This window comes from Populus alba, chromosome 1, assembly GCF_005239225.2.
Source record: "Populus alba chromosome 1, ASM523922v2, whole genome shotgun sequence".
In the NCBI taxonomy this organism is placed as follows: domain Eukaryota; kingdom Viridiplantae; phylum Streptophyta; class Magnoliopsida; order Malpighiales; family Salicaceae; genus Populus; species Populus alba.
The window spans coordinates 24908485-25046043 of NC_133284.1; the positions used below are offsets into that span (position 1 = coordinate 24908485).

General features: G+C 32.4%; 11 protein-coding genes and 1 pseudogene across 28 annotated transcripts; 7 read left to right on the top strand and 5 right to left on the bottom strand.

Moving 5' to 3' along the window:
- Window positions 1-1912: 1912 nt before the first annotated feature.
- On the top strand, window positions 1913-6413 carry LOC118046935 (E3 ubiquitin-protein ligase RHF2A-like; annotated as a pseudogene).
- A 3909-nt stretch (window positions 6414-10322) lies between these two features.
- On the bottom strand, window positions 10323-22105 carry LOC118046936 (replication factor C subunit 1). Of its 5 annotated transcripts, none has more exons than XM_035056034.2 (24): window positions 21934-22105; window positions 21766-21818; window positions 21566-21676; window positions 20640-21107; window positions 20481-20548; window positions 20209-20284; window positions 20067-20128; window positions 19839-19984; window positions 19506-19660; window positions 19201-19389; window positions 18959-19080; window positions 18671-18878; window positions 17641-17694; window positions 16521-16690; window positions 15797-15887; window positions 14502-14683; window positions 14368-14407; window positions 13375-13499; window positions 12995-13067; window positions 12155-12247; window positions 11827-12073; window positions 11126-11182; window positions 10714-10919; window positions 10323-10606 (listed from the first exon to the last, which is right to left on the bottom strand). In XM_035056034.2, the coding sequence occupies exons 2-23, from the start codon at window positions 21766-21768 to the stop codon at window positions 10750-10752; spliced, it is 2910 nt and encodes a 969-aa protein (XP_034911925.1). In that variant the 5' UTR covers window positions 21769-21818; window positions 21934-22105; the 3' UTR covers window positions 10323-10606; window positions 10714-10749. The 5 variants fall into 5 exon arrangements, with proteins under 5 accessions (XP_034911925.1, XP_034911924.1, XP_034911922.1 ...); XM_035056033.2 differs by having other exon boundaries at window positions 10323-10614; XM_035056031.2 differs by having other exon boundaries at window positions 10710-10919.
- Window positions 22106-30846: 8741 nt separating this feature from the next.
- On the bottom strand, window positions 30847-35581 carry LOC118046937 (protein STRICTOSIDINE SYNTHASE-LIKE 3). The gene is made up of 4 exons (XM_035056035.2): window positions 35164-35581; window positions 34209-34484; window positions 32606-32773; window positions 30847-31439 (listed from the first exon to the last, which is right to left on the bottom strand). Exons 1-4 carry the CDS (start codon window positions 35490-35492, stop codon window positions 31037-31039), a joined length of 1176 nt encoding a protein of 391 aa, XP_034911926.1. The 5' UTR covers window positions 35493-35581; the 3' UTR covers window positions 30847-31036.
- A 2092-nt stretch (window positions 35582-37673) lies between these two features.
- On the top strand, window positions 37674-38455 carry LOC118046938 (dirigent protein 23). The gene has a single exon (XM_035056036.2). The coding sequence runs from the start codon at window positions 37784-37786 to the stop codon at window positions 38318-38320; it is 537 nt and encodes a 178-aa protein (XP_034911927.1). The 5' UTR covers window positions 37674-37783; the 3' UTR covers window positions 38321-38455.
- A 4489-nt stretch (window positions 38456-42944) lies between these two features.
- On the top strand, window positions 42945-49120 carry LOC118046939 (axial regulator YABBY 5). 7 transcript variants are annotated; one of them, XM_035056037.2, is made up of 6 exons: window positions 42945-43234; window positions 46085-46204; window positions 46543-46669; window positions 47281-47329; window positions 47480-47555; window positions 48692-49120. In XM_035056037.2, the coding sequence occupies exons 1-6, from the start codon at window positions 43145-43147 to the stop codon at window positions 48824-48826; spliced, it is 597 nt and encodes a 198-aa protein (XP_034911928.1). In that variant the 5' UTR covers window positions 42945-43144; the 3' UTR covers window positions 48827-49120. The 7 variants fall into 7 exon arrangements, with proteins under 7 accessions (XP_034911928.1, XP_034911929.1, XP_034911930.1 ...); XM_035056038.2 differs by having other exon boundaries at window positions 42950-43234; window positions 46549-46669; XM_035056039.2 differs by lacking the exon at window positions 42945-43234 and adding an exon at window positions 43367-43632.
- Window positions 49121-65450: 16330 nt separating this feature from the next.
- LOC118046940 (ubiquitin carboxyl-terminal hydrolase 8) lies at window positions 65451-77495 on the bottom strand. 2 transcript variants are annotated; one of them, XM_035056042.2, is made up of 13 exons: window positions 77130-77495; window positions 76364-76618; window positions 74850-74991; window positions 73443-73502; window positions 73269-73364; window positions 70113-70466; window positions 69875-70015; window positions 69585-69755; window positions 68682-68939; window positions 68439-68587; window positions 67642-68193; window positions 66683-66956; window positions 65451-65951 (listed from the first exon to the last, which is right to left on the bottom strand). In XM_035056042.2, exons 1-13 carry the CDS (start codon window positions 77216-77218, stop codon window positions 65838-65840), a joined length of 2655 nt encoding a protein of 884 aa, XP_034911933.1. In that variant the 5' UTR covers window positions 77219-77495; the 3' UTR covers window positions 65451-65837. The 2 variants fall into 2 exon arrangements, with proteins under 2 accessions (XP_034911933.1, XP_073261535.1); XM_073405434.1 differs by lacking the exons at window positions 76364-76618; window positions 77130-77495 and having other exon boundaries at window positions 73269-74669; window positions 74850-74988.
- Window positions 77496-81699: 4204 nt separating this feature from the next.
- Window positions 81700-82713, top strand: LOC118046996 (uncharacterized). Its single transcript, XM_035056133.1, has one exon. The coding sequence runs from the start codon at window positions 81700-81702 to the stop codon at window positions 82711-82713; it is 1014 nt and encodes a 337-aa protein (XP_034912024.1).
- A 1031-nt stretch (window positions 82714-83744) lies between these two features.
- LOC118046941 (probable receptor-like protein kinase At1g49730) lies at window positions 83745-86660 on the top strand. Of its 2 annotated transcripts, none has more exons than XM_035056044.2 (8): window positions 83745-83899; window positions 84032-84171; window positions 84662-84917; window positions 85488-85540; window positions 85618-85685; window positions 85920-86009; window positions 86144-86213; window positions 86300-86660. In XM_035056044.2, exons 2-8 carry the CDS (start codon window positions 84108-84110, stop codon window positions 86599-86601), a joined length of 903 nt encoding a protein of 300 aa, XP_034911935.1. In that variant the 5' UTR covers window positions 83745-83899; window positions 84032-84107; the 3' UTR covers window positions 86602-86660. The 2 variants fall into 2 exon arrangements, with proteins under 2 accessions (XP_034911935.1, XP_034911936.1); XM_035056045.2 differs by lacking the exon at window positions 83745-83899 and adding an exon at window positions 84330-84387 and having other exon boundaries at window positions 83909-84171.
- On the bottom strand, window positions 86487-87935 carry LOC118046943 (dnaJ protein homolog). The gene is given in 3 exon segments (XM_035056047.2): window positions 86487-87549; window positions 87642-87748; window positions 87750-87935. Coding segments are annotated over 3 exon segments (594 nt in total). The 3' UTR covers window positions 86487-87248.
- Window positions 87936-94454: 6519 nt separating this feature from the next.
- Window positions 94455-101629, top strand: LOC118046944 (protein IQ-DOMAIN 5). 5 transcript variants are annotated; one of them, XM_035056050.2, is made up of 7 exons: window positions 94455-94683; window positions 94864-94973; window positions 95058-95306; window positions 97686-97913; window positions 99406-99519; window positions 100181-100673; window positions 101175-101629. In XM_035056050.2, the coding sequence occupies exons 2-7, from the start codon at window positions 94890-94892 to the stop codon at window positions 101321-101323; spliced, it is 1317 nt and encodes a 438-aa protein (XP_034911941.1). In that variant the 5' UTR covers window positions 94455-94683; window positions 94864-94889; the 3' UTR covers window positions 101324-101629. The 5 variants fall into 5 exon arrangements, with proteins under 5 accessions (XP_034911941.1, XP_073268289.1, XP_034911940.1 ...); XM_073412188.1 differs by having other exon boundaries at window positions 94455-94634; window positions 94861-94973; XM_035056049.2 differs by having other exon boundaries at window positions 94456-94634.
- Window positions 101630-114503: 12874 nt separating this feature from the next.
- LOC118046945 (glycosyltransferase BC10-like) lies at window positions 114504-117288 on the top strand. Its single transcript, XM_035056052.2, has 2 exons — window positions 114504-115757; window positions 116760-117288. Exon 1 carries the CDS (start codon window positions 114548-114550, stop codon window positions 115748-115750), a length of 1203 nt encoding a protein of 400 aa, XP_034911943.1. The 5' UTR covers window positions 114504-114547; the 3' UTR covers window positions 115751-115757; window positions 116760-117288.
- Window positions 117289-119856: 2568 nt separating this feature from the next.
- LOC118046946 (outer envelope protein 39, chloroplastic) lies at window positions 119857-125594 on the bottom strand. 2 transcript variants are annotated; one of them, XM_035056053.2, is made up of 11 exons: window positions 125391-125594; window positions 125209-125275; window positions 125061-125096; window positions 124590-124734; window positions 124193-124351; window positions 124006-124076; window positions 123842-123920; window positions 123542-123657; window positions 122960-123107; window positions 121056-121125; window positions 119857-120307 (listed from the first exon to the last, which is right to left on the bottom strand). In XM_035056053.2, the coding sequence occupies exons 1-11, from the start codon at window positions 125422-125424 to the stop codon at window positions 120153-120155; spliced, it is 1080 nt and encodes a 359-aa protein (XP_034911944.1). In that variant the 5' UTR covers window positions 125425-125594; the 3' UTR covers window positions 119857-120152. The 2 variants fall into 2 exon arrangements, with proteins under 2 accessions (XP_034911944.1, XP_034911945.1); XM_035056054.2 differs by having other exon boundaries at window positions 119857-120326.
- Window positions 125595-137559: the final 11965 nt, after the last annotated feature.

Sequence of the window (137559 nt, forward strand, 5' to 3'; positions counted from 1 at the left end):
TAGTGAATAACTGAGCATGTTTAATAAACTTAACAAATTCCTATGATAAAAACATCCTTTACATTTAACTAGTTCAATTATTCACGCTTCACTGCAGGTTGAACAATTTGTTGTTGTTGCAGTTGCCACGACTATTATCACATTACAACCGCTATTATTGTTGTTGTTGTCGTCGTCGTCGTTATTATTATTATTAGCTCTATTAGCATTATTACTATATATTATTATCACTATTATTTATTATTACCACCACTTACACCACTATTATTATTATTATCGCAGTTATTGCTATTATTGTCACTACTACTATCTTAATAAATTATTATCATCACCACTATTATCACTATTATTACCACAATTATTATTATTATTATTGATTATTATTATTATTATTATTATTATTGCATCACAACCCTGCCAATATTATCAAATTTGTTACTATTATTAGCACTAGCATTACCATTGCCCATCATTATTAATAATATTATTACTATTACTACTACAATCATCATCATCATCATCAGTGCAAATATTATTGTCATAAAAAACTACTTACTTCACTACAATTATTATTATTAGCATTAGCATTATTACTATTATTATTTTAATTATAATTATAATTACCCACTAGCATCATCATTATTGTTGTTGTTTTTTTTTTTTTTTATCTATTATTATCATAATTATCACCATCATTACAACCATTACTATCATAATAAACTATTATTCCATAATTATTAACATTATCATTACTATTAGTAGTATTATTAACAATATTGTTAGTATCATTATCATTAATATTAATATTATTACTATTAATATTACTATCATTATTAAACTGAAAAATCATAAATTTGATGATGAAATTAAAAGCATAAAACTTTGAAAAAAGAGCAAATAAAAACAAATAAAAAAATAAGAAAGACCAAAACTGAACAATAATTATTACTATTGAAAAAAAATATTATAAATTTGATTTGAAGGATAAAATTAAAAACTATAAAAACTTTGACAAAAGAACCAAAGGAAAAAAAAAAAGAATGGAGATGAAATCGCAAGAAACAAGTAAGATCTATAAGTCATCTAGAAAAAAACCAAAAGAGTGGGGATCAAATTCTAAAAATGAAAAATTTAAGGAGGATAAAATTAAAAAAACTTTCTATTTTGAAGTGATTTTTCTAAATAAAATATGATCGAATCTAAAAAGAAAAGAAGTTCAAGTTTTGTTTTTTTTTTTCAATGGACAACGCAAAAACCAAGATATATGATAGATAAATGAAGAGAAAAAAGAAAATTGAACCGGTGCCAAATCAAAATATTATCATCATATATGCGCCACCTTAAAATAAAAAAGAATATCAAGATATATCCAATTACATAACAAAACATTTTTTTTCCATTATTGCAGTGATCCACATACGCCACCTAAAGGTGGTGTATTGGTTGATGCATGCTTTTTTTTTTTTTTTGTCAAAAAAGATAATATAACTTGAGGATCAAATAACTATTACTAAAAACCATCATAAAATAACAAATTAGCCCCTCCAAGGATGCGTTGAGAATTTTCCTTTCAACATTGATAGAGTCAATTGTACTGCTTTAAAAAAAGTGAAAAATCAAACCTGTAGCCACAGTTAAGTTAAAAATGGCTTTTAAGGATAGTAAATAAATCCGCTATATAAAAAGTTTCATGAAAGGAGAAAGATGCCCCTTAAAAGACAAAATGAACCTCTAAAAATACTAATTTATCCCTATATATCAATTATAATGGTTTTTTTACGGATAACAATATAATTTTACTATTATAATCTGCAGTAAAACACGTTTAATATCTGTGTTTTTCCACGCGGATTAGTTTATTTTTGTAATAAATAATAATAATAATAATAATACTCCTATCACTATCACTATCCACTCTCGTCCTGTATCTTCGCATTATCAAATAATTATCTATAGCAAAATGTAATATAGATTATTTATTTATTTATTTCCTCTAAATAATTCGCTCTTGGAGCTCGATCTGCGTCAGAGAAGTAAATTATTATTTCGAAAAAGCCGTCAAGATTTCATGGAGGTATGATTTCTCTCAAATTTTTTCGTGTTTGAATTTGCATTGCATAGTGTTGAATCAAATAAATTTTTATTTTGTGCAATTCTACGAATATACAGTGCTTTTTTTTGGTCAATTTTTAGAATTTTTTCTGGTTTGTAGGGAATTGAAGAGAGGAAGAAGAAGAGTGAAGCACATTTAACAGTATCTGCTGCAGCTTTCGTCGAAGGAGGGATACAGGAAGCGTGTGATGATGCTTGCAGTATTTGCCTGGAAAACTTCTGCGACAGTGATCCCTCAAGTGTATGTAGTAATTAATTAATCAATGCTTTTATTTATTTATTAATTCATTTGATTATTTAGAGGTAAATAATTGACTCAATAAAATAAAATCAATTTAACTTAAATGAAACCACACAAATAATTCCCTTTTTTTTTTTTTTTCACAAAATCCACACAATGTTTTTTTTTTTTTTTTCAGGTGACCAGTTGCAAGCATGAGTTCCACCTCCAGTGTATTCTTGAATGGTATTTTCATTTATTCATTTACTTAAATTACTGCATTTATAGGTATCAGGGTAGTTGCAGGGTTGGATGGATGGTGCTGACAGGGGAGTTTACCTAGTTATTGGCCAAGTAGACTGACTTTGATTGATCATGGAGCGTAGCAATGAAGATAGCTGTGCATTGGATAATCTTGGATAGCCTTATCATGTACAAATTGCTCTTCTAGGTTCAATTTGTTGGGAGATATGGTGGGAGGATGGATGGGAAAAATTCCCATATTTGGCATGGTATATGAAGAAGACTTAGTGAAGGAAATGAAGGATCCCTGTATCCTTCTTATCTTGTAATATGCAATCCCTCCAATTTGTGCAAATGGGAATTATCCTCCTTTCTCTCCCCTGTAACATGCAGTCTTTGAAGCTCGTTGGCAGGGGGGTGAGGGGACTTGTGTTGTTATAGGAACCTAATGAGAAATGCAAAGTATCATATCACTAGGACAGGACGACCCTACCTTCTCCAGCCTCTCCTTTCCTCTTATCTACATGTGCATAAGTAAACCTTTATTTAAATCATAAGTAAACCTTTATTTAAATCAGACACATAACACATGAAGCTTGCCAGAAAAAAGAAAATGTGAAGCTGAGGTAGAAATCCTATTTTCAGTCTAAATAGATGAATTTAGGTTGACATGAGTGCTAATTTGGCTTTAATGTTCCAGGTGTCAAAGGAGTTCCCAGTGCCCTATGTGTTGGCAACCCATCAGTTTGAAGGATCCCATGAGGTTCAATTGTTTTTGCTGCCCTCATATTTTCCTGTTATTTTTCCTTGCTATAGTTTGAAAAATGAATTTCTTATTTTTTCTTACTTTGGCATCAGGGAATTACTTGAGGCTGTAGAACAGAGAGGAGTTTTAGGTTAAAATCCATCAAAGAAAGCCACCATATTTCATCATCCAGCCCTTGGGGACTTTGAATTACAGCATGTCTGTAACCTACCTCTGCTAGTGGCAAGCCTTTCTTTTTGACAAACCAGACATAAGCTTAATTGTGATCAAATTCAATGGTGTGTCAAATGCAGTTGCCAGTGGGTGCAAATGATGCTGAACTTGAAGAGCGTCTAATACAGCACTTAACTGCTGCTGCGGCAATGGGCGGCGTCGTATGCTAGAAGGGAAGGGCAGCGAACAGGTCATCAGCTTCAAGTCGTCCACAGTTCTTAGTACTCTCAAGTCAAACCTAATGGATCCCCTGCTGGTTCAATTTCTTCCTCCCCAACTCAGAGAGAAGGTGAACCTGTTTCTGCAATCGCAATAGCAACACCATCTTCCCAACCACTTGAATCTACTCTACAACCAATCACACCACTGTCTTCTGAAGCCCTGGCTGATCCATGTTCTGCTTCAGCTTCTGGATCCAGTTTTACCAATCAACATGCAAATTCCATGGACAATAGGTGCAGGAACATTTCAATTTTCATTTTTTTTAACTGTTGGTCACTGTCGTAGTTATAAATGAACATTCTTCATCAATTTCTGTGAGTCTAACTGGAATTTTGTTATATGAAGGTCTCCTAATCAGTCTTCTCCAAATAGTCAAGACAGAGCAGGGCCGTCAGACCTTCAGTCATTTTCAGAGTCTATCAAATCTAAATTCAATGCAGTGTCAATGAGGTATCAATTTGTTGGAAACATTTGACAGTTTGATAATATTGACATGTTTGATGAATTTCTGCTTCTCTATGCTCATGAATTGATTTTCATTTGTTTTCATTTTCAGATATAAAGAGTCGATTTCAAAGAGTACTAGGGGATGGAAAGAGAGATTTTTCACTCGCAATACTACCATGGCAGATCTAGGTTCTGAAGTTAGAAGAGAGGTCAATGCTGGAATTGCAACAGTATCTCGAATGATGGAGCATCTAGAAACCAGAGACGATAGTAGAACTGGCACCTCTTCTGTATCAAACAGTGTAGACGGTTCAGTTGCAGAATCTAACAGTCAGCAACCAGAGGTTGGTGTTGTCAATGCAAGTGATCCCAATACTAAAGTGCAAGCTTCACATGCTGCAAGTTCTGGCTCAGTTTAAGTACAATTTCACAATCTTATCATTGACATTTAATAGAAAGGTATATTTTGGCATGGATTTTCTTTTCTACAGCAATAGGTGATGCATGTTTGTGAAATTTAACTAGCTGAACACATTAAACTGTTTATTATTTCAAACCAGTTGCAAACGATCCTTATTTATAATAGCATTTCGTTTGCGCTGCAGCTCTCTACTAACTCTATCTCTTATACAACGAATGCAATTTTTTGTTTGTTTTCTTCCATGAGAGAATCTTACTGCTGATTCATTCCCTCTTCTGTACTTTTTTTCTTTCAATTATCCAAGCATTTTGTTACATTCTTCTTTCCTGGTATTTTACCAGTTGAATGACCCTAGCTCCCTTACAATCGCACACTTCTTGAATGTTAGTTGCAAATAATAGTTCATGCACCCATTTCATTATCATTTTCTGCTAGAAGCTCAAGCACCAGTTAGCAAGTGCAACATGTCCTGTACAGTCACCATTTGTAACAACTATTGTTATCGCTGTATTGTTGAGTTGAATATGCTCTTACTTTTATCTAACACACATTGGAGGAAAGGAAACTCCAGGTATAGCTTAAGCAATTCAATTCACTTGTCTATATAAAAAAGTATTCATTTGGTGAAGATCAATCAAGTATGCAGTTTTTTTCTTTTCTTTTAACCTTTCTGTAAACTAAAAACAGAAATTGCTAGTTTACTCAGACTACAGATCCCTTCCTGTGAGGAGCTCCACAGAGCAAATAACACCTGGGTGATTCAGCATCCGTGTCTGAAATATAGCGTAAGCACAGACAGGTGATCTCTTTTATGTTTACAGGGCCAAATCCTAACAGTAACTGCAGCCAGCACTCTTTGGTGGTGGACCCATTGTGTAATAGTCGGTGCCCTTTTTAATGGACTGTCTAGTTCAACTTATGATAGTTGTGTAAAGATTTGATGGTTCGACTGAGCATTTTCAGGGTATGAACAGTGAATCAGGCATGAAAAGGTGGTAATTCGACTTGTACGATGTATCCCATCAATTGAAAAGGATGATAAATGTTGATTACTATCTAATTTGGATATAGTTTCTTTTCTTTGGATTCAAGAATTGCTCAAAAAATCCTGGTCAAGGACTAGGAGTACACTTTTGAGAAGCTGTCCAATGTGGTTGGTTTGAAGCAAATATAGCTCTTTCCCTAGTTGAAATCTGAGCTCTCTAGCTTTTAGACTTTTTGCTGATCTATATCTCTTAATCCTGGTTCAGTAAATGTGTGGACTTGTAGGCAAACATAGCACTGAGAGGTGAATGAGCTCCCTGGGTATTTTGTTTGGAAGTATCTCTTCTTAATAAATGCAGGAATTTAAGAAAATGGTGCAAAGTTTTGTTAATTGAGCCAATTGCAATTAGTATGAAATACCATGACTCGGATGTTGTGGCATATACATGAACATTACACTTGCATATCATTCTAAATTTCCTGCCAAAGCCTGGTTTCTGTGGCATAGTATTTTTTATTCCAGAAGTGTTGTCTTTTCCTCTTCTTTCACAGTGATGTCATTTCCTAGTGAGAATTGTGATTTCAATTGAATGTACTTTTTTTGTTTTCCTTTTCCCCTTTGTCATTTGTCAAAGGAGCTGGCCCCTTTCTGTCAGATTATGACTGCATTAGGGATGCCTTTTGCTGACATAATGTCTGCTTTGCAGATATAGAATGCTGTGGATGAGATGCTTTGCCCCTCTTCAAGCTAGCTTGTTATAGAAAGGGAAACAAATGTCGAGCGACAGTGCGAGTCAGAATAAATATGAACAAGACCAAACGCTTGTTCCTATCCGGACACGGACTCCAGTAGATGCTCGTAAATCAGTTTACAAGGACGACCTTACATATAATTATAATCCACAAGGTACTTTACAACACGGTAGGTGCTAGTATGTGTGAGATATAGATGATTAAAGCTTTGAATAAATTCCTTTTGTTATCAGCTCTTGTGATTTTGCGTTCATCTGTCTTCTGTCTGGTCATCTGTGATTGTGATTGCAAGGGCCTGTTAGTTTGTTTTTGTGATTCGAGCTGTTACAGCACTCATAAATTGTTGTTCAAATGATTTGAACCTTTACATAATTTTTTTTTAATTCTCAGTTATAATTAACTCATTGATCTGAAGGGCCATTACTTTTGATTGAGGCAGGAGGCTGGGCTACACATCAAAACCTCATTTTCATTTCTTACTCTCTCTATCTTTAGAATCCCAATTCTGACTAGAATATGGTCAGATAGGGGGGGGGAGGGTGGCGAAGAAGAGAAGGGCATGGGACTGGATTTCTCAATTCTTTCTCTGCAGTGGTTTCTCTTTTATTTTATTTTTAAACAGAATTTTAAAAGAGAGTTCCTACAAAAAATAGAAAACTTAATCATGTGTTTTTAATCACAGAAAAGAATAAACTAGTTTTTAAATAGATTTTGTATATAACCAAAGTTTTTATTTAAAAAATCAATCCAAACAAATTCTATAAAAATAAATAAATCTATGTTTTGATTCTAGAATTTGGATTGAATGTTTGTACAATTCTATATTAAAAAACTGCATTTATTTATTAATTGTCCCATCTATCTAAACGTCTCTTGATTTTTATTTTCTTATACAACAAAAATAAATATATTTTTTAATTTGAAAAAATAAGTACAGATTTTTTTATTGCAATCTAGAATTCCCAAGTTTAATGGTATTAAAAGAGTAACTACTGGTATTTTATTAGTTATTTTTATGTTTTAAAGAAAAAAATAGAAATATATAGAAGAGAAATCTTATCTGTGGAAATTTTCTTATACTTTTAGTGGGTTGTAGTTTTATTTTTCTTCTTCTCTTTGTGCCTATTTCTTTTTTTAAAGTGAACTTAGAACGTAATTAATAGAATGTTATTAGTTTTGCCCTTAGAACAACATAAGATTTTACATCTCAATCAAGCTAAATTGTTTCTCATTGATGTTTTTTGTTTAGATTTTACAAAAGAATAAATAGATTTTTTTAATTCAAAAAATCAATACAAATTCTTTATAGTATTTTTTTAAAATGTGATATTTTCCAAGATCTCTTTCTTTCTGTGTATTAATTTCCAATTTTTTTTTTTAAAGATGTTAGCCTAGATGAGCATTCAGGTAATTTGGGCAAAAGATTGCCATTTAGAATAATTACTCGAATCAGTCCTTTACATTTTTATCCAATGAAACAATTCATGTAATATGGATTTTTACTCGAAATTCCTTTAAAAATTTAAATGACCCGTCGTCCGATCGTGGACATGCAGCGCGCGCCGTCATGGCGTGCCCCGGCACATCACACTCCGAGGCATCGGCCTTGGCCCTCCCCATTCGTCCCGTCTTGAAACACAGACCAAGAAGTCTGACATGTGTGTGAGTCAACGACGAGTAAAACCCGTAAGCGCAAAGGAAAAGCTGACTGGCGGATCCCCTCGAGGGTTGCACCGCCGATCGACCTTTGATCTCTGAGAGGGTTCGAGTGAGAGCATGCATGTCGGGACCCGAAAGATGGTGAATATGCCTGAGCGGGGCGAAGCCAGAGGAAATTCTGGTGGAGGCCGCAGCGATAAAACTAACGTGCAAATCGTTCGTCTACTTGGATATAGGGGCGAAAGACTAATCGAACCGTCTAGTAGCTTAGAATTGTTTTACTAGGTTAAGAAAAAATATAAAATCATTAGTTTTAAGAACTTAAAATAAATAGACACCATTTTCAGTGTTCTATAAACAAAATTTCAATTTTGAAGAGGATGGTGACTATGCAAACACGTACGGTTCTCATTGCTAGAAATGAGAGCACAAGCTCCATCACCTCAAGGGAGCTAGTATGTGTCCTCTGGACGACAATATCTTGAGCTAAATTTAATTTATTTGTTTCATTAGGTTAAAACTTAATCTTTATAAAGTTTTTTTAAAAAATAGTCTAAGTTTTTAAGAAAAAGTCGTACTTAATAAAATAATTATTATCTGATAATTAAAATCTAAAAAATAAATAAAAAAAGATTTTTTATTTGAATTTTTGACCATATCCTAATAAATAATCGCAAATTTGTTAGGATACTTATTAAAAAAGTTTTTTTTTTTTTGTATTTTTTAAGTATGATAAAATGTAATTTATATATCTTTTTGTGAAATATGCATGAAAGTTTTAGAATTTGATCTTATGCATACAAAATAAGACATTTTGTATTTTTAAAAGAAAGAAAAGTTTTTAGGATTTTTGAATTTTTTGAAAATCTAAAATAAAAACAAGTAGGATTAGTATTTTAGAGTATAGATATGCAACTCTTATATTAAGTGATATACATTATGAAGAACCCAATCTCAAATGTCTTTTGGAAATTTTTTGTGAATTATTTGAGGGTTTGTTGTCACTAAAACACAAAATAAAAATAAAAATCAATTATTAGAAAATCATTAAAGTGCTCTTTTAACTAAGAGTTAGAAGCTTAGAAGCTTAAAATAGCTGTATCTAACAAACAAACAAGTTTTATAGATAAAATATATATAATGTTTTTGAATAAAAATTAATCATGTGAAATATTATTTTATTAAAAGAATAGACTTAGACCAACCATGGGTTAAGAGCTTCCTAACCTACAAATCTAAACCTATAAATACAATAAAAATAATAATAATAAAATTTAAATTTGCTCCAGAACATTATAAACTTTGTGAAGAAACCCAAAAACGCAACGTCAATGGTCCTCTGCCCATTTAACAATCACGTAGACATGCAAAATTTTATTCTCTATGTCGAGTTTATTTCTTTTTTTTTCTTTTTCTAAAAAATAATTCACAGCATATAAATAACAATGCTCTTTTCACAATCACATACATTAGCGATTCTTACTCAAAGAAAAAAATTACCACCTTAATGTTTTTTTACTAAAACCATATCCCAACGAATTAGAGACATTTTTCTTCAATGGAGTGGAGAGTGTATTTGATATTGTGTTTAACTTTCATAGTTACAAGTTTTAAAAAATAATAAAAAATTGAATTTTTTTCAAAATCAAGATCTTAAAAGGAAATTTTTAGTGGAAATTTGATATATATATATATATATATATATTAATTCAAATATTTTTAAAACTATGATGTAGAATAAAATACAGTTTCAATTATATTTCAATGCAACACCAAACAATGATTTGGTTAACGTGATGTTTTAATTCTCGTGAATGCAATGAATAAATAAAATAAAAAAAACCAAGCCAATCCTTGTGTATAGGAAAAATGTTGGTATTTAATGTTTGGAAATTATTTTTTATACCCTTCTTAACCCTTTTGCCAAAGCTGATAAAAAATAGAATTGAATTGTCTAATACGATTGGCGCATAATAAAATCCCTCACAAATGCACAAATCCACGTCTATCTTATTGTCTATAGGCAACTCTTTTTTTTTTATTTCTAAATAATGTTTATCTGTAATTACAAATAATATTTAAGAATTAAGAATTTGAGATTAAATTGAAGAGGGTTTTGATGTCTATAGGATCTACCAATGGTCGAACCTTCATATTGTAATGTGAAAACCTAAAATAAAAATGTTCAACCATCAGAAAATCTAATCTTGATGAATTTTTATGACTTGTAACTAATAAAATAATTTAGTGCACATAAAAATATTTTCTCAACACTTCCGTACAATAATAAAAAATGAGTTACTTTTTAAGAATATATTTCCATAAAAAGAGTTATCCTTAAAACATATTTTTCACACAACAAACTGACCTTGGATATTCAACAGCAAAATGGACCCACATCTCTTCACGGCATCCGGGAGAGCAACAGCAGCACTTTATATAAAGCGTTCAGAGTTTCCATTTCGTCATGGTTTAGTTATAGGAAGCTAGATCCATTTGTTGAGATGATAAAATTCCAAGCAAACCATCCCATTTCAAACATTATCCAAAAACTGATCTACAAAATCTGTGGTTCTGAAAAAGAAGGCGTTACCACAGTAACATTTGCTACCAACAGTCAACAAGCAACCTCCAAAAGGAGTTTTAAAGCTCACAGAAGGAAAGCGTACCTACATTTGTCATAAACAAGCATACTTTACAGTAATAATTTCATCTCTTTCTCTTAGCTCCAGGTTTCTCTGATGAACCGGAACCACCTCTCCCTCTGCCTGCTGGTTTTTTTTCGGTAGATGCAGACCCACCTTTTCCTCTTCCTGTAGGGGTCTTCTTAGACTTTGAACTTTCCTTTCCGCACTTCAGTTCAACCTCTACTTGGATTCCTGTTCGGCATAGTTTATATGAGCTCATCAATCCGATTTCTAGGCTATACACAATTTAATAAAGCATTCCTTTCACAGTTAACTGGATTTTGGATTTAATCAATTGTCGATTCAAAAAAAAAACCAACTTGAGTATTAAGATAACAGAATCAAATTTCAGATTAGCTTTCCAACATGATAAAAGAATGCATGAGAAAATATCACACCTTTTGAATTTAAACTCTGAAGCTCAGATTGCAGCTTCTCGCCATTACCAGTTCCTTCTGCCACAAGAAAGGAAACACTAAGTCCAAGAAACCAAATATTTAAACGTTCTATCCAGATGTTGCAATTGAAGAACAATTATTCCACAAGTATATCTTTTTGGATATAGACTCACCATGCCTTTAAAAAAAAAAAAGTGCAGTGCATTGGTATTGATCAATAATCTCCTATCTTTATGTACTCCATGCTTTGCACAGTCAAAATTGTTGAGAGGTAATAGAATACGTAATTGAAACACAGATATAATATATCAGACTGTAAGTTAAACGAGGCAACCTAGTCAATGGCTTTTCCCACTGTGCTTAGCATCCCTAATTCTACCAGGCTTAATTGTCATCCCTAATCCCTGAGAATATCTCTGTTGCTAAAATGTTTGAAAATCTCATGTTATAAGGAAAACAGATCCTAGTCCTTGCTCACAAAGCAGATCTCTAGTTACTGAAAAATACACAAGCCACACAAGCAGGTCTATAGTGAGTGTTGTGCACGCACCGCCATGTTTTTTTTTGGGGGAGATGCACATCTATAGTGAGTGTTGTGCACGTGCACTGCCATGTTTTTTTTTGGGGGGGAGATGCGGAGGAAAGTTGAAGGATAACTATCATTGGATGGTCTATGATATTTTCAAAAAAATAACATTTACCCATATCCTCTGTGTCAGATGAGTTTTCTTCTTCACTTTCAGCCAACGCGTCACCATTTTCCTCTCTTAGACCATCATCAGAAGGTTCTAGAATCGCTGCAACACGCTTCTTAGGGGCCTTCTTCTTTCCAGGAAGTGTTACTAAATCTGCAGCTCGTACCATCCTTGATTTTCTTTCTTCTTTATATGCTCTAGTCAGAGCTGCTTTGACAGTTGATGGTATGCCATCCAATGGATTCCCATGCCCCTGATACACAAAGCGACAATAAGATAATCTGAGAGTATGAAAATAGAGGAAACATCAATGATGTATACAAAATAGGGCCACCTGAAATTTTGATAACTCCACAATGGTATCCATATCCTCCTGACTTATTGAGTATACATTCATGAACTCCACAACCTTCTCAACAGCTTCATCCTGGTTAACAGTTCATGCAAAAAAAAGAAAATGTCAACATACATAAAACATCTCTCTTCAAATTATCTTCAGAAATCAAAGGTGAAAGGAATTCTCAATGAAATTTGACACCTGGGACAATAAGGCACTCGCTCAAGTGAATTGATGAAGTGAGAATCAACTTCTAAAATCACACAACCAGACAATTCAACTATATATAAAAGAGGTGATTATTATCAGGTCATGATGCTGCACACTCTTCAGCTTTCCTGTATGGGCCTTTCGCAACTATTTGGTGTAAACAGCACAAAACAACAGCGCGCTACCACACACACACTTTAAAGAGGAACTAAAAAGAAAAGGTAAAAGACCTTGTCCAAGGCCCAGCACAATTACACAGTAATCCAATCAACATTAATTTAACCAGCATTCTTCCAAAGCCTCTGTCCCTTAGCTTCAGTGCCAAAGTCAATACCCCCATTGCTTTGACTTTGAACAAGGCTAGTAAATTATGACCTGGGAGGAACTTAAAAAGAAGGCTTTTGGTTTTTGCACCCTGCTATAGTACTTGCAGCTATTCAAATACCATATTATGAATTATCTCTTCCCTTTTCTTTACTAGAAAATCAGAACTATGCATGTACCCCTACCAGTTTGTTTTAAGAAATTGGACAAGTGAATCTGATCTTAGACCCAGGCAAGCACACTGCTTGCATTTGGCTATGCTGACCAGCTCCACACATAAAAAAAATAGTAATAAAGTCAAACCTTAGGCAGCACCCGAAGAGGATCTGTCAATTGTTTCAGAAGAACTGTAAGGTAGTCAAGTCGAAGTGTCTCCCTGCAGGAATGGAAATGAAAGAATGATCACACAGCTTCCAAAGGAGAATGAATAGAGATAAATCAACCAATTGAAATTCTAGATTTCGAATTGGCAGTGCAAGAAGTGGGCATAGCAACACGGCAACAGAAAGTAGCCTTCTCCATCACTTAAATTATTTTAAAAGTGATTAAATATTCACTGAAGTTCAATCAAGCCAGTGCATTCATATATGTGCACATGCATAGGCTATAAATTGATATATAAGAATCAACAATGTATTACTTCGAAACAAATGAATGATAAAAGCAGGTATAGAAACAGTTACCTCGCCATATTAGATTCACGAGAAGCAAGGAGATGAACATGCAGATCCTCCAATAGCCTCAAATTTTTGCCCGCTGTTGAATTCTTTCCCAGCCACCCACCAAATCTATTAAAATTCCGTTCACCCTGAAAATGAGAATCCATAAAATAAACAATTGAGGTACTAAGAATATAAACATTCTATATACAACTAAGTTATCAACTCCAACAAACTAGCGTGAGAAGGGTAGGCTCTCCAGAACCTTCACCAGACAAAAAAATCCATGTAGCATATCCTCAAAATAAGAGAATGAGGCAATAACACCAAAAAAAAAAAGCTGTAGTTGTACACGGTGAAACAGAAAAGAGATAGAAACAATTCTACAAAAGTTTAGTCCAACCTAAATCAAGCGACAAGCTCACCAAACTAAGCTCATTAGTGCAGGCATACAATAATTGGTTGTCGAAAAATGATGCAATGATTATTATAAACAATTTCTTTTTTATCAGACTTCTAGGCAAGATGGAGTTAAAAATTGACTCATTCAAATAAAAAATAAATAAACATGAAGACTAAATGGATTCTGTGCTTGACGAAAATCCCATAAAGACAAAAGTGAAAGCAAATGAAGCAAAAGAAAAAAGAAAAGAAAATAAATGATCCTCTGATCTGACAATAGATGTGACTTGGCTAATAATGAGAGTGGAGGCCTGTAGCCAACTGCTTTTGGAAAGCAAGAATAAAAGTTGTACTGATACCAAATCAGGCTATCTGTTTGATTTTCTCAACATAATCTCTGCTTGAAAGTTTGAATATTTAACAGACATGAGGAGTAATGGAGGGGAATTTTACGCTTTTTAGACGGTTTGTAGCATAGCACAGCTTAATCTATTCATCTAAATTTATTGCAAAATAAGCATACATCAAAACCAACTACTAACTAAAAATCTTTCCATTTGATGTTACTTCACCAGAGATGGCGAAGCATGTCAAGCTTCAAGAGACATTCATTACCTGTTCAAGTGTCTCCCTTGATCCATGCAACAATGCAGCACTGGTTACAAACCAAAATAGAGAATCACAATTAGAGAGCAAGAAAAGCACATGAAGAACTCTTGATGTTTCCAGAGCAATATGGTGATACATACGGAATGATACAGGATGACAGAGAACCAGTTTGAGAGAGCTGCCACTGTCGATATCTTCGAATCTGCACATTTATTATATCTCCATCGGCAATAGACTCAGCAGCACGTGCAATCAAGCTCATACGTTTCATCCCATTGTCATCTTTACCAAGTGAACTTGGCCTATAATTAATGTAGTTTTCCTGCCAAATTATAGAATCAGCTTCCTGAGGATAATTTATGATACATGGACTGTTTTTTTGCAGTGGTGAAAACCTCTTGAGCTTTTACACAGAAGACAAGTTTCTCCATTGAACCTGTTTTGCTTTTTTTCAATATGATTGAATTGAGGTTTGGGCTATGTTACATAACAATGCCCTCCATTTGAGAAAATTGAAATGTCATCATGTAAATCCATCCATCTTGTTTTATGCTGTCCAGCGGATGTAGATGTCGAACCACCTCTTTGCCCTTTATGAGGAGAAATGGATGATTTTGAGTAAAGTGAGAATTTTTAATTATGCCACTTGTATTTTTAGAGAGAGCATATTGAGGGTTGGTGTCCAATAAGTGACATTCCACAAAAAAGAGAGCCTAACAGCAATTTTCCATTTTTCACAAGCTCACTACCACCAACTGCCTGTTTCCTGCTATCTATTTTCTCCCCTTCAGCTTTAAGTATAACATACTTCACATACTTAAGAACAGGACAAACCAGTGACCTGGGGACTGAACATGAAACAAATGCCTAAAACATAAACAGTGTGGAACAGGAACAATAGCAGGGAACAACACTTAACATAATGACTTGGATCACTTGAGTAATCTCCGGTATTGTCACATAATTTTTCATATTCAACTTAGGTTTCAAAGCATAACATGAAAAATATTTATGAAGCTGCATAGAAAAAATATTAAAATTTTGCAGCGGTATCTTAGGAAATAATTAAGAAATTTCAACAAGCTAGCCAGAAAATTTCTAACTACTATCAGCAGAGAAATATCATGGTGTTTTTCTCCAAAATACCAATGGCTAAATTTTGAAAAGAAACTACTTAGCCAATTGAAGAATACTTTCAGCTAAAAACACTGGCTCAGCAGGATTCTGCTGAATGCTGGGAAGGTTAAGATCCATGCCACCCTAACAACATTATCATAGGACTTTCATCACAAGTAAAAATTGGGGTAAAGAAAGCACTCCTTATTTTGAAGTTGGCATGCTCTGTGGTTTAAAGCAAACCCAGAGATGTTCAGTAACCACCTTCAGAATCTAAAATTCTCATGGAATTTTAAAAAAATAAAATGAGAAAAAAAACCTGGATAAGAAGAGGGACCAAGTCAGGATCACTCATACTGAGGTCAATCCGCTCATCCATTCTCAGCTTTCCTCCACTAAAGCCAAACAGCCTAACACCAAAGATGACAATGAGAAGCATACTGGAAGAATAAAATCCGTAATCATACAAAGACAGAAACAAAATGAAATAAAAGATCAGCATTCATTGAGCACATTTTTTCATTCTTATTCTAAGAGCAAGAAGGAGAAAAAGAAAGCTTGGCTGCAGGTGCTATCATCCATCCAGTTGAGTCAGAAGGAGAAAGAAACAAGAAGAAAAAAATTAAAAAGGGAAAGGCTGGAGTGGAGAACAGATCATGGAATGTAAATAACTCATCTATAAAAGTCGAATCACAGATTTTCAAATATAGGTTTAACTTTCTTTTATTGATAAATGGTTCATTATCTTTTGCATTAGCAAGCAAAAACCTGTTCCATGCCTACAGGACTGATCTGAAAATATTAGATCATGTTTTACACAAGAAACAACCTGGCACGCCTTTTCATAGAAGCTGGGAACCTCAAATATTATGAATTCCAATATGCTTGTTTCCACAATTAAAAAAAAAATCACAAAGGACACAGCATGATTTCTTTTTCCTAGAATCCAGTTTAGAGTTGTTCCAAGTTAAGACATCATGACTTTAAATAGACAGCATCTAAAACAGCATTGAAGAGGTAAGAATTGGATCATCAAGTCATACTTATCCACAGCGGTGAATGGTGAAATATCTTCATCTTTTGCACTTCCTTGAAGGCGCTGTCTTACATCATCATAATTAATGACTGACATTGAGAGGCTCATATAATGTAATTGGTTTAATGCCATGCGCATATCTCCATTCACCCTTTCTGCAAGCTCCTCAAGTGCAATCTGCAAGGTTATTAGCCACCATTTAGTGCCCGAAAAAATGCAAATGTAAGAAGCAGGTGACTAACCAAGTATGGGACCTTTACCAAAGGTGTGGCTTGCAGGGGTATGCATTCCAGTACAGAAGAAAAATCTTGCAATAATCTCTTAAAATTCTTTTTTGGCTATTGTGGAGGGAGCACAATAGGGTAGCTTTTAAGGAGGTGGTGTTACCTCCATATTTTAGAATTTAATTAAACCTTCACTTTTTGTACAGGAAGAAATCATTTTTGTTGATGTGCTTTCTGTTACAGATTTGTAGATGCCCTGGGATTCTTGCAACCGGTTGGTGCCTTTCATTAGGAAAAGTATAGAACCAGCTTTAGAATTTCAAAGACTGACCATTTTCATTAAGACTCCTATTCCCAGTAGGTGCAACGTCCAAAATAAATAATTTGGAAGCTTCAAATTCAGTGAGAAGAGCACAATACAGATGAACTACCAAAGGATGTTCACACCAAACCAATTTAAGGGAGCAAAAATGGTGGGGACACCGAATCAGAAACATTGATTACGCACACGTATGATCATAGACGATGAAGGATAGCCTAAACAATTGAGAAATTAGGCTTTAGCTTATTTTTTTTGGGTTTAATTTATATGAACTTTTAGTTGAGGTTTATTAGTTTGGCTTTATTTATTGAGTTTGATTTAATTATTGTTGGAAATTTTATTTAGTGGGCCATAAGCCCAATTGCTTGTTCTAGTTAGGGTTTTAGTATTTATATCCTACTTTTCTAAATGTTAGACAATTTTTGATGATTAATGAAAATATTGCAGACTTTGCATTTCTCCGATCCCCTTTCTTCTCTTCTTTAGCTTTCTTCTTTCTTTAAAGCTTCTTTCTTTTCTTGCTTTAATTCTTATTATTTATTGTCCTGCATCAAAAAATTTTGAACAAGACAATCATTTACCTCATTAACTTGAAGGCCTTCTGCATTTGCAACTTGAATTAACCTCTTTGCCATCTACAAAACACCAAAATCACAGTTAATAACAAATTTTTCCATTGCAATTGTCACAAAGATTAAAGTATAACCCTATAATCAACACATAGTTGAGAGTACAAAAAATTTATATCGTGCTAAGCACATTAAGGGCAACAACTTCCTGTGTCACAGTCACACAGAAGAGCGCACACCATGCACAAATGCATACACTAATTCTTGTAGCACAAAGTGGAAATGCATGATTTAGCACAATTATTCTCCTCTCTCACTAAATTACAACATATTCCATTATGTTCCGAAGGAATATTGTTACATGCTTTTTAAAAACATTTGAACAAATGCACAGGTGCTAATATACATGCACAATGCACAAACATGAAGAAAAAATGTGACTCCAGGAAATCAGAGGCACGGTGTAGTTGAAACTAGAGATCACTTGAAAACCAGATTATGCTAAGCATATTTATGAATAAATTTGAATTTTCACTTACAGAAAATGAGTTGTTTGCCAAGCAACATTCTCCATAGCATAACCATATAGGTAGCAAATGATACCATCAACTATAATATCTAGCATTGAGCAAAACTAGGGGGGCATTGTCTTGAGGAATGATTAAACCCTTGGAGTGCAGTGTGCAGTTTCAAGTTGTGGTACAGCCCGCTTTTATGTAAATTCCATAGGTTTAGAACATGCACATCTCCACACAAATCCTCCTACAACAATGCTCAGACACAAAGAGCTGAGTACAATTTTTTTGACAAATGGTTCTTGACTGTCATGAAAACCTTATTTAAGTATTGACCTGCTAAAAGAGAAAGTAATAGCATCTAGCACAACTCCTTTATCATAAGAAACTGATGACACTAGCATATAAACTTGAACACAAAAGTAAACCAAGTCTGTCCTTGATGTATTTACATTGAAATTGAAAGAAATGAACCAAAAAAATTATATATTGAAACCAAGAGACACAGAAAGAACAAAAAAAAGGACCTGTTGTTTTGTAGGCTTCCGGAAACTGAGAAGCAAGCAATAGTTCACAAGACTTTTTAGCTTCTGACTATAACGGTCATTACAGATGCAGATGATAGGAATTTTGGAAATCTTTATACTAGCAATAAGATCAGCAACTCCACCTCTATCTCCAGCAGACATTCCATCTACCTCATCCATGATCAAAACTGTTTTCAGATGCTTTGACCTGCAATCGGTGATCAATCAATGGGTAAAAGTTTAACTGCATTTTTCACAATGTTAAGTAAACAATAATAATTAATCAACCTATCCATCTCAAAACCCAGAGCTTCATTGCTGATAAGTTCCTTTATGCAATTTGCATTGCTTCCACTGATTCCTTTAAAAATCTTGGCATCTGCCTTCCCACGATTGTCACTGGCATTTACCTGAATGGTAAATACTGAGCAAGTAAGTGGGAAATAGAAAATAAAAAAACCATAAGCAATAAGCACTGATTAATACAGACACTTCCATAGTTCAATAAATTTGTATAGAAAGTATGCCACCTCAATTGCCTGGAAACCGAGCATTTTAGAGACCAGCTTTGCTGATGTTGTTTTCCCTATTCCAGGTGGTCCACTCAATAGAACAGCTTTTTTTGCGGTAGAATCGTTTTGTTTTTTGCCCTTTCCCTTGTTTCCAGTATCATGGAACTGCTCATTCCAGTTCTTCAACCAATTATGGAGCTGAGTAACCTGAAGAGGATCACATTTTGAAATTTTAATTCTTTTCCTTCTAAAGAATAAATAAAGATAATATCAATTTTGAACGGCAGAAAAAGTCACTGGAAGACAACAACTAATGCACGAACCAGTGACTGATTTCCTATCATCTCATTTGGAACCTTTGGCCTATATTTTTCTGTCCATATTAGGGATGAGCGTTGTATAGCTTGATCTTTCTGCTTTGCTTGCTGGGAACCTGCACCCAAATCTTTGTGGGCTGCATTTGACATCAAAGAGCTACCTGCAGAATAAACAGCTTTTTTACATTTTAAAAAAATTAAAATTTCAAAACAAATGATGCAACAATAAAACAAACTCACAGTGTTGTACATTATTTTCTCACTAAAGAATGAAGCCATGATACTTGTATTAAAAAATATAAAATAATTATTACAAACAAAAAGATACTGGGAGCATACTCTTCAAGTCTGCTTTCTGAGGACTTTTCTTTGGCAGAGATGCGACTTTCTCCACAGACACCTTTGAGTCTTCTCGTGCCGGGGCTTTTGAATTCTTTGAGGAGCAGATCTTATCAAACAGCCCATCCTCGGTAAGAAAAGGTGTGCTGCATGAAGAAATAGTAATAATAAAATAAAAGCAATAACAAACTTGAATATAAATACATGTGTGGATCTGAGGTAGCCTACCCAAGTTCTTTGGCTTTTGAAGATTTCCGTCCCTCAATATCCTCATCACATAAAAGATAACTCTGCAAACATACATTGAATTAATCAAATACCAACACTGCCACATGAATCCAAGAAACAACAGGATAGAAATGTAGATGACCGTTTTCTTGCTGACAGATCCAGTAACACGACCTCCATGCCTTTTAATCAAGTCTTCTGCCTCTTCTCTTTCCAAACTGTAAGCATGGTCCAAATTCAAAACATGGTTAGTTTTATCACATGGAAATGACACTGCAACAGGCATTGTCAAAGCAGCAAAAAAGTGTAACATATAAGACAACCTCCAAATTATCTTAACATGCACAAACAGAAAATATATCAATATTCTTCTAAATAACCAAGTACAATACATTTATGCACAAGCAGAAATACCTGTCAAGCGTTCCACTAATCACAAAAGTTAAACCAGCTAAACAATTAGGAGCACCTTCAGGGACTTCCTGATGCCAACAATTTAGATTTGATGTTAACATAAAATATTTACTAATTGGTATAACTAATTGAATCAGACAAATCCCGTTTGCCATTTACCTTTTCTCCTTTGTGTGGAGGATCTTTCCTCTCACCAAAGTTCATAAATCCTCCCCGTCCACCACCTCTGCCCCTTCCACCAGATGGTGCCCCAGACACACCCCTACCACCACGACCTCTGCCACCAGATTTCAGAGGAGATTCAGTATCCTTCACATCATCTTCATCACTTTCGTTAACATGTACAGGTTTCTGAGCAATCCCCCTGCCTGAACTGCTCTTCAATTTCTTACTAGGAGAAGCATCATTCTTCTTCTTGGGCAAGGAAAAGTCATCATCTTCTTCTTCATCATCAACTTTGTGAACCTTTTTAGAAGGTGGGGGTTTCACAGATCGGACACCATCATTTTGAGCTTTTCTCTTAGCAGGAAGATCCTCTACTTCTTTATCCTCTTTTTGCTTCTGTTTATTTGCCGCAAAATACTTGCTAGTTTTCCTCCTCCCTGAACCTTCTTGACCTCCACACACCTAATTATACCCCAAAAAAATAAATAAACCACATATCAACAACTCCCCTTTCTTATTAGAGAAGCGAAGAAATAATAGAACTTAAAAAAAAAAAATACTATTTCAAATATCCAATATTCTAGTTCAAAATACTTTCTCCAGAAAACATAACCTAGCACAACCATTCAGCTTAATCACTCTCTATTAGACAGTAATCACAGCAACAAAACACCCTAATAACCGAGTCCGAAATACTGTTTTCCTCAACTTCCCAAAGTTAAATTCTGCATTTTTTTTTTCTTTGCAAAACAAATGAGGCCCATTAGCCATCGGCATGCCAAATATTTTTATTTCCAATCTTCAATCTTTATACCCTAAAACCATGACATGAAACATGCATCCCATAAAAAATTAACGTACAGTCAATCAACCAAGCAAGCATTTATCAAAACATAACATCCAGGGGGTAAATTGCCTACAGGTGTTTCGGTCTTCGGCTCAGTTGGAGGAGGTTTCTTCTCAGCATTGGTAGCAGCATTGTCATTGCCTTTATCGTGTGCCTTCATAAACCATTTTCGAATATCTCGTTGCTACAAAAAAAGAAAAAATTAAAAAAAAAAAAAGAAACTTTATTAAACCTAATAATCATAAATAATAACAAAAGAAAACCCTAACTCACCATTTTAAAACTGAAATCTGTACAAAAATCACGACGTGATTAATTGACGCAATCTGGAGAGAAAGATTAAAATTGGTGAATAAACTTGTGAATTAAATAATTCGATAAAAACTTGGGTTTAGGGTTTATCGGTGGAAGTTGGAAAGAAAGAAAGAAAGAAGATGAAACCTTTTTAGGGCTCTGTTTTTGGTGTCAGACCGAAACGTTTCGGCTCTCTGGGGTTTCCAGCGAAAGAAACGAACGTGCGAGCGGAGGGAGAGTGGAGGTTTTAGTTTTGTTTCTGGTGTAGTTTTGTGCGCACTGGAAGCTAAACGATGGACGAGGTTTGCTATGCAAGCTAATTGACCCGTGTCACGTATTTTATTTTATTTTTATAAAAAGAAATTTTACATGCATGTTTTTTTTATCATGTATTTGTAAAAACAAATTATAAGTGTAAATTTAAAAATTTATATATATATATATATAATTAAATAAATTAAGAATTATATATGTAAAAAAATATTTAAGATATTAATATAATAAAAATGAAAAACTAATAAACTTGTATAGATTAAAATATTTTGTATTCCAATACGGACCTTTCATTTAGTTGTGTTGAATGATTTTATTTATCAAAATTAATTTTTTATTCAATTAAATGATAATAAAACTAGATATGCATGAAATTTATTAAATAAAATAAAAAGAAAAAAATTATTATGTAAGGTTACACATATTACAAATATTATCTAAAAAATTATTTTTTTATTTATATAAAACATAAAAAAAATTATAGATAAATTTAAATAATTTCCTCAAAAATTAAACACACACAAACTAATTAAAAAATAATATTTCATTTAAAAAATGTTATATAAACAAAATAAAAGAAAAAATGAATATTAATTTAAATACAAATAAAAAATATTTTTTTCAAAATATATATATATAATATAAAAAAGGTCATGCACTGTTGTCCCTGATTCATTTTTTAAGGTCCAGGTGTTGGGGCCTTATTTTTATTGTAGTTTTTGTCTCAATTGTTTGTTTTAAAAAAATAAACGGCGTATTGTCCGATTTTGCCTAGATTTTAATCATGGGTGGCTAGGAAACAAGGATTTATGATTTTTTTATTCAAAAAGCTATTTTTTTTTACCCAAAACACCCTAAAAACTTATTAACTTATCCATAGTCACAAAAACATCCTAAAACCCAAAAACAAAATATTAATTTTTTTAATTAATACTTTTTTATATTTTTTTCAAAATATATATAAAAAAAAGATCAAGCATTGCTGGACTGATTCATTTTTTAAGGTCCAGGTGCTGGGGTCTTATTTTTATTGTCGCCTCAATTGTTTGTTTTAAAAAAAATAGACGACATGTCATCTGATTTTACCTAAATTTTAGTCATTATGGTGGCTAGGAAACTAGGATTTATGATTTTTTTTATTCAAAAAGCTATTTTTTTTTTACCCAAAACACCTTAGAAACATATTAATTTATCCATAGTCACAAACAACATCCCAAAACCCAAAAACAAAAATATTCTCAGGCTCATATTTGTTTTTTGGGCACTTTTAATGTAAAAAACAAAAGCACTTAATATGAAATTCACTCATCAAATGGAATTATTTGAAATAAAAATTGACCGTTTTGGTGATTAAAATTAATGTCAATGATATTTTTTTTTCTTTGCCGCTGGAATTCAATAATCTCCCTTCCTCCCGCTTAATCCAAGAACCAAAAAATTAGAAAAATGAACTTTTTATATCAAAATTGATTTGAAAAAAAAAATATTAAGAGACTAAACATGTATAATTTTTAAAGTGTGAGGACTAAATTAAACTTATTGTATGAACTTTAAAAACATCATCCATTTATGGTGTCTTTTCTAGTTTGGTTCCTTGTCTCTTAATTTTGTTTATAGTCAACAAAGTTAATTAAATTGCCCTTGAATTTAGCTAAAAAATGATGCAGTTGTATAAAAAATAGTTTGAGGATAAATTTAAAGAAAAAAAAAAGCAAATTCTTGAACAGCATGTTCATAGTAAAATATGAAAGGGTAAAGTATTTTGTATAGTAAAATAGTCATGCCTTTTAGATTTTTAGCAATGGTATGGTATAATGGTGTAGTGGCTTTGTATCTATTATTGCTAATAAGGAATGTTTGAAAAATATGATAATAGTTATCTTTCAAAGTATTTTTTACTCATAAATATATTAAAATAATATTTTATTTATTTATTAAAATTTAATTTTTATATCAGTATATCAAAATAATTCAAAAGTGTATAAAAAATTAATTTTAAATAAAAATAATTAAATTTTAACCAACCTTTATTTGAACCACAATCTCAAATGAGAGCTTAGTTTGTTGTTTTTTAGGTGGATCTAACTATTTGAAATCAAATTAAAACATTAGCACAAAACATCATCAACCAAATCTTATGAAAAAGTTATCTATTTTTATTAACAATATTGTTTTTTAATATATAAATCCAAGATAACCAAACCAATTATTCACAAGAATTTCAATAATTTAAACCATATAGTGAAAAAAGTTATATCTAGAGGCGAAGCTCATGTTTTCTTATTGAATTATTTTTTTATGAAAACATTTTTTTTTAAACAAAAACTTATTATAATATAAAAAAAGGTTTCAAAAATAAATAAATAAATAATATTTTTATAATCTTTATGTGACTATATAAAAAACATCCATGAAAACCATATAAAAATTAACAATCAAAAGACTATTTAATTCCCATTGAATATTAATGTATAATGTTTTTACCATTTTTTCTATATTAGGCTGATATATAATTGATAAAAAAAAAAAACAATGGTTTCAAATATAAGCATAAAATATCCAATCTCATCTAAAAAAAGTGACATGATTGAATAATTTGTCAAATAGTATTACAACTATTAATTTTAATAAAAACTCATTTTAAATAATAAAAAGCATGATCTATCTACCATATTAATTGACGTATTAGAGAGACCAAGTTCCTACGAGGGAAGAAAAGATTCACTAGCTTTATCGGTTATCATATCCTTGTACCTTTGTGAAAGACATCGCATGGAATAGCTTACACGGAACGGGGAAAGCTAGAAACTTAGATTCAAAATAGAAGTTCTTGAGCTAGAAAGAATGGGGTCAGGGGTGGAGATTGACTGTCAAGGAGCATAACAACTCAACTAGAGAATCAAAGAATAATGAGAGAATTAGAGAAAGAGAGTGGTGAGAGAGGGACACTTTGCAAGACATTTGCGATGAGTGGCGACTGAGAGTTGAAGGATTGTGAACTGTGAAGTTTAGTTTTAGGGTTTTCTTTTATAGTGGGTTTAAATGTTAGTTGAGCTAGTTCGGTTTGGATTAACCGGTTTCTACATTACAAAACCGAAACCAAACCGGAATTTTTTAAAAATATTCTAATCAATTTTTTTCTTGGTTTGTTTTTTTTTTGTTATTTTTTTTCAGTTTAATCGGTTTATCATTCTTTTTGCTCACCTTTAAGTCAGACCCAAGCATCCTTTCGTCTGGAACCATGCCAGACCTAACCAAACCTGGAAACCATGCTAGATCGAAGCACCATTACGTCTGAAACCACGCCAAACCTTGTTACTATATTTTTTTTCCAATGGTAATAATATTTTTTTAAAATTTTTTTATTAACAATTATATAAATAATATTAACAATAATAAAAACAACAACAACAACATCAACAATATTATTATTATTATTATTATTTAATTTTATCCTTCAAATCAACTCTATAGTTTGCTTTTCAAAAATAATAAAAAAAATTTCAAATTTATTAATATTATATTAATAATAATATTAAACATGCATGATCCAAGTTCTTATAGTTTTTAATTTTACCTTTCAAATCAATTTTATGGTTTTTCTTCAATAGTAATATTTTTTTTCAAATTTAATAATAATAATAATAATTTTATGATTAAAATTTAATTTATGGTTTTTTTAAATAGTAATAATATATTTTTTAATTTTTTAAATAATAATATTAATAATAATAAATATAATAATATTAATAATATTAAACTTAACTGACTATAGTCTAGCATGCTTGCACATACCCACTTTCTTTTCCCTTTCTTGTTTTTTTTATTGTTTACTCCCTCAAAACTCATGCTGACCATTCAAAATTTCAAAGTTGTATTTGAATTGTTTCAATTAAAAAAAAAGGATAAAAAAAGCCCCATATCCAAAGGTTAAAAATTTATACCCTGAATGACTAATCAATATTTATATCACTACTCAAAAAACTTGAACGAACCATTTTATTCCCAATTATTTTTTCAATACCAAATATATTTTTCAATAAAAATAATCTCATCCTCAACTGCATGCTTAATAAGTTTTTTTAGCAAGGATAATCATATCATTATATTGTTTCAATTTGCAATGATTTATGTTTTGGTAAACAATAAAAGGATGATTAGAGAGACATTGATTCCTTTAACATATTGTATAATTTTTTTTCTTATAAACAGGGATTGATATTGGCAAAGAAACCGGCCTTCTTTTTCATGTTTACAATTCAAATTGCATTGCACTTTGATTCCTGTAACTTTTTACATTTATATTTCAATTACAAAACTTCACATGCTTTGCATTTGAGAGAATGTTATATATATTTATAGAGAGAGAGAGAGAGAGAGAGAGATTAGAAAATCAAATTTCAGGAACAATAGCCCTGATTTTAATGTTTACAAACTCTTTTTTAAGAGAAGAAAGAACTTAATAAAGGTAATTTTTACCTTTAATGATCCTGAGAAAAGTAGATTGAGATTTTAAAAAAATTATTTGATTTTTTTTGAGTTTTCATGCCAATAAAATTATGTTTTGTTATTGAAAATAAATTTTAGAAGTATTTTTTTCCGTGTTTTGGGGGGAAAAAAAGTTGAAATTATAGTTTCTAGAGTTCAAAAACTTTAATCTGATTTCCCATCATCTCCAGAGATGAGAAATTGTCACAATAGGTGACATTTTGTTAATCACCTTTCAAATTTTTTTAAGTCTAAGCTCTAAACTCCGAGGCTAAGGCACAACGAGGCCATCTTACCGAGTCCAAACACGCCAGACTTAATTCTCTAGGCCCTCCTTATTTTTATTTTTTTTTATATTTAAATAAAATCGAGAAATAATTATAATGATACTTAAAAATTATTCTAGTATGCCATGCTCTTTGAATAAGATTTTAGCTTTTTATAGTAATTTGTCTTTTTATATATATATAATTATTACATTACCTAATATAAGGAACTATTTGGGAATGCGGTTGAAACGACGTTCTCAAAAAATTTAATTTTTTTTTACTAAAATTTAATACGGTTTGTATGTTTTGGATCGTTTTGATGTGTTAATGTCAAAAATAATTTTTGAAAAATGAAAAAAATTATTGGCATATATTTCGGCACGAAAAGTTATTTGGAAAACAACTGTTACCATACTGCCAAGCATACTCTAAAAGGACTCAGTGCCTTTGTTACTGTTTATATAGACATAAAACATTATGAATTGAGACAATGTAATGACAGCCAAACCCTTAACACAAAGAGTTGCAAGGGCAGCATGTGATGGATGAGGTTGTCTTTTCGCTGGGGTGCATTTAGCATTGAAGAGATGGTTGAGGAGAAAATGGTCAGCACAAGTTTTGGGGGAACTATAGGCCATGAGAAGCGGGCACCTGGTGCTAGGGCTGCCTTGCAAGGACAGTCGGCACTTAGGCGGCCTGGTTGGCTAAGGCAGCCCAAACACTACGTGGCATTTGGACAAACTCGAGCCTGGGCGGTCCTGCCCTTGCTCATGCCAGACCCGAGTGCCACCTGGCGCTTGGGTCTTGGTAAAAGACTTAATTATCTTTAGCAAACCCGAAGTTGGCTCTAAAGACATCCACGCCCATCCCTAAATGGGGTGGGTCCCAGCAACGCCCGTATCCAAGTTGGGTCTGAACGTGTCCACGCTCATGCCTAACCCCAAGGTGGGCTTGGACGCGTCCACCCCCAACTTGGGGCACCTAGCGATGTCCATACCCAAGTTGGGTCTGGACGCGTCCATGCCCAACCCCAAGTTGGGTCCGCGTGCTCACCCAAACTCAAGCGTCCATGCCCAACCCAAAAGTGGGTGAGGAGACGTCCACACACAACCACACGTGTGCGTCTGCTCGCCCAAACTCGAGCATCCATGCCCAACCCCAAGTTGGTTCCGCATGCTCGCCCAAACTCGAGCGTCCACGCCCAACCCAAAAGTGGGCGAGGAGACGTCCACACCCAACCACACGTGTTAATATAATAATGTGTTTTATAATATTATTATTTTTTCTTATAATTCAAAGTGTTCATATAAAAAAATAATATTATTTGTGTTATAAATATTATTATTTTTATTATAACTCAAAGTATTGATATAAAAATATTATTATTTGTGTTGTAATCATCCTTGAAATTCTTAATACAATTATTTATGTTATAAATATTTTATTTTTATTATAATTAATAGTGTGAATATTAAAAATATTATCATTTGTGTTGTTGTTATTATTATTATTATTATTATCATTAATAAATTAGAAATTTTTTTTTATTAATATTAAAAAAAAATATTTGTGTTATAATTATTTTTATTTTTATTATGATTAAAAGTATTAATATTAAAAATAGTATTATTTGTTTTATAATTATTTTTATTTTTATTATAATTAAAAGTCTAGGCGCGTCCACGCCCAACCCAAATTTGGGCTTGGATGCATCCATACCCAACCCGAATTTAGGCCTGGACGTGTCCATGCCCATAGCCAAGTTGGGTTTGGACGTGTCCACGCGCAACTCTAAGGTGGGTGTGGAAGCGTCCACGCCCACACCCAATTTGGGTCTGGACGCTGCCACGCCCAGACCTAAGTTGAGGCTGGACGCATCCATGCCCCACCCCAAGTTGGTTATGGCGTGCTCGCCTAAACTATTAATATTAAAAATAATATTATTTGTGTAATAATTATTTTTATTTTTATTATAATTAAAAGTCTAGGTGTGTCCACGTCCAATCAGAAATTGGGCCTGAATGCGTTCTCGCCCACTCCCAAGGTGGGCGTGGAAGTGTCCACGCCCAACTTGGAGCACCTAACCACACTCACATCCAAGTTAGGGCTAGACGCGTGCTCGCCTAAACTCCTCCACACCCAACCCCAAGGTGGGCTTGGACACGTTTACTCCTAACTTGGAGCACCCAACCACGCCCAAACCCATGGTGGGTGATGATGCATCTACACCAATCTCCAAGTAGGGTCTGGACGCGCCCGCGCCCCTACCCACATGTCTTAATATAATAATGTATGTTATAATTTTTTTTTTATATAATTCAAAGTGTTTAGATAAAAAAATAATATTATTTGTGTTATTAATATTATTATTTTTATTATAACTCAAAGTATTGATACAAAAAAAATATTATTATGTGTTGTAAGCATCCTTGAAATTTTTAATATAATTATTTATGTTATAAATATAATTATTTTTATTATTATTCTAAATATTCATATAAAAAATAGTATTATTTGCATTATAAATATTTTTTTATTGTAATTAATATTATTAATAAAATAACTAATAAATTTGAAAAAAAATAATTATTATTAATATTAAAAATATTTTTTTATTATAAATTTTTACACTGGTACGATGTCATATGAAAAGTTACGCACGTCTTCTTCGTTACCAAACCATTCATCCTCTACTTTGAAAACATTCCACAACCATAGAGACGAAGTCGGTGCTTGCTTCGTTTCTCGATACAGAGAGCACAGTTGAGATTCTTGTGATATCAGCCTCCTGACGTTGCCTAATGATCTCTGGCTCCGACATGCCAAGCAATCCTCACCACCACCATCATCGTAGCCAGCATCCATATCACCAATTTTGTCGTCGTCATCATATATATATGGTTGTTGTAGTCACCGTAATCATCATCACCATCATCATCGTAGTATCCATCCTCCTCGTAGCCATTATATGATGTATTATGAAGATCCATGGCTAAACTTCAGAGCTTTGCAAAAACCCCAAAATCTGGTTTTTGGGTTTCTTGTGTTTAGATGGAGAGAGAAACTTTAGAAGATTTTCTGCCGAGCTTTTTCTCTCGCTCAAGGAGAGATATCAGCAGGAGCTTCTTTTAATCAAGTTTATTAAAAACATACAAATATATAACAGCTAGGTGGGGAAAATCTCCTTGTTCTAGTCGGATATTGATTGATTGATTGATTGATTGATGTGTTTCTCTGTAATTCCTTCTCTTTTGTGGAAAGGAAGATCCTTTGCCAAAACAGTAAAACAGAGCAATGTTGTTTGCCCTAGACCTGCTAGCTTGGGCTTGCAAGCAGCTTGCAGTTGCAGACGGATTACTTTTAACGATCCACAACGCACTATTGGACTTTAGGCCTATTTATTTTTACTATTCAAAAATAGTTTTAAAAAAATTTAAGAATATTTTATTTTTTATTACTTTAAATTAATATTTTTAGATTATTTTGATATGCTAATATGAAAAATATTTTAAAGAAATAAAAAAAATATTATTTTAATATATTTTTTATAAAAAACACTTTGAAAAGCAATTCCAACCATATTTCTTTAAAATTCTGTTTTGTTATTTTTTTTTTATCATTAATAATAATTTAAAAGGGTTGGCCCAACTTTTTTTTAAAATTTACGTTAAAATCAAGCCAAACCAGTTTGAATCAATTTTTATCTTAAAAAACTGAACCAAACAAAAACTAATTAGTGTAAACTGGTTTCGGTTTAGTTTCGCTTTTTTAAAAAAAAAACATTTAGTTTAATTTTTTTTTTTTTTATAAAAACCAAAACTAAACTAAAAATAATCACCCTTAACTTTAACCAATTTTTAACTGTATCGACTTTTAATTGATTTGATATAAAACTCAACTAGTAAATTACCGAGTTGACCCACCAGGAATACTGGTTGCAAAATATAAATCAAAAGAACGCAAATACATTGCAGGAATTTCAGGCAACAAATATGACACGAATCAATGGTTAGCAGGATTTTTGGTGATCTTCATAAATTCGCGACCCGTATCATTTCCCAAATCAAAATAAGTTAAAGAGAGTTTCCTCCAAAAAGTCCTTGCAGTTCTAGTCAGGGCACATCAAAAAAATTATAAAAAACATGGCTAATTAATACAGCTTACTGAATCTCTGCAAACTATTTATGAGGATAACCATTTGTTGCGAACACCATTCTTCCTTAATCCAAGTTGTAAACTGCGACAAAAGGCATCAAAACACTCCCCATCCACAGTTTACCATCTTTCTCTTCCACTTCACTGATTGCTTTCACAACCTTTCCCTGACTGTCCTCCAATATCTGCAAGAGCTTACCTTCTGGGCTGTATTTGACAACTAAACCATGGGGCCAGCCCCCTATTTGAAGCAGGTAATGAATCTTCGTTGGAATTGGGAGCTTGAGCAGGAATGTCCTTAGCTTTGGGTATTGTGCGCTTATGTGAGTGTAAAAGCTCCGACGACAATGGACTGCTAGCCAAAAGTTACCTTCTTCATTTGTTCTGACATTGTCAGGAAATCCAGGTAAGATGGCTAAAACTTCTGAAGTTCCAGCTTTCTCACCTTTCAGCCAGTACTTGCGTAATCTGCATTCACACTTCAAAAGTAAGAAACAAGAAACAGCAGAGAAGGGAACAAAATCCCCACTTGCTCCTGACTGATTGCGTTGCTTTTTAAAAATATTTTTTGCTTGAAAATATATTAAAATAATATATTTTTTTTTATTTTTAAAATTTATTTTTAACATCAACACATTAAAACAATCTAAAAACACTAAAAGAAATTAATCATTTGAAGCAGAAAACAAATTCAACTTTTGACAAAAAGTTGGTTCCACCTCAATGCCAAACATCTTCTAAGTTGGGAAGACACTCAATTCAAACGAAAAACTTTGATGATAAAGTACAGCAAATTAAGATGTAGTTTCTTCCAAACACTACTGCAGTGTCCACTGAAGTTAAATATTATTCAAATAACGCAAAATAGGGTGCCTTCTTTTCTAGAAGTCAATAGCAATATGAAACAGGCCACAATGGTTCTTAGATGTTTTTCTTCACTGTGTGTCTCTTTGTGTAACCTTCACTGTATGCAAGTCTAAATCAACAAGCGAAATTTGTGCTGTGTCTACTACACTTAAAGCTCAGGTCATGGGTGATGCACATAGATAGCATCCTGGTAAAGGCAAGGGCAGAACTAAAAACTTTTGTTTTCAGAAGGGCACGAGGTAATATTTGATGTTTCTACTGAACCAAATCAATAGTGAAAGATGCATATTAGTATACATTTTTGTGTTAGTATATAGAGTGTAGTTCAACTAGTGTAGAAACAATCAACATTGACACATGCATATATGCAAACATGATGAATGTATCATACAAGATAATCAAGATGTAGATGATAGTTGTTAAGGTTGCGAGACCTCACAGATTTCAAGCAAACATGATTTCTGTTGACTTAGTTAATTGATAATTCAACCATAGTTTAAGTGTATAATATAAATCTCAAAATTGACATAGCATTGATCCATTAGTCCAAATGACTCTTTCATTCATTTTCATTGGTGGGGACCGGTGACAAGTTTTAGGGGTCACCTCTAGAAGCTTTATATAGTGTAACAATTTTCTATCAGTCAGTTTGGATAATACAATGATGGATACCAGACAATATTATAACAAGTAGTCTGGATATCATAAAGATGATACCAAACAAAGGTTTTAGTATTTTATAATGAAAAGGATGAAAAGAGAAGCACCTGCCTATGGATCCTTCACAGAACACAAAGAAGGACCCATCCTTACTTAGGGACACACCATTTGGAAATTGAAGATTCCTCACAAGGACAGTGGTTTCTTTGGTAGTTGGATTGTACTTTAGAACCCTCCCACTGCTCTCCCCAGAGAAAACCAACTGCATGAAGTTCCTGAAAAATAATGGTGTTAAAATCCATGCATACAAACCTCACAGTGACATTTAACAAAAGAGAAAATAAAACTGCTTCAAGAGAAAGCATTGCTGGAAATAGAGTGTCCCCATTTGCGAATCGTTCTACTGTTTCCTCTAGTGATCCTAGCTCTGGTAGTTCATCTGTTCAATATTTTCATTGTCATCAGAACAAAGTTCTATTCTTTTACAGTATATAATTGTATCTTTTTTTCCCTTTGAGAGCTTTAGGGGTGGAGTTTGCATCTCTGCAGGTTCAAGTTCAATAGTTTTTGCTAGGAACCATAGTACAATTTTAGCAGGCATGTTGACTGTACTAGCGTGAAAAGCAAAGGAGTACACAAGAAACCCTTGGGAAGAACTCAAATTTCCCAGTGCTTTTGAAAGGACAACACAAGAAATTCAATTTGGAAGCTTTTGTAGCAAGTTACTCTGTATAGTACTAGAGATTGAAGCAATTTTCTCAACCAACAGAAATCAGGTTCCACTGATAGTTTATAAATATTTTAGCCATGCATTTAGTTAGTTAAAAATTCACCACACAACAATTTGACTGCAGAGAAAACATGAAACAGGGTATTACAAATTCAAAATCCTTAGAAATACCACTTATTTATCTTGTCAAAACCTGACCGATCAGTCAATCAATCAATAAATAAATGGATGTCTGGACTTGTGTTTGAGCATGCATTTGCAAGTATATAACTATATATAAACACACAATCACATAATACAACTGCTCTTGACACTGACTTCCAGTTGATTGTCGCAGAAGAGAAAACTGAAAATGGACCTCAAGTTGCTCATGGAAAAACAGCAGGAAGTTTCAGTTAGGCATGTGTACAGGAAAGGCAACTCATTCATTGACTGTCTTTCCAACTTGGGTGTGAACATGCAGCTGGTAAATCACCCATCTTGCCCACCCTCAGCAGGGCTTTGGCCTACTTTATTGAGATAGCCACCCCTAGAGCTTGTATAATTTAGTTTATTGTGTTCCTGGTTCTTTTGCCCCTTATATTACCACCAACAAAAAAAAAAAAAAGGAAAGAAAGAAAGAAGAAGAAGAAGGAAGAAAAACCACACAATCACAGATATGGACATGCTCTACTTTCAATAAACTGGACACTCCTCTTTTGAGAAGATGATAGATTCTTCTCAACTGCATTGTTCTCTTTGCGTTCCAGCTCAAATGGCATTTTCAATGTCTCTTCAAGGGAAACGTTTTAATGCATTTGAAAAGGCAACAAGAGAAATCCCGAGTATCGCATTCCATGCCCTAAAGGATGGATGCAATAAAATGCTCCTACAATTGTTAAATATATGTCCTCAGCATTCTGTTCCACACAGAAGGGGGAAAAAAGAAACACTTCTCTAAATGAATGGTTAGTAAAAATGAAGTGCTATCAACAACCAACCTCCTCTGATATGTTGTACTGCTATCTGTGAAGTAAATGTTTCCTTCATCATCAATGTCTAGATCATTGGTAAACCGCAGAGGGATCCCTTCTGCCTCATTTGCAAGTGATGTTGCTAACCCACCTTCTGGCCCCACTTTCATCAGCCCAAAATATGCATCTGCTATGTATAAATCACCAGTTTTCTTGTCAAATCGGAGCCCCAAAGGTCTGCCACAAATGTGCTCATTCTTCAAATAACTCAAAGGCGACGGTTGAGGATTACATATTTCTGATCTGAACCCCAAATGAAAGATTAAAAACAAAGATATAAGTTAAAAGTAGAATTCAAAAGATAACCAGGCGAAACCTAAAACAGGTAGCGAAAGCTAAGAACTGGTATAACTGGATAATAGTTTTATAGATGGTTGATGAGAACAGATTGAGGCAACATATGACAAATTCAGGTCTCTATTTGCATCGCTTGAACACATCGCTAGTTAGTTCAATTACAGACAATAGATTGACTTTGAGGGACATGAAATTCGCACGAGCTTAAATAAATCAGACACGTAATTCATTGACTCTAATTGTGTTTGTATATTATTTTCATTCCTTCTCTGATTGCACCTTCCGTATGTCTGAATGAAGCAAAAATTATATCAAATAACATTAGCGAAAGCTCAACAATCTCAAACTGGATGGCATTTCACATTTTTATCTGTCACACTAAAGGTCATTTAAAACTACCATGATACTCCTATTATTCCAAGCAAAACTCAAAATTCTGCAAGAGCAGTGAAAAAGAACACCCCCAAGCCCCGACCACAACACTCGCCATCCTTGAGGGACTCAATCTCAAAATTCAAAAACAGAACAAGAGAATAGAAAAAACCCATCAAGAAAACTAGCTCATCACCTTTTCCAAGCAGGATAATAAAAGAAAAACAAGAAATTAAAGGCGGAGGACGCTGACCTGTTGCTTGAAGTGTAAGCAAAATCAGTCCATTTTTGGCCATCATAAAAGAGAATCCTGCCATCGGCAACACCAGTGTAAGGACCACGACCAAGAGGGTCAAAGGCCATGCTTTCAGGGCCTTGAATCTGATTCAAGAACTTGATCTCTGATCTTTGGAGTGAGTTTTCTTCATCCTTCTCTTTAGGGAGTAGTGACCAAGGAGGCATTTCAACTTTGTATGACTTGAAGTCTGGGAATCCTGAGATTGCACTCTGCTTCCATGGGTCTACGCCACAGTACAGAGCTAGAAGGAGAAACAGTCCAGCAAGAATTCCGGTTGGCGTCATTTCCGAATTCTTCAATTGTCGGCTGGAGGGAGGGCGCGGGGAGTTGGGGTGTAAGTGGAGCAGAGCAGGGAGTTGGAGAGTGGTAAGTGGTTCCCATGCCTGCCTCGTATCTAGATTTATGTTTGTCAAATTACAATGATTATTGAAGTTTGGAAATTTAGTCAGTTTGGTCCCTAATTTAATTTTAATTTTATGAAATCACAAGCTTAAATTAATTTAATTTAAGAAGCTCCTCCCTCTTCTAGATTTTTATAATCAGCATGCGATAATTTTACGAGTCTTGAATTGATTGTTGGCTCTTCCCTTGTGTTTTTCTAATTTGATGAGGAGTAGGTGGCGATCCTTGGTTAGGTGAAGAACGATTTTCCATGGTTAGGTGAAGAACGATTTCCATCACGGGTTCAATTTCTTTACGGCAAGTATAGTTGATCTGTCGGTCGTTAATTCCCAGATGACTTGTTAATTTAAAATTTAATATTTTGATTTTAAAAATAATGTTTTTAAAATAAAAAAAATCATGCCGATGCATTTTGATATAAAAAATACTTTAAAACATTCCTAAATATGCCCTAAATAACTCAACAAATCTCGAGGAGAATCTTATGTGATGATTGAATGGAAATATTATACAATGTAAATTGAGTTAATTCCCAGATCAGTTGAAATTTAATATACTGATTTTAAAAATAAAAAAAACATCATATTAATATATTTTAATATAAAACATACATTAAAAAATAATTACAGACACACTTTTAAACATGCTTTAAATAACTCAACAAATCTCAAGGAGAATCTTATGTGATAATCGAAAGGAAATATTATAAAATGCAAATTGAGTTAATTATATTTTGTAAGAATATGGAGTTCTGTTATGTTTGTCAAAAAGAAACATGGAAGGCTTAAAATTCGTAGAGGACTGAAAATTCACGGAGTTAATTACAAATAGTTTATCCTATTTGTCTCATCCCCGAGAGGCGACGTCGCTTTGCACGTATCCCTTGCATCCGTCGACTTCAAGGCGCTGGCAGAAGAAGCTGTGCACATAAATTTCTCCGCCCAAAAATAATAATAATAATAATAATCAAAAGATGGCTTTAAACTTTAAGCGAATTGAATTACGCCACAACACATAATATTCTGTATTTTTTTTTATGAAGAATGAAAAATAGAAAATATTACGTGGAGTATTACATTCAATAATTGTAAAACCTCCCCTGAGGTTTGGAGATTTTCTATTTAAAAGCTACATTTGTATCGGTTACTTGAATTAAGGGTTTAGAAAAATAATTAAATAACTTCACAAATCTCAAGAAACTTTCTAAATAATAATCCCCTTTAAATCTTCAATTCTATACTGAAAAATGAATTCCTATTGGGTTTTTTAAGGATAAACTCAGAGGCCTAGAATTGTAGCAAGATCGAAAATTCATAGAGCAAATTACATTATGTTTTATTTTAGGGGTTAAATTGATCAAATTCTTAAAGTTTGGAGTTGTTCTTGTAGTTTATCCTCTTCGTCATCTATGGGACTCTGAAATTATGACTCTTGCGCTTTTTAAGTTGGGGGTAGCGGGCCCCTAATGCAGAACATTAACTAAAGCTTCCAGAAGTTTTGAAGGGTTAGCGTGGTCCCGATTATTTTGAAAGTTCTCTTTTTAAAAATATATTAAAATAATATTAATTTTAAATAAAAATATTCTTTTAATTTTTTTTGAAAACACTTTAATAAAAATAATCAATCACATAACTCAAGTTATCTTGACACTAAAATATTTATCTAATATTCAAATATAATTTAATAAAAAAATAAATATTCTGGAAATAAATTTATTTATTTCAATGTTAGAAATTATTTAATAATTTATCAAATACTAAATTTAATAATTAATTAATTTCTTTCAATGTTTCATGTGATCCATTTCTCTCTTCTTTTTTTTATTTTTTATTGTTTTTATTTTGGTAATCAAGATATAAGCTTAAACTTAATCTGGACAATCGATTGGTGGAGAGGGGATCTATTCCTTATATATATATATGAAAAAAAAAAAAACAGCAACATTCTAATCTCAACGTATGAACACAATTGCTAGAGCCTTGACAAGAGGAAAAACTCATGTAACCATCGAAGACTGGCACCGTCTGGAAACCGGCAAGTACATTTCTACGATTTGAAAAATCTTTCATGGAATTTGTCAACCAGGAGCAGCACCGAGCTCTCCTATATATAACACCATCCTCTCCTATGGCTTTTGCACTATCAGTTCAAACTTCTCATCGAGTGTTTAGCCATGGCAATGAACAGCAAACTCTTGCTTCTCTTTGCCCTCGCTGTTGTCTTCTCCTGCAAAAGCACAGACGCCTTGAAGGTTAAAGCCACTCGTATCCAATTCTACATGCACGATGTTATTAGCGGTCCCAATCCAACTGCTGTCAGGGTTGCAGGCCCTGATAACTCCACCACCACCAGCCCAAATGCAACTGCCGCCATGTTCGGGTCTATTTACATGATGGACAACCCGCTCACAGTCACACCCGACCCGAACTCCACAGTTGTAGGACGCGCACAAGGGATTTATGGCATGTCCTCACAAAACGAGTTCAGCCTTCTAATGTCACTCACTGTTGGGTTCATTAGCGGACCTTACAATGGCAGCACATTTAGCGTGCTTGGCCGGAATCCGATAATGAGCGAGGTGAGAGAAATGCCTGTCGTCGGTGGTACCGGGATCTTCAGGCTTGCCCGTGGATATTGCCTGGCGAAGACCCACTCGATGGTTGGATTTGATGCCATCATTGGATACAATGTGACATTGTTACACTACTGATCGGCGAGGAGGCATTGCGTTTTTTTTTTTTTTCCAGTTATTTATATACAAGTTCTACTTTCCATCCCCAATCTTTTGTGTTCGTTGAGCCTATTATTGCAATAAATAACAGTACCATGTGATTTTTCTTCTTCTTCTTCTCTCTCTCTGGTGATAAATGACACGATAACAGCAGGTTTGGAAAATAATTTTATATATGTAGATATTTTATAAGTATATTATAAAAAATTCTGTTAGTTAACGATAACATATCTGCAATAAACTATGGAATAGAGTAAGAGCATAGATAATAAGACCATTTTCAAAGCTAATTCTTAATTGTTTAATTTCACGACAATTAAAATAAAATTTGAAAAAGTTTGAAGGCTTAAAATTTTGAAAAAAATATTTAATTATTTATACGAAATCCTAATTTCTTATTTATGCATTTTTTTTGTTTCGACGAATCATGTATTTTTTTATTAACAACTTCATTTTTGAACTGGCAAATACCTAAAATCTCAACTTGTTATATAAAAAAAAAAATCCAAAAAAATATTTTAGAAACCATAATAATCTCATTTTCAACCTCAAAACAATCTTTAATTAATCTAAAAATTAAAAAATTAAACAAAAAAGTACTTTACATACCCCAATCTAAAGAAAAAAAAAAATCATGACGATCTCATTAACACAAAAATCACCATTCTATGGATTGAATATAGATGGTCAAAATCCGTTTCTCTTCTCTTTATTCTATAATGACTTTTTCTCTCTTCGTTTTACATTCAATGATTGAAACACGAGGAAAACAAAGTTTTAAGATGGAAATGTAAAAATCTAAAACAATAATGACTAAAAAAGTATTAAAAAAATAGAAGACTTTAAAGATGAAATTAAACCTTCACAAAAACTTAAAGTAGTAAATAGAACTTTTTCTGAAGACCCAGGGAAAATGAACTGCAACAGAAGTTTACTCGTGAAATCCCGAACTTGTAGTTAAAAGGACCATGTATCATGTACTTGAAGTCTGCATCACGTGAGGGGTTAAATTCAGAGGCCTAGAATTGTAGCAGGATCGAAAATTCATAGAGAAAATCACAATTTTTTTATGTCAGGGGTTAAATTGAAAAACATTCTTAAAATTTGAAGGGGTTCTTGTAGTTTATCCTCCTCGCCATCCATGGGACTTTGAAAGTTTGACTCTTGCACTTGATAGCTTTCGAAGTTGTGGGTGGCGGGCCCCTACTGTAGAACATTAATTAAGGCTTCCAGAAGTTTGGTAGGGTATTTGCTAGTGCACGCTACAAAGATGCGGGTTCATTATAGAGCTATGTCAACCGCGCTGCGAGTGGGTTTTTATTTTTTATTTTGTTGGGAAATTAAATAAACTGATTTTTTCATTGTATTTTTTTTATATAAAACAATTATTTATGAATTAAAATATTTATACATAGATCTAATTAAAAAAATTAATATCTAATCAATTCCTTAAAAAAATAATATATTTGATCTAAAAAAATTAAATGTGAAAAACAAAATATCAAGTTCAACTCTTGAAAAAAATTAAATGTTCAGGAAAAAATAAAAAAATAATTAATTTTAAAAAAAATTCGAAGGTTTTTTTTTTTTTTTCTCCTAAGGTTATGACAACCGTAAAAGTAATTAGAAAATACCTCTTAATTTAACCTCATAAAATTCACAAATGACTAACATGTCCACTTGAAAAGACTATTACACCCCTACAAAAATACTTATTTGGAGAATCTTCAAGAAAAAAAAGAGGTTTTTACTACGAATTGTTATAGTAAAAACCCGTATTTCCACACATTTTAAATTATAGTTAATTGATAAGCTTGGTTTCATTAGGAATTAACACAAAAGATATAGATCTTGAAATCTAACTTAAACTAAATTTTTAGTTGTTGGATCAAATACGATATTAATTTAACAAAACTTGTTCGATCCAATTAATTTTTTTGTGATTTGACTTAACTGGTTCAAACCTAACAAAAGCAACAACCAAGAACAAAAAATCATATAAATAGAAAATTACATCATAAGCTAGCCTGAAAATGAATGAATTAATTTCTTTCAATGTTAGAAATTATTTAATAATTTATCAAATACTCAATTAATTAATTTCAATGTTCCAATGTTTAGCCATGGCAATGAACATCAAACTTTTGCTTCTCTTTGCCTTGCTGTTGTATTTCTCTTTGCCCTTGCTGTATGCAATTCTACATGCACAGTGTTAATGGCGGTCCAAATCCAACTGCTGTCCGGGTTGCAGGCCCAGATAACTCCACCACCAGCCCAAATACAATTGATGTCATGTTCGGGTCTATTTACATGATGGACCTTACAATGGCGGCACGTTTAGTGTGCTCGGCCGGAATCCGATCAGGAGTGAGGTGAGAGAAATACCTGTCGTGTGTGGTACCGGGATCTTCAGGCTTGCCCGTGGATTTTGTAAGTTTGGATTTTGTAAGTTTTTTTTTTTATTATTATTATTTATAATGCTCGTGTGTATAATAAGATTTGTATAATTTCTCTTATTTATGGGACTTAATTTGTATGCATTTTAAGGCACTTTGTAGTATAATATATCAGCTTCATATATATGAATGTTATGTTTGGAATTCAATTTGAACTTGAACAAATTTGCTTAGAAGAAAGATATAGGAAATCTTGATATTTAAAGAAATATCAATACTAAAGGCCGAATCATCAATAAAACAATAAAAATGATATATAATTATATTATTAATTGGTGAACCATTTGTTTCTCACTTTTCCATGACATTGAGTAAATGTTCATCAAAATCAAAAAGCTTGAGAGTTGATCGACATTACTTTTATATAATACTATTTTTATCATTATATGTTAGAAAATAATTTTATTAGGAAAATTTGTTAGCATTAATTTTTTTTTAAAGAAATTCATCAACATTTAAAAAATTAATAAGACTATATATATATATATATATATATATATATATATTATGAATATATTTTTTAACGTTGGTGAATAATCACTTTCAAGAGCCAAACTATCAAGAGAACTTGCTAACTTGAAATCCCTAATCGTTCGCATATTTTTCTTTTAAATTTTTTTTTTATCACTTGACTATTATTTTATTTTTTAGAGTAAATCTTGAAAATAAAAATAAAAATATTTTTATTATTTTTATCTTTTTCCCTTCTTATATATGTATTTTTTAATGAATTTTAGGTTCGATGTAGACCTTCTCGTCCTAAGTTGTTTTTTTCATTGACACATGAAATTGTAAATGAAGACAAAAGCTAAATAGGGCCCAATGTTTTTTTTTTTTTTTCAAAAAGTAAAATGCCTTTTCCCGAAACTTGATTCGCTCATGTGTAAGCTTGAATTCCATTAGGTTTGATAAAGGTAGAATAATTCCCAAGTTCCTTTTTAGGTTGCAGCCTATCATCTACTCCAACCACCTATGCTTCTTTTACCAAATGAACCAAAAAGCAAGAGCACCCAAATTTTTTTTATAGGTTTATGTGATTATTAATATTAATAATAATTAAAAAATATTAATTTTTAAAATTTATAAAATTAGGATTTGTTTAAAAATATAGTTGTGTTTACTTTTTAAAATGCCTTTTCATATCAAAATGATATATTTTTTTATTTTTTAAAAATTATTTTTAAAATCAGCGTATTAAAACGATTTAAAATATAAAAAAAAAATAAAAATTTTGAAAATACAGGTATAATGGCGTGTCCAAATACTTAATCGAGATGTGTGTAAGCTAACCGGATATCCACGTTAATCTAAAGAAAAAAAATTACGTTATTTTTTAAACAAACTTTTTAGTACTTTATATTACAAATTAATTCAGAGCTTCTTAATTAATTAATTTGATTGAAACTGACTATCCGCATTATTGATGAATTAATGAACTAATGATGATCCAAGAAAACTTTAAATCAACACACGCTTAGCTCTTTCATGCCAATCAGGTGAAAGGTTAAAATCAATGGGAAGAAATTGAATTGAAATCCAAAAGATAACAAAATAGAAAACAGTTTGTAAGTAATTATTTAACTTTATTCACTTCCAAGCAAGCAGAAGAGAACAAAATAGATAGTTTTCTCCCTTTAATTTTTTTCTAATTTGGTGTAAAATGAAAAAAAAAAAGAAAAGAAAAATTAAGAAAGAGAGTTTGTAGACTTTTTGTATGGCCGGCAAGTCAACTCATGAGTTGTGGATCGGAGACCTGACTTGAGCTAGGTTTAATGTTAAATTAAATTTTAATTAATTCAATAATTTAATTATTTATAGAATTAATATGTGATCAGATTGATTTGATCAAAATTAGAATAAGATTTAATTAATTTTTTTAAAAAGAAAATCTTAAAAAATACCGAGTTTCAGCTATTTAATTTATGAATCAAATGGATTTTATAACTATATAGTTTCTCACCTGACAAGAAAAAAAAAACGTTGTGAAAAGGAATTCATCTCTCTACTCTCTCACTCTCAAAAACTCTCTTTGAGCCCTTAACTCTGGATATTCCATCTGCTTCTATCTTCCCTGAACATTCAAAGATCGAGCATTAATATATCTCAATAATCTATATATATATATATATATATATATATATATATATGTATGTATGTATCCCCCTCATCGTCAGCTACAGAAAGAGAGAGGATGGTTAGAGAGATGGGTGGATGACTCCCACCCACTCAATCATAAGCCCGACCCAATCCTCTTCCTCCCTCCATGGACATTCTTCCTCAGTCTCTCTCTCTCTCCCCATAAATCCGTAACTCTCTAACGTTTTCCCTTCTTAAAAAACCACTATACATGCATCACATAAACGAAAGGAAACCACTAAGACACCCCACTTACATACCATACCATTTCAGTTTTCTATTTTGCCCGACACATTTTCGTGTACACTTCTGACTTCTTGCTCTGTCTCTCTCTCTCTCTCTATTATTTATTTCTACTAGTTAGTATTTTCTTCCTTCTTTTAGTTAATTCCCTTGTTTTTGTTTACCTTTTTCTTTATTTAATTCTTGGTATCTCTCGCTCCTTCTCTCTCTCTCTCTCTCTCTCTCTCTCTCTCTCTCTATGCGTGTGTGTGTGTGTGTGTGTATGATCTATATCTATATATACTACGTAACTTTGCTTAGTGTTCACTTTTCTCTTGTTAAAGAATTCTATTCTCTCCCTTGATCTGTACTCAAATCCATAGTTTTCATAAATTAGCACTAAAAAAGATGTCTCTGGAGTTGGTATCTGAACCTGTTTGTTATGTTCACTGCAACCTCTGCAACACCATTTTAGCGGTACAGCACTCAATTCTCCCCCATCCCATCCCCTCCTCTCCCCTTTCCTCTCTCTTTCTCCGTGTATGTAATATATATATATATATTCCCTCTCTCTTTTTCATGACCTAGCTAGTGACATCTGGTGAGGTGTTTAGTCTCATATATGATGTCTCTTCAGAGCTGAATTTGGTCAATCCTGCATCATGTTCAGTCATCAGCAAAGCTCTTGCTGGTGAATGTTTTTTGGTTTTGTAGGTTTCTGTTGCTAAGAGGATCGTTCAGCTGAAATGATTGGGGCTGAGAATATATATATAGATAGATAGATAGAAACATGTGGTTAATTTGTAGAATAACAATGTAAACCCAATTTTTCTTAGATGACATTATCTTGGTGTTTATATAAGAAAAACCATTATCTTGTTATGATTTCCTTTCATCCATCATGGATCAAAGATTTTTCTTGATTCTTCTTTGGAATAGCCAACAATTCTCTCTCCTGTGTCATTTTATGACAAAATCTATCTGGGTTTTACCACCCAAAGTCTGCAAAATCATTTCATAGAATTCTTGTGTACCGTTACAATCGAGCCTTTTCATCAGACCTTGATTTGAAAACTTAGCTGTTAAAGAAGGCCAGAGAATTCATCAAAACCCATATGATTTAAAGCCTTTGGTGATCTATCAAATAAGAAGAAGCTAGGAAAGTACCAGCATTTCAAGAAGTTAAAGAAAGGCAATCCAAGGTCCTTCGCTGCTAAAGATTGACTAGGGCTACAGTTAGGTATTAGGGTTCTTGCCTGGCAGGTAATGGTACCAGTATTAGAAAAGAAGCCTTTTCTTAGCCTTGCAGAAACTTTAGACACTTTCAAATTTTCATGCTACTAATCTACTGCTCATGAAGGCTAGATAGCTATTTCTACCCTTGGCTTTCCATTTACTAATTCATCAGAGTATTGATGACCTTTTGTCATTAGACATTTCTTGGAATGAACTGGTTAACTGTTCAAGATCTCTCTCTCTCTCTCTCTCTCGCGGAGGTGGGTGCTTCTGTTGCTGCTTACCAAGGACTTGAAATGATTTCTTTGATCTAACATATTAATTATGATGCATGTTTTCAGGATTGTGTATCCCTGTAAGTACAAAAGGGAGTGCTTTGCTTTGTTTCTACTAGAGTTTGTGGAGAGCTGGCAAAGAGAATCATGGCCAAGCCAAGCCATAGCCCAAATAAATGCTTTTACTCTCCTTTTCAAACCCCTTCATCATAGCAGGCCTCTACAAACAACCCTTTTTGAAGTGCATTCTCCTATAATACAATCTCTTTCTTTCTCTCCCCAATATCTTTTATAGAAATGAAGATCCAAAGCACTATACACAAAGATCAGTTAAAATCATTTCTATCTCTTTATTCATTACCATCTTCGATAGCTGTGTTCATTTAGTCTTTATGGTTCCGTTCCAGTCAAGTCGTTTTCAATCTCCTCTCCCTCACTCCTTCTCTCTCAATCACTGTGTTGGCTATTGTTTTGCTTTTATCATCTTGCTTCTGTGTCAGGGAAAAAAGTCAGTACAGCACCGAAAGGAAAAGGATATGGAGGGAAAAGAGAGAGAGAGAGAGAGAGAGAGAGAGAGAGAGAGAGAGAGAGAGAGAGAGGCATTTGAATCAAGGGCAAGTCCTTATAGTTATTACCATGTGAGATGTCTGTGAGATCAGTGGTAACTGAGTAACAAGTCCTTAATTTCGATCCCTACGTATACATGTAGAGAAAAGAATCGCTCAAGCAGATCCGAGCCCCATAAGTAACCCTAAAATAATGAAAAGAAGATGCACTCACTTTCAGAGAAAAGATTAGTTGCTTTATTACTCCCCTCCTCCTTCTCACATACACCCTTTCCTTCTCCTCTTATTTCGATAAGTAGTTCCATTTCAAGTTGCAACCCTGCCTTCAATTGCTTTTCCTCCTTGTCCCTTCTTATGTCCTAACTCCTGTATTTCTCTTATGACATATCGGAAAACCTTTTCTTTTCTCCTTCTTCTTTTTTCTCAAGAGATAAGATGCATGAGAGGCCTCGACTTTTCAAAACTTTCTTTGTTGATGTCAAGACTTGATATGATGTTTTATGGATGTCGTCTAGTTACCTTTTCATAGTTATCGAAGTACTAAAGTTTGAAGTATATATCTTCGATGTTAGTTTCTTTATTAATTTTCTTATTAGTTGCTATATATCATAGTTCATGTCTTACAAATATAGATCATTATTATATGCAATGGTCCAACTAGTTTTAAAGATGTGGGCTTGACTTCAAAAGCTCAACTAACAAACAAACAAAACCTAGCCTAATTAACCTTCAGTTTTGGATGCTAGGGTTCTGTTAAAATTTGAAGCAAATTATACATTTGGATCTATCCAAGTGATTTCTTGTGGCAAATACAAGACATTCCTTTCATGTTTCACAAATTCTTCATGGCAGGTTAGTGTTCCAAGCAGCAGTTTGTTCAATATTGTGACAGTAAGATGCGGGCATTGTGGCAATTTGCTGTCTGTGAACATGGGAGCATCCTTACAAACACTTCCTCTTCAAGATCCCCAAGTGAGTATCATTTCAGGGACATTCTTATGGTTAACTGTATACTCTTTATATTCTTTCCAAGAATATATTTACTTGAGGAAGATTTTAGAGAATAAGAGATGCTTTTTGCAATTAGAATTTATAACATTTCATAAGAAAATAAAATAATATCAGTTTGATTTGACATGTTTTCTTTCTTATATTACCCACTTTCCCCTTCCTTTTTTTGATGTTTTTGTATGTGAGTTTTGACTATACTTGTCCTAGAACTTATAAATCCCTTTGCCAAACTATCACGGGCTTTCTTTCTTGGTAAGAAAATGTTTCTTGGTGCACCTCTCTAATTTGTTTGTGCAAAGTCACAGAAACTGCTCCTTATTAACTCAGAAGATTTGAACAAGAACTTTGGCTCATCTTCCAAATGTAACAAGGTCACTGCTTCAGAGTCTACGGAGCACGAACCACCTAGGATGCCCGCCATCCGCCGTGAGTCTCCCCTCCCTCCCTCCCTCCCTCTCTCTCTCAGTACACTCACAGCTGGATACATGTGTTACTGGGCGTGTTTGTTCTTTGCTATCAGTCATTTTCCATGTCCAAATTGTACTTATGTGTAGGTGATAAACAATACCATAGCGTGGTTGCGACCACATATTAGATGCATAACAAAACAACACACGTAGGGTTAAGATATGATGGACCTAGAAATGTTGATGACGACCACAAAGCTAGCAAGGAGTAAATGAGCCAGCAGAACCAATCACCCTATCAACTAAATATACACATACGTTTATGTATCTTTTATTTATGTTTTAATTTTCTGCCTTGTAATACTAACAAAACATAATCTATAGGATTATTTCTTTTACAATGTTAATAAAGCATTCAAATGAATCATTTGGGTTTTATCTATAAAATAACAATAAATAAAAATATCATGTATTATATACACTGGGTCAATTTATAGTACGTACAAGCAACGTAATTATTGAGTAAAATGATATCATTTAATGTAATTTCTTATGGTTAATTTACACACACACACACACACACACATGTTAATGAACTAATTATTTCCCTGTCAATTGTCAATAATGCAGCCCCGGAGAAGAGGCAGCGTGTTCCTTCTGCATATAATCGGTTCATCAAGTAATTAAGTTCATATATATATATATATTACTTTTTTTTTCCTTTCTCATGAACAGTACCAATATCCCCTCCCTTATCTCTTTACATGAAGAATAAGTACGTGTTGGTCTTCAAGCCCTTAAACTGAATGTAAAATCACTTCACTTGCAGGGAGGAAATTCAAAGGATCAAGGCTAGTAACCCTGACATTAGCCACAGAGAAGCTTTCAGCACAGCAGCAAAAAATGTGAGTTTTTGTCCTTCATTCATACATGTGGAAGTATTTATATTAATAATAACAAATACCTGCCTGTCAATTTGCAATCTAATCTCTCGTAATTATATATATATATATATATATATATGCAGAAAGGATATAGTCTATATATACTTGTTGCCTTCTCATTCTTCCATTGACAAGTCTCCACCTCGGGCATTGAACCAAAAAAATAAAATAATAATAACCATTTTCACATGTTTGAATTGGATTAGATTACTCTTTAAGTGCAGCGAATAATGATAAATGGATATATAATCATTTGATTTTCGAGCTTCGCATGTCAACTTTGTTATCAAATCCCAAATTAAATTCCCAATGGTTGCAAAGAATATTTGCACCAAACCCATGTCCCCTCCCCCAGTACCTCCCTATTTATTTATTTAATAAGTCCATAATTCTCAATTATGTACATCCCCCCTTTACTATTGGTGCTAAGGCTGCTAATAAAATAAAATGAACTGAAGGAAACAAAATAAAATGAATATCCTGTCTTGGATGTGAAGTCATCTCCATCTGACATGACGCCTTCAGGTAAATAACTTGAATTTATAATTGGATACACACACACATACATGTATATAAATAATATATATATAGGTACAAAAAAAGTTCTAAAATAGGCAATAATGAAGAGAGAGAACTTACGATAAATTAGGCAAAGCTTTAGGGTTGGCATGTTCATTGCAAGAACTGTATATTCCTAGGTATGTAAGGAAATTGCAAATTAAATTGCACACGTAGTCGACCTAGACCATATGTATAAATGGAGATATATTCTTGTCCGAATTAAAAATATTCAGACATTGAATCTTCTTTTCTTCCAAGATGGGTTTCACCTCCTGATCTGTTTAGATTTTATTCATTTCTTTTTATCTGTTTGTTCATTAACTCGTCGTGATGCCTTTGAGTCTTAATCTGTTCCAATAAAACAATATTTATATATGATTCGATACCAATAATTGGTCTTTTAATCTGTGTTTTATTCTCGAGATACCTCTAATTAACCTTCAAATAATAATAAACATAAAATCTCAACACATGTCTTAAGGATAGCCTCCGGCAAGTCCCATTAATAATCAATATATATATATATGTTTTTTCAGTGGGCACATTTTCCTCACATTCACTTTGGACTGAAGCTGGACAGCAACAAGCACGCAAAATTGGACCACCAGTCATTTGCAGGAGAGGGCACCCAAAAAACCAGTGGATTGTACGAGATCAATGGCTCCCTGTGAGTAGCACGTAGAATTACATATCTCTATTTCAGGCCTCGGTTTTTCTATGTATAAACAATAAAAACAACTCGATCGATCGAAGATTATTACTGCATATAAGAGGTTTGATGTTGAAGTCTCCTAATTAACAAAATAGGAAGACCAGCCCCCTCTTGAAGAGCCTCACAGCCCCATGCATGCACAAAAACCTTCCCCATTTCATTAATATATATATTTGTGTGCTAATCTCATCCTCTTGATTAATTTGTGACTGCTACTCCAGTTATTTATTTATGATTTCTTCATTTATGTTTCGATTCTATTATAAACTCAATTACAATGTCCTCTAAAACGCTGTGCATTTGTTTTTCGTACCCCTCTCTGTCTCTCTCAAGAAGACAGAATGGACGACAGCCATGTCTGTCTACTGTGGTAGCCATGAAGGACCACTTAAGCGGTATGCATTCCATGATTTAGTGCTCCCCTCAAAGAACCATAAGCTCAAATTAACCATGGGGAGAGAGTTTCTGAAGTGTATTGTATGGATGCAAGCTTTTATATACAGTGCGCGCAGTAGTGGAAACCTGAGAGAGAAAGATGCAGTGTGAGCACAAGCACTCGATCGAGAGACTTAATCTCAATTGGGATACTTTTTATTAGGAATCGATCCTCTAATTGCCAAATGCACTGAGCCTTTTCGACTAGAAGAAACGCATTCGTTTATTTTTTAATTTAAAAAACAAGGAGACGCAGTACTACTGTTATTCATCAAAAGATAAGTGCCAAGCCATAAGCAGACATGTATTGCAGGAAAAACAAAAAACCATGGTCAAGTACACCAAATTTGATGGGACGAAAACATGCAGAGAGATGACAAGACAGACCACCTCAAAGCACATTTAATTTGTGTAAGTCTAAGGCAGGCCAGCCATTTCATTTATATATGCAGTGATCTTTTTTCTTTATGATCATAGATATGTTATTCTTCCACATATCACTGCGCTTTTTATGCATCTTAGCTAGCTACTGTGTGCTTTCTTCATTGTTTGCTAACTAAGAAAAGAACAAGAGAAAGGAAGAAATTTATTGAAAGACATTTAGCTGCAGGTAATGACAAGAAACCCTAGATTTTCTCTTAACCACTAGAGAATCTTCACCCCCCCTCTTTTAGGGTTAGGTCAAGCTTAGCTGTCAGCGCCTCTCTTTCCGTACTTGCTAGAGATTAACACAATCTTAAGCAATGTAATAATTATTGTGGTACTAACAATCATAATCAACTTTATTAAACCCCACTTTGACATTAGGGTTCTCTTTCTCAAAAGCAAAACTATAGTACTACTTTAGCCCTACTATTTTTTATTTTTTTCTTTTTAAAAAAGGGAGACCCTTCAAGGTTGCCTGCAGTGTAATGCTGACGAGATCAGAACCCTAGTTAGCTGTAATTACTCTAAGATCATCACAGCTTAATCGGATGGCTGCATGTGATCACTAATTTCTCACCGGTGACATGATTTCTAAAAAATGCACCGTAGAAAAAGTAGACTGTAAATCCGTCTGCGTGTAGTAGCTAAAGAGCATCGAACCGGGGCATGGCGTGGGTGTATATTATGAAGGCACAGATGCAATGATGCCTAGAGAGAAAAATAGAAAGGGGACTAGGGCTATTGCTATGTGCATTGTAACTGGAGCAACGAGGTTTGTCTGCTGGGATGGGGCTAAGAGTACAGAATCTGATATGTCAAATCATGCAGTCTGTCTTTTGGATCTATGTGGTGATGTGTGTGTGGGGCATCTGTGTCTCAAGAAGTGTATATCTCGATAGGGTTGTCATGTCAAACGCATATAATGCATATAGATATACACAACAATAATGGTATCTATATATATATATATAAAGTTCGTAGAGATTTAGTAACAGTGGAAAATACCAGACAAGAAAAATAAGCAAGAGCTAGCTGTTGCCTCTGGTTCATCTGTGGAGGCAGAAGCAGCTGAAAAGAGCAGAAAGAGACAAGGAAGGTCAGCCAGGCAGTAGCGACACAGCATTTTCTCGTTTCCAACATCAATGCCGGAGATACTTTTGAGATTTCCCACTCCATGCGTATTGCAATACAAAAGATATATCATGATAAGACCATGATAAGACCTTACCCCACCTCTCCCTCCCTCGCCTGGGCCTCCTACCCTCTCTAAACCTCCATTCCTATGGATCAAGCTATCTATCTGTCTGTCTTAGTAGTTGTTCAGCACTGATGTCTTAACTGTCATTTTTCATATTTTCACGAACGCAGTTGACATTTGTCGCTTGCGGAATCTTCTTCCTTGTGATAAAATGCAATTGTAAACGGGTATTAAGGTTCCGATGGTTTTGAATTGTCTGTTGTTAATCTTTCATTATTACATCATCATCATCATCATAATGACGTACTAAACTTCACAGCCTTGTTCTTAGCTTAATATTTTTCTTCTTCTCTTTCACTTTATCTTACTCCATGTAATAATAGAGATCTCTTGAAACTCTTACTGAAGGTTTATATCATAACACATTAATGAACAATCCAAATAATATATTGCAATATTCAAAGTTTAAATCATGTCACCCTTATTATATCTAATTATATTAATAAAATCAAGTATAAGATAGTAAGAGACATAAACAAGATTTAATCTTTAAATCTAAAAAAACTTTCATTTAAGAGAACATGTTAATAAAAATAATATAAAATCTTTCTTGAAACTTCAACCAACAACTTAAAGTTTTTGATTTAAGATAGTTATTTGATATAGCATTAGACCTTTAATGATAAAAGATCACAAGTTAAAAAAATATAGCTTACCAAAAATACACATTTAGTTTTTTTTTTTTTTACAAATGATGATATTAAATATTGGTATTACATTTATATTTATATTTATATTTAGAAAATATTAATACAAAAAAACCCAAATTTATCAAGAAAAAAGTCTAGCCATACTATTTTTTTCTAATAAAATTAATGACTTTTATGTGCATTTAAATATTTTCCTCCAAAAAATATCATTTCAAAAAACATACCAAGTTAATTAAAAAAATTCCTAATTTTATATACTTCTTGTTGTTTATTCGAATCAATTTGGAAGAGAAAATCACCACTAACCAAATCTGCCTCAAAACCACAAGGAATTCTTAAATTTGCTTTTTTATTTAGGAAAGTGCAGAAAGGCACGAAAGCTCAACAACCGTTTCTTTTACCCTTCCCTTTCCTAATAAAATCAACTTTTTCTTTAGTGCCTTTCCTCCAAATCAACTATCTTTATAGAAGTGACTTGACCCGTGTTCATAAATCATGAATTAATTGATTATATATAAAAAAAAAAGTGTACAAAAAAAAGGAAACTTCTTGGAATGATCCTTATTATTCCCCCAAATTCAAATCGTTCTAGAATTTGATTGATGTGAGATTTTCTTTGATATTCGCTCTTATAATTTAAAATAGAAGGTGAAGTCTTGATCAACTTAATTTGAGTCTTGTCGTTGTCGCCTTAAGAATAAAAAGTCAAGTATTCATAACTCAATTAATGAAATTAATATTCTTATATTAGCTGTACTTAATGATTAGAACACACACAAAAAGAAAAGAAAAGAAAAGAAGAAGCTGATGGATTGTTTTTATTGTCTTCCATGCATGATTCTTTAATTCTACAAAGTGAGGTGGGTGAGCCGTCTCTTCATCGATTATATTTCGATGAAAATTCGAATTGAAAAGTAAAGTGGAACATTATTATTAAACTGAAATGTTTTAAACGTATCATATTTTCTTTCTACGTAAAAATAAACAAAACTACAAAATAATAATAATAATAATGAAAATACGGAAAGATCAATCATCATGATGATATATGGACCAATATAGGCTGCTAGAATGATCTTTACTTGCATCTACATCTCTATATCTATATGTGTGTAGTATTTCCTTGTATTTTATATCTTGTTGATATTCTTATTCTTATTATTATTTATGATTTTATTTATTTTGATGACAATGCATGCTAGAAATAATATATTTTTTTTTAAGTTTCACAATATTTTTTTTTGTAACATATTATAAGTTGATTTGGACTCAGTCCAATGTAACCCAAAAAGGTATGTTGAGAATGAGTGATGGTTTACGAAGCCTAATCTGTCATCCTCTTGAACCAATACTCGCATATTAATAAATAAGAATTGGGTCTTCAAACCTATTAAATAGTGATCCCTTATCCTACCAATGGTTTCACTTTTGAAGTGATAACATTTGTTTTTGTGTGTGTGTGTGTGTAGTATGCCCTTGTATTTTATATCTTATTGTTATTCTTACTGTTATTATTATTTATGTTTTTATTTATTTTGGTAATAATGCATGCAAATGTTTTTTGGTAACATTTTATGAGTTAATTTGGACTAGGTCAATATGACCCCAAAAAGTCCGTTAAGAGTGAATGATGGCTTACTAGCGTAATCCACCATCATCTCAAGCCCAATACTCACATCTCAAGAAATAAGGATTGGGTCTTCAGACTTATCAAATAATGATTCCCTTATCCTATCAATGGTTTTACTTTTGAGGTAATAACATTTCTTTATGTGTGTGTGCAATATGCCCTTTTATTTTATATCTTGTTGTTATTCTTTTCATTATTATTATTTATGTTTTTATATATTTTGGCGATAATGCAAGCTATAATTAATATTTTTTTATGTAAGTTTCAAAACATTTTTTTTTGTAACATATTATAATTTGCTTTGGACTAGGTCAATATGACCTCAAAAAGTCTGTTGAGAGTAAGTAATGGCTTATAGGTCTAATCCCCACCATCCTCTCGAGCCTAATACTTGCATCTCAAGAAATGAGGAATGGGTCTTTAGACTTATCAAATAGTGATCCTTTATCCTCCCAATGATTTCACTTTTAAGGTGATAACATTTCTTTATAAATGTAGTATATCATTGTATTCTAGATCTTGTTGTTATTCTTTTTTTTTTATTATTTATGCTTTTATTTATTTTTGCGATAATGCATGCTGGAATTTTTTTTTTTTTTTTTTGCAAGTTTCTTAATATTTTTTGTAACATATTATGAGTTGATTTGGAATAGGTCAATGTAACCCAAAAAAAGTTAATTAAGAGTGAGTAACAACTTATGAGCCTAATCCACTATTCTCTCAAGCCTAATACTCACATCTCAAGAAATGAGAATTGGGTCTTCAGGCCGATCAAATAGTGATTCTTTATCCTACCAATGATTTCACTTTTGAGATGATAACACACACACACATATATGCTCTTGTATTTTATATTTTGTTGTTATTATTTTCATTATTATTTATGTTTTTATTTATTTTGACAATAATGCATGCTAGAATTTTTTTTTTTATTAGTTTCAGAACATTTTTTTAACATATTATTAGTTGATTTGAACTAGGTTGATGTTACCCCAGAAAGTCTATTAAGAATGAGTGATGTCTTACGAGCATAATCCCTCATCCTATCGAGCATTGATGTCTTCAGACCTATCAAATAGTGATCCGTTATCCTACAAATGGTTTCATTGATAACACACACACACACATATATATATATATATCTCATTGTATTTGTATTTTATATCTTATTGTTATTATTTTCATTATTATTAGTTATGTTTTTATTTATTTTGGCGATAATGCATACAAGAAATTTATTTATTCTTGTAAGTTTTAGAATATTTTCTTAATAGACTTCTTGTTGCCTACGATAGTGGAAGTTTGAATTATTGTTGTGTGTGCGTGGTGGAAATATAGTGTTTAAATTGGAAAGAAAAAAAAAAGTTCTCTCTTTTGTTAATCAATTATTAAAATGGCATTTTATTGAATTATTTGAGTACACTTAGGGCATTAGTTAAGTACCTTAACTAAGTGAGTTTATTGAACTATGTTTATTGTTGAATATTGTTAAAGATTGAATATATAGAAATAAAATATTTAAATACAAAAAAAAATGATTAAATAAATTAAATGAGTGCTTTAATGTCTTTATATTAATAGCATGTTTTTTTTTAGAAAAATAATTTTTTTTTCACGAAGGAGAAAATATTTTATTTGGTACTACAACTCATGATATTCATCAATACCACGATTATCATTGTTACCATCACCATCATGTCACTGTCGCCCATCATTGTTGTCCATGCCATCTTATTTCTTATATAATTACTATCATTACCATAATTTTTATGTTTACTGATGGAATTTTTTGTTGGTATTTGTACTATCATCATGTTGGTAATTAATTTACCAACGGGATCGCAAACGAAAATGCTCCGTTGGTGAATCATTTATCGGCAACTTTTTATCTGTCGGTAACAAAAAAAAAAACTATTATCGATAGATTTACTAACGGGAAAAGTGCGCTAGAAAAACAATTTACCCGCTTCATTCTGATGATATTTCCCTCAGGAAGCCTGTCATATAACAGATGAAAATATTGTATGCAATTCCGTCGGTGACTATTTAAAAATATATATTTTAAAAAAAATTATTTAAAAAAACTAGAAAAATAATTAAATAATTAAAATATATTTAAAATCCTACAAATAAATCAACTAAAAATTGATCTCACATGAAAAAAAAAAATCCTAAAACAACATTCATACAATTTTTAAGAACATAAGAAAAGAAAAAAAAAAAAAAAAAATCTTACCTTAATGTAGTTGCGAGTGAAGCTAAGAAGAGAAAAAAAATTCATGAAGTATGTTAATTAAAAGAAAAACGAGAAAAAAAAAAGAGAAGAATACATTCTTAAGCGTGAAGGAGAAGAGAAGGAGTTGGGGAGAGAAGAGAATAGAAGAGAAAGAAAGGGATGTTGATATTTTTTACATAAAGAAAAAAAGAAGAAGAAGAGGATTGTCTGTTATAAAATGAGAGATTCTAGTTTTTTTATTAGGGTATTTTACCAACGATTTTACCGATAAATAATTAAATATTAATATTTTAAATTATTTTGTCGGTGATTTCGTCTGTAATATTTAATTTAATAAAAAATCAAAAATCAAATATTATCAACAACTTTTCAATCATCAGTGATTTTGTTTGTAATATTTAATTTAAATATTCAATTTAATAAAAAATCATTTCAAAACATCAAATAACACAAATAGCTTTTTCAATCCATCGGTGATTTCATATGTAAAGAACAATAATTAGCATTATAATTGAGTGAACAATTCTCTATTCTCTAGAAAATCTTGACAAAAATTTCTATTGGTCATTGACATGATAAACAATATTAGGGAGATGTGAACAATTTACCAACAAGTTTATCGACGGTATTAAAACTGTCGGTAATTCTGTTGGTATAAAAGACACGTTATTGTACTTTTTAGCTTTGTTTTAATTTTTTTTTTTTACAATAATCCCCTTGGTATACCAAGAGAATATTTTCATCAGTAAAATTCATTCTAAAATACTGATAGAAACATTCTGTTAATATTTCTAGTAGTGTATTCCATTATTATCCCACTATAGCCTTTCAACATCAAAACCACCACCATAATAACCACAAGCACCTCACAATCATAGTTGTTATAATTATAATCACCATATTGTTATTTAAGTAATCATCATTTCATTATTGTTATTGTCACTATTATAAAAAAAATATATATATATATACAGATAAGATACTGCAACTCTAATAATCATTAATATTATTACTATATCTATTATTATTACAACCATTATCTTTATCTTGATCACAAAATATTGCTTTATTTTCTTTTTATTGTCATCATTAAAAAAACTAATTTATTTTATAAGAAAATATTTTTCTTGATATCTCCAAATAACAAAATATTACTCATCTTTCATAAAAGTATTTTCCATTGAAAAATGATTTCTTCATAATAATACTTTTCACAAAATAAACATACATGTACCCGAAATATATAATTAATTTTTTAAAAGAAAAATTTATAATGGCTTTTAGTTACCTTACAATATAATAATGTTTCTCATAAAATATATGTTTGGCATCTAATTTTGTGAGCAGGTCATTGACCATTGTATATGCCAGGTATTAAGAGTTTATTTTTATCAACTAAAACATTTCTACCAAAAAAAAAAATCATAAAACCGAACATGTAATTACATTCATCTATTTAGCTTTATTTTTAAAACATGAATCTTTATATATTTTTGTTTGTTCCAATCATTTTTGTTTAATTAAACTGTGCGTTCCAACCATATATATATATACCAATTAAACCGCTGCAATTAATTACTCGATTGGCCTAATTATGAAAAATACAACACCATAGAATCAGTCACATATATATATTGGTTAATTATTTTGTTGTGATGGTCTTCAATTTTCTCTTAAAGCTTCCCACCAATCCACTGTTTCATAATTTTTTTATTTTATTTGAAACTATGATTGTGTTTATTTTTTACTCAGAAATATATTAAAATAATATATTTTTAAAAAATTATTTTTTGATATCAGTATTAAATTGATATAAAAATATTTTAAAAAATTAATTTAAAATAAAACAAATAATTTTTTTAAAAATACTTCAAAAAAAAAAAACAAATAGAATCGATCGATTCATTAGCCATCAGTATCCTTCTGGTTGAGAGCACAAAGTCAATGCGATGTCATGGTCCAATTATGATAATATAAGCATCTTCTTGAGCTCCAGCAAGCTTCCATTTTAATGAAGCTGACAAAATGACTCGATTCACTAGGAATTTAAGATAAGCCATATATTCGTGTAACTAGGAAACAAATATTAACACCATTAATTATTGATGTTTTCTTTGTCTTTGTTTTCCCTCTTTTTTTTTTTCTTTTTTTTTTGTTTTACATCAATATATTATATATATCACACCGACATTTTGGGTGACTTTTATTAAAAAAAAAAATATTTTGCATCAATACGTCTTACAATTTCCATGGCAAAAAGGAAAGTTAAGCCTAATCAAAAAAAGAAAAAAAAAGAACATTACAATTTCTATTCGAGCATTCGTGCTCATTAATCTAATCCACCATAAATCTTTGGGAATGACACAGAATAAAAACATCACGAGAGTTATTATTATACAAGCTCAACACAACATCAAATAAAATAAAAAAGTATATCATTATTTAAGTGGTTTTAATATTGAGTTTTATAGTTGCTCATATGATAACAACTGAAGGCTTACATAGTCGCTAACTTTAAGGGTCTGTAGGATTAGTCGAGATACGTCCAAGTTAGCCCCGACATCCACATTAATAATAATAATAATAATAATAATAATAATAAAAGAATCTATTGTTATTTAAAGTAAAAGGAACATTAAATATAGTAAAAAAGCATTGCTGATGATCAGAGGAATTAAGGGCTGGCAGAGGAATGGAGCTCGAACTTGGTAAATGTAAGAAGTGTTCTTGGTGAACTTTCAATGCGATGATTGTCGACGTCGAACAACAATTTCACAAGCCTAAGATATCTTGCAGATGTCATTGTAGAAAGAAGAATGCATCCACCAATCAGTAATAAATGATGGAGAGCTGATAAATGCCTTTACGAGAGTAGAAAGTCGTATCTCTAAGGAATGCCTTCATGTCTCCTCATATATTTAGAAATGGATCCCAGTAATTAACCTTGCTGAACATGTGATATTGCATCAGCTTTTTTTTTTTTTTTTTTTTTTTGCAGTGATTAGTTTTTTGTAAACTTGTATATTGAATTTTATAGTTAAGTTTGGATTTCATTAAAAAAACAAAACTTCAATTTTATGATGGGTGGTTCATTCTCAATATCTTATATTATTTATTTTTTTGTGTTTATCACCACAAAACTATAATTCCTTTTAAAAAAAAAAAATTATGAGCAGCAGGCCATTAGTTTTGCTATGATCAGGAACTCTACAACCACAACAGCTGGTAGCTTGACTTCGATTTTTATTCTCTATAATTAGATCTTTTATAGAAAAAAAAAAGAAAAAAAAAATTGATATCTTTACTTACCTCAGAACAAATAATATTCTCCTAAATTTCTTGAAATATTTTAAAATTGAAATACATAATTATTTTCAATCTATGTCATGCCAAAGGGTGTCTATAATATCCTGACATTTATTCAATGAAGATTTTTATGGTTTGGGGTGGCAAAGCAGAAGAAAATTTGCAAGGTACAATGGCGTATTGTAGTGAAAGCTAGAAAAGGAGGAGGCCTTGGCTTGGGTTCTTTAATGTCTAAAAATATATCTATACTTTTCAAATGGATATAAAAGCTAAGCTCGTCAGATCATGCCTTATGAAAACAGGTAACATTTCATTTTTACTCTCAAACTTTCGAGAATAGAAACCCAAAATTGCATGTCATATTTCCCCATTTTAGAAAGATATTTTGTCAATTTTGAATCCAAACAGCGTTATTGGCTCAATATTACGCCTTTTTTTTTGGTCTGATGTGTGGATAGGATCAAATGCTTTGCGTAGTATTTTCCCTAGACTTTACAAAGTTTCTACTATTCAAAATGGTTTGGTTCATGAGATGGGTCAATAGGTAAATGATCATTGGCGATGGAACTTGGTTTAGCACAGGAACCTCTTATCTTATGAAGAGCAACAATATAATCAATTGCTCTCAATGCTGGAGTGAATGATAATTCAGCACGGAAAAGATGAAAAAATCATATGGTCATGTAATTCTAATAGAAGCTCATAAGTTAAGTCTTGTTGCACCCTAATTAATAGTACCTCTTCTGCTTATGATAGAGTTTTTGAAGCCAATGTCTGGATTAAAGGGGCCCCTCTAAAAGTTAAGGTGTTCCTTTGGTTGGCAGTCCATGACAAAGTTTGTACAAGAGTTTTTCTCCATCACTGGAATGTTTTGCCTGGCACTCAAGCTTCATGTGTCTTTTACAACTCAGATTTGGAAACTTCAAAGCACCTTTTTATACACTGTAACTTTTCTAGGAGTATATGGATGAAAGTTTTGAATTAATGGGGTATCCAATGTTATTTACCGAGCACATTAGACTCGTTACTTTTATAATGGCTCGGAATGGTACAAGGAAAATTTCAAAGGTTAGCTTAAAGACTAATCTCCAATAATACTACTTAGGGTATTTGGTTGTTGAGGAACAAAATTGTTCTTAAGGAGGGAACTATAAACTTGTTTGATTGTTTCTCCACCAATCATCATTGAGTTACTGTTTGGTTGCATATTTTAAATTCAAACTTCACTTACACAATAAATGACCTTTTAAGATCTTCTGATGGCATAAAATTATGGTGCAATAAGAAATCTTAGGTAAATTCTTTGTTTTTTGTTGTAACAGATCAATTTTTTTTTTTCTAGTTTTAATCCTTTTATCTTCTTTCTTTTTTTGTCATGTCCCTGTTTTTTTTACTTTGGTTATTGACTTTATGGCCTTTTCAATATACTCTCAATGATTATATATATATAAAAAAACAAAAACATAATTATTAAAGTCATAAACATAGTTAGCCTAAGACCTTTAGAACTCTCCCTTTTTATGTTGGAAGGAAATAAATCCTTTCCAATTTTTTTTTAAATTTGGATATCCAATTTTAGGCTCTTGTCTCAGTGAAATTCTTTAGCATACTAACTTTTACGCCAATGTCAACTTTCAAATCAGAATTTAAACTCAGCAGGAAAAAAAATACATGTAAGCACATGTCTAGGCTTGGTGCAAGTCATTGAGAAAAGTTTTCAAAGAAGTGCATGTTATATATATATATATATATATATATATATATATATATATATATATATATATATATATATGAGAATATATTGAAAATGCCATAAAATCAATAGTCAAAGCAAAATACAGGGATATGACAAAAAAAGAAAGAAGAAAAAAGGAACAAACTTAGACCGCGTTTTTTGCTGAAAAGTAGTTTTATTTTGAAAAGTGAATTCCGGAAAAGTATATTTCGGGAAAGTGAATTATTTTCCAATGTTTGGTAGTGTAATGGAAAATAAGTTGGAAAAATATTTTTCAGTGTTTGGTTATGTTATGAAAATGAGTTGTAAAATAACTTATTAATGTTTTATTTTTTTCAAGTTTATTAAAATAATGAGGAACAAATCTTACAAATTAAAAAGTTGAATGAGAATAAAATTTAAAAAAAAATATAATTTCATAAATTATCTCAAATAAAATAAATAATAATCAAAATAATAGAGATCAAATCTAAAAAAAAAAAAAAATTAAAAGATGAAGAAATTAAAATAATAATAATTAACATTTTATAAATTCAAATAAAATAAGTAACAATCAAAAGAATAAGGATCAAATTTGATAGATAAAAAATTTCAATTAAAAAATGATAAGGGAAAAGCAAATAATAATTATAAAAATAAGAGAACTAAAATTAATATAAAAAATTAAATTTTAAGAGATGAAATTGAAAAACAAATATTCAAAACAAAAAAAAAATATATATATAGCAATCAAAAGTTTGAAGACAAATTTGATATAATTAGCAAATAATATGATATTTCTAAATATTTCACAATTTCTGGAAAGTGTTTTTTTGCTCAAAATAAAAGGAAAACACTTTTCCTGAAAACCAAGTCAAATTTTTCTTTGACTAGAAAATATTTTCTGTTGACCAACTTTTCTAATGGTAAACAAACACAAAAAAAGTATAGAAAGTGATTTTTCATAAACCACTTTTCGGAAAACAAACACAGCCTTTAGTAAAAAAAAAATGATTTTCTATAACATAAACAAAGAAGTTGTCTAAGATTTCTTATTACACTACAGTTTCATGTCATCAGAAGATCTTAAGAGAATATTTCCTTTATAATCTAGAATATACAACAAAACAACAACCCGATAAAAAATGGTAAGAAGTGCATGTTCTTCATACAATTTCTTTTTTTTTTTTTTTTTTTCCTTTTTGGCATATTGATTCCTTTATGATTCGCATAGCTTCTTCACCAACTAATAAATTTATGTCACTTAACATGCAAATCCATGTTACCATGAATACCAGCCACACCCCACCCCCAAAAACAAAGTACTTGGAAAATATTTAACAAAGAGAATCATAGATGTAAAACTAAGACTGACCCAGTGGGTCAACCACAACCTTGTTAACCAGGGCCTAGACTAGTATGGATTGAAGATAAAATAGAATGAAAGTTAACCCAGTCAAAACTCAATCCTTAACCTATTAATTTTTAAAAAAGAAAAATTGATCAAAACAATAATGTTTTGATTTTTTAAAAAACAAATAGGGGTTGACTCCCAAATCAAATTTTATAACTATGCAAAAAATATAATAATTTTAAAAGCATTTCATATGCTCATCTGACTTGTTTAGTTGCTAAAGTTTGGGGTCATGGCTAGACTATAGATAAAATTTTATTGAAACAAAATCCACTTGTGGAACCATTTATACATAATAATTCATTAAGATGACACTACCAGAATTTTTACTTTATCAACAGAATATTATGTCAGTAGGTTGACACTAAGTACATTGGGATGACTTCTATTGATGGAATCACAGACGGTTATTGTTAGTTCTAAAAAATTTCCTTGACGATTCTTGTTCTGTTTGTAATTTCATCCATAAAATATTCATTGATAGATTTACAAACAAATAAAAGCGCCAAACAAAAAAAATATCCGCTTTATTCTGTCGGTATATCTCTCGTGATTATGACATTATTGATAAAAAGACCATATGTAATTTCATCAGTGGTTTTTTGAATATTACCGACATAATGAAACCATTAGGGATTAAATAGTGGTAGTGATATTTGTAGTAATTTCTTTTCAACTCTATGAATACACCAACAGACTTAATTTATCAGGTAAGACTGTTAGTGATTGTATTAAATAGTGGCAATGGTATTTATAGTAAAAAATTTTTTAACCCTCTTTAAATATATCCGACAAACTTAATTCGTTGGTAAGACTATTAGTAATTGCATTAAATTTTATTTAAAAAAAATATAATAAAATGAGTGGAAAACAATTAAAAGGAATTAGATTATAATTAAAAAATTAAATATTTATTACAAATTTAAAAATTCATTTGTTCAAATACAATTAAGCTAGAATAGAGAGGTTGAAGGAGGAGGAGAAGGGTCTTTGCCAGGACCGTGATGCTAATAAGGGGAAGCACATGTACTACTCATCTATAATTTCAGCTCCATGTACATTCTCTAGAGTTCAATCGTCTCAAAACTAAGTCATTATGTCTTAATAGTAAGATAGGTCGTTCGAGCTTTAACATGTTGGTTTAAAATCACCTCAAACTCTTGAGTTTGAGTGTTTAAATTTGATTGTAAGTATCCAATGGTTGAAACACTCTAGGTCGTCCGCAAGCCCTCAATCATAGTGTTTGAGATACCGTAAATCCGATTTCAATCCAGTTTATCGGGCAATCCTGTTTCCACCCATAAATCTGAATCAAGTTTCGGATGGGTCGAAGGACCATCCATATGTCTCTCTTGCAATTGGTTGTTATATGTTTTCTAAAAAAAAAAAACAGCAAAAAAAAAAAACTTAAAAAAAGAAAGAAGAACGAAATCAAGCGTTTCACGAAGTACGGAGCTCAGCTATTCATAAGTTGTTGCATCTCTTTTTGATGGTCATCATTCTGCACATGTGTCTCTGCAAAAAGATTTATTGGTCTTGGTTCATGTCCAAGAACCATAGTCCGCAAGAAAAAAATTGTTGTTAGTTAAACATGTTCATATAAAATAATAATATTTTTTTTAAATGGATGTAATAAAAAAATAATCATTTGTTCCAGTTCTCCGCACTAGATTATGATTGTCACACGAAACACTCAAATGTCACGTGCTAAATATATTCTTCCCATGCAACCTTTGAGACGTACAAAAATCTGAAATCCTTCCAAATCATCACACTTCCTTTCAGTTTGGAAGCTCTTTTTTTTTAGCATATTTTTTTTGGTGTTTTTTAGAAGTCTCATACAAAAAATCACGCATAATTTATATGATATAAATGAATTATCGATTAATAAATAAAAATAAAATTCAAATATTTAAATAAAAAATAGTAATTTTATTTTTATTTTTATATAGTTACAACGTGATTCTCACAGGCCATATATGCTTAATAATTCATTAGGATAAAGAAGAGATGAAAGGAGAACCACAGAAACACAAGCAGGATGTGAACCAGGTGATATGGTGGTCCTAGCAAATCCAAGCTGGGTTCATGTACTATCATGATATATAGTAAGGTCACATCTTACACAAAATTGGAAAGAGAAGTCATGTGGTCCACTATATTAATCCAGCTATCATGGAAATAAAGTGGTAAGGATTTTCTTCAACCTTTAGTCATGAGTTAGGATAGATTTTTCCTTGTTTCTGTTTTCATTTTAGTTTTTTTTTTTCCCCTTCCAGTCTTATCTATTTTTATTTTAAATTTTATTTATTTATTTACTTTAAATTAATATATTTTAGTGTTTTCATATTGTTTTGATGTGCTGATGTTAAAAATAATTTTTTTAAATAAAAAATATTTTTGATTCATTTCCAAGTAAAAAACACATTAAAAAATAATCGTCGTGAAACTCTCAAATACCACAAAAAAGTTGTCATGATGTTTTTTCTCCTTACTCTTTGAATGTGAATTGTTTTTTTGTTATTTCATAAATATTGATGAATAAATCTTTTTTATGTGAATATATATATATATATATATATAATTGCAAGAGTTAAAATTAAGTATTTTCGGACCAACTTTCTCATATCAAATATAATAAAAATGTTTCTTAAGATTAATATAAAATTTTAAGTTGAGTGTTTTTAATATGATTCTGGTATATATGCTTTATTAAAGAATTTATGCTTTAATTTTTTTTTCTGAGTTCCTATACTTTTTAAAAATTAAAAGAATTATGATTTTGGTGTATTTTATTAAAACTTCCATGCTTTAATTTTTTTCTAATTTAGTTCCTATGTTTTTTTAAAAAATTCATATTCCTTCATTCTTAGAAAATGATCAACCATACACATCTGTTTCAAAATCACCCTTCTCAAAGGTATTTAAATAATAAAATCACTGCCAAATTGAGAGGTATTTTTTAAATAATTGTTATCAATTGATCCGCTTTTAAATAAATAAATAACCTGTGGGACATTAAATAGAATTTTCTAAAAAATACAGCCATAAAAATAGGTGATTCTCTTATTGCTACAACTTGAAAAATTTGCATGAAATACTGCTTTGAAATCAATTGTTATCACACACTCAATTGATCAAGACGTTTAGTACTACTTTTTAAGAGTATTTTTAAAAAAAATTTTAATTTTTTGTTTTTCTTTAAATTAATATATTTTCAATATTTTCAAATTATTTTGATGTAGTAATCTCAAAAATAATTTTTAAAAAATAAAAAAATTACTTTGAATTCAATTAGCAAACAAATTGTTAACATGTTGACTTTGAATAATAGTTCACACATTGAAGGTTAAACGAACTCTTTGATAAAAACAGCTGCCTACAACGAAGGTGATTAGCAGCAAGATTATACTGGATGGATGCTGGCCTGCTGTAAGGGGTAGCTTTCACCCAATTGATAGCTTTTTTCATCCTAATCATGCAAAGAGTTGAGTAAGACAACACAGCAGCAAAATTCTGAAATCAAATTTCAATTGATAACCAAGAATTTTCCAATTAAATAATCAATATTTCTGATCACTGGTAATGGGAAAGTTACATGAAAGTTGGAAAGCAAGAAAAGGGAAGAAAACTCTCTTTGGAGGGGTTAACAACTTGAAATAAACCGTTTACAAAACTCACTGATGGTCACAGGTATGCTTCACTGTCATCTGCTGCTGACCTACTTTATGCTATAATCTATGCTGGAAACTCTTAGCTGCTTTGAAATAAATTATGGGAAAAAAAACAAAAGAATGAGACCCTTTGATATGATACTAGTTAGACAGACTAATAGGCCAAAAATTCTAACGGATTCAACAATGATGTCTAGCTTCTATGTTGTTCCTCAATATTAATAACTCTACTTCAAAACTCTTCTGTAGAAAAGAACATATGCAGCAGAAGTCTTTATCTTCTCCTGGCTGATTGGGGAAACATGACTATCGTCAAAGTCATACCACTGATCACCCCCATACTGCATCAGGACAAAGACAAAAAAAAACAAAAACACATTCAACACAGAACATAAGCTCACTTAGAAACACAATCATTTGTAATAATTCATAAGAGAAAGGGCAGAACAAGCCTCAAATTTCATACTAATGTATGAATTACAAATACAGCAGACATATTGCCCTTTTGCAGTAGCTATGCAGTTTAAGACCAAGCACACACATCCACATGCGGACAGCCAAACTAAAAGGAGCATACTTTCCTGGCAAGCACACTCCAGGTTAAAAGGAGTTTGTTTTTACTCTTAAGCCACCCACATGCAAACCTGAGTAATTGTTCAAGTAAATGGTCGGTGCATCAATTCTTGTGAATTTCTTGGTAATATCATCAGATGTATGTTACATATTTGCAGGCTCTAAGCCTCCAGTTACCCAAAACATAAAAACTAGATGAAATCATAGTCATTGTTTGATTGGAATCCCTGTTAACAGTGCATGCCATCTGATGGTTGACTAGCTTGATTTATGTTCCACATAAGCAAAAGTAAGGTTTTGATACCAACTATGAGATGGATTCAAATGTCACCAAAGCAATACATGATATAGCATACCACAAATTATGTAATATGTCATTAGCTGCCAAATTCTACGAAGTCCAGGATGAGAATGAAATCCCAGTCATTAGCTACAGCTGGGGAAAAGGAGGGAAGAAAGGGGATGGTGAAATAGAAAAGGGAGAGAACACATCACTTACATGGATAAATGCTGTGTAGTGACCGCCTCCCATGCTTCCATAGTGATTACTGATAGCATAAAGCATGTAACGATGGGATAACTGACCATTCTTGTAGGAAAGATGCGTTGACAAATCAAGATCATCAACAGGGAAGTCAACATATGTCTCTAGCTTGTTCTTTGCAGAATGCGTATACGAGAATCTCTTTAAATGAATAACCAGAATCTCTGGCAGTCTCCAGAGATCTAATTTTTTACTGGCTTGACGATGCTGCTTGCAACTTGGACAGTACCTAAAATTGCATAAGACATTTCCTAAGTTACAAGAATAAAAAAAGAAACACAGGACTACATTTTACAGCAGAGAATCTTCAGGTTTAACAAGTATAAACACACACACACTACTTGATCACTTCTCAAGTGTGCAAATCCCCTGCATACGTAATTCACAAATATAATGAGCATATATACACCCACCAACCCAGATACACATAATTCCAATAAAGATGCTGAGGTTAGTTAGTGCCATTTGTTGAGAGCAAAAATCCATAGCAAAAAGAAAATTGCACTTTTAGATGCAAAACATAAAGCCATGTGATTTTTTATTGCTTGTGCAACTCAAGTCATATTAAAAAGGAGGATAACGTGAGTTGACTAAGAGAAAAAAAATTATTGAAAGGGATTTCTGAGCTAATACAGAGAACCTGATTGCTACTGCAAATGTGTATATAATGACAAGCCCCTTCTACCAAAAGGTTCCTAAAGCTGTAAGACAATATTGAAAATCTTTGGACATGACTAAAACTCCTTGTTTATCTACCAAAATAGAATGTCAAAGCTAATGGGATGTTCGCAAATGGAAATAAGGAGCTATAAAGAACAAAAAACTAACTGACAACAGCATTTCTGCCAAAAAAATCACATCTTCAAATACAAATACTTTCCAAGTTATAATTATGAGAAACGAAGTGCACTGACCACATGTCTTCTGGTCCAAGAGGTTCCTCCTTTAAAAATGCTTCCAGGCACTTGTATAGAGAAACAGATTCCTGAGGTCTCTTTGCAAAAAATCCAGACTTGAAAATCTCAGGCAATGAGCTAAGAAGGCTTGTGTCGTACTGTTTAGACAGTTTTTCTGGCCAGCAAACAAGCACATTAAACCGCCTGTGTAATCCTATCTTTGGTACAGGCTCATTCATTACTATATTTTCATCCTTGACCATTCCCTTCTCATCTGTTAAATAAAACTGTAGTTCAGAATCTGATGGCAACTCAACCCCTTTTGCACTACAGGGTTTTGCATCACCATCAGGAAAGGAACTGGTGTTATCCACCATCCCTTCCACTTCTTCAATTGTAGTGCTGTCCAAGTCATTATCCAAGGTACCATCAGGAGGTATCCGAAATGGAGCAACCAATTGCAGATATAGATTATGAATGTCAGACCCACTGACAAAATTGTTGACATTCCCTACTAGAGGGATTCCAAATGCCTTCAAACTTGAAGTAAGTTTCCCATGGAAGTAATGCCTGATAATATAAAATCAATCAGAGACCTTGGATATGGAAAACTAAACAAAGAATGAAAATTATTCTTGTATCAATCAAAAAAACTCACAAGTACTTGTGAGTACACGTTTTCATTGAGAATCACAGAGATTGTGCTAGCAGTATTCACATACACACTTCTTCATATACTGATGCATAAAAAATACAAGCAAACTAAGAACTAAACAAAAGAGCATGAACATGATCCAAGAACTAGGAATACTTACTCCTCCATGTGCTGATGCATAAAAACAACCAAGGGAGAATTGTCAAAATCTTTTTTTAACCGATAAGCAACCAAGCGGTCATTATCTCTGATTAAGGACAAATAATCTGCTGGCTCCTCTAGAAATCGTATAATGCGATTGTTGTATACCTGTATAGAGCTCTACTGCTTAGTGACCAAGTTAAAAATATATGAGAAAATTAGAACCCACCAAACAGATTCAGATTTCATAGCTCCAAAATACCTCCGCCACCAATAGGGTCTCATCAATCCCTAAAGAACATGCAATGCTTAGAGCCTGGATAAGATCTTCACATTTTCCAAACTTTGGCACAGAAATGGTATATGAAGATGGTTGAATGCTGCCATCGGTACTAACAACAGTCAAAGTCATAGTCCGGATATTTGTTGACGGTAGAGGTAGTGATAGGTACATAAATGGATCAAATGTAACAGAAACCTTTCTGCAATCAGGACAAACTAGAGTTGATTTATATTGACCCTGCAATAAAATAAAAGATATGATGTGAATCAACATATGGCTTAAACAGTTATCATATTAGCATGCAAAAGCCACCAATTTCAATCTCAAACAAAAGAGATAATTAGGAGCGATCTAGAAGCATAGAGATACCATATTCAGATCACTGACTTTAAATAAGGAGATCCACACTAGTAAAAAATTTCAAATCAATTATACATTAAGTTACATTAATCTAGCTATATATAGTCAACTTAATCTTGAATGCGGTTTTGGTTCTCTGTAAGGATCATTATGCAACCAAACAAAAAATAAGATTTGATCTGTATGTAAGGAATAGAAGCCAACTGTTAATGCAAGAGATAATCTAACAAAGTAAAACTGTTAATGAAAGAGAGAATCTAACAAAATACATAGAAATTAAAAACCTGAAATTTAACTCATTAGTACATAAATAGTAAAAAACTGAAACTCAACTCATTAAGAGCTCACAAATTAAAACATCTTAATAACCTCTATCAAAGATTATTCCAGAAATGGAAGTCTTAACTGGCCATCGAAAATGTTTTATGCTTCATACTGTGTCTGGCATGTACAAACAAATTTGTATTCCATTAATATTACTATCAGCAAATTGCAAATAAAACAAGGAAACAAAACACATACCTGGCAAACATCGACAATAACAGAGTCATTGCGAGCCACATGATTCTGCCAATATTCATCAGCTACTTCTTCATCTGGCCGACTCTCCTCATCTTTGGCTTCTACATAAGGTTTGGATTTCACACGATTGAGATCCTCATGGAGCCCATCCAACAAAAAAGCAAGGAGTTCCTACAGAAAATGGTGTATCAAAATTCAGAATACATATACATGTTATACTGTGTCCCTTGAACCATTCTTAAGAGAGCGAGAGAGAGCTTCAAATTTTGAAGCAAGAGAACCTAACAAACCTGAGAATCATGCTGATTAAAGCCACTGAATTGAGGAGCAAAACGAGCAAGCTTTGACTTGAATGTTCTTGGAGCCACGGGAGTTGCTCCAGGAGCCCACAATCTCCTTAACAACTCCCCGAAAGCTAAGGCAATCTCACCCTGGAAAAGACAACAAGCTATGACTGATAAGAAAACAGACATGATAGGCGATTTGAAAAGAGAAACGGTTAGAGAATCATCAGGTATGATAACCCACATTCATCCCCAAAGGGTTCTTGTGGTTTACTTCTCTGCCATAATCTCCAAGAAAATAGTCTACAAGCTTTGGTGTGTGCGCTAAGCACTGAATGGCACTATTCATGAAGCAAGTATTTCCAAGATTCTGTAACCCTGTCAATCCCAAGGAACCAGCTTCTCCAGATCTGCCGAAAAACGCTGAAGAATTGCTGCGGAAAATACTGGTGCTTGTATTGCCAGCATTTCCATTCATAGCAATTGAAGTTCCAGAAGAATGTATTCCGTTATAATTTTGTACAGCCATATCAGCTTTCTTCCCTTCTCTGCACTTAATGCTATCAGACAATCCATAAATTTGCAACTCCAGGAGAAGCTGTAAGGGAAAATGATGTTGATGACACGGAATCAGTTAACATGCATAACATGTGATTGAATGACCAAACAAAGTAGTGTGTACAGACATGAACCACAAGATATGTAATTTTATATCAGATCTGTGTATGACCAATAAGAGATTCCAGAAAACCGAACAAAAGAAATGTACATGAAATCCAGAACTAAAGCAAACATTGAATTACTGAGGCTTGGACTCTCAGTCCATGTGTTTTTTCAGGTTGCACACAGCATATGCAGCAGGGTATGGTGGCTACCAGCTATTGGAATAGATGTTCTGAGGGTAAAGTTTTGTGTGTTATTCTAAGTGTCATGCAACTAGATATAATTGGAAGATTCAAGTGCCAAGCTGGGATCTCTACATCGAAGTATCTTCTGTATGGACAGCAACCTGTCCAGTATTCTGACTTGAGTGAATTTCTTTATCAGAAACGAGTGTCATGAATAACTGCTTGATGTGAAAAATAGGCATGGAAGTGGATTACGATTTGGATTGTACCTGAATAAAATAAAATAAAAAATGAACAGGAACAGGAAACCCTTAATTATTGGTCAATATGATGCAGCCATCCACCCAAATTTTGAACTTCTATTTATGGAACCCTCAAATTTTGAACTTTGTCATCTGAACCTTTTTCCTTGTTTTAAACAATCAGTCAAGCAAGAGATGAAAACAAATATAGTAAAAAGATGACACTGTCAAGCTGGAGATGTAGCAGAGCAACCAGGACAGTTCCACTTTATATCTAAGATCTTTGACCACGGCCACAAGAATCAAGAGCTTTAGATGGAATAAAAATTTCAATTCATGACATCAAATCTGGGATTTTTACAATTTCACTGGTTCAGTCCTTCCAAAGGAGAATTCTTCAGATTCTTATTGGATTTTTTTTTTTTCATAATTTATTGAATCTGTCAAATTCCATGAAGCAGCCATAGACTTGTCACAATCAAGATATGTCAGTTGCACATTGGTGAGCAGCTTCTCAAAAACCACTGCACCCAATATCACTAGAATCACACCAACTTACAGCCAAGTCAATGCAGCACATTGTCTAGCTTAATACCTAAAGCTACCAATCATGAATCCATTGAACATTTCAATCAACATGGTCCGCAAAAGTCCAATAACAATTTGACAATTTCAAATAGCATTTGACAAAGTTGAAAGGGAATGACTAAATACCAGTCCCTGAAGGATCTAAGGGTATATTTTTTATTTTGCAAAGATCTATGCGCATGCAGAATAATGACCAAAAGGTTACAAAACAGCTACAACATAATTTACATTTTTTTTTCTAGAAAACATTCTTTTTCCTGATAAGTATACAAATCTACTGACACGGACACCAAGAGGCAAGAAGAACCACTCATTTATAGAGAGAACCAAGTTCAATGACAGTACAGCATATGAAAACACAAATTATGTGATTGATAAAATTCAAGAACCCTCTTCATTAACAAAAAGTTGTCTAGCTCGCCAAAAGCATATAGTTCAACCCAAAAAATCCAAAAGGAGTTGAGGGCTGGCTAAAATATTTACTTGCTTTACTCCTTCCACAATACCGAAAAAATGTTGAGGATAAACCTGAATATCTTTGTTCCCTTTAACAAAACAACAACTTCTTCAAGCATTTAGCTCCTGGTCAACTGAAAGTGTCATAACCCAGTGGAAGGCATGCTAAGTAGGCATAAAATTGCCATGTCACATGTTGACACCATTATACCATCTGAAAACTTATGTGTGCCTTCAAATAGATGTTACATCATATTTTCTTCCTGTCTCCCATTTACTCGTACTTTTCATCCCCAAACCTAAGTTTTACCTAGGTAGATGATGACAATATTCCAGGACATTGGCAGGTGAATGATGCCAAGGTTAATGGCATACAAGTCAAACCAGAATGTAATATCTATGTTCACACCATCCCATCAATGCTCATGTGCGCATGTGTGTGTGAGCAAGAGCATACACAAGCACACATATGTACAACAAAAGAGCTCTGCATCAAATTTAGGAATATTAAACTTGGCATATCTCTTTTGGATTTTTAGGAGAGGGGTGGAAAATGAGGGGGGCAATATATATTCTTAATTCATTTTGCATGTTAACTTCACAATCAACTGGTGGAACATTACAAGAACTAATTTATACTTGGTTTCTTTCACTGAAACCAACAATCTATGAGAATTAGAGAATGTATGAAAGCTTAGACATCATAACTCCATCAAGTACATTCAGAAGGCACCAAGAGCATCATTGATGATAGAAGTGAGGAGCTTCCCACCAGAGTTCTCTTGAAAATTGTATGACAGGTTTAAAACAATTTTCAGTGTTGGATAAATTAAATATTATGGAAATGTGCTACCAAGCTTAGCTTAGACCTTAGCAAAATACTTAACACTAATTCCAAGTGATATAAGATCAAATCCCACTGACAGAAGGGATGGCAAGGATGGGAGGAAGACAGCCCCCCTTGCATGGCTCAAAGCCCAACATGCTTCCCAATGAAGCAAAAATGATGATGATGACGATGATTACAACGACTGCATGCCCAGGATAATTGATGTAAACATCATTTTCAGTCTCTCTTGGAAACCCTAATTGCTGTGTATGGGCATGGTTAGTAATAAATATAAAGGAGGAATTTGATCCCAGCACTTATGTCTACAATCACCCAGGCTCTAATATCAATTATAACATGATCTAGTATATATTCGTAGTAATTATGATTTCTAAGATAAATTAAAGAACCTAAAAAATAAAATAAAAAACACTTACCTCCTGATCAGACTGCTGCTGACAGTCCTTTGGGAACTTAGTTTTGTCATTCGTGAAAAAAAGAGCCGTCTGCCCCGAAAAGTCCCAGATGCGAAGCTGTACAGCAGCAATAGTTGGACTCATTAGCCACTCATAAAGTTACCACTACACCAGCTGGATGAAGCTCTATCTTACCATCTCAGAATCAAGACTGAAAATCTTGCAGGCTCTTCTGAAAAGCTCAGTTACATTTTCCTGGAAAAATTATAAACAACATCAGGTATGTCGTTGAACCAAAGACATCCTCAACAAGCTTCATGACCAAAAAATTGCAAGCACAAAAGCACCAGAAATTAGATGCAGGCAACATTGTTGAAGCAAAACCATTACTCAAAGAGTAAGGAAACCCGATTGTGACTGGAATTCTTAAAATGCTTCTATCAATTATATAACTATCATGATGTCTAAGAACACTGACACAAATCAATGTCCCAGATTTAATTGATCACCAAAGTCTATTCACAGAAAGTAATTGCAGCATAAAAGATGTGCCAATAAGTACACTCAACTGAATCTTACACAGTTGAAGAACATACCAAAACAATACATCTAAGAACATATAGAAAAGCATGAAGAGCTGACAGACCTACAGATTCTCAGATCATTGATTAAATAATACACTTTGAATTGGAAAAGTGTTGGGGTACGATGTCCTCTAGTTTCAAAATCATAGGGTCCCTAAGCTTTCAATAGACAGGTCAGTACGACTACAGTATGAACAACCAAAACCAAGATTACAAAATGGATAATACTCCTCTGAAGCTAAATACATTTCTTAATTAGTTTCCTGTCTGCAGTGCAAAATGAAATTAGGCTCAACACCGCTCAAATATGTTTGACTTCCAAGTACTTAACATTGAAAGTCAGAACCCAAGTGATAATAAGAATAAGAATAAAAATAGTTTGGATTCTCCACCTGAGCTTCTATCTCTACCTGCTTCCAACAAAATAAGAAAAAAGAGGGGCTTAGTCTTGCATAATAGAACTTAAGAGCCCCTTCAGATTTACAAAAGTGCAAGAAACAGGTAAGTAAAAAAGTTTGGATATTTTTATATCTAAACAACCATGTACCTCAAGTGTTTCAACTGTTTTTATTTGAGGATTTAAATTTGACCAAAAGACAACTGGTCCTTTACTTGAGTATTTGATCATAATAAAATCCACGGCCTACAAGTCAAACTAGGTCACTGAATTGATGAAGCAAAATCACTCTCTTTTGCAGCTCATATCTAGTCTTCCACTCCTATACATGTTTCTCATTAAATAGATTTTTGCACCATAAATTTAAATCCATTGACTAGAAAAGCTAAAATCTGGACTTTAGATTGGAGATCCACGCTTTCACTTCTCTTTTCCATTAAGCTTCAATAGAAACAGTCAAAAGTTAAGATCTTTTGAATTCAAGATTGACATTGCAAAAATAGCAACTTATTTGGTACAGGTTGATCAAAGAAATTATCAGAGTCCAGACACTACAGTACTGTAAAATGTAAGTTTTGGGAACCAAAATAGCCAAAGCATGGATAAATTAAATAAACTGACCTTTTTGATAACTTTTACTCCTAATGAATTTGTCTCTCGCAATACAGAAAGCCTGAGTTGTAAAGGGTAGACATCTGACATGTCATCTTCCGCAGCAGAAAAGGTTTTTCCGCACTTTGCTGCAACTTTAGCGTCACTGTGCCTGAAGAGAGAATTAATATTAAGCAACTCCAGTTTTATAGACAACAAAACAAAATAAAGCAACCACAGGGCTTTACTTCTTGCACGAGAACAATAACCAGTATCCCAAAAACCAACATGCATTTAAATTTTTAATCAATCACATAAAAGACATACCATCATTATAATAAAGAGCCAAAAAGAAAAGGTAACTTCCATATTTATCGAAGTTCAAATAATAAAAACACTCCAACAGATCTTTTGCTAGCTTCCAAAAGATTTTAGGCTGGTTGCATTTGGAAGCTTCAAGCTAGAAATTTCTAAATGTTTCTCAAATGAACTTCATTCAAGATGAATAAAACTTTCAAAAGCAGCATAGGCTGCATTGAAATAGTTAGCTGCCAGACAAAAAATTCCAGATGGTTTTTGTTGCCCCACATTAGGAAAACTGGCAGAGTAGTTTCGCATGAATTTACTCAAGTGTATCATAGGGAAAAATAGTTTCAACTGCACTTGGAAGACTGTAGAGTCCATCCCTTAATTACAAAAATGCATCCAACAAATTCATGAGTGATCACTAGAAATTAAATTATAACTACAGCATTCACACAACTTTGGAATTGAAGGCAAATGAGATATTGGGAGAAAATGCACAAGATTGCAACAGGATAAAGTCTCCTTGCAAATATCTCAAATACTAAAATTGGAAGAACTGGCATGGTGCTGATCAAAGTCATTATTTAGTAATTAAAACAATGCAATGTATAGAACAAATAGCAACAGATTCATATTAAAATCTCATTTTGGCCTTGAAACACATTTATAATGGCAAAAAAATGATCAACTACTCCCATGCAACCCTAAGACAAAGAGTTGTTTTACTAATTATTAAAAGCTTTTATGGTGAGGCAAAAAAAAAAAAGACAAATGCTTAGAGGATTAGGTGAAATGAATTATCAACCATAAACAAAAGGCTATAACTGTATTAAAAATGGAAAAGAATAAATTGATCAAGTGAAGCAACACTACTTATGGGATCTTTAAGGAATCATTCCGATAACTACTTCAGTAATTAGCATGCTAAAGAATACCAACAACAACTAAATGATATTAAAAGAAAAAACAAGGCATCTAAAGCACAAGTGCCGTCATGCTAAAGAATAAATTGATGGAGTGAAGCAGCACTACTTACAGGATCTTCAAGGAATCACACCGATAACTACTTTAGTAATTAGCATGCTAAAGAATAGTACTAACTAGTAGATGATAGTAAAAGAAAAGAAAAGCATCTAAAGCACAAGTGCTGTCATGCTAAAGAATACCTTCAGTACATATTTACATAAACCTTGCCAAATTCTCACAAAACTACCAAAAACTTGATCTAAAGAACTTACCATTTAAGTGCCTGCAACCACATTTCTCCCGAAACCAATGCAAAATCCCGCCCGGAGATACCCACTTCACCACTTTCACCATTCTGCAAAGAATTCTCTTCTCTCCTCAAATTAAACGCAAGTTCTGGATTGAAGATGCTATTTATAAGCTTCATAGGACCTGCATACGATGAAGGTGGAGTTGCCATAAACAGAACCCCTCTATTCCCATCTGATTCATCCGACGTCGTTGCATCTTGTGCATCCTTCCACCACCTAATCACCCAGATCAAATTGCAGAATGCAGGCCGACCCACGTCATGAAAACATTAAACAAAAGAAAAAAAAAGGATTCCCCTTCTTCTCTTCCGAAAAATCATATCTAAAATGCAAGCCTCGAGATTGAATCCTTAAACAACTCAAATCCCAACCCAAACCAAACCCATTTCATAAATTGAATCAAACTCAAAATGGAACCAAACCCACTCCATAACTCAACGAATAAAACCACAAAAACAATCTACTTAGTAACCCCACACTGTTTCCCAAAAAAACAAGAACAGAATTTGAATCCTTTGATCTTACATTCCTTCCTATTGCTACTTCGTTTGAGATTTAAAATCAAGATTTCTATTCATTTATTCCCACTTAAGTTTTGAAGTTGATTGATTAAAAAAATTAAAAAAAAAAAGATTAAATTAAAAGGAGGCAGGCACCTCTGTTTTGGTCTAGATTTGTAAAATGTAGACCCTTCAAAGTATCAGATAAAGTAGTTGAGAGAGAGAACCTGTAAGGAACAAAGTAGACTTGCTGGTCGTTGTCTGATTCGGGTAACTGAGTTGAATCGGAGAGATCTTCAGAGAGACCGTTCTCCATTGGAGAGGGGGGGAGAGAGAGAGAGAGAGAGATTTGAGTGATTTTAAAAATGGATAAAAGAGAGTAATGCAATGCAAATCATGTTTTTTTAATCTCTTTTTTGTAATAGACAAAGCCAGACGGAGAGCATATAGCGGTAGTGGATTTTGCCGGGAGAGAGCTGGAGCTTTTTTCTGTGAAGAGGATTCAAGAAGGGAAAATAAATAAATAAAACTCTAACAAATTAAGTTAATTTTTATCTTATAGAAAGAGTGTTTTTTTCGTAGTTAGCCTTGTTTTGTTAAGTTATGTTTTTTGTAAGGAATGAAATCAACAATCTCAGATATACATAGGAGAATGATGAAGGTTATTTTTTAAAATAATATTTTTTTTATTTTTAAGATTAATATATCAAAACAATTTAGAAATACCTAAAACATTAATTTAAATTAAAAAATTAATTTTTAGAAAAACCATAGCATAGCCGTAAAGATAGACATAACCTTAAATCTCAGAGTTACCATTTAAAAATATTTTTCAAATAGTCTAAGAAATAAATTTAATGTAAATTAATATAAAAAATACCTAAAAATATTTTTTCAATAAAAAAAATAAACCCGGAGATAGCATATGCTGGAATCTTCACAGCATTTGAAAAATAAAAATAGCTTCTTATATAGAAATAAATTTGATAGCTTCTTTTTTTCTTTTTCTTTTTTTTTTCATTCAACATCAAAAAAAAAAAACCTTTAAACCTTTTTAAACTAGGATTTTCCAACGCATAAACTTTCTTTTCCAATCATGCATATGGTCTAACCTTAAGCTAACTTTCTTGTGACTGTTGGCTATTTTTTGTATTTTGATGATTGATATTCATATATTGCATCTTCGCAATATATATAAAAATAAAAATGGATGGAATTGATTTGATTGGATTAGATTAGAAAATACATATGATTAAAATTACTTTTTAAATAGTAGTTATGATTGTTTTTCAAAATATTTTTTATTTAGAAATGTATAAAAATAATGTTAATTTCTTACTTGAATCTTTCTAAATTTAAAATTGTAATTTTTTATATTAATTACATTATAGCCTTTTAATTTTTAAAATTTATTTACAATTAAGTCTCATTTAATCAATCATTTTAGTTTAATTTCTTTGATAATTATTATTGTATGCGACCCATTAAATTGACTCAAATATAAGCCACAATCCTAACCAAAATATAATTAAACAAATTAAATAATTTAATTTATTATCAATTCAGCTAATTGATCAATTTATATTTTAACATTTAGATTGTCAGTTTTTCAATGTAATTATTATTTATTCATCAATAATATTTCAATTTAGACATTTGAGTATAAAGTGTCCTAATATGTCAAATTATATTTGTTCTTAATACCATAATCATTAATTCTTTGAATAAGATTTGTAACTATTTTATAATTTCATTCATCTTGAAAGCGTGTCTGCTTTGACAAATCATATTTGTTCTTTTATATCATGGTCATTAATTCTTTAAATAAAATCATTTCACCTTACAGAAGGATTATACAATTGATATTATTTGAGAACACGTTGAATATTTTCTTTACTTCACATAGGTTTATGAATCATTTTTTGATCACTCAAATACCTTAATATTGTTTATGGTATACCCAATATCTATTTATTTACTACCTATTATTAAGACAATAAGTGGTCATGGTCAAAACATAGCATTTTCTCATATAAAAATACTTAGTGATCTCAAGTTTAATAATTATTTTACACAATCTTCATATATAAGCGTGACCTCTCTATATGAAATCCTCATATAGATTATTTTAGTGTATTTATCATTTAATAAGCAATTGTATATTAATTTCAAGTATTTCTTATACCCTAACTTATGAGAACAGTTGATGCATTTTATAAAAGAAAGAATCTAGTATATATTACTCTCAATGACTCTAATTAATATATAATATTAATGGAACATTGACCATGAATATTTAAGAACAATACTTTAATGTATTAAAAATTCTCAACATTATAATTATTTTATAATTTTTATTTACAAAATATTTTTCTCAAGAACTTTATACTTACCTAGACTCATTAATCAATCATAAATTAATATTAAAGGTAAAAAAATAACTTTATTATAATATATATATTTTTTATAATTAAACTCATTGCCACATCTAACCACGTGATTGACTAAAGGCATCCTCCGATGATATGCGTTAGTTAGACTATTCGTGTCATAGAGATGGTTTTTTGATTGCAAGGGCATTGTGTGTCAGGTTAAAGGGCTGCTAGTGCATGTGAAGTTTAGAGAGAATTTATTTTTATTTTATGTTTATTTTTCTTGAGGAAAAGATAAGATTTTTTTTTTGTTTTTAATATTTTATCTTTTTTTAGAGAGAAAGAATTACCTTATTGTTTTTTAGTAAGAAAAAATGACCAAATAGCAGCCTCTCTTCAGCTGGAAGGGAAAAAAATGTATTTATACTATAAAAGATTTGAGCAAATTATATTTGGGTATGTTCTTCTAGGATATTGAAAAACTCTAGTGTAGGACTCAGATATGGTATACCAAAGAATTACAACGAGTGAAGACCTAAATTAATTATCCTAAAAGAAATAAAATTCAATTCATATACCAAACAAGAGAATTTCTTTACACAAAGTCTTCTGGAAATGTATGGCTATAAAATCTTTTAAATCCACTCAGTTTATAAATAATTTTAATCGTATACAATATCAGTATTTATCTGTCATTTGTCGCCTGTCAGTTTTCTTTTTTATCAAAAGTACATGAATATTTCTACTTTATTTGAAATATTTATTGAATCCCATGTTCAAGGATGTTGCCGAGCTCAATAGCAAGATTGCACAACGCATCAACTAGCTCTGTCTGCAATTTTTGTTTCTATATCATGTGCTGTTTACTTATCCTGACTATTTCTGACAACATATCATGTGCTGTACTTGCCTTGTCTGTTCTGCGAAAAAGTTCATCGTTTTACTGTCTGCAACCATCTTTTATACTGCTACAACTGGATCAACGTAAGAGACACTTCTGGTTTTTCTTCTGGGACTTGCCTGCACTTGAAATGTGTAGAGATGATGATTCGTGGCATATATCACTTTAGTCCAATTCTCAGATTGTCAACTCTACCCATTTTCTTATGTTATGTAGTTTGTGAACAAATGTGTTCCCCTCTTACAGGTGCTCACATTGCTGACAATCTTGGCAGAACTCTAGAATTGAACATCTTTTGGTTGGTGTCTTCCGCTGGCTTGAAGATTCTCTTCCGATCATAGCCTGGTGGGTCAAATGGCAAGCTGCTGTTGAATCTTGCTCATTTTCTATCCTGTATTTCTTTGATTTCCCTGTATTTCATCCTGGAATTGCTTTATGTTTCCTATCTGGTTTCATGTTTGCAAGTGATTGTGAGGAAACTTTTGGATGAGTTGAATAACAGTCGATATTAGAAGGTTTTTTGTATCTGGATCGGTCCTCTAGTAAAGACTTTTCTTCCTCCGGCAGCTCATCTATATCGTGTCCAGATAGCTCATATTATTCATAGCCTGTGACAGCCACCTCGAATTGAGGTAAAAAAAAATCACCAATTGAGACCCTGCAAAGCTCAACATCACACTATTAAGGACCCTTGTAAAGGAAACTTTTTGTTGATTTTTTTTTCTATATAATAAAAGATTTTGGTGAATCATATTTCAATCACCAGCGACGCAGTCCCTATTTCATAGGCAGTTCCTCATTGATTGATTGAAATTAAAAATTTATCCTGACTCATTAAACACATTGCAGGAGTTAATTAGCGATGCCTGCAAGTCAGGAAATAATGCAGGAGTTGATTAGCAATGCCTGCAAGTCAGCAAATTTGCATGCGAGATCTTGAGGCACACGACAGTACTGTTATGGAAAGATAATAGAAACCCTAATATTTCTTCAAAAAATATGTGATTGTGATTCACTTCCATAAATGGAATGCTAATCTCTCCTTGTATATACATATGGCTTGAAGCTATATATGTTATTGAGTGCTCATATTGGAACTAACTACAAGGTTGGAAACGCCATTAAAACCTAAGGTACTTTCTTAATTTTATTGCACTACTCTCCTCTTTTATACTTGAAAACAATAATTGTTTCTAAGAAGAAGATTGTTTTTGTTCACCTTCTATTATATATTGTACGTCTCTTATCTTGTTTTTTTGCTAGCCTTTTACAGTGTTTGATCTTAATGTACACGTCCTTCGCTTCTTTGAAACAGACGAAGAAACCACAGATTATGGTTTTAAGGCCAATTAACTTGTTAATTTCTTATTAGGGTTTTTGTATTATCTGTTAATTTTGTTATGATCCCTTGCTTGGTGTCTTCAGTTGTCTACTAGTTAGGCAATGGAAGATCTATACATGGCTAGGTAAATAGAGAATATTGATGGTAAACTCCTGTGTTGCTAGGTGAATAAAAACTAAAAAATGGGTCGTGGTAAGCTAACCATGGAACTCATACGCAATGAGAGATCTCGGATGATTACTTATCACAAAAGAAAGAAGGGTTTGACAAAGAAAGCTAGGGAATTCCAAATTCTCTGTGGTGTAGATGCATGTGTCATCATTTTAGGGCCAAAACTGAATGATCATCCTGTTGATGTCGAAACCTGGCCAACCGATCGCAACGAGGTCAGACGCATTATCAACAGGTTCAGGTCGGAAGGTACAGATCGGAAGAAAACACAAGATTTGTCTTATTTTTTTGAAGCTCGGAAGAAGAAACTGGATGATGAAATTGCTAAACTGCGCAAAGCCTGTACGGAAGCAAAGTTCCCTGCATGGGATAATCGTCTCAACTTGTTATCACTCGAGCAACTCAGGGTACTTGCAGGAGTTTTCGAATCTAAACTTGATGTTGCAAGAGGCTGGATATCGAAGCTAAAAGGCAACCCCTTTTTGATGGAAGATTCCAAGTCAGGGATTAATGCAGCTGGCTCCATTAGTGATAAATCAAGCTTTCTGGCTCCATTACTTCCGAAGAACATTGAATTAGAGGCTCTAAACCTGCAGCAACCTTTTTCTTGTGCAAAACCAGTAGACATGCCACTGGCTACATGCTACCCATCTCATCAGCTGCAACAGATGCTTCCATTCAATGTCAATCCTATCAATAGTCCCATGTTGATGATGATGAACCATGAAGATTACGGTCACTTTGGCGGCCTTTCTAGCAGTAGCACCATAAAATCCACAGTTCAATACAATTATGATCCTGCCACAGAGATGATAGGGAATATGGTGTTCAACAATCCCAGCTGGGCACACTCTGCAAGCTATCATGGTCCAAGCAGGCAACCGATTTCTCCCTACAGGCAGGGTCCAATGACGCAGAATGTTTCTTCTCAACTGTGCATCCCTCAGTTCTCTTATTTTTTTGATGTCAACGAGCTTGAGATGAACAGAACAGAAAACTTCACGATGAAAACAGATGCTTTTTGATTGAAACGTAGACGCATGCATAAACGAACGGGCACCTAATCAGTAGTGATTTTGAATTTTTATGTTAGATGTGTTGTCTTTTGAGAAGCAGTCTCCACGAATAAGTTTTTTTATAATATCAATTTCTAGACAGCCCTTTATTATTCTTATGGTTATTTTTCTTGAATTTTATTTGTTTTCTTTTCTGTCGTTTGTCTTTAAAAGGGATTTCAAAGAATTTCCTGCGACAATACACAATCGGGGTGTTGTTTTTAGTTTTTTTAAATATGCTGAGGTTAAAATTATCAAAATGTTAACTTTTTTTTTTATGTTTTTTAATTGAAGAGAACTTTTCGGTTCTTATTTCAAATTATCGATATTGTTTTATAATATATTAATCCAATTGCTTTAGGTTTTTATCAAATTAAGACTCCAAGGCACAAAAAAAATATATTTTGTTAAAAAAATATATATTAATAAGAAAATGAAGAATCATACAACAGTTGTTGTTTTTTCGGTGGAGTTTAAATTATTACTTTTCTTAAAATAATTGTTATATATTAAAAAAATCAAGAAATTTCCAAAATCACGAAATTATATATCTTGGTATAAATCTTCATTTTAATTTTTCTACTCAATCATTAGTTAGTGTTAAAGTTTTTTTTATTTATTAACACATAATTTTTAATTTATTTTATTAAATGCACATACCAGTTTTCTAGTTTATAATTAAAGTTTTTCTATATATATAAAAGAAAAAATTAATCAGCATATAATTATTTATTGTAATGGATCACAATTCACACAGTAAAATGTAAAAATCAATGGCAACAGTGCTAATCAATAAGTATTCTAAATTCATTATAATAAATAAATAAATATTCAAAATTAGATTAAATAACCTATAAATATATAAATAAGATTGTTAGTCTTCAATAAAATATATTTCACACTAGTTTTTGCACGCCTAGACTTAATTTCATTTTAATCAAGTCAACCATACTTGCATGGGTGCATTTGAAAGAGGAAAAGTAATATTCTTGTGAAATTATATATTAATATGAGAATATACTAGGCTGTGTCTTCAATCTCTGCGTATGAAATTTGTTGAAGACTGATGAAGGGATCACCCAACCACCATGAAAACAAAGAAATAAAGAAAGGTGTGCATAAGGAGAAGGAGTAACTAACCTAACGTCAACAACAGGCTGGTAGAGAACCAAGTTGCCAAGTTGCTGTACTTGAAAAGAAAAGCAAAGACTCTTCTAAAGATTTTGGAAGAAACCCATGTCAATAAAACATTAATTAATAAGATTAAGCAATGGAATTTAATTTGCAGTGAACCGACTAGCACTACTGTTCAAGAAGACAAGAAAAGATCAACAATTACTGTAGATAGCGTTCGGCAAGAAACTATGCATCTCTTGATCCAGAAGATGAGGCCTTACCTTCTTGCTTGGCTTCGCCGATCTCGATCTGGTACTACTTCACTCTCTTGATTTCCTGTAACAACGTGAACAGTTCTCATGTCTTTTGAGCTCTTCCTCAGTTACTGTGATCATGTGATTATGATTTGACCACTACCTTCTTGATCTTTCTTGGAATTGATAATCTGTTGAAACCCTTCAATTTTGCAGAATCTTTAATGGGGGTAGTACTCAAGTTTCGTATACTTCTTGAATTGGAGTTCTAGTGGTAGGTATCTAAGCTGAGAGTGAAAAAAAAAGGAAAAAAAACTAAGAAATAGGTTTTCGCTGTCTTAATGAGAATTGAAGCCAAGCTTTTCCCTCTAGTGTTGTTGTGCTCTCTAATTTTACTGAATACAAGTAAATAACCATCTTGACATGCTGGATCTTGTTGAACGGATTAGTATGGTAGATTGAATGGTATTGCTGTTGATTGTACATGTAATGTTGTTCTGGTTTGATTTAAGATTTTTTGTTCTCTCTCCTAAATGTTGTTGTTGCAGGTCCAGCATCGTTAGTGAGGCGCTTCTCGTACAAAGACATGAAGAGGGCAACGGATGGTTTTCGCCGGATAATATATAGCAATACTCATGGGGCAGCCTACAGGGCTAGATTTCAAGATGGCGAGGTTGCGTTGGTGAAGGAAGTAAAAGACTTGAATCAAGGAAAGGACAAGTTTTTCAAGGAAGTTCAACTTTTGGGGCAGTTGCATCATCGCCACCTTCTTCCACTTAAAGGCTTTTCCATAGGATGTAAAAGGTTTGATGCCTGCCTTTTGAATTAACTTTACTTCATAAGTTTTATTTTTCAGAGAAAAGATTCCAGGGTACACTGCTTCAGTTTTCTTTGAAACACGGGCAAGATTTTAGAGTATCTGGTCTGTTTGTTTACGTGACTGTGCACCGTTGCATCTGTGCTCTGCGGAACACATTTGATGAACACCAAGCAGCAAGCTATTTCCTGGTTCAGGGCAAAGAGATGGGCAGACATAGGTTTTAATCTTACCTAACAAAATTTTGAAGAGCATCACTGGTGCTTCACATGATGATGTAGCCTTAAACTTGGCTCCTTATGATCAAGTGATGTGTGAATTAGATTGAAGACTGAATCCAAACTTCAACTTGTAATGTTGGGGCAATGTACCTTTTTATCCTGGTCAAATGTGAATTTAAAGCTATGAAAAGAGTTTTTGTCAAAATATTTTGAGATTACTGGCTGGAAATTATCGGTTTATGTTTGTTCTAAAGCAAATCTGTTGTCATGGATTAGCTCTGCACTGGAGCAAAGACTGCTCTAATTTTTCACTTTGTGTATTAACACATGTTGCAGGTTGCTAGTGTTTGACAATATAGAAAATGGAAGCTTGAAGGAACATCTAAATGGTAATTTTCATGGAAGAACTTGTTACTGATGCATGGTTGCAAACTTTAATTCTTAACAAGTCTTTGGCTCCTGGCAGATCCTCTTAAAACTCCCTTAAATTGGAATACAAGGTTACAAATAGCCATTGGTGTAGCAGCTGCATTGGTAAGTCATGAATCATGATATCATAGTTTCTGCATAATTTATGAATTAGGAGGATTGAGATCTGGCTTGACCTAAAAACGATGCTGCCCCAAAAACTTGATTATCAATCGTTTGCTAAGTAATTTGTGGAGTCAGCTACTGGATGTGTGAAATATTCCTAGCTTTTAGCCTAGAATCTACCTGGAAGTTGACCCCAGTTAGAAGCTTTGTACTCATGTTTATTCGATACTGCAGGAATATTTGCTTCTCTTCAGCAACCCACCAATATATCATGTTTCCATCAGCGCAAGTAATGTAATGCTAGATGAAAACTACACTGCAAAGGTATGTTTATGTTTCTTTTCTTTATCTTGATAGCATAGGAATCCAATGTAGTTCGAATTTCTTGTGTTTGAGTTGTGTTGGTGTCAAACTAGAGAGAAACGTAGCCAAAAAGATCGTCCCTTTTCTCATGACAGATCTCTGATGTCGGCCTTCTTAATTCCGTTGGAGATTATGTAACAATGCCTCATTCCTCGAATTCAGAAGGTTCTTTCCAACCATCATCCTCACGACGAATTCAGGATGCTTTCTTAGAATTACTCGTGACTGTTAATTCTTGTCTCAAGTTGCAGATTGTATGGACCATGCATGTGGAAACTTAACTTTTCAGCTTGGTGTGCTAATCCTGGAGCTGATAACTGGTCAATCATCAGAAAAAGGAAGCACAGATTTAATCCAGTGGATCCAAGAGTCCCGTTTTCGCAGTTCGATTCAAAAGATGATTGATCCTGATCTAGGAAACAATTACGACTCCAGAGAGCTTAAAAATCTTCTAGCTGTAGCAAGATTGTGTATTAAATCTGGGGATAAGCCAAAATTCTCTATTCCCCAGATATTTAGGTATCTCCAGAAGGTAGAAAATACATGTGAGTAATATGTCTGCACTCTCAGACTCCTTTTAAATGAAATTATTTCATTGGTTGAAATCCAGAACCATTGTCTGCCTCTACTCTGTTCCTTTGAACCAGAGTTTCTTCTCCGAAGATATTAGATTCCACGGATGGATATCAAGTAACACTCTCCTAAGGCTAAAAGATATTAGATTCTCGCGAGCCTGCTGCTTCCTTCTCATTTCCTATTCCATGTTAACATCATGCAGTGTAGTCTCCTCACGCTCACCCAGCTCCATATCTGTCAACTGACTTAATGGCCTAAGCAGAATAGTCCCCATTGCTTTAACTTGATCAGGAGTCAGAGAATCAGGGAAATGTCGGTTACACGACGGGCATCAAGCAGAAAATTGACTGTGATTTCAGTTTATCCCTTTCACATCACTTACCAGGTTTGAGAACCTCCGCAGGGTTCGATTTTATAAGAAGCTGTCTGCCATCAAGATGTGTCAAAGCAAACTTGAAGCCGCAGAGAGCCTCAGTGAGCGACAGAGTATGTTCCACAAAAAGATCATCTCCCTTTCTTTTAAATTCTAGATGTTCCTTCTGCTGAAGGACAAAGACGATATCACCGGTGACTTGACTGTATCCGGATGCAAAACATCAAACATATTCATTCAGTCAATGATGCTCAAAATAAAAGCACAGTCAAAATTAACAGTGAGGATATGCAACACAACGCTTCGTCAGCTTCATTCTGCATCCCTTTCTCCACTATAACTTCCAAAACCTTGTTCTCTGGAACATCTTTCTCCCCCCTGCACTGTGGGCAACGATCCTTATCTCTTATGGTCTCTCCCGATCCCTTGCATTCATTGCAAGGACGCTGCATCTGTTGAATCATTGAAGGCCCGAGTTGCCATATCGAGACCTTCATGCCACTTCCTTGGCAGACACCGCACTTGATCGACCCTCCAGATTTCGATCCCTTTCTGTTATTCAACATGCATTGAAGCAAATCCCATGCCAAAAGCACCACGAACATAGAACAATTACTTACACACAAACGTACTGAAATACTCACCCATTGCACATGGAGCAAATCACATTCCAGGTTAGAGAATGCTTCTTTGATGTTCCAAGGTACAGATCCTCCAATGACACCTTCAATGAATGAACCACATCCTCTCCCCCGTCGTCTCTGCCTCCTCCCTCGGCTACTCCCACCAAAGAAAGATTAAAAAGGGTCAAAAGGGCTGTTTTGGGCAGCACCGCCAGCACCCATTCCTTCCTTGAGTGTTTCTTCCCCATGGCGATCATAAATTTCGCGTTTTTCAGGCCAGCTCTTTAAACTGCAGTAATTTTCAATACAATCCATTATAATTCTATCTTTTATAATAATAAAAATAAAAGAAAGATGATAGTATACTGTACCTTGACAGGATCGCCACCTTTATCAGGGTGGTCCTTGATGAGTGATGGCAGCTTTCCGGCGAGCTTTCTTTAAATCATCTCGGCTGGAATTCTTTGACACCCCTAATATCTCATAGTACCTTCCGTTGTCACTCTGCTTTGGTGCTCTCCCAAACATTTCTCTCTTTGCCTTTTCTTTTACAATTTTACAGTGCCCTGTCTTTCTCTCTCTCTCGATCTATGTGGGGAAGAAGAAGGGGAGGCTCCGGAGACGCAAAGAATATTATATATAGTTCCTGTTGTTGATGACGGTTATGATTTTGGGTGCTGTTTTTTTTAAGAGAGAGGCTCCAGAATCTCCATTGTTTTCCTGCACTCTATCCCCCAACGTATAATCCGCGCTTATTTGGGGGGTCCTACTCCTATCTCATCCCTTACCCAACCAAACCTTACCCTGAAGCATCCCTTTTCTATCCTTCAGGTACCTTTGACTAGATTATAACGCGAGTGTTTGTTTGTTCTGCCTTTAAAAAATATTTTTAAAAAAAATTAATTTTTTTTATTAATTTTAAATTAATATATTTTTAATTTTTTCAAATTATTTTAATGTACTGATGTTAAAAATAATTTTTAAAAAATAAAAAATATCATTAATATACATTTTAATATAAAAAATTATTTAAAAAACAATTACAATTATATTTAAAAACTCTATCTTTAAATCTTTATTATTAAAAAATTACAATTTATTTATTTCTAAAATTATAATTATAATATATAGCACAATATCAATTATATACTTAACCCTAACCCCACAAATGAGCGCCGCCCTAAACATGATTCCCTAAGCTTTTGTGCTCAATTTTAATCTCATATCGGGCTCCCTAGCGCGACCTTATCTTGACTCTTAAAGCATTTTAACCTCATCTTGATTGATTTTTAAAATATTTTTTATTTAAAAATATATTAAAATAATATTTTTTTATTTTTTAAAAATTATTTTTAATATTTACATATTAAAATAATTTAAAAATATCAAAAAAATTTAATTTAAAATAAAAAAAATTAAATTTTTCACAAACGTTTTTAAAATGCAAAAACAAATAGAACATTAGACATCTTTAAGAATATGATGCAAACCATGTTTCGTAAGAGTTTAATTTTTTTATTTTATATTTCAAGATTATTTTAATATATTAATATTAAAAATAATTTTTTTAAAATAAAAAATAAATTATAAAATAATTATAAATATCCTCTCAAACATCCTCTTTCATCTTCACCGAGCCCAGACACAATCCTAGTATGATCCTTGAGAGCTCTAACTCAATCTTAACCTAACTTTAATATGTTCAGATATTGTCTTGGTCTAACTCCGCACGCCACGTACCCCATTCATAGCTCGACCAACATGTCGGAGACCAAGTATTAATTTGACCTTCTGACTCTCCAACCAATCCTAGGCTAAGCGTGGATGCCAACTAGGGATGTGCAAAAAATCTGGAAAATCGAATAAATTGAGAAAACCGAAAAAATATTAATCGAAAAACCAAACCGAAAAATAAAACCGATCAAACCGATTAGAATAGTTAGAAAAAATTCCGGTTAGGTTCGGTTTTTGGTTTTGTAATGAAAGAACCAGTTAACCCGGACCGAACCGAACCGGTTCAAAAAAATATACTATAAATAAAAAATGGTACTATAAATAGAAAAAGTTATCCCCCCCCAGCCAATAACCCTAGCCCCCTCTCGCCTCTCCTTGTCCCTCTCCCTCCCCCTCAGCCCCCTCGCCTCTTCATCTCCCTCTTTCTCTCTCTCTCCCTGGACTTAGAAGCAGCACCCTCTTGCCTCTTGATCCTAGGATGAATCTGGGTGTAGCGGATCTTACTAGGTTTGGGTGCGAGAGAACGTTAATCTTTGTAGTTGAGAAAGACTTGGACTGTTGCAGCTAATAATTATTATGAGAAGTTGAAAAGGAGTGGATGAAAGGGAACTGTTGAAATTGTTGAGAATGAAAAGGAAGACCACTACTTCCATTTGCTGGATCTTGATGGTGGCAAGGCTAAGGAAATAAGACATAAGTTTGTTTCGTATCTCAAACAATACCAGTTAAATCCCAAACAAGATCATGCTAAGTTTGTTTTGTTTGATAGTGACAAGGCTCAGGAAATGAGGTATAAGTTTTCTCGATTTTTTGAAATCAAGAACCGAACCGGGCCAAAACCAGTCGGTTTGACTCAGTTTTGGTTTTTTTCAAAAAAAAAAAACCGGTTTTGGTTGTTTTTTATAGGTAAAAACTGAACCGAACCGAAAATGATCACCCCTAATGCCAATGCTCAGGTGAGTGGGTATTTATTTTTATGTTACAGCTTTTGTTGTGTTAAATTATTTTTTATTTAAAAACTATTACATTGTTTTTTTAGTGTTTATTTATGGTTATAATATACTGATACTAAAAATATAAAAAAACATATTTTAAAACATTTTCAATTAAATTTTTTTTTTAAAAAAATACCATATATTAAAAATATCAAAAACTTAAAATCAATTTAACTGTTAAACTCTCTAAAACCTAACATGGCCTGGTCACTAATTTGACAACAACAATTCCAATTTAGAAAAAAACAATAGACAAGCGCCCACGATAATTTTTTCGTTAAATATTTAGATGGCACAAGTTTGTTTAAAAGAAAGAACAAAAATTAAATAACTTGGGTTATAGTCACAACCAGCTAAGTATAGCCTTGGAAAAAACTAATCAAAACATGTTAACCTTTTTATTTTTTTAAAAAAGAAAAATGTTATTTTTACATATGAAAACACATCAGCAAATTGACTAAATAAACTCATGACCCAAAAAAATATTATGCAGGGCCAAACACATCTGCAATATTATTTAAAAATAAATATGTCTTTTTATTTTGAAAAATGAACTCATTTTTATAAAACCCAAAAAACATTCTAGATAAATTAGCAAATCAAACACAAACAAAACAACTCTAAAAAAACTTATATTAAAAAATGACATGCAAAACTAGTAATCTATATTATGAGACCATGATAAACTTATATAAAAAAAATTGAAGATAATTAAAAAACTATTATTTAAAAAAAAAAATAAATGTAGAGTGATAATATCATAAAAAGCCGAATCTCCAACAAATCAAATATCAAATTATAAAATCAAGAAAAAAAAATCAATTACACAAAAATATTTTAAAAAATAAGAATGAAAAAAAAACATTAATTAGAGGGCAACTAAAAATTTGATTTGATCTACGTTCCGTAGCGGGTCATATTTTTTTTGTCAAGAAATAAACTTGAGTATACAAACTATTTTGATATGTTTTTTCTTTCATAGTAAAAATTATAAATGTAAACTGAAAAGTTTATCCAAATATCTAATAATCATTTATATAGATAAATAAAAAATTTGTTAACAATAACTAAAAAAGAAACTAGAAAAATTAAGAGATGTACGTAGATTAAGATATTTGATATCGTAAAAGTAGATATTTACTCGTTTGTATCCATTAAATTTATTCATTAAAATCAATAAAACAAAATAGAAATAACTATACATATGAAACAAAGTGAATAATAATAAAATAAAATAAAAAAAGTATGCATGGTCAAACCTATTTGAAATATTATTTCAAAATAACTATTTTTTGCACAAAAAAAAACCTACTTGTATAAAGTAAAATAAAAGATAAAATAAAATATCAGTAAGAGTCAAACACTAAACATAACAAATCGTGGTTTAGATAATGAGACTGAGACAAACCGATAGAAAACAACTTGAAGGTAACCATAAAACAAATTTTTTAAAACATTGTAGAATGAAAAAAACACAAAATAAAACAAGGAAAAAAAGAATTCATAACTGTATTAAATATTTAAAACTTGTGACCCATGTTATTAAATTGAAAGCATGACAAATGGAAAAACCACGAGCTCAATCCTAAATAAATCAAATGGCGAAGGATGTAACCGGGAAAAAAAATCAACCACATAAAAAAATCTAATTAAAAAAATAAGGGTGAAAATCAAAATAAAAAATAAATTCGAGGGCACTTAAAAAATTAAATTAGAGTGTTGAATCGAAAAGAAAAAAACAATGAACAAAAGGTAAAAAGAAATCAAAAGAAAGAGGGCTAAATTAAAAAAAAAAAACATAAACTTTGATTGAATGATGAAATTGAATTCTAATAAAACTTTAACAAAAGATCTAATAGTAAAAATAACAAATAAAAAAAATAAGGATCGAATTGGAGAAAACAATATATGACAAATTATAATTGAAGGACTGAATTAAAAATATCAAAAACTTTTATCAACGAGCCAATGATGAAAATAATAAATCAAAAACAAAAGAACTAAAATTGAAAACAAAAAGAAAAGAGGATAAACATATACTTTAACTGGAAGAGAGAGAAAAGTAGGACACAAAAAGAAAAAACGACACCCTACGACAAATCATTGGTTCACCACTAACACGCGCCACACTAAGAGGAAGAGCATATAGAGGCATTTCCAATGACATGATAAAAGGTCATTTTCTAACAAACGATGGTGCCACACTTCGTTAAAAGAACACGAACACCACTAATGCACGAGTGCATGAACAACACCGGCCAATAGATTTTTTGAATTTAATATTAAAAATAAATATTAAATTACTAAAAAGCCTCCCATAACCCTGGAAATAACAAAAAAAAAAAAACCAATGTAAAAGTACTAAAACACCCATGAATGCATAAAAGCTATTTTATCTTATCAAGGACAAAGAAGTAATTTACTTAATTTAAAGTCCGTGCAAAGTAAAAAACATCCTTGGTCGGCAAGTTTAAATTTTATAGACCTTAGGGGTAAAGAAGTGTTTTTGTTGTACAAAATAATTTGTAAAGATAATAATATCCATGTTTAATCTTTTAATGACTAATATATCAATTTAAAAAACCAAAATACCCCATATCCCAGCTTCCAAACTTTTCCACAAAGGGGCATCAAATTGAATTCAATCTAGTAATCCACAAGAAACAATGTCTATTGTCACAGTGAATACACCACACGTGAATTTTGTCAAATATTTATTAAATAAAATCTTATTTTCTTATTTAATAATTTGCTATAACAATATCCTTATTGTTAAACAAACATTAAAAGAAAATTCTCTTTATGCGATCGTCACATCCATTTAATGGTATCTTAATTTAAGAATTTTCATTAATTAAAAAAAATAAGAGAGTTTATTCTATCCATAAATATCAAAACGATACGTTCTACTACTCTAATTTTAAATCGTTATTTTTTTTTTGGATTTGAGGAAACCCTACCTCCCGGAAAGTGCATTTTGTGGGCCTAGATAAGTGAGTAAAACTCTGGTTGTACCAGGCTCTTACAAGAAGTGCACGCTCTGATTCGAACTCGAGACCTGCTGTGCAGATTTCAAGCCCTTTACCACCACGCTACGCCCCTTGGGGACTTTTAAATCGTTATTATTATACCTTTGTTCACTAATTTAATTTCGTACTATATGACTTTTATTTATTGTTGCTTATGTATTACTCAAGGGTAAATTAGACTTTTGCCATTATCGATTCAATAATGTTCCACTTCTTCCCCTTGGTGTAGAATTACTCAATTTTACTCTTATAATATCTTAAGAGTTTCAATTTTATCCTTTACTAAATAAAATATCACTTTTATTTACAATTTATTTCAGTATGTCTTAATTTCTCTCATTTTTCCTCTTAAATCCCTGTAACTATTATATAATATCTCGTACAAGCACTCAAAAGGGTAACATCGGGATATTCTAAAGAAAGGGATATAAATGGAGCATTGATGAATTTATAGGAGCAAAACTGAAGTTTACCCGTCACTAAATCTAACCAGACATGTATTTTCCTTGCTAAAACTAGTTAACTTTATTTATTTATTCCTTCCAAATATATCTTAATCTTCAACTTGAACAAACCGCCCCTTTCTGTACAAGGCCATGAGGATTGAGGACCAATAGCGACGTGGCACTGCTGTCGTTGTGTGCGAGTGGCTAAGCGACAGAGTCCCCGTCATGGGGTCGCCTGCTTGAAATTTTGAAAATGACTTGCGGGTACATAAACGGCACCGTTCATTGTTTAAGCCGGTGTTTGTTATTGCTACGGCCTACGAGGATGGTGTTTTTAGAAAATATTGACGGATTGAAATTGTATTAAAATATTTTTTAAAATTTTTTAATATTAATATATTAAAATTATTAATTTAATATTTTTTAAAAATAAATATATTTTTAAAACATAACTGCTAGTTTGTTAATTTTAGAAACTATAAAATTAGTACATATTAATAATTAAAAAAAGAAGAAGAACATAATTTCATAAACACTTGGTAATTTATTTTTTTAAAAAATTATAGGCGTAAAATTTAAAAAAACTACAAGTACAAAATTTATATTCTTGACGAACCTATATGGATAAAAATGAAGTTTACCCAATAATAATCCACCACCCCGGCGTATTTTATCCTTCGCTGTACCTCACTCCTCACTCTCTTCCTCTTCCTCGCCCGCTCATACTGTCCTTCTCCCTTACACTCACTGACGCTCCTGATTCTCTACTTCCCGCGTCTTCCTCTCCCTACCTCCCACTCAGACGAACAGGTGAATTCTGCTCTTGCTGCGTCGTGATCTGTGCAGGATCTGCATTTCTGTAATCTTTTCTATTTTTTTCCCTTTCATGGATTCTTGCTGCATTTTGAGCTTCAATTGCTTTGATTCGGTTCAAATTCTCTAAACTTAGAATTTTTAAGGTTTGTTTATTTCTTGTTTTTTTAGATTTTCAGATAATTCGTGTTAAATTGACCCCCCCCCTTTGGCTATTTGGAAGCAGGGTAGTGTGCTAAAGTGACCGGCACCATGGGTGTCTCAGGGAAATGGTTTAAAGCATTGGTTGGTATAAAGAAGTCTGAAAAGTCACAGTCTTTGGACAAGGATGAAAATGTGGGTTTCTTATTTTTCACTTTTTTTTTTTATTATTTATAGTTTGAATTTGATATATGCTTTTTTTTTCTTTAATCCTCACAGAGAACGAGTGCCAGCAAGTTTCGGCATAGGAGGAAGCATTCGGTTGAGTTTGATGGTGATAAATTTGAAGAGGAGTTTGATAATCATGACAATGTAGCTACAGTTGGTGATACCAACGTTGTTTCCGTTCCAGATGCGTCGGAATCTCCTTCTGCTTCACTTCAAGTTCAGGATGTTGCTCATAATCAACAAGTTCTGAGAGAAGAATGGGCTGCCACTCGCATCCAGACAGCTTTTCGAGGGTTTTTGGTATGACTTGTTTATGCTATATCAGTATCTGCGTTGAATAGGATTTATAAGCCCACTGCTTGTGACATCACTAATTTTTAAATGAAAGGTGGATTTTAAATGTTTCTGCATTATCTCTGTACTTAGAAGTGTTTTGAATTCTTGCTTGTGAAGATTGCCCAGGGAAATTATGCAGAATGCAAGTTCGATTGACCATTTGTTGTGAATAAGGAAGCTTGGCATCTCAATTATGTGATTCATTTACTATTTTCAACAAAAACATGATAATCCCTCGTGTTTAAAATGGAAATATTGGCTTAAGCATGCTTTATACCATTATTGTCTAATGCCATTAAGATTGCTCTCCTTGCTGAGTATATGGAATGTGGTCATCCCATAGATATTGTTTTTTTTTTTTTTTTTTTCCACCAAGAATGGAAATAGATCGTTTGGTAATCCTTTTAGGGTAGGGAGCAGATAGTAACTTCTTGTCTAGCATTTTGGTCTGTGAGGTAGGAAATCTGTCCCATAACTTGGGTCTCCCATTGAGTGCTAATTTTAAGGATACAATGACATGAAATGCTGTTGAGAAAACAGGTTAACCTTTAGTGGGGATTATGATGTGATCGCAATGGAAATTATCAAAAGAAGGTAATTGATGTGAAATCTTTCTATAGAGCTGTGTGGAAAGATCACCCCAATGAAAGGAAGATTAATTTTCCTTGGAGAGATATTTGAATGACTAACACCTTGTTTGGAATCAAATCACATGCTGAATTAAATTCAATTTTTAAACAAATTTGAATTCAATTGATAACATATTATAATTCTTATGTTTGAAATAAAATATTAAACCACACAATTGAATTCAATTATACTGTTTGGAATACTTGTGGAAATGAATTGAATTAACAATCTTGATTATTTTGCATGTAATTTAGAAATCATTTTTGTTACTTAAATTATTATTATTTTTTTTATTATGAGGACCCTTATATTTATTTAAAATAACATAAAATATAGGCATTTTAAAGAAGATATAAATAGATTTATCTCATATTAATTGTTTATTAAATATTTGTTGAAAAACAATGAAAAATATATATTTGTTAAAAAAAATTCAATAAAAGTCTTTTCATTGGAATATTTAGAAAAAGAAAATTCTAGAAATATTCCAATAAACATTCTTACATTTTACTCTAATCAAACTTGAATAAAATAAATATCAAACCAACGCAAATCACATTACCAAATAAACAAGTTAATAACTAATATAATTTTGACAATGTTAATAATTCAAATAAGTACCATGATTTTTAGTTCTAATAATTCAAAAGATTTCACCATACAAATCATGCAATAAGAAGTTTCAACTTTAAAATGGGTTTTTGACAATTGGATAAATAAGTTTGTGGCAATTGTCGAAATATTAGTTCTAACTTTCATGCATATCTTGAACTCTTCAATAACATATTATCGACTCATTTTTTTCGCCAACCATTCAAAGCGTAGCTCTTCTATATATCCAAAAAATATTCCAATAAGATTAGAATAATATACTATGAAGGCAATCTAAGAAATGATTTGAGTTGGGTGTTAAGACTTTATCTATTGTTACCCCACCTAAAAAATAGGAACTGATAGCTATACTACTTTTGTTACTATATACTAGCTATAATTTTAAATACTACTTTTCAATCCTTACTTATTTTTAATTTATACACATTCACGCATCAACCATCATCCATGCATATTACCAAAAACAAAACCCCATCATCCACGCATAATTGGCTGAAAAAGAAAGAAAAAAAAGGAAAGGTTTAACAAAAACCAAAAAAAATAAAACAAAGAAAGAAAAAGGGAAATGAAAGATTAATAACATCCCTTATGAGAAACAAGAATATCTTAATGAGGATTGATGTCAATTAGAGAAATAAAGGATATTTTGTTGCCAATGGTTTTTGGAAGGAAAGAAAGAGGTGTATGAGAGAGACAAATCAAAAATAGAATTTGTGCTAACGTGGGGGTATTTTTGAAATATTGTTTCAACGTTAATTTCAAGAGAGATTACTGTAGCAAATCAGAGGGTCTCCCGTCAGATTTAATTTTGCACTTTTTTTTATAAATTGAATTCCAAACACAAGAATTCATTTAACCCTCTGAATTGAATTGAATTGAATTGAATTGAATTCACAGGATCCCAAACAGGCTGTGAAGTAATCCAGATTATCTTGGTGTTATTTGGGAAAATGACATTTTAGCTGTCTATTGTGTGCCTTCATTTATTCTGATTCATTTACCTTTTATTTTGTTTCATTTTTTTTTAAAGTCATTTCAACTGCATTCAAGTTTCAACTTACACTTCTGATAAATATTTGAATGGTTTTGCAAACATGCAAGGCAAGAAGAGCTCTTCGAGCTTTGAAAGGATTAGTGAGACTGCAAGCCCTTGTTCGGGGTCATGCTGTGAGGAAACAAGCTGCAATAACTCTTCGCTGTATGCAAGCTTTGGTGAGAGTTCAGGCTCGTGTCCGTGCAAGACGTGTTCGCTTAGCATTGGAGAGTCAAACAGCTCAACATAAACTTCAGCAACAACTAGCTAATGAGGCTCGCGTTCGAGAAATAGAGGTAGCAACATTGAGTTTTTTCTTATTGGTTATAGAAATATGTCCACGCATGTGCAATGTACTTATATCATGCATTCACATGACTGGTAAATCTTGTTCTTATGGAAAAAACTTGACCTTAGTTCATAGTGTCAATTGTGCAAGTTTCTACTTTTACTCCCCCTTCTTTCTTCTAATGTCAATGTTCTTAAATTAGTTATTCTATCATTAATGCCTCAGAATGTATATTTTCTTTGTTACTCCATTTATGAAATGTTGTTCATTACATAAATGGCAAAAGGTTGTGAGGCAGCTACATTGGATGGATTTAGACAACCAGTCTGATATATTGTATATTTTTTTCTCCATAGACTTGTGAACTGCATGATTTGTTTTAACTTATATGTTGAATAGCAGTCCTTTATACCTGCCAGGATGTTATTGCAATGTCTTTTTCAATAAAGGATTGTTAGGTAAATGACCTTGGAGCTCTAGCTGAAATAATATGGTTTGTGTCACTTTGGCCTTCATCTTTGAAGAGTGATTATTTTATCATGGGATGAATTTAAAATTAATTCATCTGAAATACAAATTTATAGTTGCAATGCTATGATGCTATTATAGTCAATGAAGTTCTAGTCAATTTGCAGTTGCAAATCACAAGAAATACTTCGGAGGCTTTTTATCACCCCCTTAGGTTGAAAGATGTGGACAGATGCATTAGATACAAGCATATATCTCAAGCGCTTCTCTCTCTGTTTTTTTCTTTCTGTTTATGATTCTGTCAAATATATGTCATTGGTGGGAATCAATGGATTGCTTTGCTTATACAGCTTGGCTATTTCTTTGCTCCTGTATTAGGTTTTGTCATGTTCCTGGTTTTTTGGAGTTTGATGCTGTAGTTCTCTGGGTAAAAAATGGTCATGATGCTTTTCTTGTCCTGTGCGGCTACATCATTACACCTGTGGGTGAAATGTTAGTCATCCACTAGGGCAGAGAAAAAACAATGCATAATGAGTTTTAAACTTCAGTTTTTTTTTTAATTTTTAATGATATATGTTGATTGTTTCCTTTAAGCCTTTTCTATTATCAGCTTCTGTAAGGATTAAGCATCTTCTTGCCTGAATGCTTAATCTCCAATTGACATTTTCACATATAAACAACTATTGCTAGCATGGGTTGAAATGCAGAACTGAAGATTTTTAAATTTCTACCATAATGATAGATAAATTTTTTCTGCTTGTTTTTCATTCCACCTCTATGTAAACAAAGCTAAATAGGATTTCATAGCTGTCTATTCTTATATAGTAACAGAAAGGATTGTGTGAGATGTACCAGTGCAAAAGAATATCATACAGAACAAAAATGTTATATGCTACAAGTGTTGCATTTTACCATTCTAAGACAGTGGTTAAAAGATACTTCATCTGCTGAACTGCTCGTTTCTTTACACTAGCAGCTTTAATTTTTGTTAGGCTTGCTGAGTGTTCCATATCAATTTCACTTTTACACAGGAAGGATGGTGTGATAGTGTGGGATCTGTCGAACAAATTCAAGCCAAGTTGCTGAAGCGGCAGGAGGCTGCAGCTAAGCGTGAGAGAGCCATGGCATATGCTTTGGCCCATCAGGTAAAAATATGATAGCTTCATGGGTTGTGCTTGCAGTTCTTTGCTTTTTTTTATGAATTTGATTGTATATAATCCTACATTCTTTAACTTAGAGTGCAGACAGAAATTGTGCCTCTGAGTGATCAATGATGTCATTTAGGGGTTTTGAGCTAGAGTGCGATGTAAAATCTCTGCTTAAAACGTGTTTTGGAGGACACTTGCATAATATTAGCTCAATGGCATCATTTTCCTTGCTAGAGAAGGTGAATACTTTTTTTTTTTTTTGGCCTTTTACCTCTGCATGGATATTTATAACCATCATTTCTGCAAAAGCTTTGTTACCCTTTCATATATCTCTTCATTGATTGCTGGTACACTTCTCACTGTATGTGTGATTGATGGTTTATATGTACCATCCAGTTTCTTTCAGTGACTATTACTGTGGTATAATTCTATTAACACCTAGGTAGAGTGTAAGGCTTCCAATCCTATTTATGGCTTTGTGGAGAAGTAGTTGCAACCGGAGTAATTCAATCACAATGGCAAACACTAGCCTGATCTTCTATCTACCCGAGAAAAGGGAGAAAATGTGGCAGATACTTTATAACTTCATTTTTGTTGAGTTGTGCTGCTTAGTTGTTTATTATTTGAAGACTAGTACAAAGATCTTCTGTTTGCACAGTGGCAGGCTGGCTCGAGACTGCAGGCTGCTCCCTCTGGGTTTGAACCTGATAAAAGCAGTTGGGGCTGGAACTGGTTGGAGAGATGGATGGCTGTTCGCCCATGGGAAAACCGCTTTCTTGACATAAATCTCAGAGATGGAGTGATGATTTGTGAAGATGAAACAGCTGCTGAGGTCAAGAATGGCAGCAAATCCCAGCTAAAAACTACTACCAAGAAAGGAGTTGCCTCAAACCTTCAATCAACCATTTCAAGTCAGAAAACAGGTCCATCTCATTCTGATGGTGACAGTTCCTCCCCTAGTAAGTCAGCAGGCATGTTAGATGTGCCCGCCACTCTTTTTACTAAACCAAAGCCAAAGCTAGTTCTTGAAGACCTGGTTGAAGAAGCCAACTCAAGACGTGCTATTGTTACAAGATCTCACAGCAACCCAAAGGAGAGAACTACCCAGCTAGATAAACAGGCAAGGAAGAGATTGTCTCTGCCTAACAGTGGTTAGTTTTCTCTCCCATCAATACTCACATTCCCACGAACATGTACATAGGTTCAAAAGTATGCAATTGCCACACTGCTTGTCACAAAAATGGTCACTTGACTGAAAATTATGAACCGGCGATAGTACATCAAAGCCATGGTGCACCATTTTGAAATGGCTATTAATTTAGCCTTTTTTCCCTGTCAATTGTCAATAAACATTAAACCGGGCAAAAGATACCTATGTACATCTTAAGATTGTTCAATTTTTTGGAGAAAACACTCGTAATATAGGTGACTGTTTTCACATGTATTAAGGTAGTTAATCATATCTTCTTCAGCTTCTCCTTATGACCAAAATCACTACTTATGTATCAAACAAAGCCTCAAGGCAGACTTGATGATGGATGGTTACTTGCATGAGCATAACTATGATACTGGTCCAGTCCTACAGGTGTTATTGGTGTCTATGATAAATAGTAGCAGTTTTTTCTCTTCATTTATGACATAATTTGGTTCAGCAGGTGGGGTTACTGGCGCTCAGGTAGCCAGGCATAGCAGAAACGCTACTAGAGGAGCACCTAGCTCTCAGAAGCCCGTCAGGGATAGATCCAAGTTAAACGGGAAAGCAGATTCAAACACCGCAAAGTCTGTTGCACAGGCTGTTTGATCTGTAAAGTTGAGAAACCATGGAAGATTTGACTCATTGAGGCTATTCTCCTATCCTGCAGAGGTATCACTTTGTATATATATTTCCACGTTGCGAAAAGATGCAGGCAAATTGCTTACATTGCCTGTTATAAAAAGTAAAAACCTGGGGTGGTTTTGACACGGCGAAGTCGAGGAGGTTGGCTTGGCTTGTCAGGGTAATAAGATAATCAGGTTTGGTTGATGAATGTTGTAATCATGTTTATTTATTGTTTTTAATTATGTCATTGTGCAGTATTTATTTTTTAAATATATGATTTTCAGAGCAGTTGCGCCAATGTAGGATTCTTTCCCGGTTCCCCTGTTTGAAGAGTGTGGAAGCATTAGTTATGCAAGAAGAAAGTAAAAAAAGGAAATAATGTTATTTTCAAGTTATTTTGTAGAATATTCCATAAATTGGACTATAGTTTTCTTGGAGTTTTTTATTTTAATTCTTTGTATGGTTTTAATGTATTAATGTCAAAATCATTAAAAAATACTTTAAAAGCTTAAGGTCAAATGTATTTGTGTAAAAGCATTCATGTTGTATTGATCCCAACTATTTTATGCATTGTCGTAAAATTCAGATCAGCCTAGCACCAATTTAGGGTCTAGGCTGGTTCAAGTTAAAATAAAATAATAAAAAAAAATTTAATTAACTCGGTCAAAACTTGAGTTACTGAACCAATTGAATTAAGCTTAACTTAGCTAAAGTTCAAACTTAAAACTTTTATTTTAAAAAAATATGTATATATTTTTGGGGTTGATTAATGACTTAACCTTTAAGTTAGGTTTTACAATTATAATCTCATATTAAAATGGAGCTTCTTAGAGGAGATATGTTAGAAATTTCTTTTAGGAATGGGATGATTTTGGACCCATTAGGTTAGGTCATGGACCTGGGAAAATAAAATGTTGATGAATGTGAACCTTCTTTTAATGGTTATTTATTGAAAGAAAATCATTCAATGTTTGTTGGAGGGGAAAATCTATAAGATAGGTTATTTAACAAAACAATACATTTGGAGTTATCTTTATGCATGTTTAATAATTTGTTTTATTGCAATTCTTTCATCATTTAAGAGAAAATTATTGAAATTTAATGATAATATAGTGATATGTGAAGTTGTAAAAATATTTCACATAAAAATAGACTTTCATTGCTAATGAGTCTTGGATCTATGTTGATCCTACAAAAAAAGTTTTAAAAAGTTTCTCGTGGGACGATGAATACTCCATTATTTAAGTGAGTTTTGAGTATTTGTTATTTTAAAAACATAAGTAAAAATTATTTTAAGGATGAAAGAGATTGTTCTTCTTTCCTCCTTCTTTCTTGTTTGGGTGGTCGAGAGATCCTGCTTTACTTGTCTCTAGCAATTCATTCTTATAGAAATTTTTCACAGCTCATCTTTTCCAAGACAATAGTTCAGGGCAGCAATGCAAGTGGTTGTGCTTTTCCAAGAACATAATGAGAGGCGGCAAGACATATGGCTATGCTTAAAAATCTTCCATGTAAGATTTACGGAATTGTGTATAGAAGAAAATATCGAACTATTTGGTATAATTCATGGGATTGTGTATAGAAAAATATAGAAAAAATTTGCATAGTAGGAGAAAATTTGTATAAAACATACAAAATAAAATAAAATAAATACACAAAAGGGCCCGGATTATTCCAGTGTTGGCTAGAGCTACACTCGAGGGCACACCCAACTGGCTTAGGCCCTTGGCCAGCTAAATCAAGCCTTCTGGCTTTTTTTTTTTTTTTTTTTTATCAGCACATCAAAAATTTATCTAAATTAACATATTTTTATGCTTTAATCTCCCAAAATTAAAATTAAGAATAAAGAAACTAAATTTAGCCGAAAATGACTTTTCAAAACATATAAGTTGTGGATATTTATTTTCCAAAACTCATAAATTAAACTAAAAATGTATTAAATAATATTTTCTATTTTTATATGGAGCATTGAATATAGTCTAAATCCTGAATCAAATGAAATGAACTATCTCTAGTTCTCCATTATTGGTATAATTAAGTAATTTAACTTTACTATTCAACATATGTTCTCAACTACATAATTAAATGTGTGTTTGGTATTATGATAGTTTTTATAGTTATAGTTTGAAAAAGTAGATTTAAAAAAAAATATATAAATTGTAGCTTTTTCTTAACCAAAATTTTTGAAAAAGATTTTTTAGTGGAGCCGATGCAAAACTATGATGTGTGTTGATTAATTAAGGTCCTGTTTGGCATTGCGACCTAACTATACTTTTGAAAACTTTTGATTATTTTTAGATTGAAAATTTTTTTTGTGTAACTTTTGAATCGTTTTAATGTGTTGATATAAAAAATAAAATGAAAAAAAATAAAAAATATATTTGATACATTTTCAAGTTAAAAACACTTTAAAAAACAACATCTACCACACTCTCAATTGAGCCCTAAATACTTTCAAATATGTGGTTAGAGCAAAATGCAAACTGCACCACACCTAACACCGATATAAAAACACATCACTACTTAGAAGATGGAAAAGCTACAAATATGTCTTCCATCTATTATATACTTTTCAAATTGATCTTTATCTTCTTTGTAGTACTTCTATTACCTTCGATCCATCAATTTATGTTAATTTTTTTTTCCATTGTTCTATATCATTTTACCATGAAATTCATATTTATCAACCTGCTAATTTAGCTATCCTAATTCGTTTATAAGGCTAACTTAAAGACTTGACATTGGTGAGTTAAAAAAGAGAAATTAAAAGTACATGGATACGTTTTGAGTGATGGATTAACATTTTTTGTTTTTCTCGAGTCCTCCTTTCTGAACAAATGAATAACGTTTAGGGTGATAACACATCATCTCTAGGCTCAGCCAAGTGATGAGCCCACATATGTATAGGTTTAGCGAATTTCTAGATTCACTGTCTTAGGGCTCAGCTAAGCATTGGACTCGGACCTGCCATCCCTAGACTTATCCAAGCACTAAGCCCAAACATGCATGGGTGTGGCGAACCGCCAGACCCACCATCCATGGGTAAGCCAAGCACTAAGCCTAGATATGTATAGGTTTGACGGATTTAGCCAAGCAATGAGCCTAGACATGTATGAGTCCGGTGAACCATTAGACCCCCCATCTCTAGGCTCAGCCAAGCGTTGAACCCAGACATAAGTGGGTCTAGTGAATCACCACACCCACCATCTCTAGTCTTCACCAAGCTCTAAGCTAGATATGTGTGGGTTTAGCAAATCGTCGAACCCACCATCTTTGGGCTTTGTCAAACGTCGAGCCCAGACATGAGTGAGTTTAGCAAACTATCACAACCACCATCTCCAAGCTTTTCCAGGCATTGAGCCTAGATTGTGGGTCTGGTGAACCATCATATCCACCATCTTTGGGCTCGACCAAGCATGGAGCCTAGGTATATGTGAGTTTAACGAACTGTCAAACCTACAATCAAAGATATTTGACTAATATATGAACCTTTTTCCTTTCCATGAAAGAGGGGACCTCAACAGCTATATAAAAAAAAAAAAAACAATGTAACCTCAATAAGGCAGGTTTAATTTTTCTATGCTACAAATGATATATATATATATAAGGGTTTTCTTAAAAAAACTATTTTTTCTCTAATATGATTTTGACTTAATCATTAAAGAGTCCTCAAACTCTAATGAGGGGATCTTTTGCAAGTTTTAAGCATAATTCATCAGCATACACTAGATTATCAGAACTAGGAGATTAATAATCTTATCCTAGAAATTGGCTTAACCTTAAAGCCTATATGATAAAATTAGACTTCATTAGTGGCGTTGTTTGTATGGTAATAAAAAAAAAATCCATCGATAATTGCTATAGGATATAAACTGTTATCATTCCTAATTATCATTAGATTTAAAGCCTTAAAGTTTTGGAAGATTTTCAACAGATACCGACAGGATGTTGGTTCAAATTGTGTAACTTCAAGAATTATTGCAAACCGGTGGTTTCATTGCCATTATCATCTATAATTACTATCGAAGTTAGAACTTCAAGATTTCAGAAAGCCTTCAATGGCTACCAACAAAGTGTTGGTTCAATCCATGCAACTTTAGGAATTATTGCTAACCAAGGACTCCTACCAAGTTTGAAGACCTGGTAGGGTAGATGATCCCTAAGTAGAGAGGTTACCTTTTATTTTGTCAGTCATATTTTTATAATAACTAAAAGAATTATGTTTATCTGGAAAGAGTCTTTTTTATGACTACCCAGAAAATCTTCATTAGAGAAACACAATTTCCTCTCATTTTTAGGTCCTAAAGTGGGATAGGAATGTATTATGGTCAATGACTAGAAATGTAAGTTTGTTTTATATGAATTTATTATTTAAATAATAAACATTTTTAACTTTTCAAGTCTCAAATCTTTCAAAAATATGATAAATTTATCCTTCTTGGTGCGTTAATACATTTACTTTGGAAGTAATGAATGTATCTCTAATGCTTCAATACATTTTACCTTAGAAGGGATTAACGTGTTCTTTCTAGTGCGATTGCACTTTTCTTCAAGGATAAGATAAGCAATGTATTAGCAATGAGGATAGATACAATCTTTTTAGGTTGCAAGCCTCTCAAATCTTCTAAATACCGGATGAATTTGCTCTCTCTAAAGCAATAACACGTTTATTTTGGAAGTAATGAACATCTTCTTAGTGCTACGATATATTTTACCTTGAAAGAGATTGACATGTTCTCTCTAGAGCGATCATACATTTTTTCAAGGATGGGATAAACACTACATCTACAACAAGCAGATGCCTGCAAACGATATCCTTTCTTGGTTCCCAGAAGGCATAATCATCCTATAATCTCCTAAGGTTAGATGATTCATTGCCCATTACTAGAAATTATCTCCTAAGTATGGGCATTGGATCTGAAAATGATTTTTTAAGTATAGGCATTGGACCTTAAAATAATTTCTAAGTATGGGCATTGGACCAGGAAATGATCCTTTAAGAATAGGCATTAGACCAAAAAATGATCTTTTAAATATGGGAATTGGACCCATAAATGATCTTCTAAGTATGAGTGTTGGACCCGAAAATAATCTAGTAAGTATAGGTGTTGGACCTAGAAATGATCTCCTAAGTATGGGCTTTGGACCATAAATGATCTCTATTTGAGGACTTTAAGCTCATGGAAAGAAATATAGAGATAAAAGAGTTATATTTAAAAAATAATATACATGAAAGAGGAATATATATATATATATATATATATATATATATAATATAGAGAGAGAGAGAGAGAGATCTAAAAATCCAGCTTCTCACTTAGATATTATCCTCGTTGGGCTACAACGGCCCTAACTAGGAATACATCTGCAATATTAGGAATATGACTGGATGGAAGGTTGCGCTAAAATCCATCTACATTCCCATTGCCAAAAAAATCTTATATCTCGTTGTCCTAGTCAAAGCTGTTAAACCCCTGAAAAATTCTTGAAACTCCTCAAAAGAGTTTTTTAGATCCTTCAACTTCATCTGAGAATGCTAGTTTTCTTTCCTGGCAGTAGTAAACTCAATTCGTATAGCAGTAATCTTACCCCACAAACTTAGTTGGAAGGCCCTAACTTCAAGGAGCTCTTACTTCAAGGGAACCACCTGGTTATAGGAGGCCTCAAGTGCTTTTTCCTTGGAACTCAACTCAAAGGCAAGACCTTGTGTTTGGTCCTTTAGCGTGGTATAGGCCACCTCAATGATCCATAACTTAGCCTTCATGAAGACTTTTTCCCCTTACAGTCATTTAAAAGCAGATTGATTTTCCTATTCGTAACCGTGACTGCCTTTATATAACCCCTTTCAGTCCTCCCAACATCTTTAAGAGTGGGCGCACATTATAAAAGTCTACCAAAGGTAAATGTTAAAAGAGTTAATCATCAAACTAAAGCAAAACACAAATAGGGGTTTATTTTTCCTTACATTAAAAACCATTTGGCTAGTTAAAGTCAAAAGGCAATGGAAGCTTTCATTAGACATTGCGGAGATATATGATTGAATTTTGAGGAACCTCTCTAGTGTTCTCACCACTTTAAGGCCAACTTCTTCAAGGCCTAATTTCTTATCAATCATAGCCTTCATGAATTGCCTCTTCTCATTCATCAAGGTTGGAAAATTGAATGGATTACAACCTAAAGCCAAGTTAGAGAAAACATCCTGAACTTTTTAGCATCAACTTCAATGGATGTCTCAGTTGTTGTTTTCTCAACTGGTAATGCAAGAAGTTAAGACAAAAGGAACACCATCGTAGAAGCCTCTATTGGTGGGACTAAAGGATAGGTTTCCATCAAGGCAAATATTTTTTTGCTTCTTAAAGTGGATGGTTGCATGACACAACCAAAAGATTGATATCTTCTCCCAAGTGTAGGAGTGTCGAAGTAATAAATAACCCAACAAGACCAGGGTTGAACCGCAGGGAGGTTAACTATATACATTATAAATAACAACAACAACAACAATAATAACTAAAAAGGACTTTTAGATGTAAGATTAATGTGAGGATTAAACAATGATAAAATAATTGTCAAGATTAGAGGATCCACTAATAGTATTAGAAATAAGTATAGTATAAACTCTTTTTATTAATCAACTAGAAACCACACACAAAGAAGGTTCCAATCGAATGATTTATCCTTAATAGTTCATTATAAATTTTTAACATAATCATATTAATTATCTTATTTTAGTAATACCATACTTTTAAATCTTGTTAGGGATTTATGATGCTAATTTATATTAACAACCAATCAAGTTTCTTTCATATCACAGGTGTAGGTTATACCATACGGTTGGCTATAAAAGTGTCAAACATTTGTTGTATCAAGTTTTATACAACACAAATCTAAATTAACCATTTAACAAGCAAGGTATTAAGAATTAGTAAGATAAAAAGATAAGACTTGTTAATAACAAACTTTCTTGGATATAAACATTGAAATCCATGTTGAGTTTATATTATACCTATTATAACACCATTAGTGAAACTTTTTTACCTTGACATAATAAACTTAGCTAAATATAATGAAGAAGATAAACATAAATAAACAACATAAGAACATAAGTATAGTAAAGGAAATGAAAAACATAAACAAAAGATTAAGGAAAATATAACATGAAATAAAACTTAAACATTACAAAAATATAAAGAAAGAAATAAAAAGCATGATCTTGATCTGAACAATCAAGATGCCTAAATGCATGGCAAATGCCTCCTTTTATAGGCTAAAATTTGAAACTATTGATTTGATGACTAATTGTTGAGTGGGTGGCCATATCTTGACTTGGTGACAATCATTACCTTCTTATCTAAACAAAACATCATTGATAACGTCTGAATTTGAACCACCTATACTCATGAAAGTTCTAGGAAATTGTCTCAGTTTTCTAGAAAAAACAATTATGGTCATTTGGACTTTTAGAACTCAAGATATGGGTTGAACACTGAACAATGTTTGGGCTGCAGGACAGATTCGGACTTCTCTGTTGTTGCTATAATTTGGACTTGAAAACAACATTTTTAAATATTGGACTCCACATCAAAGTTTTAGGCCTATGTATTATTTTTCCATCCATATAAATTAGACCTAAATCTGAGATCTACAGCTCCAAATATGACCCAATTACCGAACAATGTTCTAATTTAGACTGAACCAACATCTCTTTTCTAAGTTTAGCCCTCTCTTTGTCCTTTTAATTTCAGTACTTAAACTCATCAATCAATCCTTTCATTTATATGATAGACCTGCATTTAAGATGAACATTTACCATAAATTAAAGGTATCTTTATTATTAGATATGTTATTATAAAACATGTTTTAGTTAAGGAGTTATTGATACTTCAAGTGCAAAGTGATGATATAGAACCTTGATAAAAATGCATTTTTAAGTACTAATCATTGCACCCATAATCACTATAAGAGGAGTCAAGTTTACTTCTTTCTTAGATAAAAGAAGATCACGACCCCTAGCTTCAGAAGGGTTATATCCCCTATTATTGTCTCCATAAAGGTAGGGCCCTCTCGAAAGCAATGAGTTCCCAACAAGGATGGAGAAGCCTCCCATCTCGTCTTTACCTTTGCCTTCACTAATGACATAAGAAAAGACCTGTCAAACAAGCTTTTTATAGAAGGATTCCATGATGCATTTCCTTCTCCTTCAGCTATCAACCATATAAGGGCAAAAAAAGGTTATATTTTGAAATAAGGTGAAAATAAAGGAAAATGGAAGAATGACTGTGTAGCTTATAAAATGGCCTAGTAATATCCCTTAACCATTTTATCGACTTCATAGTCTGGGTGGGTCAAATCCAACATGGCATAATTCTTCTCCTTATTTGAGCTTAGACAATGCTTGTTGTTTACTTCACGGAAAGACCCTTCAGTGGTGGGAATAACCCTAAATTGACTGCAATCCATCTTAGCGATTCACCGTCCCAATATATCTTATGACAAGCCATCTCCCCCTCTATTTCTTGATTAGACATTGGCTTTTTAGTCAATATATTCTATATAGCACCATTACTCTTGTTAGCAAAGGTGAAGAACTACTGCATGTCGTTTCCATCATCAATTTCGGCGACCAGTTGGTAAAAACTTCTGAAACAATTTACTGAGGGCTCAAGCCCAACCATTTTACAGGATTTTTTGAAGGAGGACATGATTGTCTATCTATTAGGATATAGTTGGCCTAGAGTATGTTGGTAGTAACTAAACAAATCCCTAACAAATTCTTGGAAAGGGAAGGAGTATCTCATCGCATCACATACATGCATATGGGGGTGATAATTTCAAAATAACCCCGGGAGGTTCTTAAGGTTAGTTGTTTGATGCACTCATTAGAGTGAGGCATTTGGGCCATACATTCACCAAGTTGGTAACGAGTCATGAATTCTATGTCCGCAACATATACGTTGCTTGGGATATCATCTTTAGAAGTCTAAGGCAACCTCTTTTTGTTCTGAAAGTCTCTAGAAGGGGTAAAAGATGGACTTCTATGAGAGGATCCTCTCTTCTCCTTCCCACCAGATAAGGTCGCCAATATGGAACTTGCTCTCACCCTAAGTCTCAATCTAAGGGACTCATGTCCCTAATCATTTCTTTCAGGTTCTGGTTGAAACTTGAACTCCTTATTAGGGGATGGAGCGCTTCTCTTTTAGAAACAAATCTTATGTTCCTAGGGTCTATTTCTGTTATGAGTGAAAGAAAGATAAGGAAAATGTTTTTATGAAAAAAATGTCTGAAATTGTTTTTCCCCTTTTGGGTCAAGAATAAAGGTGGCAAAAATAATTTAGGGTCTTGTTATGGGATTAGATTTTCAAAAAACACAGAATAAAAGTAAAAGAAAAGCCACAAGTAAGAACAACTAGGGTTATAAAGAAAAAAAATCTTTTTACTCCCATCATCGGATGAATGACTTTTCATATCATCATATATCTCCAGAAGTTCACATAACTATTGTATTCAATGCAAGCCATTGTTTTGTTTCCCAAAAAACACCTTCTCCTGGTAAAGATAAGCCACATAGTCTTGAAGATCCCAATAGTTTTATATAGAACATGTAAAATCTTTTGGAGAAGGTAAAACGACTCTTATTTGTTATTAGCATGATATTTTCAAAATATCTGCATATAATACATAGAGATTTAGGGGGTTGTTAATGGATTAACATTTTTTATTTTTCCTAAGCCCTTCATTCTGAAAAAATAAACAAAGTTTAGGGTAATATTCTTTTTACACCCACCATCAGATGAACGACTTTTCATATCATCATATATCTTTAGAAGTTCATGTAATTAATGTATTTAATGCAAGCCAGTGTTTTGTTTCCCAAGAGACACCTTTTCCAGGTAAAGATAAGCCACATAGTCTTGAAGATCCTAATAGTCTTGTATAGGACACACAAAATCTTCTGAAGAAGGTAAAACAACTATTATTTGTTGTTAGCATGATATTTTTAAAATATCTACATATATTACACAAAGATTTAGGAGGTTATAAATGGATTAACATTTTTTATTTTTCCCAAGTCTATTCTGAAAAAATGAACAAAGTTTAGGGTAATAACTCATCATATATAGGCTTAGCCAAGTATTGAGCCCAAATATATGCGAGTCTGGTGAACCACCAAAACCCTATCTTCATGCTTAGCCAAGTGTTGAGCCTAGGCTTATGTGAGTCTAGTGAACCACCAAACCTACCATCTCCAAGTTTAGCCAAGCACTTAGCCCAAACTTATATGAGTATAGTGAACCTCCAAACCCATAACCAAAGATATTTCACTTTGATGAGTTAGAGGTATTTTATCCTAACAAGACAGACATATTTGATTGATATATGAATCTTTTCCCCTTCCATGAAGAAAGAGACCTAAACAACTATAAAAGGAACCGTTGTAACCTTTATAAGACAAGTTTGATTTTTTTCTACTACGAATGACATATATCTATTTCCAGGGGCTTTCTTCTAAAAAAAAGACTATTTTTACTCTTAAATGATATTGACTTAATCGATAGAGAGTTTCCAAACTCCAAGAAGGGGATCTTTTGCAGGTATTGAGCATAATCCATCATCCATTTCACCAAGAAAAGATAGACCAAATTGCTAGAATCAAGAGATTGATAATCTTATCTTATGCCTCGGCCTAGTCGTCAAGCCCATGTAATAAAATCAGACTTCTTCACATATAATTTAATTGGATTTATTGATGTTCAATTGATAAAGGGAAGAAATTTGAGTTTTTAGATTAATTATATTGTTTTAAGGGTTGACAACGGGGTTATAGAAGCTAATATATATATATATATATATATATAGCCCAGGTATTTGAGCCTAAAAATACCTGGGCTTTGATTTTCCAATCATCAATGTTGCAGAAAATCTTTACATGGGACAACACGTTATTTTCCTAAACAAATGAGAAAACAACATGTATTTAGCTACTTTTTTTTTTAAGGTCAAGCGAATAGGCCTAGCTTTCCAAGCTTAGATATGCATGATCTTAATGCTCTTGATTCTTTACCTTTTTATGTTTCTTGTTTTATTTTCTTTATTTTATTTTATTTTATTTCATTTTAAAACAAATTTATTTTTAAATATAATAATTACAATGATGTTTTAATTTTTATGGAGGCTTTAATATATATATATATATATATATATATATATATATATATATATATATATATATATTAAAGGAACTATGTTTATCTGGAAAGAGTATAGGATGATTTTGCCTTCTAGGAACCGAGAAGGGATATCATTTGCAGGCATTTGCTTGTTATATATGCAGTGTTTATTCCATCCTTAAAAAAAAAGTATGATCGCACTAGGAAGAACATGTTAATCCCTTTCCAAGATAAAATATATCGTAACACTAAGAAAATGTTCATTACTTTCAAAATAAATGTGTTATTGCTCTAGAGAGAGCAAATTCATCTGGTATTTAGAAGATTTGAGAGGCATGCACCCTAAAAAGACTGTATCCATCCTCATTGCTAATACATTGTTTATCTTATCCTTCAAGAAAAGTGCAATCGCACTAGAAAGAACACGTTAATCCCTTCTAAGATAAAATGTGTTGTAGCACTGAGAGACATTCATTACTTTCAAAGTAAATGTATTAACGCACTAAGAAAGGTAAATTTATCCTATTTTTGGAAGATTTGAGACCTAGAAAGTATTTATTATTTTAAACAATAAATTCATATAAAACAAACTTATATTTTTAATCATTGATCATAATACATTTCTATCCCATTTTGGGACCTAAAAATGAAAAGAAATTGTGTTTCTCTGATGAAAATTTTCTAGGTAATTATAAAAAAGACTCTTTCCAAATAAACATGCTTCCTTTAGTTATTGTAAATTTAAAACAAAATTATTGTTAAATAAAATAATTACAATGATATTTTAATTTTTAAATAAGATTAGAGATTTTGATGGAATTATTAGCAATTATCTAATATGTAAAAAAAATTTCAAAAAAATATAGCTTATAAATATTTAATGAGAATAAAATATCTATTTTATTATTTTATAGTTATATATTTTTTTATATAAATTAATAATTTGGAGAGATTATAATTTGAGTCACATCAATTTGTTTTCGAAATTTGTGTAATTCCTTCAACATCATTGACAAATTTCATAAAAATAATTTAACTTTCATAATGATGAGGATCTTCCTATAAGTAAAATAAGTTATACACATACATCATATTTTTATTTTACAATAAAAAACTCAATTAAAATAACACTATCAGCAAATGATGACGATAGCATGTCCCTAAGCTTTTGATCAAGTCAAATGTTTGTAATACTTTATTAGCTAAAGTTACCACTCTTTTATTAAAAACAATAATAAAAAGCGCAACGAATTTTAAGGTGTTGTTTGGAATGGTTTTAACAGTGTTTTTATAAAAAATTAATTTAATTTATTTAAAATTAATTTTTTATATTTTTTTATTATTTTAATGTTTTAATATTAAAAATAATTTTTAAAAAATAAAAAAATATATTATTTTAATTCATTTCTAAATAAAAATTATTTTAAAAAATAATCACTAATATATTTTCAAATTCCTCCTAAAAATTAGCGTGACTTGACAATCTAGTCCAAGCCACAAATTTTGGTTATGAGAATTCAAACAACTTGTAGTAATCTTATTACATAATCTCTTGGGTTGTCGTGTTAATTTACAGGTAATAAATTAACGTATAATTTATTATTTTTATATAAAATAATATTATTTTAATATTTTTTAAAAATAAAATTTACATTAAATTTAATTGTATCAATATGGTCGCTAATTAACCGGACTAAGTTAATTAATTAATATTAAAACTAGTTTAATTTAAAAGCTAATCAGTCAAGTTCCAGGTTTTTTTCGAGTTGATTTATTGAACCGGGCTTATAAGTATAAACCAAAAAAAATGGAGAGGGGCCAAATTGAAACATTCCCAATAGATGGGAGTCATTTGCAGTTTTCCATAGATAATAGATGCACATTCAAAAATCAAAAGAGCACCATTTACAATTACACTAACACCCCCAATCAAATGACAAAAATCCCATCCAATCCCATCTTTGACATTGATAATGACATAGCCTCTGCCTCCCTCCCCAACAAAGGCCACCCCACGTTCTTCGTTCCTTCCTTCAACTCCATGCCAAACCAGCAAGAACACCCCAAATCTCAAAGAAACATCATCTCTCTCATGGCAGAAACATCATCAACAAATTCTATCAAAATTGGTACTAAAATGTTCTCAACCCAATTTGTACTTATTTTCTCTCTCTTTCTATCCCTTCCTATCCTTTTCCTTTTAGCCCCGAGAATCTTCCCTTCTCATAACCCCTCCATCCCTATCTCCCCTTCTGATGAACTTGAGGACTTTGTTCTTTTCCGCAAAGCCACCGCCTCCGCATCCGCCTCCGCCGCCCACTACCCCTCAGCCCATTCCCATCTCACCTCCAAATCTAAAAAACTCAAAATCGCCTTCCTTTTCTTGACCAACACAGATCTCTTCTTCGCCCCTTTATGGGAACAATTCTTCAAATCCGCTGACAAAAACCTCTTCAACATTTACGTCCACGCCGATCCCCACTCCAATGTTACAAAACCCACAGGGATTTTCTTCTCCCAATTCATTCCTGATGCTAAGCGCACTTATCGCGCCTCCCCCACCCTGATCTCAGCCACCCGACGCCTCCTCGCCAACGCCATCCTTGACGACCCCGCCAATACCTTCTTCGCCGTCCTCTCCCAGTACTGCATCCCTCTCCATTCCTTCAAGTACGTCTACAATTCGTTAATCAGTTCCAAGTCTTTCGATTTGTCTTCCCCCGAGTCAGACCCCGAATCGACTCAGTACAATATGAAAATCCAGTACAAGAGTTTCATCGAGATTATATCGAAGGATCGGCGGTTATGGAAAAGATACGTGTCTAGAGGGAAGTATGCGATGATGCCAGAGGTGCCCTTTGAGAAATTCCGTGCTGGGTCTCAGTTTTTTGTTCTCACGCGCAGACACGCGCTCATGGTGATTGAAGATCGGATGCTGTGGAATAAGTTCAAGCTGCCCTGTTATCGAGAAGATGAATGTTTCCCAGAAGAACATTATTTTCCAACGTTGCTGTCAATGCAGGATCCAGATGGTTGTACTAAGTATACGTTGACAAAGGTTAATTGGACTGGAACTAGGAATGGACATCCTTATACTTATAAGGCTGCTGAGATTTCTCCGGTTCTGATTCAAGAGCTTAGGCAATCAAATTATTCGAGTTCGTATTTGTTTGCCAGGAAATTTGAGCCCATTTGTTTAAACCCTTTGATGAAAATTGCTGATAAAGTCATTTTCCGGGACTAATGATGTGGTAAGTTTCTGGTTTCAGCTTCTTTATTTTTTGTTTGAGTTAGTCAGCTGAGTTGACGCGGTGAGTTTGAATTTGATGTTAGGATAGGTAGTGGGGTGGTTTGGCTTGATCAAACCTAGAAAAGTTGCTTATTAGTCGTTGGTGTTTGGCTAGAAGTCAGCCAAGTGGAACCCTTTTCTTTGATACATTTACGAAGATTGGTTTAGAATTCTAGAGGGTTAGATTTTTCTCTGGAATAAATCTTTGCCTCCCAACTTGGTCATCATGTCATTATCATGCACAATTCAACCCTCATTTACTTAATTTCACCCCTATCAAGAATTGTTATTTTGTATGATCCTGGGATAAAATTTGTTCAAGATGGAAGTTTGGAAGTTTTCGGCATTGAAAGTGTTTATTTGAAGTGCTTTTCGTCTGAAAAAACACCAAATTGACGTTGTTTGAGATAATTTTTTATGGTTTTGACATGAGTTCTAAGCTGGGTGGGCCTAAACCTTAATTCTTTACCATTGTTTTCTTTGGCTTAGTACTTCATTGATTATTGCTGATGTAATTGAGGGCAAGATAGTGGGATATTCCTTGGTGTGATGAATTAAGCAGCAAGTCATGTGATTTGTGACAAAATAGCATATCCCTGCTTTGAGGGAATATTTTTTAGCTAAGTTTAGGTTTCTTTGTCTTGAAGTCTTTAGTTGTGGCAAATATCAATCATTTTAGCCAAATTATACAAGCTCTGTTATTAACTAATGTTTTTCAGTGCTAATGATCGTATCGACCAAATTGTATTCGACTGTGCCTTGAACTTATGCCTGTAGTGCTTTTGAGTCATATATGCAGCTTAGCTAGAAGTTTGCTTGCTTTGTTTTGTAACTTTTGAACCTTTTTAAGTTGCCAAACTCGTTCTGCTTCGTTTGTTATTATTTGGTGTCTGATTGTTTTCATATGTGTGTGTGTGTATTCATGAGTCGCCACTGAAGCTGACTCATTCATGCCATTTTACAGGTGAATAAAAGAGTTTCGAAGATATGAAGAAGTGTAAGGTATTGTTGGAGCAACTTATGCTGTGGAGAATGGTTTTGAAGAGGCGTAAAGTGCTCTCAAATCCTTAAAATTTAACCCAAAAAAATGGCAGCTCGGAGAGGGCCATTGGAAACATAGAAAGGGATAAAAAGAGGTACTTCTAGTGGGAGGAAAGCAAACGAAACTACTTCTGCTAAATGTATCTACAAAACTCGAGAATTGGAGGAGTTTTTGTCATCTTGTTGTGTGTGTGTTCTGTACATAATTGAATGTACTTTAGGACAAAAGGAGGGAGGGAAGAAAAGGCTGTAAGGAATACCGCAAGGCAAAGCAATGTAAGGGGGGGACAGTGATGGGCTCAGATTAAAGAATCTAGCCAAAATCAAACCCCCTTCCTTCCCTCTTATTCAAATTTTGATGTTTTATTTATTCATTTCTGGGCAAATTCTTAGTTTATATAATAAATTGCGGATCCAATCTCGTCCTAATAGTATTCTGTTTTTCTCTTCCATTAATGTGGTGTCCGTATGTGATGAAGGATCTGGTTGCAATGGTATTATTTAAAAGATTAGTTGTTGGGGTTGTGTTTTAAAGTGTTTTTTGTGTTAAAAAAATAATTTTTTATTTTTTAAAAATTATTTATAAGATTAATACATTAAAACAATTGAAAACACATAAAAATATATGAAAAAAGGGTTTGTCGATATGCTGGGATAAAAAAGAAGAGAAAAACTTTTTCTGAACTATTTTATGTTTATAGTTTTTACCTTTCTTATCTTTATTTTTTCTGTCTTAAAATAATAATCACATGTTATATTTAAAATTGTTTTAGAAACAAATTTATTTATTTTTTTAACTAAATATGTGTATGTGTTTGATATATATATATATATCAGCCTCTAAATACACGTTTATTTTTCTGTATATCCTTATGCTAACTAAACATTAAAAAAAAAAGGGGGGGTTTTATTATTTATTGAAGCTTTTAATGAGCTGTTGCCGACAAATCGATATATGGTTGGTAGTAGATAGATGGGTGCTGGCTAACCACCGAAGCCTGTGATCGCCGCCGGGGCACAAGATTTCTCGATATTGTTTCATTTGGATACCACGCTGTCCTCCTCTAGCCATAAAAGCTGCTTTGATTATTTTGTCTTCTATTGAATTTTTAAAATAACCTTTTTTTTTTCTTAATTTATTAGTATTAAAACTTAAAAGTACTAACTCTGACACTCCACTGGCGTAACCCAGATCCTCTCATGTTCTTTTCTACATGAAAACTCTCTATCTAGCTTGAAAATAACCCCAGAGGATTTGGGCTGGCATCACGTTGGTTTTCACTGCAGTGGAAACGTAAACGTAGTCGGTGAATTTTTTTAATTTAAAAATGTATTAAAATTATTTTTTTTATTTTTTAAAAATTATTTTTAATATTAATATATTAAAATAATTTAAAAACATAAAAAAAATATAATTTAAAGTAAAAAAAATTAAAATAATTATAAAAGGTTATTAAATGTAAAAACAAACCGGGCTGTGTTTGCACTAGAATCTCAATAAAATTTGAATACTTTTATTTAAAATGATTGTTTTATATTTTTTAAGTGTTAATATTATAAATAATTTTTTAAAAAATAAAAAATATATTATTTTAAATAAAAAAAACACATTATTTTATCAAACTTTTAACAGCCCTTCAAAGGACAGTGGCAGCTAGAACAATATAATAATTTAAGCTTCAAGGAGTTATTTCGGTAATTAAGTCCCTTCTTCTTTTCTTTCAAAAAAAGAGCAGCCTTAGGATCTTCAATATCTTAGGCATTTGTTTACAAGGTGTGGTGTGTTGCGGGCTGTATTTTATATATTTTAAAAATATTTAATTAATCAATAGCTTTTATGTCCATTAAAAATTACGGTCAAATCCTGATTTATTACATAGATTCTACCGAAAATTCTTTCAAAATCTTAATAAAAAAAAAAACTAGAATTTATATATATATTTTTTTAAACCTCCTGTTTCTGAAAACAACCACATAAACTAATACAACACTACCACATATGGGGTTGTGGTCTAGTTGTTAAAAGAATTTGTTCCCTTTCTCTATATCAGGGTTCAAATGCCACTTGTATAAACCTGTCATCCTTGCGGTGCTTTACATGTTTACTGGGCTTGCAGGATGTTCAGTGAGCCCGAGAATTAGTTGTGGTGCACGCAAGCTGGTCCGGACATCCCGAATTATAAAAAAAAAAAAAAAAAATACAACACTACCACTATCAGGACACATAGGCTTATGGGTATGGTAGCATCTCCTTCTTCCTACAAACCAGTTCGAGAATAACTTTTGTTATAAAAAAAAAAAAAAAAAGTAAATGGTGGTTGATGGATATGGAAGTAAAGAAAGGCTGCCGTGCTCTGACTCCGTTCAAACGTCTGAACATTCACACTGCTTTGGTGGCCTTGATTTTGGCCCTAAAGCCACGGAGTTTGAATTGATTGTTCTGATGACTGAGAGAGGGACCTTTTTTTGACTTAGCAAATAAAATATTGGCGTTGTCTCTCTCTCTCTCTCTCTCTCTATGGCCTTGAGATGTTAAAAAACTGTAAGAAACAATTTCAACTATAATAATGCACCTTCGTTATTTCATGGAAACGGACCCTTTCCCTCTCCTGGGTCCTATCGCGGGCCACCCGGCTAGAGTTGTTCGCACTTGTGGCTGTCCTTTTCAACACAAAATGACATTTGCTGTGCGCTTGTTCACGAAACAAACATGGAAAATTCTATGGCGTGGATGCCCAGAAAATTTGGGGGAGAGTGACTGAGAGATCGACAATGGCATGCAGGTGGAATATCACTTGCTTGCTGTGGAATTGTTTTGTGTATGCATGATTTGCAGTCTCATGACTGGCTTTGAAAGGGAGAGTGGCTGAGAGGTCCATAATGGCATGCTGGTGGAATATTACTTGCTTGCTGTGGAATTGTTTTGTGTATGCATGATTTGCAGTCCCATGACTCATGTTAATGGCCTTTTCTATGTGAGAAGGAAATCAACTCCGTGGTTAAAAAGAATTCTATAGAGATACTTTCAATTTCTACTCTTCATTCTTTCTTTTGGTCTGTTCTGACCAAACTTTAATTTCAGCAGGAAAAGAAACTTTAATTTCGCAGCTTGCAAGACTACAAGATTGCTTGGAAGTGTAGGTGGACAAAACTTCCTGGTATTCGCAACTGAGAAGAGGAAGCAGCTTCCTATTTGCAGCCGGGAAATGTCAATGTTCCTTCTCATTCCAAGTTCCACAGCTAACTTTTCTCAATAATCATCATCTAAACCTTCCGGAAAGCCATGAAAAGTCGACCATTGGGCTTATGGAATTTATCAGATGAGATTGCTGATGCCAAAGTAAACAGTTCTTTGTTGGAAATCATTGATGGCATGGTTAACCATAAAATGACCAATCGGAGACTTGAAACGAAGGCCATATCCAAGCCCAACTCCGGATCCCGGTTTGCCCTGCCTCATTGCTGGATTTCCTGAAACTCCAAAATTGAACTGTATCATGAGGCCAATAACAACAACATCAGCAAAAAAAAAAAAAAAAATGGGGTACTAACAAAGAAGAAATAGGAGGGGAAAAAAAAAGACTTCAGAGTTCCAAAGGCGAAAAGTGCAAAATTCACAATGGTTAAGAAAATAACATGAAGCAGTGGTAGTTGGCTAGTTGCCACACAGAGGGTTGTGGAACATGGTCGAGTGAAAACACTGAGCAATTGCAGACAATATCAAATGAGGGGTGCTCAAACAGATCCGTTGATGTAGGATCAACATAGACAAGATAACTTAATCAGGTTAGCAAAAGAAAGGGAAAGCAGTATACTGTATACAACTAATAATTAATAAAAACCAAGGCTTCATACTTGCTAGTGAAAGAAGGACTAAATCCTTGCCTTCATTCTCATCCAATTTACAAACCAGACTCCTGTTTAAATTCCTACATGCATATGTTTATGTCCTGGGAACTCTATAAAAAGTTGTTTTCTTGTTGCTCCTTGAACTGAGCCCCTTATGCAACTAAGAACAAAATGCAGGTTCTTTTGAATCTCTAAAACATTGTAACTACTTTTGCTTTTCTTTGCCATTTTTATATGGAGAAGCAGGATGTCACTAGTCCTCGGCAACATAAATACTATCGGACCTTGCAATAGAAAAGTTCAACTGAAAATGATAAGAAAAACTGTGAGTAGAGCACAATTCCTAAGCAAGTGAAAGAAGTCAATTTACCAGGTACAAGACAAGCAGATCTCAAATCGGTTCCAAAGTCCAAGAAAAAAGCACCGTCCAACATCTTATTCTGAGTACAGTAAGAAATGCATTGAAAGTAAGTTGACATGCATCAGTTCATCAAACTCAGTTATGGTAGAAAAAATATTCAGAAGGCAAAATGGCATAATGGAAGTGCAGCTCCAATAGAATTTTGCAGTAAATTTTAAGAATTACTAGTGCGATGAACCCACACCTTCTGACTACATGTCTAAGTTCCACCAATATAAAAGCTAGAGGTGCTAGGCTCGAAATATCTAATAAATCAGGAGAGGACATGAACAGATGATATGGAAATAAGGAAATGAGATATGGCATGCAATGATCCTTTCTGACCACCAATCTCATGGTAGAAAGAAAAGTAAAAGCTGGTTGATTATTTTAAGTCTAGAGGTGTCTTAGGATTGCATCACCTAGAGGCAACCCTTAAAAGAATATACATATTACCATAGCATTACCAGATCTCCAACAAGTTCTGTGCAAGTTGAGTGGTCATATAATTGGGGACCCTTATTGGACCCTTCAAGTCCGTGAGCCGAAGATTAACTTCATCTTTGACAGTGATACAAACCTAAAGGACTTATTACTTCTTACGTACTCACTTTACCACAGTTCCAAATACCTTGATTTTGCATATGAATCTCAGAAAACCCAGTTGACCATACTGTAAGCTTTCATGTAACAGAATAAACGACCATGGTAAAGATAGTGTTGCAAAATAGCAATGAGTACCAACAGCATCTAAAATGCATCTATACCAAATAGAAGGTGTGTTAGAGAATCTAATTTATCTAGAGATGACTCGGGCAATAACTCAATTGAAGATGACCATAACACCAATTTCCAAGATTCAAAACATAGAGATTTCTTATTTTTCTTTGAGGGTTAGTAAAATATTTCAATTCTACTTCTGCTGCGAATGCAATCCTCTAAGAAACTCTTATGATAAAGAGGAAAAAAGATCACAGACTCTAGAATCTTGTTTCTTCTCCACCAGCAAAGAGCATTTCTTGTCACTTGCAAGAAACGACCACCTATTTTCGTAGCCCAAGATTCAAAACTAGGAAATTGTGGTCTACACAGTCAAATCTAATTAACATGACCTTGCTCAGCAAAGTACAGATTATATAACCTCATCAACATGCTGCCAGCACTACAAAAAAATTTATCGTGCATTTCAAAACAAACCTTGAAAGAGAGAGGTGGGAAGGAGGGTTTTAGAGACAAAACCAAGTGGACAGGTGATGCAGCCATGGGAAATGACCATTTCTCACTATTCCTTAGTTCAACCTCAGCTAGGTTTTTTGTGTTTTAGCTACCCAACTACATATGGTATTAGGTGGCACCGCATATTTTCTCCTAAATTGTCAACTTTTCAATGTTTTCCTAAACAAACTACAATCACATGGCAAGACAAACTACTGTATTTATGAATTATGAAGAAATATTAGGGGAATCAGATAGAGTAATCAATTTCATTGCTTCTCCTCTTCTACATTCAACATCCAACACAACGAAACACACAACAGCTCCTTGCATAAAAATGAAACCTGGATATAAAATGATGTCTTTTTTTATTATTAAATTGTTGAACGTATTCTGATCAGTCCAGGTGCTGCTGCAACATAAGTATTTAGAGCCAAATGGGTCTCTTCCTTAAGATTTCTGTGAAGAATTAATGAACTGTAAATTGCAGCAGTATGAACCAGGTGCTGCTGCAACATAAGTATTTAGAGCCAAATGGGTCTCTTCCTTAAGATTTCTGTGAAGATTAATGAACTTTAAATTGCAGCAGTATGAACCGGAACGATGTGCATCATATAATGATCTGTTGTCCTCAAAGATATGATGACAGCATTACATACCAAAGGAAATGTCAATTCACTATTTGCAACCAGACATGATCTCCCAGATCCAACAGCACCCTCACCATATCCTCGTACACTACCAAGCCCTCCAATTGCAAATGCTTGGTAAGGAGCCATGTCCCCTACAATGGAACCACCTGCCAGGCTGTCAGAAGAAAAGAGTAAGAGTCATGCAAAGGAGAAAGAATGAGAAGCATGACTGTATATTTTCTTCCAACAACCAAGATGCTCAAGAGGATAGCAAGAATTGCAGCATGCTTCCAGTGAAACGAGCTGAATAACAAGCATAGCCAGTGCTCCATCTCGTTTCAAGCATTATTTTACTAAATTTCAGATTAAGATTCTGTATACACTCTATCAACCATGATATCATTTCCTTTTGTTATCTCCAGCAAATCACTAGTTCCTAGAACCATGACTTTTATGCTAGTGTGACCCTTGAAAAACTCTTGATATTTACATCTTGCTTCCCAGTTCCCATTGTTTTCAGGGTCTTCCCACTTTTTTGGACCACTATGTCGCCACTTGATCTAACAACCACAGAACACCTACTCAAGACAACATAGAAAACTTGCTCACCTTGCCAATAAAAATGATGGTCCAAGTTTGACTCCTTTTGTTGCAATAAACTTGAACTTGTTAAAGATTAGCCACTTTGATAGAATAGGAATCCCTTGTTCAATTTGCATTCTAAACTGGATATAAGAAAACTCATAGTTAGTGAAAAGCAGCACGACTGGCATGTAAGGTTTATGTATCAAGACTGAGATTGGAACTATTGTATGAGAGAACTGCAGCTCAACCTCAACCTCAACCTCAACCTCAACGAATATGAATATGTATACACAATTTATATACCAGCAAGAAAAGATGGTTTACCCGATAAAAACTGTGATCATTTGCTTTTGCATATTGAGACTCTTGCTTCAAAACTACCATGTTGTCATGGGGACTGCCACTGTATTACAAGCATTTTACTGACCAATTAGGAAGCTAAACGTTAGAAAACACTTGAAAATTGAAATAATAGAAGTGCAGGCAACCTGCGTGTCAATGGGAACCCATCAATGTCCCTGGTTATAGAGCGCCAACTATCATTCACTATTTGTACATGCTGCACAACTTAAAACATTTAAGTTTCTTAATAAATCAACCATAGATGACAGGAAAAAAACTATGCAGCTGAAAATAACAATACAAGTATAGGTGCTTATTAAGCATGGCCAGAACCTCAAATTTGATACTGGTGGTGCTGCTCCAATCAGAAGTTGCAGGCTCATTTCTATCCAAACCAGCAGATATTCGAGACAAATTTACACCTCCGCTCCCAGAACGAGAGAAATTGTCAATTGGTATACCGTGGACCCCAATTTCAGGTGAAAAGGAATGCTGGGCCAAATAATTCACAAATCAATAAAAATACATGTGAATTGGAGAAAGGAAAATATCAATCCTTTTCGTTTAAAATCCCAGTGGGGTGTTTTCTCTGAAAAACCTTTTTTTTTTTAGATTTTCTGTACCAAAAAAAAAAATGGAAGTAAAAGGTTCTTTAAAACCCAATTTCTAAATTTTCCATATGCAAAACACAGTAATAACCAAAGATTGATCATAGCTTATAGCAACTGACCTGAATAACAAAACATTTTTGAGAAAGCCACTCAGGTCTTGGCCTTCTAAAAGCTATTATGACATTTGAATCATAGAGCCCCTTATCCCATGATACATCAAGCTTCTCACTTCCACCAAATAAATTGGGGTGTTTGATGCAAAGACTGCAAAAAGCCAATTGAATTGATTGTCAAACAAGTACCCTAATTTACTATTACTTTTTTGCAAACAGGCACGAATTTTAATCTTGTTTTGCTTTTCTCTGGTTTGCAAACATGGCTAAAGAACAAAGCCTCGCACTTCTTGAATTCAATCACATAAAAAGATTGTAAGACTTAAGAATCTTTCCTTTTATTTTCCTACCATTTTCTCAGACAAAGAAAATTCCCACAAGAAGAAGAAAAAAGTAAGAGGATACGCCATAAAAATAAAAGCTCGGTACCCAATAAATGAAATGGCAAAGATTATAAAGAAAAAGGAAAAGACCCACCTCCCAATTATCAGAGAAAGAGGACTTCCAGTGCTCCTGCAGTTTTATATAAATAGAACCGGTGACTGTGGCTGAGCGAGAGGGAGATGTGGATGCTAGTAATTATTTATTTAATTAAATTAATAAATAAATAGACAAAATCAAGAACCTGAGAGAAGGAAGCCTCAAAGCAGCACATAGCTTGTGAGTGAAATCAACATTCGCATCAATCTTGGCTGTAACATGTCAACGTTTCAAGAAGAAATTAAGACAGGTTAACAACAGAAAATTCCTAAAAAGAAATAGAAAAAACATTGGCAAGAAATATATAAAACAAAAAATGATACTGACCTTTTCCAGCATGGACGCTCTCTTGAGCTCCCATGTGTATTATCTACTGAAGAAGCATCAAAACGTTAATGAATGATGATGATGGAGGTGTAGTAAGCAACGCAGCAAACAAAGGAGAAGAAAGGAATAATGCAAAGGAGAGACAAACGAGACAAAGATTTTTGCATGTATAGAATGTTTTAGTCTCAAGTTTGTTATCCCTGTGTTTTTGCTTGCTTGCTTCTTTTTAGGGGGGGTGGATAATACCCGAACCCAAAATAACCATCAAGCCCAACTTGGAACCGATTAGGTATGGGTTTTTATACCAAACCCAATCCAATCAAGTTTTAGGTATTTTTGGCTATCCATAATCTAAGCTTAAATGCTATAATTTACGATTATTTAATGCTTAATTAGTTTGATATATATATATATATATATATATATATATATATATATATATATATTTGGGGTTGGATTTAAGTTAAATTAGCTCTTACATCAAACTAAAATTTTACCAGAAAATTTTAAAATTTTTATTTTATAAAAAGTTAAAATTTTATAGTAATCAAATTTTTAAAAAAAAAAAACCTTATGATAAAGACTAAAAGAGAATTTCTTGTATTTATAGAAAAAAAATTTCTAATTTATCCTTTAATATTTTCTATGTTTTTTTATTTAATTTTTTTTAATGTTATTGTTTAATATTTAGTTAGTTAGAAATTAGACTTCATGATTTGTTTTATTTGCTTTTTATTAGATTAAGCCAGTCTCATAACTCTACAATAATTCTTAAAAGATTAACGTGAGTTTACTTATGTTTTTTTTTGTTTTTTTATTAATTTTTTTGAAAAAAAAATGTTATTCAATATTGAATCGGTTGGGAATTAAGTTTCATAATTTGTTTTGATTTTTTTTTATAGAGATATCTTGATCTCATGATCAGAGTTACATATTTTGATGTTTTAATCCCAATTAAATTAGGCATAGTTTTCAGATCTGGCCTTGTGGTTGGCCCAGTCCAAGGCCCTGGTTTCGGGTTTTGATCGAGTCACCAGGTTTTAACCGGGTCACCGAGTCGCCCGGGTTAATTTTTTAAAAAAATCAAAATGACATCGTTTTAGTAAAAAAAAAAAAGTCAACGAGCTGCAATCGAGTGTTGCCGGGTCAACCAGCCGGGTCACACTGGGTTTTTCGTTCCTTTTTTTTTCTTCAACCCGACCCAGTTCCAGCCTCGAGTTGGCCTAGTCCAAGGTCGACCCACCGGGCTGAGTTTCAAAACTATGAAATTAGGTCTTTTTTATTTTTTTGTATAAAAGGTTATCTTAGTCTTGTGTTATTCAACATTGAATTTGCTTTTTATAGAATTATTCTTATTTTATGACTCGGATTAAATGTTTAGTAGGTCAATCCAGTTGATTCAGTTTTTTTTTAAATTGATTTTTTTATTTCGGGTTTTGATCGGGTCACCGGGTTTTAACCGGGTCATCGAGTCGCCCGGGTTAATTTTTTAAAAAAAAATCAAAACAACATCATTTTAATAAAAAAAAAAAAAAAAAAAAGTCAACGAGATGTAACCGGGTGTTGCCGGGTCAACCAACACGCACCGGGTTTTTCCTTTTTTTAAAAGCCCCTTTCTATACAAATTATATCTGCTTGTGAAGTATGGAAGTAAATTAAATTTGAATTCCAAGCAATGGATACGTTGTAATCCACTAATGTTCATTCTCGTAATTGAATTGCAATTAAATTAAACTCGGCCCAATCTTTTACTAAAAGTCACAATTCCCCGAGTTCTATACATATTTTCTTTTTTCTTTTTTGTTGTAGTGTAAAGTTGCAATAAATCTTACAGAAAGTGTCCAAATTAACCGCAACACTACAATCCTTGTCCCTTGCCAGCAGGAGTCAAGGTTATACTTGGATGGTCAGAGATGGAACCACCAAAAATATGCAAAAAAGTCATGATCCGAAAAGCGGTGCTTTCTCTTTCAATGGGGCCTTTTCCCCTTCTTACTTTCTTTATGATACTGGGGAATTTGTTGTCTGGGTCCGGTAACTCCATGACGGGCCGGTGGGTGGCGGTAGAGCCTCTACCGCCGAAGTAGATGAATCAAAGGGGTCTGCTAGCTTGTGGTATGGAAAAGGAACAGCAAGAATGGAATTTAACGGTTGCATTTCCTTTCGTGAAAATGCAATTTAATGTTGAAAACTAGTCCTTTCGACGTCGGCATCGGGCACCGTCTGGTTTTGGCGTGGCGTTGCTGTTGATGGTTGTGGCTTGCTGATGTGGATGCTCGGGCTCGACTGTGTGGCTGTTTTTTTTTTTTTTTTAGGTCAAGTGATTTTTATTTATTTATTGCCTCACAGCTAGGTTTTTGGAAGATGCCGCCCCACGTCTCTATATAAATGCTGGCCATTGACTAGTTTTCTCAAGGTTTGTGATGCCGCCCCACGTCTTTGTCCAATTGATTCTGTGTTTAAGGAATTGATTGAACACATCAAAGATTTTGCAGATTTTTACTTAATTTCCGAATTAAGATATTAAAAAAAAGGAGGAGGAGGTTGGTTGGAAGACTCGAGGTCATAAACTTATGATGATTAATATCAACTGGTTATTCTTTTTACCAAATCCATGTTTTTTTTTTTCTTTTATTATTCATCAAGCAAGCACGAGCTATTATAAGACGATATGGAAGATGCAGGAGATTCGCTTAGGAAACCTTTGCTCCATACAAGGAGCTAGGTGGTGCAAACGGAGCTAGGCAGTCAAGCTTAGCGAGCTCCTCTGCTCAGTGATGGTGCTTTTTATGGGATTCTTGACCTCTTTCTTCTCGCCCGTCTTCTCCTTGATTTTGTCCTGGGCGGAGATTAGAACAGGACCTAATTAATGACGATAGAAGATGACGGTTTTACCCTGCCTCGAAAATGTTTTGCACTGCATTTCTATATATTTTAAATTATTTTAATGCATTAATTTTAAAAATAAAAAATATTATTTTAATATATTTTAATATAAAAAATACTTTAAAAATTATGGAGTAAAAATTTATCCAATACTTCAACTTGGATGGATTCAAGACGTAGCCATTCCTGATGATCGATGTGCTAGCGAGGAGGAAAGAGAGAGACCCCATTTAACAATGGGAGGAAGACAGGCGTTATAAATGCAAATGTCCTCTCATTTGGCTTTGGATGGCCTCTCGTGAGTCAAGACATCATTCTTCTTTGCCGCCCACACCGAGCATGTTTGAATCTGTCATTTAAGTGCCGGCTGTACTTACGTTGTACTCCATGTAAGGTAGTGTTTGGTTGTACGTTTTCACCTGCATTTTATCAAATTTTAATTATTTTTTTTTTGTTAAAATTAAGTATGATTTGTACTTTTTGGATCATTTTGATGTGCTTATGTCAAAAATAATTTTTAAAAAATAAAAAAATATCATTGATATGTATTTCGGCACGAAAAGCTATTTGAAAAGCAACCGCTACCACACTGCCACACACGCTCTAAATACTCTTGCCTACAAACTGCAATTTGGTTATTAAATTGCAACAGAGAGATGGAGAAATAGATTTTAAAAAAAAACTAGTAATTTTTTTTAAAAAAATTAATAAGATCAGGTGTTGTAGACCTGGTCCACAGAGTTCAAACCTACACGCGTGGGCTTTTTTTAAAAAAACATTTAATGAAAAGAATGACATGTTTTCTGTCTCAACAATAAACAAAAAAATAAGACTTTTAATTATGTTTTAAATCTGAAAATCTATTTTTTATTCAAAACACTTAGAAAACACATATAAAACATTATTTAATTAATCCATAGTCTCAAAAAATACAAAAAAACCATCCCAAAATCCATATTCAACTCAAAAACAAAAAAATCTTTTAAAACTCAAATCTTATTTTTGGTGTTTTCAATGTAAGAAAATATTTAATATCAACTCTCATCGTCATATAAAACCATTTAATATAAAATATTAACTATTTTAGTGTCCAAAATTATTACTAAAAATATTTTTTTTCTCTTAAAACTTGAATCTAGTAACCCACCTCTTTCCCCTACTAAAATATTACTAAAGAAAAAAAAATGAAGTATGGTATCAAATTAAAATGTTTAAAAATTATAGGGACCGGTTAACAACATAAAATAAAGTAATTTCTTATATGGTGTATAATAAAGAAATAAGAATGGTTATTATAAAAAACATTAAAACATTGAAGGTGGAAAACATTGTCCCCACCTTAACTTTATTTTTTTATTCAAATTATTTTTTTTTATTGAATATACTTTTTCATTCAAGTTTTTTTTTTTAATTGAATCCTTTTTTATTCTCGTTTAACAAATCTCAACTATTTTTTTTTTCATTCGCGTCATTTTTTATTGGGTCTTTTTACTTTTCATTTAGCAATTGTATTGTGGTTTTGCAAAATCAATGTCCAATAAACCATAAAATGATATTTAAAATTATTAAAGTGCGAGACAATATGAGATTAAATAAACAATTTATTATATATTTCAATATTTTTTCACAATATTTTTTATTTACTTGACTCTTTCTTTATTCACAACTTAATTCTTTCCACGTTAAGATTTAAAGTTATGTTTGATGTTTTGTTTTGGTTGGTTTTATATAAAGCTCCAGCAATGTTAATAGTAAATTTAATTTGATGTCAATTTAATGTCAAACTAGTAATAATAAATTGCTAATGGCATAAAGTTTCACTTTGGAATAATAATTGTTTTTACTTTGATAATTTAATATGCTTTTAATTGATCCTTAATTGACGGGAGTTTTTACTATAATAGATTATTGTAAGAAATATCACATAACACATTTTTGGATGTGATAGATTCATAACAACTCCAAAGCTTAAAAAAAAATTTTAATTTTAATCTTTAAATTCTCATAATAATTATACATCTTCTAGAAACAACATAGTTATTATTCAACCTTTATTTTATCTCCGAACTTGCCTTTACAATTTTTATGTTAACATCCTCACTATTAGTCTATCTGAGAGTATAATTATGGTTTTTTTTTAAAAAAAATGTTTTTAAAATCCACACATAAAAAAAATCCAAAATATAAAAAAAAATTTGAATTTTTTTAAAATATAATTTGCACCGCATTCCCAAACGATGCATAATCTTCTACTACATACCCACATAATTGCTGAATCCACTGGTTTTGTTTATCTAAATCAAAACAAATCATTAACAAAAACCCTTCAAGTATAATGCATGTTGTGCTAGAAAAAAGACAGAGAAGGAAATAAAGCTTTTTGTATGCAGGGGTGGCTGGCAGAGGCCCGGCCCCTGAAAATTTTTTCCCGTTTTCCCCTTGAATATTTATAAATTTTAGTTATAAAATTAGTAAATTTTAACTTTTAATCTTCTCTTGTTTTTTTTTTTTTTTTAATTTGGCCCCTCAGACTAAATATGCTGGCTCCGACCCTGTATAATGAGTGACATGATAGTTTGCTCCTCGGGGACAAGAAACAACAGAATATTTGTTCATGGACGTGCCATCATCATAGTCTCATTTGGAACATCACCTGCCCACGTGGCTTTGTCTAAAAGGTTCCACCTCATCTATGCATCATAAAATAGTGCATTTTTTTAGTTACACAATCCTTAGACTATACTTGGCAATAAGGTTTGCACCGACGTTCCTTTAAATTTTATATTTTTTTTATTAAAAATTATATTTTTTATATTTTTAAATTATTTTAATGTACTAATATAAAAAAAAAAAAAAAAAATTATTTTAATATATTTCTAAGTGAATATCACTTTGAACCACAACCACTATAAGAATCTTAAACACACCCTGACTTCTCTCCTTCTCAACCATGGTTATATAACTTTTGGTTGATGAGTTGATTTTCTAACCTAAAATTTAATATGGGGTTGTTGTATTTTTTTTTTAAAATCAAGTTAGATGTTGACTCGGATAAATTTGGATAACCTGGTAGTTTAATTCATGATCCAATTAAATATAGATGATCTAGCAAGTTAACTCATAATCCAATTGGCTTAGTTAAACCCAAGTAAGACTTGACTAGACCAAATCTAATTTTAAAAAAAATAATAATAATTTGAATTCACTTGGCTAATTTGTTTTTCAAGCCCTGAACACACAAGTCGTTACTATTATTTTAACCTTAAAATTCACCAAGACTTGTGTCAGCCACCATGTGTAAACAAATTAAAACAAAAGTTAAATGGTTTGAGAAAATTATTGTGGATCAAGAGATATTTTATTGTGAATTGTAATAGTAATTTCACTTTTAATTTCTCATCTTTTTACGCGAGAAAAAACATTTCTTTTGTTTTTCTTTTCTTCTCATTCATTGCTTCTTCTCTCTCATTTTCTTTTAACTTTGAATTTGACGAGAGGAAAGATACTTGGGTCTAACAATCATTCCACGCCAAAGAGTCTTGGGTCTGACAACCATTTTAGGTCAAAGTCCTTTGGGTCTTGCAACTACGCTAGGCCTAAGCATCTATGCCTGATCTAAGCGCTATGGGTCTAGCAACAACGCCAAACCTAAGTAGGAGGATTAGAGATGGATAACAAAAAATTTGATCAATAAATTAATAGACAGAATATGAGAACTTTGAGTGTGTTGAATTGACATTTTATTGGAGTACAATAAGTATATATCCCTACGTTGTCTACAAGAGAAGTTTGCAAGAATAGTTTTTCTTTGTTCCTAAACAGAGATTTTTAAAGTTGCAAGAGCATGGGCATATATCTAACAATTGTTATCAACATAGTAGATTTTAACTTAAATTCTATATTTATTTATTGAAATTTAGTAATGTTTAACAGAGGTATTTGTTGTTTTTTTCTTAACAATACACCATAAATTCACAAGGAATTATTAGTTAGATGTTTTAAGACCATTCAACATATTTGTATGAATATTTTGGTCCTCAACAAAACCATTACCTTTGTCCCGCTCACAAAACTTATACAGATCCTAGGCACCAGACCCAAGCTATTTGGATCTGACAACCATGTCAAGCTCAAGAGTCAAAAGTTTGGAACTACACCAGACCTAAGCGACATGAGTTTGGGAACCACATCAGACTCAAGTTTTTTGAATCCAACATCTTAAGTCTAGCAAGTATACTAAACTCATGTTATCTGGACTTGGCAAAAATTGCAATGGACATGTTTTGATATTTATTTGGATTTTATTATCGCTATCTTGATTGTGTATTAACTCCTTTACATCTTAAAATATTTCTATCTATGTAACTATTTAAGGTTTGTGTTAATTTCTTTTTATATTATTAATTATTAAAGTTTATATTATCTTGTATATTTAGCATTAACATGAACTATACAGTGGATCTAGTGTTTACAATAGGTTGTTAGTAAAATGCAATTCAATTGATATTGTTATTGTAATTTATTTTGAAAGATTACCCTTCTCAGAGCATAAAAAATCCAATAATTTATTGAAAACTGTGCACAATATTGTTATATACCTACCCATCTTACTTTAAATTAAATTCAACCCTTTTTTTATATTTTTTAAAAAATTGATCCGATCATGTGGAGGAGGGCAGGGCAATAGAAAAGCTTTCTGTGTGATGAATGACATGATAGTTTGCTCCTTAGGGACAAGAAGCAACAAAATATTTGTTCATGGTCTCATCTGGAACATCACTTGCCCACGTGGCTTTGTCTAAAAGGTTCCACCTCATCTAGGCCATCATAAAAGAGTGCATTTTCACATAACACACAATTAAAAAATTAAAATAATCATTTTGAATTTACTCCACTAATATCTTGAACACATGGTTATAATAACTACGTTCTTAACTTCATAGCTCACCTAGACTTGTGTCAGCCACCGCGATGTAGATTTTTTAGATTAGGTCCAGTTTAAGGTTTCAATTTCGAGTTTTATCGGGTTATAAAATTGTTTGGATTAATTTTTTTTTAATTAAAATTACATCATTTTAATAAAATAAAAAAAATCAACAAGTTGCAATTGAGTTTTTAATTGGGTCTTACCAAGTCAACCAAGTTATCCCATCAGATCAATTGGATCACACTAGTTTTTTCTTTCTTTATTTTTGTTCATTCCTGAGTTTAGGTTTAAGTAGTTTTGTCAGGTTTTAAAACTATGATGTAGATAAATTGGTATTTCAATTTATTTTAAAAGATTACCCTTCTTGGAATAAAAAAAAATCCAATAATTTATTGAAAACAGTGCACTATATTGTCCTAAACTTACCCGTCTTATTTTACATTAAATTTAACCCTTTTTAAAGCTTTGAATGCACAAAATTTGACCGAGTCAATAGGAATAGGTCAAATTAAAATCTCCAATCTCTACAGATATTTCCATCGGTTTCAATGTGGAATTAAAGAAATAATTTGCTCTTATTATATCAGTCCGACTCCAACAAAGGACAATAAAACACACATGGTTGTAAATTACTAAAGATTCATGACAGTACGGCCAAAAATAATCATAACTGTATTAAGGCATATATTATAAATAATCAGAACTGGCTTTGGGTAAGATTATTACCTCGTCCGTATTTGACAGGCCGGATGGGTGATACCTCACGTCCCCTCTCATAAAGTGCATTGCACTTATGAGTTACGGAGTTGATAGCATGTTTAATTATTATTTTTTAAAAAAAAAACTTTTATTTATTTTTTTACTTTAAATTAAATTTTTATATTATTTTTATGTGCTGATGTTAAAAATAAAATTTTTAAAATAAAACTAATATTATTTGTGCATTTCTGAGTGAAAAACACTTTAAAAGCTAACTATTACCACACTCTCAAACACTTTTTCATGTAGGCATTGGCCTGATTATTTTTTAAAATGTATTTTTTTTGAAAATCAAAACTTGTTTATTATTAGAAAAATTAATTAATAAAAAATATTTTTCAGTAAAAAAACAATTTGGTTTACATAAAAATATTTTCTTTTATCTCGAGTGGAAAACTTTTTTCACAAGTTATGAAAAAAAAAATATATATATATATATATATATATCTTTTTATTTATTAATTATATCAAATTTGATCATGAATTTTTTTTATTGCTATATATTTTATTTTTATTTTTTTAATTTCATCTTTTATTATTTGATTTTTATATCAACTTTTATCCTTAATCTTTTGATTGTTGCTTGTTTTTATCTTATCATTTTTCTTAATTGAAATTTTTTATTTATAAGATTTGGTCCTTATTTTTTTATTGCTACTTATTTTATTTAAAATAACTTATAAAATTAAAAGTTTTTCAATTTTATCACATTTCAACTTTTTTATCTGTCATATTTGGTCTTTATTTTTTTTATTAATATTTTTTTTATTCAAAATAATTTATGAAATTGGATTTTTTCCTTCAATTTCATCATCCTTCAACTTTTTTATCTGTCAAATTTGATCCATGTTTTATAATAAACTTGAAAAAAAACATTAATAAGTTATTTTTAACTCATTTACCATGACATTCAAACATCAGAAAATATTTTATAACTCTTTTTTATGACACTACCAAATATAAAAAAAATAGTTCACTTTCTAGAAATTTATTTTTCATATAAATCATTTTTAAAAAAAAAAATTACTTTCTGACACACAAATAAGACCTAGATTTGCACTTGCACTTCACCATGTGGTTTTTCAATAAAAAAAAGAACATGCATGCTTTTTTTATATAAAAAAATTCCCAATCACAACAAAATGTTTCTATACGTTTCTAATTAATTAGATCGGTATTTGATCAAGAAAAATCTAAGATTGAGATATTTAATCTCACAACATAGGTTATATACTTCATTATGTTTAACAACCATGTTTCTTATAATATTATTTTCATGTAGTGAAACAACCATGTACCCCTGTAAAAGGTAAAAAAAAAGGTTATGATCTAATGTTGAATGAAGAAAATGAAAAAATAACATTAATTGAAAAGAAAAAAAAATGGTCAACCTGCGTGGATGTGTTAACCTCGCGATCATGGGTGTGCATAATTGGAATAACCTCAAAGCAAGAAAAATGAAAACAAAAAACATGAAGATCGATTGTAGAAAAAATTAAATGTTAAATGATGAAATTAAAAAAATATTATGATATTTGATTGAGCAGCATGGGTCTTGTATTAATTTGTTTTTAATAACCATGCTTCTTAAAATATATATTTTTATATAATCAAGCAATTATTTGTGTAAATAGAAGGTAAAAACAAATCACTAACAAAAGCGAACTAAGTCAAAGCTCAACTATAAAACAATTCAATGTTTAATAATAAAACTAAAAAACATTTGGGTTAACTCATGTTAACCTGCTAACCTTATGACTATGGGTACATGATTGAAATAACTCTAAAGAATGAAAAGAAAAAAAAAACACAGAGACCAACTCCTAAAAAATTAATTGTGAAAAGATAAAATTAAAAAATAATAATTAAAAAGGATCTAAAAAACCAAAATCAACTCGTGTTAACCTTCAAAAACTATGACTGAGATCATGAGACCAATACTTAACAAGCATAAGGCAAACAATAAAAAAAAACAACAAAGAATAATTGCAGTAAAAACAAATTGAGACATGGAACTTTAAAAAATATTTTCTAAAAATAAAATCAATAAAAAATATTGAGTCGACTAGGGTTAACCTGCTAACCTCATGACCATGGAGACAAGATCGGAATAACTCCATAAAAAGAAAAGGGAGAGAAAAAAAAACAAATACCAACCCTTAAAAAAATAAGAGTTGAACGATGAAATTGATTTTTTTTAATGAAAAAAATATAAAAATAAACCAAAGTTAATTAGTGTTAAACTTAAAAAATCATGATCATGGTCATGAGGTCGAGACTAATCATGTAGAAGGCATACCCAAAAAAACAATGAAGCTAAATTATCAATAAAAAAAATGTTGCGACATGAAACAAAAAAAAAAGCAACAAAAAATACGAGTTAGCCCGGGTTAACCCACAAAATAAAAAAAGCATGAAGACCAACTCCACATAAATAAAATATCGAAGGATAAAATTGAAAAAATTCAATTTTACAAAAGGATCTAAAAAAATCAAAATCAACCTGTGTTAACCCTTGAAACTTATGGCTCGACAAAAATATATATTAAGGGATGAAATCTAAAAAAAATAAAAATAAAAAAAAAGATCTAGAACAAAATAAACATTATTAAAAAAAAAGGACCAAGTTCAAAAAAATTGAAATCAAATGATGAGAGATGAAATTGAAAAAAATAATTAGTGAAAGGATATAAAAAATATTAGAAAAATGAGAACTATATTTGACATAAAAGTCAAATAAAACATAATGATTATGGATGAAATTAAAGAAAAATCAAATCAAAAAAATCAAATGAATAAAAACTAGATTAGATATAAAGTATAAATTGATAGGATATTCTCATACTTTGACCAACCACTTTTTATTTTTATTAATATTTGATATATGTGAAAGACCAAATTATTTCCAAGTCAATTTTATTATAGTAAACAAAACAAAGATAAAAAGGTGAAAAAAACCCCTCCAAAGAAAGCCGTATTTTTATCTCTACCTCTATGAGTAATTTAATTGTGCTTCGAAAATTAAAATGTCTAAGACGTCTTAGAGCATCTCTAACCAAACAACTAAAAGAATAGGCAAAAAAAAAAAGTTATAATTTTAGTTTGTATGTTTGTTTTTAAGCACTCAACCTGGGTAACCAAATGAATAACTAAAATAACTGTTAAAGACAGGAAGTGCTATTTCTATATTTATATGTAGCAAAAGATAAAAGTAAATGACAATACTGACTATTGTTTTTTTTTTATTTGGTTTATATCATTGGCCAATATCTTTATTTTGTATTCATTGGCCAACACTTATTTTTTTCCTTTTAAAAGCATAATAAGGGAAGAAAACTTACCTGTAAATTTTAAAATCTTGCATTTTGCCTCATCCTTCTCACTAATTTAGAAAAAACAAGAATCATTTATTTCCCTATTAATTAATAATATCAATTATGTTAATTAATTAACATTTAAAAATATGTATGTTTAAAGATTTTTTTTTTCAACATCTCTTGGTTCTTGAGAATTTTTTTTCTAATATAATATTATTTTAATAAAAATAGCTTATCTAGATAGACCTAATGAATGTAAATTACCTTGATAACCTTATAA

Bases quoted from the DNA above. Each gene is read 5' to 3' on its own strand.
- LOC118046936 (XM_035056034.2), bottom strand. The intron at 20,129-20,208 runs GTCATCTACATT...GTATGTTTGCAG, and splicing joins GATCTGTCAGCAAGAAAACG to AGTTATCTTTTATGTGATGA. The intron at 16,691-17,640 runs GTAAATGATTGT...ATAACCTTGCAG, and splicing joins AAGGCCTTCAAGTTAATGAG to ATTGCACTTGAGGAGCTTGC.
- LOC118046937 (XM_035056035.2), bottom strand. From the start codon at position 35,492: ATGACGCCAACCGGAATTCTTGCTGGACTGTTTCTCCTTCTAGCTCTG. The intron at 34,485-35,163 runs GTCAGCGTCCTC...TTTGGGGTTCAG, and splicing joins GCTTACACTTCAAGCAACAG to ATCAGAAATATGTAATCCTC. The intron at 32,774-34,208 runs GTTGGTTGTTGA...ATTATTTTTCAG, and splicing joins AGTACAACATATCAGAGGAG to GAACTTCATGCAGTTGGTTT.
- LOC118046938 (XM_035056036.2), top strand. From the start codon at position 37,784: ATGGCAATGAACAGCAAACTCTTGCTTCTCTTTGCCCTCGCTGTTGTC.
- LOC118046939 (XM_035056037.2), top strand. From the start codon at position 43,145: ATGCATCACATAAACGAAAGGAAACCACTAAGACACCCCACTTACATA. The intron at 46,205-46,542 runs GTGAGTATCATT...GTTTGTGCAAAG, and splicing joins TTCCTCTTCAAGATCCCCAA to TCACAGAAACTGCTCCTTAT. The intron at 47,330-47,479 runs GTAATTAAGTTC...CTTCACTTGCAG, and splicing joins GCATATAATCGGTTCATCAA to GGAGGAAATTCAAAGGATCA.
- LOC118046940 (XM_035056042.2), bottom strand. From the start codon at position 77,218: ATGGAGAACGGTCTCTCTGAAGATCTCTCCGATTCAACTCAGTTACCC. The intron at 76,619-77,129 runs GTTCTCTCTCTC...CTGGGTGATTAG, and splicing joins GTCTACTTTGTTCCTTACAG to GTGGTGGAAGGATGCACAAG. The intron at 74,992-76,363 runs GTAAGTTCTTTA...TTCTCTCTTCAG, and splicing joins TGGTTGCAGGCACTTAAATG to GCACAGTGACGCTAAAGTTG.
- LOC118046996 (XM_035056133.1), top strand. From the start codon at position 81,700: ATGGGTCGTGGTAAGCTAACCATGGAACTCATACGCAATGAGAGATCT.
- LOC118046941 (XM_035056044.2), top strand. From the start codon at position 84,108: ATGCATCTCTTGATCCAGAAGATGAGGCCTTACCTTCTTGCTTGGCTT. The intron at 84,918-85,487 runs GTTTGATGCCTG...CACATGTTGCAG, and splicing joins TTTTCCATAGGATGTAAAAG to GTTGCTAGTGTTTGACAATA. The intron at 86,010-86,143 runs GTATGTTTATGT...TTCTCATGACAG, and splicing joins ATGAAAACTACACTGCAAAG to ATCTCTGATGTCGGCCTTCT.
- LOC118046944 (XM_035056050.2), top strand. From the start codon at position 94,890: ATGGGTGTCTCAGGGAAATGGTTTAAAGCATTGGTTGGTATAAAGAAG. The intron at 95,307-97,685 runs GTATGACTTGTT...CAAACATGCAAG, and splicing joins CAGCTTTTCGAGGGTTTTTG to GCAAGAAGAGCTCTTCGAGC. The intron at 100,674-101,174 runs GTTAGTTTTCTC...AATTTGGTTCAG, and splicing joins ATTGTCTCTGCCTAACAGTG to CAGGTGGGGTTACTGGCGCT.
- LOC118046945 (XM_035056052.2), top strand. From the start codon at position 114,548: ATGCCAAACCAGCAAGAACACCCCAAATCTCAAAGAAACATCATCTCT.
- LOC118046946 (XM_035056053.2), bottom strand. From the start codon at position 125,424: ATGGGAGCTCAAGAGAGCGTCCATGCTGGAAAAG. The intron at 123,921-124,005 runs GTTGCCTGCACT...CTTGTAATACAG, and splicing joins GGGTTCCCATTGACACGCAG to TGGCAGTCCCCATGACAACA. The intron at 123,108-123,541 runs GTGAGCAAGTTT...TTCTTCTGACAG, and splicing joins CCATCATTTTTATTGGCAAG to CCTGGCAGGTGGTTCCATTG.